This window comes from Tachyglossus aculeatus, chromosome 6 (genome assembly GCF_015852505.1).
Source record: "Tachyglossus aculeatus isolate mTacAcu1 chromosome 6, mTacAcu1.pri, whole genome shotgun sequence".
Classification (NCBI taxonomy): Eukaryota; Metazoa; Chordata; class Mammalia; order Monotremata; family Tachyglossidae; genus Tachyglossus; species Tachyglossus aculeatus.
This window is the reverse complement of record NC_052071.1, coordinates 58,767,123-58,889,018: the sequence shown is the minus strand read 5'-3', so window position 1 is coordinate 58,889,018 and position 121,896 is coordinate 58,767,123. Positions and strand designations below refer to the sequence as shown.

The 121,896-nt window shown below is 48.1% G+C and overlaps 2 protein-coding genes across 5 annotated transcripts; one reads left to right on the top strand and one right to left on the bottom strand.

The window, feature by feature from the left end:
• The first annotated feature begins 4,391 nt into the window (after positions 1-4,391).
• On the top strand, positions 4,392-45,045 carry ZNF711 (zinc finger protein 711). 4 transcript variants are annotated; one of them, XM_038748513.1, is made up of 9 exons: positions 4,392-4,449; positions 20,426-20,530; positions 28,908-29,441; positions 39,006-39,164; positions 39,715-39,861; positions 40,563-40,700; positions 42,299-42,346; positions 43,204-43,347; positions 43,776-45,045. In XM_038748513.1, exons 2-9 carry the CDS (start codon positions 20,452-20,454, stop codon positions 44,951-44,953), a joined length of 2,427 nt encoding a protein of 808 aa, XP_038604441.1. In that variant the 5' UTR covers positions 4,392-4,449; positions 20,426-20,451; the 3' UTR covers positions 44,954-45,045. The 4 variants fall into 4 exon arrangements, with proteins under 4 accessions (XP_038604441.1, XP_038604442.1, XP_038604440.1 ...); XM_038748514.1 differs by lacking the exon at positions 4,392-4,449 and adding an exon at positions 12,600-12,679 and having other exon boundaries at positions 39,724-39,861; XM_038748512.1 differs by lacking the exon at positions 4,392-4,449 and adding an exon at positions 12,600-12,679.
• Positions 45,046-51,951: 6,906 nt separating this feature from the next.
• Positions 51,952-102,471, bottom strand: POF1B (POF1B actin binding protein). Its single transcript, XM_038748039.1, has 15 exons — positions 102,410-102,471; positions 98,146-98,226; positions 83,665-83,754; positions 75,279-75,440; positions 70,541-70,680; positions 69,778-69,799; positions 69,412-69,486; positions 67,668-67,760; positions 64,966-65,079; positions 62,436-62,588; positions 59,914-60,033; positions 58,565-58,693; positions 55,998-56,080; positions 53,423-53,537; positions 51,952-52,641 (listed from the first exon to the last, which is right to left on the bottom strand). The coding sequence occupies exons 1-15, from the start codon at positions 102,464-102,466 to the stop codon at positions 52,636-52,638; spliced, it is 1,440 nt and encodes a 479-aa protein (XP_038603967.1). The 5' UTR covers positions 102,467-102,471; the 3' UTR covers positions 51,952-52,635.
• Between the last annotated feature and the right edge of the window lie 19,425 nt (positions 102,472-121,896).

Here is a 121,896-nt window from a genome sequence, read left to right as displayed (position 1 = left end):
CTGTTCTCTGTCTCCCCCTTTTAGACTGTGAGCCCACTGTTGGGTAGGGACTGTCTCTATGTGTTGCCAATTTGTACTTCCCAAGCGCTTAGTACAGTGCTCTGCACATAGTAAGCGCTCAATAAATACGATTGATTGATTGATTGATTGATTGATTTGTGAGCAGGGAGTCTTTGTTGTTATTGTTATTACTGATAATAATAATCGTATTTATGGAAGTTTTACTGTGCGCAAAGCAGTCGTGGCTCAGACGAAAGAGCCTGGGCTTTGGAGTCAGAGGTCACGGGTTCAAATCCAGACTCCGCCAAGTGTCAGCTGTGTGACTTTGGGCAAGTCACTTCTCTGGGCCTCAGTTCCCTCATCTGTAAAATGGGGATTGACTGTGACCCCCCTGTGGGATAACCTGATCACCTTGTAACCTCCCCAGTGCTTAGAACAGTGCTTTGCACATAGTAAGCGCTTAATAAATGCCATTATTATTATTATTAGTAGTAGTACTAAGCACTTGGGAGAGGACAATATAACTCTAGACTTTTGAGCAGGGAATGAGTCCGTTATTCTTCTTCTTATTATTATAGATCACATTTATTGGAGGCTTACTGTGTGCAAAGCACTGTAACCGCGTGCTTGGGAGAAGGCAATATAACTCTAGACTTGGGAGCAGGGAATGCGTCTGTTTATTATTGCTATTATAATTGTGATTAAATATTATTAATTATATTTACTGAGGGCCTACTGCGTGCAAAGCCCTGTAGTGGAAAATTGGGGTGAAGACTGTGAGCCCCACGTGGGACAACCTGATGACCCTGTATCTCCCCCAGCGCTTGGCACATAATAAGCGCTTAACAAATACCAAAATTGTTAAATTATTATTATTAGTAGTAGTAAGCGCTTGGGAGAGGACATGATATCATCAGACACATTCCTTGTCTACCACGAGCTCACAGTCTAGAGGGGGACAACAGCCGATGGCGACGAGCTCACGGTCCTGTCGTTCTATTAATAATAATAATTTCGGTATTTGTTAAGCGCTTACTAGGTGCTAAGTACTGTGCTAAGCGCTGGGGGTGGGGAATACCAGGTCATCAGCTTGTCCCACATGGGGCTCACAGTCTTCATCCCCATTTTCCAGATGAGGTCACTGAGGCCCAGAGAAATTAAAAGTGACTTGCCCAAGGTCATCATCATCAATCGTATTTATTGAGCGCTTACTATGTGCAGAGCACTGTACTAAGCGCTTGGGAAGTACAAATTGGCAACATATAGAGACAGTCCCTACCCAACAGTGGGCTCACAGTCTAAAAGATAATAATGGCATTTATTAAGTGCTTACTGTGTGCTTTGCACTGGGGAGGTTACAAGGTGATCAGGTGTCCCACGGGGGGCTCACAGTCTTCATCCCCATTTTACAGATGAGGGAACTGAGGCCCAGAGAAGTTAAGTGACTTGCTCAAAGTCACACAGCTGACAAGTGGCGGAGCCGGGATTTGAACCCATGACCTCTGACTCCAAAGCCCGGGCTCTTTCCACTGAGCCACGCTGCTTCTCAAGTTAAGGTCACACAGCTGATAAGTGGTGGAGTCGAGTATTTTCCTTGTGCATATTTTTATTATTCTATTTATTTGGTTAATGATGTGCATATAGCTATAATTCCATTTATTCTGATGGTTTTGACACCTGTCTCCATGTTTTGTTGTCTGCCTCCCCCTTCTAGACTGCGAGCCCATTGTTGGGTAGGGACCATCTCTATCTGTTGTCAAATTGTACTTCCCAAGCGCTCAGTTCAGTGCTCTGCACACAGTAAGCGCTCAATAAATACAATTGAATGAATGAATGAATGATGAATGAATGAATGAATGAGAAGCCACGACCTCTGACTCCCCAGGCCCGGGGTCTTTCCCCTGGGCCACACGGCTTCTCTAGTGTCCTCTCCCAAGCGCTTAGTCCAGTGCTTCGCATGCAGCAGGTGCTCAGTAAGTGGGATTGAATGAATGAATGAATGAATGAATGAATGAAGGAGGCGTGGGAAGGGCACAGTAGGCGGGAAAACACCTGTCTAGATTTTGACACCTGTCTCCATGTTTTGTTTTGTTTTCTGTCTCCCCCTTCTAGACCGTGAGCCCATTGTTGTGTAGGGACTGTCTCTGCTGCCGACTTGTACTTCCCAAGCGCTCAGTACAGTGCTCCGCACACAGTAAGCGCTCAATAAATATGATTGAGTGAATGAATGAATGAGAACCCATGACCTCTGACTCCCCAGGCCTGGGCTCTTTCCCCCGAGACATGCTGCTTCTTTAGTGTCCTCTCCCAAGCGCTTAGTCCAGTGCTTCGCACACAGCAGGTGCTCAGTGAGTGGGACTGAATGAATGAATGAATAAATGAATCAAGGAGGGGTGGGAAAACACCCGTCTAAATTTTGACACCTGTCCACATGTTTTGTTTTGCTTTGTTGTCTGTTTCCCCCTTCTAGACTGTGAGCCCGTTGTTGGGTAGGGACCGTCTCTATATGCTGCCCAATTGGACTTCCAAAGCGGTTAGTACAGTGCTCTGCACACAGTAAGCGCTCAATAAATACGATTGATTGAATGAATGAATGAATGAACAAAGAAACGAATGAATGGATGAATGAATGAACGAACAAAAGAACGAATGAATGAATGAACGAACAAATGAACGAACAAACGAACGAACGAATGAATGAACGAACAAACGAACGAATGAACGAATGAATGATTGAATGAACGAATGAATCAATGAATGAACGAATGCATGAGTACAGTGCTAAGCGCTTAGTACAGTGTTAAGCGCTTAGTACAGTGCTCTGCACAAAGTAAGCTCTCAATAAATACGATTGAATGAATGAATGAATGAATGCATCATCATCATCATCATCATCAATCGTATTTATTGAGCGCTTACTATGTGCAGAGCACTGTACTAAGCGCTTGGGAAGTACAAATTGGCAACGTATAGAGACAGTCCCTACCCAACAGTGGGCTCATTCATTCATGCATGAACGAATGCATGAACGAATGAATGCATGAATGAATGAATGAACGAACAGATGAACGAATGGACGCATGAATGCATGAATGAATGAATGCATGAATGAATGAATGAACGGATGAACGAATGGACGCATGAATGCATGAATGAATGAATGTATGAACGAATGAATGAACGGACGAACGAAGGCACGGATGCATGAATGAATGAATGGAATGCAGGAGTGAATGACTGCATGAACAAATGCATACACGAATGAATGAACGGACGAACGAAGGCATGGATGCATAAATGAACAAGTGCATGAATGAATGAACAAATGCATGCACGAATGAATGAATGGACGAACGGAGGCATGGATGCATAAATGAACAAGTGCATGAATGAATGAACGAACGAATGCATGAATGAATGAAAGAGCGAATGAATGAATGGGCGAACGAAGGAATGCATGAATGAATGAATGAATGAATGAACGGATGAACGAATGGACGCATGAATGCATGAATGAATGAATGCATGAACGAATGAATGAACGGACGAACGAAGGCACGGATGCATGAATGAATGAATGGAATGCAGGAGTGAATGACTGAATGAACCAATGCATGCACGAATGAATGAACGGACGAACGGAGGCACGGATGCATAAATGAACAAGGGCATGAATGAATGAACGAACGAATGCATGAATGAATGAAAGAGCGAATGAATGAACGGACGAAGGAATGCATGAATGAACGAACGAATGAATGCATGAATGAATGAATGCATGAACGAATGAATGAACGGACGAACGAAGGCACGGATGCATGAATGAATGGATGGAATGCAGGAGTGAATGACTGAATGAACCAATGCATGCACGAATGAATGAACGGACGAACGGAGGCACGGATGCATAAATGAACAAGGGCATGAATGAATGAACGAACGAATGCATGAATGAATGAAAGAGCGAATGAATGAATGGACGAACGAAGGAGTGCATGAATGAACGAACGAACGAATGAACGAACGAGTGCACGAGTGAACGAACGAATGAATGAATGAATGCATGAACGAATGCACGAACGAACGAGCGAACGAATGAATGAATGAAGGAGAACCGCAAGGCCGGGCCGGGCGGCGGGTCGCGGCGCATGCGCGGCGTCTCTCTCTCTGTCTCTGTCTGTGTCTCCCTGGCGCGCGCGCGCCGCGGGCTCTGCAGCGGGCCGGGGAGTGACGTAATGCGGGCCGGCCGGGTCGGCGCGCGCGCGCGCGCTCCCGGCCGCGGGGAAGGCCGTGATTGGTCGGCGGGCCGCGGGGGCTCCGCGCGTGCGCGCGCTTCCCCCCCCCCCCCCCTTGCGCGGCCCCTCAGACGGACGGACCGACGGGCGGACGGGCGGACGGGCGGACGGGCGGGAGGCCGGCCTCCTCCCCCTCCTCAGGCGGGCGGCGCAGGTAACGGGGCCCCGCGGGGATGGCGGCGGCGGCGCCGCCGGCGGGTCGGACCGGCTGAGGGCGGAAAACATGGCGGCGCCGGGGGAGCGGGGCGGCCTGACCCCCTCGGACCGGACCGGACCGGACCGGACCGGACCGGGCCCCCGGGAGGGACGGGCGGAGGGGCGGGGCCGGGCCGAGGTCGTCGGGGGCCGCGCCGGGAGGCGGGAAACAAAGGAGCACGTGACAACCGCAAAGCCGCCGCCGCCGCCGCCGCCGGCAGCCCCGGCCCCCTCCTCGACGGCCGGGCACGACCCAACGACAGCCTGACCGAACGACCGAACGACCGCCTGCCTTCTCGCGCCCTTCTTCACCGTTGCCCTCCTGCCATCCCACCGAAGCTTCATCTCGCCGCCCTACCTTTCCACCATCCCACCATCCGTCCATCCCACCTTCCGTCCATCCCACCTTCTCCCATTCCATCTTCCATCCATCCCATCTTCCTTCCATCCCACCTTCCAACCATTCCACCTTCCCCATTCCATCTTCCATCCATCCCACCCTCCCACCTTCCATCCATCCCACCTTCCATCCATCCCACCTCCCCCCCCACCTCCCATCCATTTCACTTTCCATCTGTTCCACCTTCCATCCATCCCACCTTCCATCCGTCCCACCTTCCCACCATCCATCCATCCCACCTTCCATCCATCCCACCTTCTCCCATTCCATCTTCCGTCCATCCCGTCTTCCTTCCATCCCACCTTCCAACCATTCCACCTTCCCCCATTCCATCTTCCGTCCATCCCACCCTCCCACCTTCCGTCCATCCCACCTTCCCCCATTCCATCTTCCATCCATCCCACCTTCCATCCATCTCACCTTCCATCCATCCCACCTCCCCTCCATTTCACCTTCCATCCATTTCACCTTCCATCCATCCCACCTTCCGTCCATCCCACCTTCCGTCCATCCCACCTTCCGTCCATCCCACCTTCCGTCCATCTCACCTTCCGTCCATCTCACCTTCCGTCCATCCCACCTTCCGTCCATCCCACCTTCCGTCCATCCCACCTTCCGTCCATCCCACCTTCCGTCCATCCCACCTTCCATCCATCCCACCTTCCATCCATCCCACCTCCCCACCTTCAATCCATCCTTCCTTCCATGCATCCCACTTTCTGTACATCCCACCTTCCCACCATTCCTCCTTCCCTCCATCCCACCTTTCCTCCATCCCACCTTCCCCTACCCCACCTTCCCTCCATCCCTCTTCCCTTCCCTCTCCTCCTTTTTTCCCCTCTCTCCGTCCCACCTTTCCTTCCTCCCTCCCTCCTCCTCTCTCCTTTCCTCAATCAATCAATCAATCGTATTTATTGAGCGCTTACTATGTGCAGAGCACTGTACTAAGCGCTTGGGAAGTACAAATTGGCATCACATAGAGACAGTCCCTACCCAACAGTGGGCTCACAGTCTAAAAGATAATAATAACGGCATTTATTAAGCGCTTACTATGTGCAAAGCACTGTTCTAAGCGCTGGGGAGATTACAAGGTGATCAGGATGTCCCCCGGGGGGCTCACAGTCTTCATCCCCATTTTACAGATGTGGTAACTGAGGCCCAGAGAAGTTAATTGACTTGCCCAAGGTCACACAGCTGACAATTGGCGGAGCGGAATTTGAACCCATGACCTCTGACTCCAAAGCCCGGGCTCTTTCCACTGAGCCACGATGAAGTCCTCCCTGTTTCCCTGCCTCCGCACCTCATTGCAAACCGCCGCAAACCCTCAACCGCCCGCCTTTCCCCCAGACCCTTCCCCTTCCTCTCCCTGCCCCCCAACCACAGTCTCCCCCCACCCCCCAACCGGCCCTGCAGCCCCACCCCAAAAATAGCATTTAGTGGGCACTCGCTGTGCACAGAGCACTGGGCTAGGCACCCCTAAGAGGGTGGGCACGACGAGCTTGGGGCCCCAGGCTTCTCCAGGTGGCCCCGGAGCCGGACGTCCACCCCTCGTTCCGTCCCGACAGCCGAGCGAGGGTGTTTACGGAGCACTTACCGCGTACAGAGCACTGTACTAGGCACTCGGGAGAGGACAGTGTAATAGAATTGGCGGGCACGTGCCCTGCCCACAGTGGGCTTGGTGGCTAAACGTGTCTGCCAAATGTGCAGGGAACGTGTCTGCCAATTCTGTTGTATTGTCCCCTCCCAAGCGCTTAGCACAGCGCCGTGCCCATAGTAAGCGCTCGATAACGGCGGCCCTTCCTCCTGATGCGATGCGGTGATTCTTAAGGATGGACCGTCCTGGCCATCACCTGTTTAACTTGACGGACTCCCGTCCCGGTACTTTCGCAGGGCGCGTCTCGACGTGGATCTATCCCGGCCTTCTCCCTGGATCGCTCTCATTTATTAAATGAAGTCGATTGGCAATGATCCTCCAAGAGTCTGGCTTTGCCGTTATGGGTTTGGGTTTTGAGCCCAGTCGTGTGCGTTTGCGTAGCAAATTTCTCTTGAGTTTCTTTTCAGTGGAATGGAGATTTGAGGATTTGGTCCGTCATCCGATTTGGAACCCTCTTAGAAATTTAAAGGGGTTCCGACAGAGACATCCGCATCCAGACATGTTCTTTGGAATCGCTAATCCCAGCAATTACAGTGTGGATTTCTGTGCTATTTGGCCCACTCAAATTATGAACAAAAGCGGCCCAAAGAAATAACCGTGGACAGCTTCTTTGACCGCACCTGAAACACAGAATCTGTAGTTCATTAGGGAAAAAAAAAGGCAAAATTGTTTTTAATGGTCAGTTTGAGTATATTCTATCCACAAAACAGAAAGTGGTTTAGATTTTTGAGAAGTTGAACTTGCTTTTATTGGCGTACGGAGGCAATTATCACATCCAGATGTAGTTACCAAAGGAGAGTGTCTGCCGACAGGTGTTTTGATGGCCGTCGATTCGTTTACCTGGGAGTCGTAACAGAAAGAACGGCAAATCCGGGAAGGTTTCACGGATTAGAAAGCCAACCATATATAGAATTGGAGGATTCAGGAGGCGTGTACGCTGCTTCCTACCCGCAGGGAGATTCAGTCAATCAAACCATCTTTTTTTCCTTTTTTTAATTGGTATTTGTTAAGCGCTTACTAAGTACCAGGCACTGTACTAAGCTCTGGGGTTGATACGGGCTAATCAGGTTGGACGCAGTCCACGTGCCACACAGAGCTCACAGTCTTCATCCCCATTTTACAGTTGAGGGAGTCGAGGCAGAGTGGAGTTAAGTGACTTCCCCGAGGCCACACGGCGGACAGGTGGCAGAGCCAGGATGAGGGCCTAGGTCCTTCTGACTCCCTTATTCATCATCATCAATTGTATTTATTGAGCGCTTACTATGTGCAGAGCACTGTACTAAACACTTGGAGGAGTGAGTAAAACAGAGGTGGTAGGGCCGTTCCCTCTGAGCTTACGGCTTAGAGGGAGAGACGGACAATATAAATAAATCGCGATTACGGACACGGTGCTTTGGGGCTGAGCGGGGGATGAATAAAGGTGTAAAGGACGACGCAGAAGGGAGTGGGAGGAGAGGAAATAAGGGCTTGGAGGAGAATCGCTTTTAATAATCCTTCAAAGGAGGGGGGAGAGTTATTGTCTGTCGGACGTGAAGAGGGAGGGCGTTCCGGACCAGAGCAGGACGTGGGCGAGGAGCGGGCGGCGAGATGGCCGAGGTCACGTAACAGTGAGTAGGTTGGCATTAGAGGACTGAAGTGGCGAAGCAGCGTGGCTCCGCGGAAAGAGCCCGGGTTTTGGAGTCAGAGGTCGTGGGTTCAAATCCCGACTCCGCCACTAGTCAGCTGGGTGACTTCGGGCAAGTCACTTCACTTCTCTGGGCCTCAGTTCCCTCATCTGGAAAATGGGGATTGACTGTGAGCCCCACAGGGGACAACCTTGTAACCTCCCCAGTGCTTCGAACAGTGCTTTGCACATAGTAAGCGCTTAATAAATGTTATCATTATTATTATTATTATAAGTGGCGAGGCCGGGCCGTAGTACGAAATCAGGGAGGTCATTTATTCATTCAGTCGTATTTATTGAGCGCTTACTGTGTGCAGAGCGCCGTACTGAGGGCTTGGAAAGTACAATTCATCACTAAAGAGAGACGATCCCTGCCCACCCCGGGCTTAGAGTCTAGAAGGAGGGAGACAGGCATCTGAACAAGTAAACAGGCATCAGTGTAAATAAATAGAATTATAGAGGCTGCGGGGCAGGGAGAGACTGTGACTGTGAGCCCACTGTTGGGTAGGGACTGTCTCTATATGTTGCCAACTTGTACTTCCCAAGCGCTTAGTACAGTGCTCTGCACACAGTAAGTGCTCAATAAATACGATTGATTGATTGATTAAATTTGCAGGGAGAGAGGGAGGGAGGGAGGCAGGGAGTGAGTGTGACTGTGAGCCCACTGTTGGGTAGGGACTGTCTCTATATGTTGCCAACTTGTACTTCCCAAGCGCTTAGTACAGTGCTCCTCACACAGTAAGCGCTCAATAAATACGATTGATGATGATGATGAGGGTGAGGAGGATAGAGCAAAGAGAGCGAGTCGGGGCGATGCGGAGGGGAGAGAGAGCTGAGGATAAGGTTAAGTAGGAGGGGGCTGTTTACGGCCTACGTATATGACCAATGTCGGGCCATAATAAATAAATTGAATTTATTGAGCGCTTCTTGTGTGCATGGCACTGTACCAAGCGCTTGGGAGAGTACGATATAACAGTTGGTAGAGAGGTTCCCTGCCCACAAGGAGCTTACAGGTTAGAGGGGGAGATAGATGTTAATAGAAATGTTTACATTATGAATATGTACGTGAGTGCTGTGGGGCTGGGAGAGAGGATGACTAAAGGGAGCAAGTCAGGGCGATGGAGAAAGGAGTCGGGGAAGAGGAGAGGAGGGCCTCTGGGAGGAGGTGGGCCTTCAATGTGTGCTCTGCACACAGTAAGCGCTCAATAAATACGATTGATTCAATAAGACTCGGAAGGTGGGGAGATTGAGCCCAGTCATGTGCATTTGTGTAGCAAATTTCTCTTGAGTTTCTTTTCAGTGGAATGGAGATTTGAGGATTTGTTCCGTCATCCGATTTGGAACCTTCTTAGAAATTTAAAGGGGTTCCGGCAGAGACATCCGCATCCAGACTGTTCTTCGGAATCACTACTCCCGGCAGTTACAGTGTGGATTTCTGTGCTATTTGGCCCACTCAAATTACGAACAAAAACGGCCCAAAGAAATAACCGTGGACAGCTTCTTTTACCGCACCTGAAACACAGAGTCTGTTGTTCATTAGGGAAAAAAAAGCAAAATTGTTTTTAATGGTCAGTTCGATTATATTCTATCCACAAAACAGAAAGTGGTTTAGATTTTTGAGAAATTGAACTTGGTTTTATTGGCGTACGAAGGCGATAATCACATCCAGATGTAGTTACCAAAGGAGAGCGTCTGCCGACAGGTGTTTTGATGGCCGTCGATTCGTTTACCTGGGAGTCATAACAGAAAGGGGAGGGCGTGCCGCGCCAGAGGCAGGACGACTGTCTAGCAAGTCTCTTGCTGTTCCTTCCAGAGTTGGAGGTGGTGGTGGGGTGATACTGTCTGAAAAATGTCCAAAAATGAAGTGCCATGCTTCCCCAACCTTTGCAACGGCAGCTTTGAACTTGCATTTCGTAACCCAGTTTGATGAGTATAACCGAGAGGCCGTTTGCGGCGAGATCGGTTTAATGCGTTATTAATGAGTCGCTCTTCCTCTGTTTGAGCCCCGGAGTCTATCCGTGGGCCCCGTGGCCGCTCTCAAGCGGGAACTTTCTACTCAGGAAGAGTGGAAGATCAAAGTCGATGAGCGGGTAAATCCCTGTAATTAGTCAACAGGAGTGGGAAGCAAGGAAGGTACCGCAAAATGAAACCAACGGTTAAGCCAAAGGTGGCCTGAGAGAATAAGGTGTTTCTGGTAGACGGGCCAGCTTACTGAGCCCTGCTTGTGACGGATAAAAAATTGGGAAATCGTGGTAAAAGAGGTCATAAAACAATAATTGCCGGGCTCAACGGTTGGAAGGTCTGTTTTTACTGCCATTTGTATGGTAGGCGGTGGTCCTTGGGTTTCTCAGATCTGTGCGTTGACAAAGAAGATGGGATTGTGAGGTGAACAGTCGGGCGGGGGTCTTAATCCTCAGGGGTCCCAGGAAATCAGGGCGGTCCCGTACACCACAGTACCTGCAGATGATTGTTCCCTCCAGGTTGGCGGGGAACGCATTCGCCAGCTCTGTTATAGTCTCCCAAGCGCTTAATACAATGCTCTGCACACAATCAGTGCTCAGTAAATACCAGTGATTCATTACTATGATAATAATGTTCAAGGGCTTACATAAGGTGCCGAGCGAGATGTCCAGCCCCGAGTACAGTGCCCGGCGCTTAGTACGGTCCCTGGCACATTGTAAGAGCTTAACGGATACCATTATTATTATTAACGGGTACCATAATTATTATATATTATACAAGATAATCAGGTCGCACCAGGCATTGGGCTCACAAATCAAGATGAAGGAAGGGCACGTACTGACTCCTCATTTTACAGATGAGGAAACTGAGGCATGGAGATCCAGATTCCGGATCCGACCCTCCCCCTCCCCAAGATTTGACTGGGCGGGTCAGCTCAGCTCCCCTTAGAGTAATCAGGCATCAAGTGGTGTTACTGAACACGTATTGTGGGGCAGAGCACCGTGCCAAGTGTTTGGAGGAGTACGTTAAGTGAGGAAGCCATCCTTGCCCTCAGAAGCTTACAGTCTAGTGGCGGAGACAGATGCAAAATGAATTGCCGATCAGATGAAGAGAATGGGGAAATCGATGTGTGGTTGAGTAAGTGGTTCAGCGTGTAAGTCAGTGTTTCTGGGTGTGCATAAGTGGTGATAATTAAGACGACAGATTTAATCAGGGAAGGCCTCCGAGAGGAGGTGGAATTCCACAGGGGCTTTGAAACTAGGGAGAGCTGAGGTCTGACGGGTTTGAAAGGGGAAGCATAAATGAGAGGGTAAGAGCTGATGCAGTTCCGTAAAGTCACCGATTAGGAGTTTTCCGCTTGATGCCGAGAGGACGCATTTGAGGCGTGGGGAGATTTGTGGTGAACGATGTTTTGGAAGAACGATCTGGGCGGCAGGGCGAAATCACAGACTGGAATAAGGAGAGATAGAGGGGTGAGAGGGGTGAGCGGTCAGGCCCGGACCCCACAAGTGCCTGGACCAGCCAGGCGGCCGTTGGGGTGGGGGAGGAAGGGGCGGATCAAGGGCGTGTGGAGGAGAAATGGGCTGAATGTGGCGTCGAAAGAGAGGACGGAGCCAAGGGTAAGGCCACGGTTGTGAGCTTCAAAGACAGGAAGGTTGGTAGCGTTGACCACCGTGATGGGAAAGTGAGGCCACGGTGACGATTTGGGAGAGCAAGTTAATTCAGTTTTTTCCCATAATCCACATTTTCTCCCATATTCTATCCCTCAGTTTTGGAGATAGTAATCCTGTGGTATTGGTTCTTAATAATAATAATACTTATGTTATTTGTTAAGCATTTAACAAATGTGCCAGGCACTGTTCTAAGTGCTGGGATAGATACAGGCTATTCGGGTTGGACACAGTCCCTGTCAATCAATCAATCAATTGTATTTATTGAGCGCTTACTGTGTGCAGAGCACTGTACTAAGCGCCTGGGAAGTACAAGGTGGCAACATATAGAGATGGTCCCTACCCAACAGTGGGCTCACAGTCTAAAAGGGGGAGATGGGAGCTCAGTGTCCTACATAACGCTCACAGCCTTAATCTCCATATTCCAGATGAGGGAACTGAGGCACAGAGCAGTTAAGTGGCTTGCTCAAGGTCACACAAAAGACAAGTGGTGGAGCCGGGATTAGACCCCATGGTTAAGCGCTTACTATGTGCCAGGCACTGTAATGAGCACTGGGGTGGATACAAGCCAGTCGGGTTGGACGCAGTCCCTGTCCCGCACAGGGCTCACAGTCTGAATCCCCCTTTTTCCAGGTGAGGTCCCTGAGGCCCAGTGAAGAGAAGCGACTTGCCCAAGGCCACACGGCGGGCAAGTGGCGGTGTCAGGATTAGAACCCATGACCTGACTCCCAAGCCCAGGCTCTATCCAGCAGGCCATGCTGCTTCCCCAGATATTGAGCTGGAGGTGCCCGGGGTCCCGGAGACATCTGTGTGGCGAGGAAAGGCGCGGTTGCAGAGGAGGTGAGCGGTCGGGGGTCGCCAAAGCCACGGGGGTGGGGGAGATCCCTACGAGAGAGGGAGAAGGGAAAGGGACCTAGCACAGAGCCTTGGGGGGACACCTCACGTTTGGGGGCTGAGGGCCGGGGGAGGAGAGGAGCTGGCAAGTAAGACTGAGAAGGAATGGCCGGGGAAGGGAGAGGACCCCTTCCTTCCTTCCTTCCTTCCTTCCTTCCTTCCTTCCTTCCTTCCTTCCTTCCTTCCTTCCTTCCTTCCTTCCTTCCTTCCTTCCTTCCTTCCTTCCTTCCTTCCTTCCTTCCTTCCTTCCTTCCTTCCTTCCTTCCTTCCTTCCTTCCTTCCTTCCTTCCTTCCTTCCTTCCTTCCTTCCTTCCTTCCTTCCTTCCTTCCTTCCTTCCTTCCTTCCTTCCTTCCTTCCTTCCTTCCTTCCTTCCTTCCTTCCTTCCTTCCTTCCTTCCTTCCTTCCTTCCTTCCTTCCTTCCTTCCTTCCTTCCTTCCTTCCTTCCTTCCTTCCTTCCTTCCTTCCTTCCTTCCTTCCTTCCTTCCTTCCTTCCTTCCTTCCTTCCTTCCTTCCTTCCTTCCTTCCTTCCTTCCTTCCTTCCTTCCTTCCTTCCTTCCTTCCTTCCTTCCTTCCTTCCTTCCTTCCTTCCTTCCTTCCTTCCTTCCTTCCTTCCTTCCTTCCTTCCTTCCTTCCTTCCTTCCTTCCTTCCTTCCTTCCTTCCTTCCTTCCTTCCTTCCTTCCTTCCTTCCTTCCTTCCTTCCTTCCTTCCTTCCTTCCTTCCTTCCTTCCTTCCTTCCTTCCTTCCTTCCTTCCTTCCTTCCTTCCTTCCTTCCTTCCTTCCTTCCTTCCTTCCTTCCTCCCTCCCTCCCTCCCTCCCTCCCTCCCTCCCTCCCTCCCCCCCCCCCCCCCTCCCTCCCTCCCCCCCCCTCCCTCCCTCCCTCCCTCCCCCCCCCCCCCCCCCCTCCCCTCCCCTCCCCTCCCCCCCCCCCACAGGGAGCCTGAGTTAATAATAATAATAATAATGGCATTTGTTAAGCGCTTACTATATGCCAAGCACTGGGGGGGATACAAGGTGATCAAGTTGTCCCACGTGGGGCTCACGGTCTTAATCCCCATTTTACAGATGAGGTAACAGGCTCAGAAAAGTTAAGCTGCTTGCCCAAGGTCACACAGCAGACATGCGGCAGAGCCGGGATTCGAACCCATGACCTCTGACTCCCAAGCCCGTGCTCTTTCCACTGAGCCACACTGAGTTCTAGTTCCAGTTATGGTGCCGGATGGCTATGTGTCCTTGGGTACTTGATGAGAAGCAGCGTGGCTCAGTGGAAAGAGCACGGGCTTTGGAGTCAGAGGTCATGGGTTCAAATCCCGGCTCCACCAATTGTCAGCTGTGTGACTTTGGGCAAGTCACTTCACTTCTCTGGGCCTCAGTTACCTCATCTGTAAAATGGGGATTAACACTGTGAGGCCCCCCCGTGGGACAACCTGATCACCTTGTAACCTCCCCAGCGCTTAGAACAGTGTTTTGCACACAGTAAGTGCTTAATAAATAAGAGAAGCAGCGTGGCTCAGTGGAAAGAGCCCGGGCTTTGGAGTCAGAAGTCACGGGTTCAAATCCCTGCTCTGCCAACTGTCAGCTGTGTGACTTTGAGCAAGTCACTTAACTTCTCTGTGCCTCTGTTCCCTCATCTGTAAAATGGGGATTAAGACTGTGAGCCCCCCGTGGGTCAACCTGATCACCTTGTAACCTCCCCAGCGCTTAGAAAAGTGCTTTGTACATAGTGAGCGCTTAATAAATGCCATTATTATTATTATTGTTATTATTATTATTATTACTTCATTTAATCTCTCTTTGCCTCCTTTTCTTCATCAGTAAAACGGGACTTGAATCCCTCCCTCTTGGGTGAATGGGACAGGACCTTTGATTCGTTCATTCCCCGGTACTTATTGAGCACTTACCGTGTCCAGAGCACTGTACTAAGCGGGTGGGAGAGCACAGTACAACAGTAAGCAGAAACATCCCCTGCCCACCACGAGCGTACAGTCTAGGGGATTCTAATCTAATCAGACCTGGATCCCGTCCGATGAACTTGTATCTACTGTGTGTCAGCCCTTAGCACAATGTTTGGCTCCTGGTGTGTGATAATTTCCATTAAAGAATCGAGAGCAGACTGTCAGAAGAACCAAGTCTGATTGCATTTCAAGGAGAAAGGAGCAACAGGTCTGCTCTCAAATCTCATTGTCGTTATCAGACAGATAATTGCTCTCCCCCACTTCGAAACCTTAGTGAAGGCACACCTTCTCCGAGAAGCCCTCCCTGACTAAGCCCTCCTCTCCTCTTCTCCCACCCCCTTCTGCGCCACCGCTCTTACTCCTTCATTCATCCTCCCTCCCATCCTTACAGCGCATATGGATATATCCGAATATAGCTATAATTTAGAAAGGCCTCTCGGAGGAGACGTGCCTTCAAGGAGGCTTTGAAGAAGGGAAGAGAAACTGTCAGATTTGAGGAAGAGGGGCATTCCAGGCCAGATTCAGGATGTGGGCAGAGGATCGGCGGCGGGATAGACGAGTTTGAGGTGGAAGCAATATGGGATTCGGATCGGGGGAGGTCATTTCGTCAACCGCACGCTACTGTGCCTTGTGTACCTGGAAGTATTTGTAAATTCAGTAATGTTTTCAGGGGTGCCATTGAAGTGAAATTCATCATCATCAATCGTATTTATTGAGCGCTTACTATGTGCAGAGCACTGTACTAAGCGCTTGGGAAGTACAAATTGGCAACATACAGAGACAGTCCCTACCCAACAGTGGGCTCACCTGTTTACTTGTCTGATGCCTCCCGTCTCCCCCCACCAGACTGTAAGCCCGTTGTGGACAGGGACTGTCTCTATTGCCGTATTGTACTTTCCAAGGTGCTTAGCACAGTGCTCTGAGTACAGGATGCGCTCAATAAATACTGTTGAGTGAACGAACGAATGAATGAAATTGCCATGCCAGGACCGGTGGTTGGTTCGGCTCAGGGCTGAGTGAGCCGGGGCAGTAGTGTTTTGCGCATGCTCGCGAGGTGCCATGCCCTGTGCTGAGCACTCGGGCAATACTCCAGAACAAAGGAGAGAAGCAGCGTGGCTCAGTGGAAAGAGCCCGGGCTTGGGCGTCAGAGGTCATGGGTTCAAATCCCGGCTCCGCCGCTTGTCAGCTGCATGACTTTGGGCAAGTCACCTAACTTCTCTGTGCCTCAGTGACCTCATCTGTAAAATGGGGATTAAGACTGTGAGCTCCCCCCCGTGGGACAACCTGATCACCTTGTATCCTCCCCAGCGCTTAGAACAGTGCTTTGCACACAGTAAGTGCTTAACCGATGCCATCATTATTATTACACATTGGGACCGTTAGTTCATTCAGTCATATTTATTGAGCGCTTACTGTGTGCAGAGCACTGTACTAAGCGCTTGGGAAGTACAAGTTGGCAACGTCTGGAGACGGTCCCTACCCAACAGTGGGCTCACAGTCTAGAAGATCCTCACTTTTCTCCCGGAGACTTCTGTTGCATTTATCTCATTTTTATAGCTCCGGTGATATGGTTTTAAAGTTTTCATTAAACATTTTAAAGTAAAATTCCGTGGTCAAAAGTGCATTTTTGAATGTCTATTGCGAACCAAGCAATTTTGCTGTGAAATGATTCATAAGGCTGTTTGAAAACAACCTCAACATTTGTTGGGTTTTAAGCTTTTTCAGGGAAGAGAGAGGGATGTTGACCTTTTTTTGGTATACTTGCATGGAGTGTTCTGTATAGTGTACTGCCCTCAGGAGATGCTCATTCAGTCGATCAGTCAATGGTATTTATCAAGCGCTTACTGTGTGCAGAGCACTATACTAAGCACTTGGGAGAGCGCGGCACAACAGAGTTGACAGACACGTTCCCTGCCCACAACGAGTTTACAGTCTAGCACAGCGGAGTGCGTTGCACCAAGTACTGCCCTTAGTTTTCCTGTTCCACACCCCTCTTCCATTACTGTATTTCAATCAATCAATGGTATTTATTGAGCGCTTACTGTGTGCAGAGCACTGTACTAAGCGCCTGGCTTAGCTGCCGTTCATTCGAGAACGAAACTTCAGATGAGTTCCCCTATCCAGATGAGTTCCTGCTCGCAGTGAATTGGGTGTGGGGCTTTTCGGCGGTTGTAAATTGGGCTTTTAATTTTAGCTATCAAAGCTAGATTGAACGCCTGAGTGGTTTCCGTATGCAAAGCGCTGCACTGAGCACTTGGGAAAATACAGTCTCTCCCTTTTAGACTGTGAGCCCACTGTTGGGTACGGACTGTCTCTATATGTTGCCAATTTGTACTTCCCAAGCGCTTAGTCCAGTGCTCTGCACATAGTAAGCGCTCAATAAATACGATTGATGATGATGATGATGATGATGATGATACAATACAGTTAGTAGACACAATCTCTAGCTGGAGGGACAGACACTTTCAAAGCCCTTACAACGAAGAATCACTCAATCATATTTATTGAGCACTTATTAGGTGCAGAGCACTGTACTAAGCCCGTGGGAGAATATAATACAACAATTAGACCCGTTCCCTTCCCGTAATGAGCTTAATGTCATATCTCTGGGTTTTGCCGTTATACTCCCACAAATTTAGTCTACTGGCAGGTACTCTTCTCTAGTTTACTCATCTTTCCTTTCATTCGGAATGAAATCATCAGTTGTAGGCTTGAACAAAAAAATCCTCTTAGATCCTTTGCGCAAATGAGAGTTTGACCTCTGCGCTGCTCCGGTATCCATCAGTGAGATCGAAATTGCCTTTCGGGACAGGTTTTTTCAGGAGAAGAAGGCTCTGTGGGGCAAATGTGCCAGTGAGCAGGGTATCTTGGAAAACATCCCTTGGCAAAAAAGGGAAAAACATCCCTCGGCAGCGCCGGGGATTGGATTGCTCAGGGGCCTGAAGTCTGGAGTAGAAAGAAGGGCAGTGTTGCCTAGTAGATAGAGCCCGGGCTTGGGAGTCGGGGACCCGGCTTCTCATCCTGGCTTCGCCTCGTGTCTGCTGAGTGACCTTGGACAGGTCACTTCTCCGTGCCTCGATTACCTCGCCTGTAAAATGGGGATTAAGACTGAGAACCCCAGGTGGGATGTGGACTGTAACTTAGTGCTTAATACAGTGTCGGGAACATAGGAAGTGCTTAACAAATATCATTTAAAAAGGTGGGTGGGAAGAGGCTGTAGGAGGGAGTCATCATTGTGTTAAGTATTTACTATGTGCCAAGCACCGGGGTAATTAATAAATAATGATGGCATTTATTAAGCGCGTACAATGTGCAAAGCACTAAGTGCTGGGGAGGATACAAGGTGATCAGGTTGTCCCACGTGGGGCTCACAGTCTTAATCTCCATGTTGCAGATGAGGTAACGGAGGCACAGAGAAGTTAGGTGACTTGCCCAAAGTCACGCAGCTGACAAGCGGCGTAGCTGGGATTCGAACCCATGACCTCTGACTCCAAAGCCCGTGCTCTTTCCACTGAGCCACGCTGCTCAGATAGAAGATGTAGATAGAAGATAATTAGGCCAGACACCAGTCCCTGTCCCAGAGCATAGTTGAAGAGGGAAGGAGACTAGGGATTGAATCCTCATTTTACAGATGAGGAAACTGAGGCCCAGGGAGGTTGTGACTTGCCCAAGGTCACACAGCAGGCAAGCATTAGATCAAAGATGAGAACCCAAGTCCTCTGACTCCGGGCCTGGGCTCTGCCCAGGTGTGAGCCCCACGTGGGACGGGGATCGTGTCTGGTGTGATCGCACAGCATCTACGCCATCGTTTTAATACAACATTTGGCTCAAAGGAAAAAAAAATGCCGCAATTTTTATTAGCAGAAATAGGTTGGGGCAGTTAGGGAGTCGTTTCTCTGGCCGTCATTCCGTCCCGGTTCCTCGATCTCCCTTTCTCCCTCCATCCCCCCGGCCCCGTCCCTATCCCTGTGAAAGCCCTATCCCCGCTAACCCGTAGCAGGGAGAAAGTGGTGTGTGTCCCTTTCCTATCAGTTTAATTTCCGTTTGGTCAGATGGAGATGATACTCTTCATTTTACAAGTCGTGTTTTTAAGTCATTTGCCGCTTTTAAAAAGGCTGGGCCACGTCCAAGTGTACAGCGGCTCGCCCAGCCCAGTGAGGTCGGACGCATGAGCCTGCCCGGGAGGGAACCCCCGGTCCGGGCTGAAGGAAGAGGTTCCCGGCTCCTTTGGGGCGAGGAGGAGGAGTGATTCGGGAATTGCACAGAAGAGTCGGGGCGGGGGGCGGGATGGGGATCTTGGAGGGATTGGAGGGGGAGGGAGAGCCTGGAAGTGGCTTGGGATGGGTGCTGGTCTCCAAGGGGAACTGGAGGAAGGAACCGTTCCTTCTAGACTGTGAGCCCACTGTTGGGTAGGGACTGTCTCTATATGTTGCCAACCTGTACTTCCCAAGCGCTTAGTACAGTGCTCCGCACACAGTAAGTGCTCAATAAATACGATTGATTGATTGAAGGAAGAGAGACTCGTGAAGAGAAAGGAAAAAAGCTCTGTTAACCTCTCCTTAGCCCTCTCCCTACCTCCCTGTATCTTTCTATAATAATAATTGGTAATAACAATTCCCTCTGCCCATCCGCCAAGCTAGCTGTCTTCCTCCCTTCAAGGCCCTGCTGAGAGCTCACCTCCTCCAGGAGGCCTTCCCAGACTGAGCCCCTTCCTTCCTCTCCCCCTCGTCCCCCTCTCCATCCCCCCATCTTACCTCCTTCCCTTCCCCACAGCACCTGTATATATGTATATATGTTTGTACAGATTTATTACTCTATTTATTTATTTATTTATTTTACTTGTACATATCTATTCTATTTATTTTATTTTGTTAGTATGTTTGGTTCTGTTCTCTGCCCCTTTTAGACTGTGAGCCCACTGTTGGGTAGGGACTGTCTCTATATGTTACCAATTTGTAGTTCCCAAGCGCTTAGTACAGTGCTCTGCACACAGTAAGCGCTCAATAAATACGATTGATGATGATGATGAACAATAATTCTGGTATTGTGCTTTGCACATAGTAAGCACTTAACAAGTTCCATTATTATTGTTATTATTTGTTAAGCACGTACTATGTGCCAGACACTGTGCTAAGTGCTTCTCTTTCTCTCCCACCGTATCAGCATGGGAATCCCCAGCTGACTGGCAAAAAATATTAAAGCATCTTTCTCTTTCCTTCGGCCCTGCAGCAGTACTACTCTCAATCCAACTTGTACTTCCCAAGCGCTTAGTACAGTGCTCTGCACACAGTAAGCGCTCAATAAGTACGATTGATTGATTGATTGAATGTACGGGCTTTTTTTAATGGTAGTTGGCAATGTATAATAATAATTATGGTATTAAGCGCTTACTTAGTGTGCCAAGCCCTGTTCTAAGCACTGGGGTAGATACAAGGTAATCAGGTTGTCCCATGTGGGGCTCCTAGTCTTAATCCCCATTTGACAGATGAGGTAACTGAGGCACAGAGAGGTTAAGTGGGCCCAGGCACCAACTGGAACTGAGAACCACCTTTCTGTGGCCTCCTAGTTGTACCCCTTTAGGATAAAAGTTGATTTCAGCTGGCGGTAGCCCTCCGGAGCCAAGCGTCTGTGTCCCCCCACAGCCTTTGGTTCTGAGATTTTTCCTTCCAGGATCATTTTCATATTGTGCCTTTGAATCGATTTTCAATACTAACAAAATATTTGCTCTGCTTTTCCAGCTCTTCATGACTGAGCTGTGCTGAGCATGGACCCAGGTGGTGGAAGTCTTGGACTGCAGATACAAGAGTCCAAAATGCCCCATACTATGATCATGCAGGACTTTGGTAAAAAAAAGATTTTCGTTTTTAAACTTGGTTAAAGCTAATCAAATGGGTGATGCTGTCTGGTGTTTTCTTTCCGATTTTTTTTTTTCCTTCAGCGAGATCATGTATTTTCAAAGATTCAGCCGAGGAAGAGAGGGGTCAAGACATAAAACACGGTTTGGTTTTGTGCTTCCCGTGCAGTTAGTACAGTACTTGGTGGGCGCTCAGTAAGTGCCCTTACTCCTGCTAGTACTCCAGTTCCCTTTTTCAGTCAGGCAGTCGATCGTATTTATTTGGGTGCTTACTGTGTGCAGAGAATCAATCAATCAATCAGTTGTATTTATTGAGCGCTTACTGTGTGCAGAGAACTGTACTGAGCGCTTGGGAGAGTACAGTATAACAATAGAACAGACACTATCCCTGCCCACAGTGAGCTGACGGTCCAGCGCTTAGAGCAGTGCTTTGCACATAGTAAGCGCTTAACAAATACCAACATTATTATAGAGAGGGAGGCAGACATTAAAATAAATAAATAAATTATGGGTAGCTACAGAAGTGCTGTGGGGCTGAGGGAGGGGGTGAATAAAGGGAGTAGGTCAGGGTGATGCAAAAGGCAAGCAATAGAGCACTGTACTAAGCGCTTGGAGAGTAGAATACAATAGAGTAGGTAGATGTGTTCCCTATCTATGAGTTTACCACGTGCACTAAGCACTTGGGAAAGTACAGCCCAACAGTTGTAGGCGTGATAATCCCTGCCCGCGAGGAGCTGCCGTCTTTTCATTCGTTCCAAGTTTCTTGGTTTGGTGGATAAGCCTGTCGATCAAACCGAAGAGCGCATAACCTGCCCGTTGATCGGCAAGCCCGGGGTTCTGGCGGTCATCCCGAGGGAAAACGCAACGTTTGCGGAAAATCCCAGCAACGGACCTCCGGGTGTTGCAATGAGATTCTCAGGACGCCTCTGAGAATCTGTTCAACGAGCAGCCAATCAATCAATCATATTTATTGAGCGCTTACTGCGTGCAGAGCGCTGTACTAAGCGCTTGGGAAGCACAAGTTGGCAACATATAGAGACAGTCCCTACCCAACGGTGGGCTCACAGTCTAAAAGGGGGAGACAGAGAATAAAACCAAACATACTAACAAAATAAAATAAATAGAATAGATATGTACAAGTAAAATAAATAAATAGAAGGTTTGTGGGGCGGCTTCGCGTGGTCCCAGCTTGGTCGTCCGCGTTCACCTGTATATATGTATATATGTTTGTTCGTATTTATTACTCTATTTTACTTGTACGTATCTATTCTATTTATTTTATTTTGTTAATATGTTTTGTTTTGCTCTCTTCCCCCATCTAGACTGTGAGCCTACTGTTGGGTAGGGACCATCTCTATATGTTGCCAACTTGCACTTCCCAAGCACTTAGTCCAGTGCTCTGCACACAGTAAGCGCTAAAGTGGTGGAGCCGCAATTAGAACCCATGACCTCTGACTCCCAAACCCGAGCTCTTTCCATTATGCCACGCTGCTTCCCCAAGCTATCCCGCCAACTCCCTGCTGCCTTATCTTCGTATGTTTCTTACGGCTCTCGGAATCAATCAATCAATCGTATTTATTGGGCGCTTACTGTGTGCAGAGCACTGTACTAAGCGCTTGGGAAGTCCAAGTTGGCAACATATAGAGACAGTCCCTACCCAACAGTGGGCTTACAGTCTAAAAGGGGGAGATGGAGAACAGAACCAAACATACTAACAAAATAAAATAAATAGAATAGATATGTACAAGTAAAATAAATAGAGTAATAAATATGTACAAACATATATACATATATCCAGGTGCTGTGGGGAAGGGAAGGAGGTAAGATGGGGGGGGATGGAGAGGGGGACGAGGGGGAGAGGAAGGAAGGGGCTCAGTCTGGGAAGGCCTCCTGGAGGAGGTGAGCTCTCAGTAGGGCCTTGAAGGGAATCAGGACACCGGGGTTTAGACCCAGTTCTGCTAAGGGCCTAGGGGGCAAATCCTACCGGGCGCTGGAAATCAGGGCTGCCTGGGTTCTAGTTCCACTTCTGCCGTGGGCCCATAGGGCACAACCTGCCTGGCAGTGGAAATTAGGGATTCCTGGGTTCAAGTCCTGGTTTCTAGCCTGTGAGCCCACTGTTGGGTAGGGACCGTCTCTATATGTTGCCAACTTGTACTTCCCAAGTGCTTAGTACGGTGCTCCGCACACAGTAAGCGCTCAGTAAATACGATTGAATGAACGAATGAATGAGTAGTGATTTTTAGGAAGTAGCCATAGTAATAGTATTAAGTGCTTACTCTGTTCAGAGCTCTGAGAAGAAACTAAACTGGTGAAAATTAGATCCGGCTCTTGGCCCCTTAGGGGTTCACTATCTGAGAACTGGGGAGGAGGGAGGGAAGGGGCGGCCGGAACAATTAATTCAGACAAGGCCAGTCGTTTAGACACAAGGGATAGGGCATTGTGGCGAGAGGACTAGACTTTGAACTCGTTAGGGGCAGGGAACTTGTCTGCTAAGTCTGTTGTACTGAACTCCCCCAAGTGCTCTGCGCATAGTAAGCTCTCAATAAATACCATTGATATTGTACTCTCCCAAGCACTTAGTACAGTGTGGAAGCAGCACGGCTCAGTGGAAAGAGCACGGGCTGGGGTTTCAGAGTTCATGGGTTGGAATCCCGGCTCCGCCAGTTGTCGGCTGTGTGACTTTGGGCAAGTCACTTAACTTCTCTGTGCCTCCGTTACCTCAGCTGTAAAATGGGGATTAATCAATCAATCAATTAATCAATCGTATTTATTGAGCGCTTACTATGTGCAGAGCACTGTACTAAGCGCTTGGGAAGTACAAATTGGCAACATATAGAGACAGTCCCTACCCAACAGTGGGCTCACAGTCTAAAAGGGGGAGACAGAGAACAAAACCAAACATACTAACAAAGTAAAATGAATAGAATAGATATGTACAAGTAAAATAAATAAATAAATAAAGAGAGTAATAAATATGTACAAACATATATACATATATACAGGTGCTGTGGGGAAGGGAAGGAGGTAAGATGGGGGGGTTGGAGAGGGGGACGAGGGGGAGGGGGATTAAGATTGTGAGCCCCCCGTGGGACAATCTGATCACCGTGTAACCTCCCCAGTGCTTAGAACAGTGCTTTGCACATAGTAAGCGCTTAATAAATGCCATTATTATTATTATTATTATTACAGTGCTGTGCACAGCATAATAATAATGATGATGGTATTTGTTAACCGCTTACTATGTGCCAAGCACTGTTCTAAGGACTGAGCCCTGTTCTAAGCGCTGACATTGTAAACGCTCAGTAAATACCATTGATATTGGACTCTCCCGAGCATTTAATACAGTGCTGTGTACATAAGCATTCAATAAATACCACTGATAATTGCGCTCTCCCAGCACGGTTAGTACGGTGCTGTGCACATCAGTGCTCAATAAATACCATTGATATTGTGCTCTCCCAGCACGTTAGTACAGTGCTGTGCACATAAGCGCTCAATAAATACCATTGATATTGTGCTCTCCCAGCATGTTAGTACAGTGCTGTGCACATAAGCGCTCAATAAATACCATTGATATTGTGCTCTCCCAGCACGTTAGTACAGTGCTGTGCACATAAGCGCTCAATAAATACCATTGATATTGTGCTCTCCCAAGCACTTAATACAGTGTTCTGCGCAGAGTTAAGCACTAAACCAACACCATTGATTAATTGATCGAGGAGCAGTTCAGAGTACAAGGGGTAGTAAACTGATCCCAAGACTATCACTCTGGGGTTTTGGAGCTTATGACTCTGAGGTGGTCTTTTATTTTTTCCCCCCCAGTTCACTTTTCATTCATTCAATCGTATTTATTGAGCGCTTACTGTGCGCAGAGCGCTGTACTAAGCGCTTGGGAAGTGCAACACATAGAAACGGACCCTTCCCAGTAACGGGCTCACAGTCTAGATGTTCTCGGTAGCTGTTGTGTGGCCACGTCATGGATTGCCAGGAACTGAATTGTAATGGCGGGAAAAGAAACGGGAAGGGAATATTCAGCCGACTGGCCAGTTATACTGGAGGTAGCAGATGAGGGGAGAGAGAGGCAGAAAGAGGGAAAGTGTGGGGTGTGTTTTTGTGTGCGCGCTCATATGCGTGTGTTAGGCTGAAACAGTCTTCCAGTGGGAGACTGGCATAAGCAGGGCAGGAGCACTTGGCTTTTACAATTGGACAGAAAAATGAGTGTGTACGAGACCGCTCTTTCACAGATTTCCCCAAATCGAAATGTCCATGCCTCCCGAGAACACCTCTCATTTGTCCGCTGGCACTGTTTTCCCTCCTTCACAGATAAATAAGGTGTGCTGGCTTTTATGTGCCGTGACACCTTTCAGATCCTTAAATGCTTCCAAAGAATAATTTGGCTCACTCCAGTTTCCTCCCTCAGTCTTAGCTGTTGCCCAGCGGATCAGCGGATGGCACTTTTGTGTGTCTTCTGCATTGTATAATGATGCTCCTGTGACGTGGCCTGATAATTTACAGCCCTCTGACGGTTCGGACAAGCTGTGTCCGTTGTGGGAAAAGAAACAAATCCCCTCTGGGGGCAGGGACTTTCCGTAGATCATAGAAACTAGACCGGTGGGACGTATCGGAGGCTCTAATCCAGTTCTTGGCTGGATTGTCACCTGCCTCACAACCTTTACAAATTGCTTGGCGTTGTGAGTGCCGCATCGGGTTTTCTAGATCACGGGACGATTGGCGTTTTTTGAGGTTTTTTCAGGACGAGGCGTAGCGGGAATGTCTCCCTTGGGAGGCGTCCCCTTGGAGTACAAAGGACCAGCTGCGGATCTGCGGGGGAGGTTTGTTAATGAGTTTTCCCGGTGGCTGTGTCGGACGTCTTCCCAGTGGCTCCAAAACATAGGTTTATCCTCTCAGTAGCTCTCCCCCACTGGCTAAGCAGTCAGTGACTTTTGGCTGAGAGCCTGGCTGGGCTGAAATCCCCAGTGTGAAGGGCAATCTGTGCCCCATTCAGGGCTCTGACGTTGGGTGTGGTGGGAATGGGAAGTGGGCTACTAGCCCGGGCCAGGGGAGCTCAAGCCCCAGATATGGTAGCTCCAGATAATAATAATAATGGCATTTATTAAGCGCTTACTATGTGCAAAGCACTGTTCTAAGCGCTGGGGGGGATACAAGGTGATCAGGTTGCCCCACTTGGGGCTCGCAGTCTTCATCCCCATTTTACAGATGAGGTAACTGAGGCCCAGAGAAGCTAAGTAACTTGCACAAAGTCACACAGCTGACAATTGGTGGAGCCGGTGACCTCTGACTCCAAAGCCCGGGCTCTTTCCACTGAGCCACGCTGCTTCCAGATCAAGTGGGCTCCCCCTTGCCCCCCGCCACCAGTGATTATTATTATTATTTTGATATTGTACTCTCCCAAGCGCTTAGTACAGTGTTCTGTGCATAGTTCAGAGAAGCGGCGTGGCTCAGTGGAAAGAGCCCGGACTTTGGAGTCAGAGGTCATGGGTTCAAACCCCGGCTCTGCCAGTTGCCAGCTGTGTGACTTTGGGCAAGTCACTTGACTTCTCTGTGCCTCAGTTCCCTCATCTGTAAAATGGGGATTAAGACTCTGAGCCCCCCCGTGGGACAACCTGATCACCTTGTAACTTCCCCAGCGCTTAGAACAGTGCTTTGCACACAGTAAGCGCTTAATAAATGCTGTCATCATTATTATAGTTAAGCACTCAATAACCACCATTGATTAATTGATTGAGGAGCAGTTCAGAGTACAAGGGGTAGTAAACTGATCCCAAGACTATCACTCTGGGGTTTTGAAAATAATAATAATAATAATAATAATAATAATGGTATTTAAGTGCGCACTATGTACCAGACACTGTGCTAAGCACTGAGGTCAATACAGGCTAATCAAGTTGCACACAGTCCACGCCCCACATGGGGTTCCCAGTCTGAGTCCCCATTTTGCAGATGAGGTAAACGAGGCCCAGAGAAGGGAAGCAGCTTGCGTAAAGTCTCCCAGCAGACAAGTGGCAGCGCCAGGATTAGAACCCAGGTCCCCTGACTTCAAGGCCCGGGCTCTTTCCCCTCGGCCACGCTGCTTCTCAAAGGTCGGCTTGCTTGGTCTGCATCTCTAGAAACCGAACTGGTGCCAGCCCGGAGGGTAGATGAGTTTAAGAGTCGCCTCCCTCGCCTCTCCTCTCGAGTCACCACCTATGCCAGTGCCCCTTTTCAAATGCCCATCGCCACGCTGTCTGACACAGAGCTTTCCAAGAGGAATGAATGGCCCGTGGGCAGTTCAGCGGGACCATCCAGCCCCTTTCTGGGCGCCCAATATGAGCCGGGTGGGCTTCACATCCCGCAGTTGGGATTGGTCACCGCCACCAGGGATGGAGCCCGGCATGGATCGCCCTTCTCCATCCCTTGAAAATTGTCCACCCCCGCGAGACCTCCTGGCAGCAGCGTGACTGACGGTGTGAAAGAGGTACTTAATAATAATAATAATGGCATCTATTAAGCGCTTACTATGTGCAAAGCACTGTTCTAAGCTCTGGGGAGGTTACAAGGTGATCAGGTTGTCCCATGGGGGGCTCACAGCCTTCACCCCCCATTTTCCAGATGAGGGAACTGAGGGCCGGAGAAGTGACTTGCCCGGAGTCACCCAGCTGACAAGTGGCAGAGCCGGGATTTGAACCTATGACCTCTGACTCCAAAGCCCGGGCTCCTTCCTCTGAGCCACGCTGCTTCTCTTGATTTGAGCTGCTCAACTGGCACGGTCCTGATCCTGCACACGCCGAGAGCCCTGTGGGGTATTCATTCATTCAGTCGTATTTATTGAGCGCTTACTGTGTGCAGAGCACTGGACTAAGCGCTTGGGAAGTCCAAGTTGGCAACATATAGAGACGGTCCCTACCCAACAGCGGGCTCACAGTCGAGAAGGGGGAGACAGACAACAAAACAAAACATATTAACAGAATAAAATAGGGGCGAGGAGAGCGGTGAGGGGAACTAGCCCATACTGGCTAATTGCCGGGCCCTTTCCTCTCTACTTATTAGAAGCAACCGTTCCAATTCGTTCCTTCTCACGTCTTCCACCCCAACCCCTCAAAAAAGGGCATTTTATTCTTTAAAGGGATGGCACACAAACGCCGACCTAGAAATTGATGCGTTGGACTGGCCCCGTGCAACTAAAATATTAGCTCTTGGAAATACATGAAAACACTGCTAGAATTGTACTGAGCACGTGGGAAAGACCAATACAACAATGAACAGTGGCAATCCCTGCCCACAGCGGGCTTACAGTCTAGAGGGACAACACCAAAGCCCCCACCGAAGCAGCTCCTTGAAGGGGTCAGGGATTCCTAGCTAGATTATGCAGACCGAAGTCTTTAAAAAACCTAGCTCACCGAGAACCCCTCTGTGCTGAGCCCACTGTTAATAATAATAATGATGACATTTGTTAAGCGCTTACTATGTGCAGAGCACTGTTCTAGGCGCTGGGGGTGGATACAAGGTGATCAAGTTGTCCCACATGGGGCTCACAGTCTTAATCCCCATTTTGCAGACGAGGGAACTGAGGCTCAGAGAAGTTAAGTGACTTGCCCAAGGTCACACAGCAGACGTGGCGGAGCCGGGATTCGAACCCATGACCTCTGACTCCAAAGCCCATGCTCTTCTCCACTGAGCCACGCTGCTCCTCTGTTGGGTTGGGACCGTCTCTATATGTTGCCAACTTGTGCTTCCCAAGCGCTTAGTACAGTGATATAATACTTATATACTGTATATATGTTTGTATGTATTTATTACTCTATTGTACTTGTACATATTTATTCTATTTATTTTATTTTGTTAATATGTTTTTTTCTCTGTCTACCCCTTCTAGACTGTGAGCCCACTGTTGGGTTGGGACCGTCTCTATATGTTGCCAACTTGTGCTTCCCAAGCGCTTAGTACAGTGATATAATACTTATATACTGTATATATGTTTGTACGTATTTATTACTCTATTGTACTTGTACATATTTATTCTATTTATTTTATTTTGTTAATACGTTTTTTTCTCTGTCTCCCCCTTCTAGACTGTGAGCCCACTGTTGGGTAGGGACCGTCTCTATATGTTGCCACCTTGTACTTCCCAAGCGCTTAGTCCAGTGCTCTGCACACAGTAAGCGCTCAATAAATGCGATGGATTGATTAGTGTTTAGTAGCACGCTGTTTGTTTAGAAAGAAAAGTCACCGTCGGAAATTGCCGGCCCCCTTGGCTAATCCGGGTCACTTTTAAAACGTTTTCCGGTCGCTCGTCACCTCTGAAGCACGCTTGAAGCGGAGGGCCCAGCGGGTCTCCCAGTAACCCCCTTTTCTAAATTTCTCCCCAGTGGCTGGCATGGCCGGGACCGCTCACATCGACGGAGACCACATAGTCGTGTCCGTCCCCGAAGCGGTGCTGGTGTCCGACGTGGTCACGGACGCCGGGATCCCGCTGGACCCCGGGCTGGCCTCCGGCGTCGTCCAGGGCCCCGACATCATCACGGAGACGGACGTCGTCACGGAAGGCGTGATGGTGCCCGAGTCCGTCCTCGAGGCCGACGTGGCCCTCGAAGGAGCCCTCGACGCCGGCCACCGCGTCCTGGCCTCGGAGCGGATCGCGGAGACGGTCGGGGTCGCCGACCGGGTGTTCGTGGCCGACCTCGTCACGGGGCCCGGCGGACACTTGGAACACATAGTGCGGGATTCCCTCTCCGGAGCGGAGTCTCCCACGATCGTCTCCGAGGAGGTTCTCGTGACGCACTCGGAGACGGACGCGGTCATTCAAGCGGCCGCCGGGCCCGGCCCCGGCCCCACGGTGACTATAAAGACCGAAGATGAGGATGACGGGAAGAGCGCTTCGGAAGACTACGTGATGATATCCCGTAAGTGGACCGCGGAGGCGGGCCCGGGAGGCTCTGGAGAGCCGTCACGGGGGGTTCAGGGAGGGAGAAGCTCCTCGGGGAACCGATTCGTCTGCCAGGGTGCGTTACGGACCCGCGTCGTCAATTTTTTGGGCGGAAAATACGGCTAGCGCAGTGTTTCCATTTCAGCTATTTCCCTCTATCTCTTCTCCACCTTCCCTACCGCTTTCAATCGGGAGTTTTTTTCCCTAATTACTGGTAATTTAGGGAACAAAAGAACTTGTGAGTATGGGCGTTTCATACAGGCAATTAGCTCATGAAACAGATAGTTTTTTTTTTTTTGGAAAGGCAGTCTTCATGATGTGGGGAAATGTTTCCCAGCTAGACTTCGGTAAGATTTTTTTTTTATTCTTATTAGATCTGCTGACTCTCTTCCCATTTAAATTTAGGGAGTGCCACCCTTTGGTAGTGTACGCCCTCCACCTGCTGTTTTCCCTGGCTTTCGGTTGATGATGCAGGGCAATCTAGCATCCATACGCGTGTGGTATGTACGTAGCTCCCTGTTTGGGTGGAAAAGAAGGCTCCCCTGTTTCTCCGAGCACGTCAGAGAGCATTCTTCCCCCCCGAAACCATCAGCGAACCCTCATGGGTCAACGAGGAAGGGGGTGCGAGGGTTTTCTCTGGTTTGCTGGGAGGGAGTGGCTGCCAAGATTCCCGTGAGGCGTTGGAGGAGTTGGAGCTGAAGGTCTTCGCTGCTTTCTAAAGAGTTCTGGGTCTCTTTCTTTGGTCGAGCAAGAGACTCAAACTGCGCCTTTGCTTTCTACGAGGGCCAACTGCATTTAAGGACAAGAGAAAGAATGGTCAATGGATGCTGCTTCTTGATGCTGCCTGGGATTGCATTTTAGTAATAATAATAATAATACTGTTTTTTGTTAAACTCTGCCTATGTGCCATGCACCGTACTGAGCGCTGGGATGGATACAGGCAAATCAGGTTGGATACAGTCCCTTGTCCCCTGTGGGGCTCACCGTCTCGCTCCCCATTTTCCAGATGAGGGAACTGAGGCCCAGAGAAGTGAAGTGACTTGCCAAAGGTCACGCGGCAGTCAAGTGGTGGAGCCGGGATTAGAACCCATAACCTTCTGGCTCCCGGGCCCGTTCTCTGTCCATTACACCATTGCAAACTTGAGAAGAAGCAGCATGGCGTAGTGGCTTGAGCACGGTCCTGGGAGTCTAATTCTGGCTCCGCCACTTGTCTACTGTGTGACCTAGGGCAAGTCACTTCATTTCTCCGCACTCCAGTTTTCTGTACAGTGGGGTTGCAGATGGTGAGCCCCACGTGAGACTGGGTTCTTGTATCTACCTCAACGTTTAGTACAGCGCCTGGCTCATAGTAAGTCCTTTAACAAACACCATTTAGAGGGGAAAGAAAAGTCACTTCTTTGGGCCTCAGTTTCCTCGACTGTAAAATGGAGTTCAATACCTATTCTCCTTCGTACTTAGATTGTGAGCCGCAGGTGGAACAGGGACCATGTCTAATCTGACTAACTAACCAACTAACTACTAACTAATCTACTCCGACTAACTAATCTACCCCATTCATTCATTCAATCAATCATATTTATTGAGCGCTTACTGTGTGCAGAGCACTGTACTAAGCGCTTGGGAAGTACAAGTTGGCAACATATAGAGACGGTCCCTACCCAGCAGCGGGCTCACAGTCTACCCCAGCGCTTTAAAAACTACAGGGAAAATAGCAAGTAGGCTTAACCCATGGAGTGATCCATAAATTCAGAAGTATATTTAAGCTTTCAAGATTTTTCAATGAAGGGTTTTTTTTTCCTCTTTGAAAGGGAATGTGAAGTTCTGCTTGTTTTTACAAGTCTTTCAGAGGGCGACCACCCTCTAAAATGGAAATGCTTCACGTTTCTTGGGTAGGTAATGGGTTGGATTTCTTTTTTCCAACCATTTCCTTTTTTTCAGCTTCCATCTCAAACTATTGCAACTAGACAAGCCGCAGATTAAACATTTATAATTGGAGCAGTCCATCGAAATAAGCTCTAGGATCTTAAGAGCGTTATTGTATTAGGCTGTTTTGATTCAAAGCACACACACACACACACACACACACACAATATAAAAATTGTACATCCTCGAGACATTTCCTCTTTGTGACAAAGCAAGAGAATGCTTTTCAAATATGTTCCTGGAACTTATGTAGAACTTTTTAGACTGTGAGCCCACTGTTGGGTAGGGACTGTCTCTATGTGATGCCAATTTGTACTTCCCAAGCGCTTAGTACAGTGCTCTGCACATAGTAAGCGCTCAATAAATACGATTGATTGATTGATTGATTATGTAATTGTGCTAATATTTCCCTAATAGCATACTTCGCTCAACTTCCCTTAAATAATACCAGAGAGTTCAAATGGGAAGGTATTTCTTTATACATATTTGAGGGGAGGGCGGAGGGGGGACACTAACAGAAATCTGGCCAGGAATTAAGTGACGCTCACGTCCTCCCCCTGGCCTGGAATGCCCTTCCTCCACACATCCGCCAAGTTAGCTCTCTTCCTCCCTTCAAAGCCCTACTGAGAGCTCACCTCCTCCAGGAGGCCTTCCCAGACTGAACCCCCTCCTTCCTTTCCCCCTCCTCCCCCTCACCATCCTCCCCGCCTTACCTCCTTCCCCTCCCCACAGCACCTATATATATGTTTATATGTTTGTACATATTTATTACTCTATTTTACTTGTACATATTTATCCTATTTTGTTAATACGTTTTGTTCTGTTGTCCGTCTCCCCTTCTAGACTGTGAACCCGCTGTTGGGTAGGGACCGTCTCTCTATGCTGCCAACTGGGACTTCCCAAGCGCTTAGTACAGTGCTCTGCACACAGTTAGCGCTCAATAAATACGATTGAATGAATGGATGAATGAAAAGTGACAGAGTACAGTCTTGCATAGCAGTGCAGTCCCCTGGCAACAGCCGGAGTAGACGGAGTGTCAGTGTCAATGGGGAAGCAGCATGGCGCAGTGGCTAGAGCGTTGGCATGAACATCAGAAGGTCCTAGTTTCTAATCCAGGCCATGCCACTGGTCTGCTATGTGGCCTTGGACAAGTCATGTCATTCTTCTGTGCCTCAACTCCCTCATCTGTAAAATGGGGATCAATAATAATAATAATGGTATTTGTTAAGTGCTTACTATGTGCCAAGCACCGTTCTAATTACTGGGGTAGATACAAGGTATTCAGGTTGTCCCACGTGGGGCTCACAGTCTTCATCCCCATTTTACAGATGAGGGAACTGAGGCACAGAGAAGTGGAATGGGTTGCCTGAAGTCACACAGCTGATAAGTGGCGGAGCTGGGATTAGAACCCATGACCTCTGGCTCCCACGCCCATGCGCTTTCCACTAGGCCTTACCGCTTCTCGTGATTAAGACTGTAAGCCCCATGTGGGACAGGGACTGTGTCCAACCCGATTTGCTTGTATCTGCCCCAGCGCTTAGTTCAGTGTCTGGCACGTTGTAAGTGTTTAACAAATACCTCAGTTATTATTATTATTATTATTATTATTATTATTATTATTTATTATTATTATTATTATTATTATCCATTAAGGAGCAATGTGGCGTAGTATATAGAGCTCGGGTCTAGGAGCCAGAAGGACCTGGGTTATAATCCTGACTCTGCCACATGTCTACCGTGTGACCTTGGGGAACTCACCTGATTTCTCTGTACCTCAGTTACCTCATCTGAACAATGGAGATTAAGACTGTGAGCCCCACATGGGACAGGGACTGCATTCCACCTGATAACCTCGTATCTACCCCAATGCTTAGAACAGTGCCTGGTGCATAATAAATGCTTAACAAATAGCATCATTATTAATGTTATCAATAATGGAACGATGAGGAGCAGGAGGATTTTTTTGCCCATTCCTATGTTTGTACTGAAGAGCATCTGTTGGACTTTCATTTTGTTTTCCTTTTTCCTCCCTTCCTTGCTTCCTGGTCAGGAGTTGACACTTCCTGGCCCTGGAGTCTTTCAAGGACTGCAGAAAAGCCACAGAGCTAAGACAGGCCCCCCAACCCCCAACATCCCTCCCACCCAGGAATTACAGAGATTTCTAAAACCTTCAAACCATGGTGTCGAACAGCTAACGCGCCCAGGCTCGGTTGTCCGCGTGGCCTCGCCAGGAAAGCCTCGTCGCCAGGCTGTGGAGGCGGCCAGAGTTGTGACGCTGCCTTTCTTGAGGCTGTTCTGCAGTGGCACTTTGGGAGGAAGTTTTTGGGTCTCTACTGTCACCCTCCTTGTCCGTCACACGGGGTTTGCGCTCCGGTTTCACTTCTTAATCCCATCCCGGGGTAGAGTACCGCACAACAGAGTCGCTAGACATGTTCTCTGTCCACAAGGAGCTTACAGTCCAGTGAATTACCTTCCTGGGGTAGAGCAAGGGACCCCCCCTTTCCGCGTCACCCCCAAGGGACCCCCCAGCACCCGTCTCCTAGGCTCTGAACCAGAAGCTCGGTAGAAGGGAGGTGGGAGGGACCTAAATGGAAGAGACATTTGAAGACCTGGGTCTCTGAACGTTTCCCTGGCTTGCTGGGCTGGCCCTGAAATCCTGCTTTTAGCTGCTGCTAGGGGAATAATCCATCAATCAGTGCTCTTTGTTGAACACTTGGAGTGTGCAGAGGCGCTGTACTAAGCGCCCGGGAACCCACTCCCACTGAGGTAGAACGCGGTTCAGTTTGTGCGGGCTTTTCTCCGATTGCTCACCAGTAAGCAGTGTGGCTGCTGGATAGAGCGAGGGCCCGGGAACCGGAAAGACGTGGGTTTTAATCCTGATCGCACCGCCTTGGGCAAGTCACTTATTAACTTCCGTGAGCCTCAGTTCCCTCATCTGTAAAATGGGGATTTAGACTGTGAGCCCTCTGTGGGACAGGGACTTTGTCCAACTTGATTAGCTTGTATACCCCAGCACCTAGAAGAGTTCCTGGCACATAGGGCTTAGCAAATACCACAATTACTATTGTTATTCGAGACTGCTGAGTGCTTCTCACGCTAGCACCCAGCCCCAGGACTGAACCCCTGAAGGCCCCTGCTCAGACCAGAAACACCATCCCATTCAGAATGAAACCTTTGGGAAAAAAAGTTTTCACCCCTGTTGATAGGGATTCTCTTAAGGGAGACCAGGGGCAGATCGCTGTGCTTAAACTCGTCGTTTGGATCAATTCTTTCGGTGGCGTGCTGCTTCGTATTTGGTGTTTTCCTCCGGGTGACAAGAATGAAATCCCTTTGAAACCCTAATGTCACCAGTTTATAACATGCGTAACAACGATAGCTCCCAAAGCTGTGGATTTGAGCCCAACAAGGCCTCGGTGACCCTGAGCTGCCAACTTGTTGCCAACTTGTACTTCCCAAGCGCTTAGTACAGTGCTCTGCACACAGTAAGCGCTCAATAAGTACGATTGAATGAATGAATGAATGAGCTGTGATGCGGTTTTCGTGCCCTCGCCCCAGCTCCGCACCGCCATTTCCTCATCTGTGAAACGGGGCCAGCCTAGTCTGAGAACTGAATCTATAGAGGGCTTTTTTTTTCTCTCCTCCACTGTGTCATTTTCAGGTTTTGATTGTTTTGAAAATATCAAGCATACCAAATGTTTCTCATTTTACTGGCTCACTGTGCAGTTTGGACAAGGGACAGTGTTGGGTGAGACAGGATTTGGGGGTAGTCGTGGCCCCTACGCGCCTTTGCTTGAATTTCCTTAGCAAACAAAGCCAACCAGATTTCACTTCCCACTTTTGAGAGAAAAGTGTCGCGGGTCACCGTGTGGGAACAAAAGCAGATCGGAGAGGTTTTGGGGTCTTGGTTACGTGGGTTTCGGGGCTCAATTTCAAACTGAGTCCTTAGTGGAAAACTAGGAAGTGATCGCTGGCCCGTAGGTTTTTCCTCCTGTTTTTGAGGAGGATAGGTTGATTTTCGTTGGTTTGCTTGCAAGGTTTCCACAGCGACGCACCTTCGGGCAGGGAAGCCCCAAAGCCTCGCCTGAAAGTTAGCGGCCCGTGCGGTCTACCCGGGCTAATGTCCGGGGTGAAGGAGACCAGAGTTGACACACCTGTAACTTTAAATATACCTTTTTTGTTTGTTTTTCAGGACTGTGATGTCCAGATCCATTGCAAATTGCCAGCTCCCGATCCATGTGGCACCCCAGTATGCACTGTGCTGGTGACCTCACCCCCACCCTGGGACTGCACTGGAGCTGGCCTCATTAGGGGTAAGGTAAACCCCCTACCCCCCCATCTTTTGCAAGAATAACCTATTGCACATTTTGCTAAAGTTTGTTGTTTTTAAATATTCTTATATTATACCCACTGGGATATAAAAGAATATTGAACTTTAGAAAACTCTGCAATACCGTAGCCCGGGCCTTACCTTACTCCTATATGTTGTTTGACTGTCCAGTAGAGTTCTGTGGTGGGTATGAGGCGGTCACCACCAGAATTGAGGCTGGGGTATCACATTAGGTTGGGAAACAGCCCTCCGCAGTGGGTCTGGACATTGCGCACCTCACAACAAGCAAAAGAGGTAAGTTTTCCGTGCGGTAAGTTCTGAGTGTCGCCCCGGGTCATTTGGGGACATTCAGGACCCGTGTCCGAAGCAGGCTCGCTCGATTCGCCTTCCCCTCCCCGGCCCCCGCTCCGTCCCTTTCCCCACTCGCCCACCTCCGTCTGCCCCTTCCCCCTCTGCTCACTTTCCAGCTGGCTTCGTGTCGGTTTCGGTCTTCAGAGGTCGAAGAAACAGATCGTGGAGGGGGGACGGGGGCGGCAGGGGGTCTCAGAGGGACCGGGCCCGAGACCCTTCCTTGCCCGATCGGGCGGCGTGGTCGTCATTAGTGCCGTCTCTGCGACTGTTCCGAGTTGGGTTCCTCTTTTATAAAGCACAGAGCTGGAAATGTATCCAGCCAAGGGCACCTCTCTCATTGGCGAGCACTCAGAATGACCGTGGGCCTTCAGAGCTCACGCCGCTCTCGCTCGTCTACCATTTCTGCCTCGCCCGACTTTTAAATATATTTTTTTTAAACCCCCTTTGGGGCCAGGCCAAAAAAGACTCGATTGGCTACGTTGATTCCACATGCTCCATCTTTCAAATTCGTCTCGAGCGGGGACAGTTCTAAGGTCCCAGAAACGCCTCATTATTGTTCAGTCTCTGGGAGATGCCAAAATGCTCATTTTGGGGGTGTGGGGTCTCTCGATAAAGAAGAAACGTCTTAATAAGTAGTCGCTCGGTCAATATTACGACCCCGAGTCTCTCGATAACTTTGTGTTTTGCTAAGGGACGTTCTCTCACTAGTGTTAGCGGAAGCTAAACCGAGAACACTTGTTTGCAGCTCTTCCCGGAGGAGATCAGATGTGAATTATCAGGAGCGAGGCCGCTCAACATTCCTTTTTAGATCAAGCATGTTTAGTGTGTATTTGCATTGATGGCATTTATGATTTTGTAATTATTAGTGCCCTTTCAGAATTCTCGTAGTTTTATGTTCTACGCTTTGGGGGTTGGAAAACCTTTTGGTGTATTGGGCCTGATTTTCCACTCCGCTCCTCAGGGCCTTCTTGGTAGACTGCCCGAGGTCTCTTCCCCGGCTTTTACCCAAGTTCTGGATATGATGAGGAAGTTGAAGATTAATCTCAGTGTGACTGATCATATATTCATACAGCCTGATCCATAGAGCTCCCTCTGAATTGACCAATTGACCGTACAGCCATTCTCAGAATTTCCAAGCGAAAGGAGGTCGAGAGCTTGGAAAGATTGGATCTCCCCTTACCTGCCGATTTCCTATAGTCCGCTCCCACTCCCACATGCCTTTTTCATTTAAAACTCAGGCAGATCTTTTTTTTTTCCTTCTCACCTCAGCAGTTATATTTAAAGCCTCTATAGCAGGGAGGAAAAAATGAAACAAAAAGATACCAAATGATTTTAAGTGTGCTTTTAAGTATATTTAGCTTCTCGTACTTCTGTTTTTCTTATCTCCCCCCATATTTCCTAAGTTTTCAGTTTGCAATGACTTTCATTAATCTCATGATTTTAATTACAAGTGCTTCGCTGTCTTGTACATATTTAGTTCTGTTTTCAGTAGTTCCAGCATTGTTCTGACACCTCAAGGGCTTCTGAGTTTCACGTTTCATCAGTGGCACCCCCCAAAAACTGCTGCTGCTTAGCAGGTGTCATCAGATGGCACCCGGAGTAGATAATCTACAGAAGTATTTATACAGTGACCGGCTGTTTTGTCATCTCCCATCCTCCCCAATCTGGAAAATTTTATTCCCGAATGAGGGTGTGTGGGTGCGTGTGTGGAAGCGGGAACATGTGTGGGAAACATATCTTGATTTGGACTCTTCCACGTTTTGAAGGGTGTGAAAATTCAGGGGGCCTTATGGGGCAAAGACTCATCACAACGTGGAGCGCATTTAGTGCTTTTCACACTACTGTTCCTAGTGATCCACCCCCTAGTTCATTCATTCATTCAATTGTATTTATTGAGCGCTTACTGTGTGCAGAGCACTGTACTAAGTGCTTGGGAAGTACAAGTTGGCAACATATAGAGACGGTCCCTACCCAACAACGGGCTCACAGTCTGGAAGGAAGAGACAGACGACGAAACAAAACATGTAGACAGGTGTCAAGTCGTAGTTCAGAACTCCCAGGCCTTTCAAAATAGGGGCAAATTGCAACCCTCCTCAAATTCTGTTTTTTAGACTTGAAAAATGTCCAATAGCAACTAGATATCTTGATATTTCATGCTATAGATTTTGTGACTTTCCATTCTCGAACGTGGTCCTCCACCAGAGCCCAGTTGCTGAATCTCTTACAGACGCACGCACCTACCCAGCATTTCCTCTCTTTCAGCTTGAACCTATCACTCTTCGCAGTAAATGGTCATAAAATTGGGGTTTTAGATTTTCCTGCGGCCCTCTTGGATACAGTTCATCCAAATAACGTCATTGTAGTGCAATTACCAGATGAAGCTTCTCAAACCCATATGAGTAGTACATTTCTGATATTGTCACTTATGACAATGTGGACTCTCTCACTTTATTCTGTAGAGATCAGGAATGCATTAGTGTGTCACTATGCCAGAATGTAAGATTGTAAGTCAGGTATTTGACAATCTGTGTTTTTCTGAGTTTGATGGTGACTCTAATTTGACTTGACTATCACAATTTTGAAACCACATAGATTTCTGCCTTTAAATGCCTCAGCTATTTCACACGAATTAGCATACCTCTATTTTCTAGTTTTTGGAGTGCTCTTAGGCGGATAGTATGTAAATGGTCAACTTTTTTTCATTTTGAATGGTGACATTTTACGTAAAATCCTGCAGTGAATGAAAGGTCAAGGTGACGTCTGCCTCCTAGTCTGTTTTTAGAATAACTCTGCGGTTACCGGACGTTTCGTGCAAAAACAGAAACCCTTAGATAAGAAGCTCATTTTTTTGGTTTCCCCATTCTAATTCTGCCCTAATGAGCCCAGTAGTATTCAGCTGGGCTCCTTGAACTCACGCCCATTCCTTTCTTATCTTCGCAGTGGATGACGTTGGGGAGAAACTAGACCATATTGGAAGCACACCGTTAAAAATCAGCACTGAGGTTTCACCCGACAACGTGTCTAAAGAAGACGGTTTTGGTTCGGAAGTAATTAAAGTGTATATATTTAAAGCTGAAGCGGAAGATGATGTGGAAATAGGTACAAGCCCTGAGCTTTCATTTCCCTTTGGGCCTTAGTGGTTTAAATAAAATGGTTGAACTGCGGTCGCCGGTCTGTTTGATAGCCAAAATCCCTGTGGGGTTTTGCATTCGGCTACTGGGAAGCAGGCAGGCTAGCTCAGGGACACCTTTGGGGTGGGTACGATGGGCAGGAATTCTTCAAGCGCTTAGTACAGTGCTCTGCACAGAGTAAGCGCTCAATAAGTACGAATGAATGAATCCTGTTGAGCAGAAAAATAAGCAGTTGGGCTTGTGCCCCGGTCCCCAGCCTTTAATTTCCGACCATGTTTGTCAGGCATCAGGTTAGTGGGGTGGTTTTATTTTGGTGGGGGCGTGCAGAGGGGGAGTCAGGGTACAACTTTCAGAGCCCATGGGCATTTACAGCTGGCCCGATGACATGGAGAAGGGGATGGGGCCAGCGGGGTTTCATGGTATTCGTCTTATTTCTGAAAGAAAGCACGTGATCGTAGCCCAGTCGCCGTGTGGTGAGCCGCCCCTCCTTTGGATTTTAATCCCCGTCTCTCTTCGAGGTGGCACAGAGATCGTCACGGAGAGCGACTTCCACAACGGACACTCTGTGGCCGGAGTGATCGAACAGGGAGGCGTAGGCCGAGTGCAGCGAGAGAAGATGGTTTACATGGCCGTGAAAGACACCTCTCAGGAAGATGAAGATATCAGTAAGAATCAAAGTTTACAAAAGTTAGCGCCGCAAAATTGTCCGGGGCTGCCGGTACGTTCTGAGAGGTTGCAGAAGCTGCCCCCGCCTTCCCCCAAAAGATGTCAAGCTGAGGCTTTCGTGTGGTGGAGGGTTCCCCCCCGTTGGCCTCGGGCTGGATCCGGGAGGAGAGCCAAGAGTCGGAGTCCATTTGCTCACTCCTTGGGTGTAATTTTGCCGACGGCTTGTGAAAAAGTCAGTCGGCTTCCAAAAGTGCGGTGCTGAAATCGACGGTCGCTTACGCACAGGACGAGGCCCCTTAAAAATCAGTGAAGCTTTGTGGGCAGTGCGTGGGTCAGAGTAAATACGAGAAGTAAAGGAGGAAGGACACTGAGGGAAATGTCCGGGGGGGCAGCGGATGGGAAGGAAGGAGAGTCAGAGTGGGCAGGGAGGGAGGTGGGCACAGAGAGAAAGGCCCTCGAGAAGCCGGGAACTCCGACCCCTTCCCTCGTTGCCATTTCCTCGTCCCCAGGCCTCCCGCCGCCCCTTGGGCCCCAAGATCTTCCTGGCATCCACCCTGCCTCTGCTGGCGAGCGATTGGTCAGATATGTCCACTCCGTGTCCAGAAAGATGGACACGTCACGTTGTCTTATGAAAGTCTCTGCCCTTTCGACCCTCTGCTTCTCAGTAAGCTTTTTAAAGCCCATGTTTCCCCAAATCCAGGTTGCGCGGAAATAGCCGACGAAGTTTACATGGAAGTTATTGTCGGCGAAGAGGAAGCCCCTTCTCTCCCCGACCCCCAGCTCGAAGACACTGGTGTGAATAAAACGTTTGTCCCCGTCGCCTGGGCTGCGGCGTATGGTAGGACACTTATGGAAGACGTACGTGGAGCGGGCACGGCTGGGTTGGTAGCCGCCCAGGGCAGAGCTAAGGGTCGCCTTGGTGATGGTACTGCTCCCCCCGCGCCCCCCGAGAGCCGGTTGGAAGTCCACCTTCCGTATTTGGCCTGTGTGGGAGATGGGTTTTTGTTCCAGCGTGATGTCCTGGGTCATTCAGGGGGTGACTTTTTAAAGTTCCCCCTCCTTTTTCACTTGGAACACAGAGTAGCCCTGATGGTGATGCTCAAACTGCCTGCCTGCCTAATGCTGGGGACCTTCAAACGGGAGATGGTTTTCTGTCCCACCCTGCGTTAGTGTCCGGTTACCCATCCACCCGTTGCACGTGTCGTCCGTTCAGCCCGCCCCGGGACGCAGGTTGGCACGTCGAGGAGCCCCAGGTTGCGGTACTTAATTGTGGGATCACCTCATCACGCCGCGTCCAGACCGGCCAGGGGAGTCAGAAGAAGGTGCCCTGACTCTGCCTCTGGGTTCCAGCCAAAACGCAAAGCAACCCCAGGCGTTCTGGCAGGGCCTTGCGTGGGCGGGATTCCGATCACCCCCGGCCGTTTCTGGAGGAGAGCCGACCCCCTTGAATTCGGAGAGTGGTTAAGTACAGATGCGAACAGGATCCAGTGTTCTAGGGTAGCAATTCTCTTCCAAGGGGATGCTTCCTTTTTCCATTGACCAATAGTGCTACTACACCCCGTTCTGCCCCTAGGTGTGTTTTCACCACGGGTTTTGGTCAGAGCCCTGTTGGGAAACTGGGAAACGTTTTCTGACAATACGAGCTTGATTGAATACAACACGTCGTGGTGTCGGACGGAGCCGCTTCTGTACGCATGGGCAACTTTTCCTTAATGGGGGATCCTGGGGGAACCCACTGGCAGATCAGGAAAGGGAGGAAGTCTCGGCCTCCGTCTCTCTCTTTCTCTCTTTGAACCTCTGTCTCTTTCAGGGTCCATCTCTCGCTCTCTTTTTACCAGCCCTAACAATGACAAGATGGACTCTTGGGGAAAATAAGAACTATTGGTCTATTTTCTCTCCATTTCAGTCATTTTTCACATCCGTAAGAAGGTTGCTGGGGAAATTTTGGTGAGGGTTAGGGTGGGAGTGGGCGTGGGGTCCATTCGAGGAGTCTCCCTAACCCCTACAATGCCCTGCCTTGCCCCAACCTTCAGATCTAGGCGGCAGGCTCGTCTTTAAGAAGCAAGGGAGGCTGAGTCTCCTCTGAGGCTAACAGGTGGCTTCCTTGGTGTCGGGAAGTCCGTCTCATTATAGTTCGGATTTTTCTCATCCGCGGGGAAGGGGACCTGGGTTTCGGGTCTCTCGGGGTTAGGCACCCTAACCCTGTGGAATCATTACGGGTGTCAGCTTTGAGGAACGATGAGAAGAGCCTCATTTTTTGCTGGGCGAGATGGGGTTCCGGAAACGGAGGCAGTGAATGAACGCTGGAAATCCAGGCTGGGGGCGGAGTGCAGGCTCCTCAGTGGGGATGGTTGAGCCAACAGCCGAGGAGTCTTTCCCCGCCCTCAGCGTGGCCCAGCGGGCTTGCTGTTTGTGAATTAAGTCTCCTTTTTTTAGGAGACGAAAGAAGACTTCCCAGAAGATATGAAGATTGTCAAGCATCAGGTGAGGGCATTACTTGTTCGTGGCATCTGTAGCGAGGCAGAGCCCGGTCCGGAGCTTAGAAAGGTGCTCGAAAACATGCCCGCTTCTGTGCCCTGGTGAGTCGGAAGCCCAGAGAGGCGCGGGCGTCCGCCGCCGTCATCGGAGGCAGGAAGCTACCAATCCCCGGGCGTGGGGGGCTTCGTCCCTTGTAACGTTAGACTCGTTCCTCCTCTTCGATCTTCGGGGACGGGGCCGCCCTGGGTTTATCCAAAGGGCGAGACGAATCCGTGGGACTTTGTACAAACTTGGAGGGAAATAAAAGATGGCAGCGTCACGGGATAGGCAGCGGGTCCGATTGTCCCTGGAAAGGAACCTCCTCCGATGAGGAGACGAGGCAGACTCGGTCGGAACCACAGTTGCTCCTTTTCAGTCTTCTGCGCACCGTTGGGTCCCGATGGCACTTTCCCCTTGAACTCTATTTGTTTTCCGAGGCCCGGCGTCCTCCAGGGAAGCCGTTCAGACGGTGGTGCCCCTCCCTGGGAGACAGGGCCAGATTCTCTGTTTTCAATTTCAGCAGAGATCTGTGACACCCGTTAGACGTAGTTAGGGTTAGCTCATGTCCGTCCCAGGGAAGTGATCGATCACATTTATTAGAAGCAGGTGGAGTATGTACACGTGTGCTGCTTGGGTGTGTCTGTTTGGTGTCTGTTTGAATGTCCTTATTTTGTGGAAGTTTTCAAAAGGGCAACTTGGTGCTATGCCATCTCCAGGAAAACGTCTAGCCAAAACGAGGGGGAAAAAGAAAAAGGAAAAAAAAAAAAAGCAAAGAGGAAAGGAAATTCCATATATGCAGTTTAATGGTGTCTCAATTCTTTCAGGAAATAATTTGGACACGAGATTAGAAAACAAAAATGGTACGGCAGCGCAGTACCTTCAAATTTGTGATAGCATTAACACGAATAGAGCTCTTAAACAAAAAGCCAAGAAGAGGAGAAGGGGAGAAGCGAGGCAGTGGCAAACAGGTAAAAACCCTTTGCGTTCCGAAGTTGGTACCCGACGTGAGACGATGCCGCTTTTCTGGGACCGCACGGAAGACCGAGGTTATGGAGTCAAGTCATACTACCAACGTGCCCATTTGTGTATGATTTCGGCGGTTGCTTTCTTTCAAGTGTGTGACTGATATTTTGCGTGGCATCGCGCTTGTCTGCACTCGGGCGGGGGCGGGGATTTCAGGCGGGCGACGGCCCCCCGCGTCGGCGGCGGGTGCCCCCGGGGTCTGTGTCGTCCAGGGTGGCACCCCTCCCCTCGTTGCAACCCGTCGGCTTCCAGGCCGAGAACCTCGCGCCCCTCCGCCCCTCCCCACGGGTCCCTCGCAGGCCGGCCGCCCCACGGCTCCCTTCGTGTGGTGACTCCCCCCCGGCCTCTCTCCTTTTGTGTCTCCGTGATCCAGCCGTGATCATCGGGCCCGACGGGCAGCCCCTGACGGTGTACCCGTGCCACATCTGCGGGAAGAAGTTCAAGTCGCGCGGGTTCCTGAAGAGGCACATGAAGAACCACCCGGACCACCTGGTGAAGAAGAAGTACCAGTGCACGGACTGCGACTTCACCACCAACAAGAAGGTGAGCTTCCACGACCACCTGGAGGGCCACAAGCTGATGAGCAAGGCAGACAAGGCGCCCGAGCTGTCGGAGTACACGCGGCGCTACCGGGAGGCCAGCCCCCTGAGCTCCAACAAGCTGATCCTGCGGGACAAGGAGCCCCGGCCGCACAAGTGCCGGTACTGCGAGTACGAGACGGCCGAGCAGGGCCTGCTGAACCGGCACCTGCTTGCCGTCCACAGCAAGAACTTCCCCCACGTGTGCGTGGAGTGCGGCAAGGGCTTCCGCCACCCGTCGGAGCTGAAGAAGCACATGCGGACCCACACGGGCGAGAAGCCCTACCCGTGCCCGCACTGCGTCTTCCGCTGCGCCGACCAGTCCAACCTGAAGACGCACATCAGGAGCCGGCACGGTGCCGCCCTGCCCTTCAAGTGCGAGCACTGCCCGCAGGCGTTCGGCGACGAGCGGGAGCTGCGGCAGCACGCGGAGCTCTTCCAGGGCCACAAGGCTCACCGCTGCCCGCACTGCGACCACAAGAGCACCAACTCCAGCGACCTGAAGCGGCACGTCATCTCCGTGCACACCAAGGACTTCCCCCACAAGTGCGAGGTGTGTGACAAGGGCTTCCACCGGCCCTCGGAGCTGAAGAAGCACGGCGAGAGCCACAGGGGGAAGCGGGTCCACCAGTGTCGGCACTGCGACCTGAAGACGGCCGACCCGTTCCTCCTCAGCGGCCACATCCTGTCCGTCCACACCAAGGACCCGCCGTTGAAGTGCAGGCGCTGCCGGAGGGGGTTCCGGCAGTCGCCGGACCTGAAGAAGCACACGAAGGGCCACGGCGGGCGGAAGGTCTACCAGTGCCAGTACTGTGACTACAGCACCACGGACGCCTCCGGCTTCAAGCGCCACGTCATCTCCATACACACCAAAGACTACCCGCACCGCTGCGACTACTGCAAAAAGGGATTCCGGCGGCCGTCGGAGAAAAACCAGCACGTAATGAGGCACCACAAGGAGGCCGTCGCCTGAGGAGGGAAGCCCGGGAACTGTTGCTCCCGGTGTCGGAGCTCGATAGCCGATCGTCCTTCGTATCGCGAGTCTTCTAAGTATTAGCGGGGCCGGGGAGGGGGCGGCGGGCAGGGGATCTCAGGGCCCCGGGACGGCCGCTTCCGAACCCGAGGGGAGGGGGATCCGGGGCCGGGGCCGGGAGGGAGAGGGGGCCCGCCTCCCGGCCGTCGGGAAAAAGTAGCCGACCGTCCGATCCGGAGCGTCGTGCGCGTAGGTCTCGGCGACCGGCGGGGGACGGGAAGGGGCGGGGGGCCGGTCGGTCGGAGGCAGAGCTCGCTTCCGCGGGGCGGGGGACGCGGGGACGCTTCTGCCGGGGCGGCCGGGGGTTACTTTTTTTATGCAATTTTAGGGGCCGGGGGGGGGTGAGCGAGGGGGGCGGGGAGGGGAGCCCGGGGGGCGCGGGGCGGGGAGGGGGTGCACCCAGGGTCAGCTGGTCATCCCTCACGTAGTCGTCGTGGGGCTCTTCCGTCGTGCCCGGGCGGCCAACTCCGGGGACGATCAGCGGTTTTAAGCGTCCGCCCGTTTTCGGAAGCATTTCACGGGGCAACTTTTTTAGGTTCCGGCGATCCTTTTTAAAGCTGTGTTTCAGAGCTGCTAACCCATTTTAATTCAGGATTGAATGTCCGACGCGGAGCATTGCGTTACGAGGTCAGAGGTGATGTCCCCGTGCTGGGGTGATCTGTGGGCGTGTGTGTGTGAGAGAGAGAGAGTGTGCGTGCGGATGTGTGTATTCCCCCTTGGGACCGATGTTACACTTGGATATTGTTCATTTATGGCACATACGACGAAAGTACTTCGGGGTCTTATCGAATGTGACTGGTCCTTCTTGGGTTGTGGGTTTTTTTTTGTTGTTGTTTTTGTTTCGCTGTTGGGTTTTTTTGTTCGTTTGTTTTTTTTTTTTTAAGAAAACGGATTCGGTAGTAATGGTGCTGCACGTTAGCCCTGTCTTTTCTACTTCGAGATCTTCTCTGAGAGCAAAAAGACGATTAATACAGTAGTTTTCTTAAGTTACAGCGGCTCAGCGGGGCGGTCGAAGCAGGGGCGTTCAACCCAGCCCCTCCCTCCCCCCGCCGCGGCGCCAAACGGCACCCCGTCTCTACGGTAACCCCAGACGTGTGCGCCTCGGGGTCTAAGGCAGTGTGTGTCTGCCGTGTTTAACCCCGAATGGCGTGTTGCCCACGGAGCTCCGAGCTGGGTCTTCAGTTTACAGTATATACATTGGAAATATGCATCCCTTCCCCCCCAGTGCTTTGTGTTAGCATGCTGCGAGAGTCCAAATGGCGCTTAGTATAACCAGCTGGTCTAGGGCTATTTAATGGAAAAAAAAAAAAACCCCGTCCGTCAGTGTGATGCATATGACGCGTCCTTTTTTTCTACTTTTTTATTTTGAGTTGCTTCGTGTCCGCACCCAGCTGTTCCCACGGGTGTCAAAACACCAAGCAGAAGTGTAGCCTTCCCTCATGCTCTCTGGTGGCTTTGTGTTTCCGCCAAAGTTCACCTTTTGGTTTTTCGCACCGGGTGAGAATCAGTTCCTTGAGAAGAAAACTCTTTACTATCTCTAAACTTCAGAGTGTCCAACTTGGGAGATCTCTTAGGAAAAGCGACTTGTGTGTTATGTGGCTGTAAATGATGTACACGCTGTAAAATAAGATTGTCACTGTTCCGTGGGGGTCGTCATTTCGAAGTGTGTCACTCACCGTAATGAGCATACAATAAAAAGCATCTCTTGCACTCCAATGCCCGGTGGGATCTTTCCCTCGAAGCGGACTCCGGCGGGACCGCGGTCCCGGGTGGTTTTCGTAAAAAAAAATTGCAGCAGGGGCGAGGGCCGGGGATGGGGACGCGCAAACCGGGACCTCTGAAGCGGCTGCTCGGAAACGGGTTGGATGTTCTCGGTTCCCGGGAGGAGGTTCTGGTCCGAAAACAGAAACCCCGACGCTCAGCTGGAAATATAATAATAAGAATTATAGTCTTTGTTAAGCGCTTACTCCGTGTCAGGTGCCGTTCAACTGGAAGTATTCGTCAGAGCGAGAGACGCCTCCGCCCTACGACCCGCAGACCCTCGGTTCTCCCGAGTCGCGGGGCCGTGGTCCCGGCCGTTGAGGAGGACTCAGGAGACGGTGCCCACGCCTTGGCCCGTTCCACGCGCATGCTTCCGCCTCTGACCGTGCGTCACGTTCCAGCTGAGCACGTGTGGGTGGTCACAAAGGGCGTCCTGCTCCCGCGGCAGCGCTTCAGGCCAACCGCGGCCTGAAAACGTGTGTTCTGGAGGACCTCGGCCCCTCCCTACCGACAGAGGAACCCGTCTCACCCCGGCTCTTGAGAATAACCATTTATGGGTTTGTGGTAGTAATTAGATTTTGCAGCCCTCAAACAGAATGCCGGCCCTGCCTCCGCCACTTCGTTATAATTCCTTTTAGTTGCGTGTGTCTGTGGTCCCCAAACATTTGTAGCAGGAAAACATCTTGAACACCATTACTTAGATCTGTGGCCCTGATGTCCTCTCCCAGGCGTGCTTATATTTCTTCCCCTGTTTTCAGCAGCTCTTTAAGACGCCCAGTTGGTTTCAGGAGTTGCTCTGACTCGGTCGGCATTCTCCGAATTTGGATGAGGTGCCCGCAGTCTCCCCGGGAGCCCTTCCGGGTGCCCCGGACTGGCCTCTCCATACGGCTCGAGGCCTTCTTAGCCGACACGCAGGCTGAGCAGCAACAGGTCAGTATCCCCCGCACGGCTCCCGTGATCCTCAGATCCCCAGAGGCTCCTAGCGGGGCAGCGGAAGGTCCGGACCACCCTCAGAAGGCGTGACCCCCCCCAAAGCACCACCCCCGGGCTCCAGCTCACCCCCATCGACGTCCCCTTTGGTCCAGACCCGGCCTGAGCCCACCGGCCTTGGGAAGTCCCCTACCCCCACCTCCAAACTCCATTAATCAAGCAAGCAGACAGCCAAGCAAAGAAGAGGGGAGCCTGGACCCTCCTTTCTTCCCCTCCCTACTTCACAAGTGCATTCAGATTAGAGGAGGAGAGCTCCCAGGCACCTGCCAACAGGATCCAAAAGCACTGTGGCTCCGTGGAAAGAGCATGCGCTTCGGAGTCAGAGGTCATGGGTTCAAATCCCAGCTGTGTGACTCTGGGCAAGTCACTTCAGTTCTCTGTGCCTCAGTTCCCTCATCTGTAAAATGGGGATTGACTGTGAGCCCCACATGGAACAACCCGATCACCTTGTAACCTCCCCAGCACTTAGAACAGTGCTTTGCACATAGTAAGCGCTTAACAAATGCCATCATTATTATTATTATTATTATCCTTTCCCCAGGGGTTCGGTCCAGTTGTGGGGACGGGGGGTAGGTGTCAGCCCACCTACATCCCAGCTCCTCATTCAGTCATATTTATTGAGCACTTACTGTGTGCAGAGCACTGTACTAAGCGCTTGGGAAGTATAAGCTGGCAACATATAGAGACATTCCCTACCCAACAACGGGCTCACACTCTAGAAGACGGGCTCACAGAAGATAACTTAGAGGTCATCCGGCGCCGTCACATTCAGCCTCGCTCCCAAGCCGGGGTGATGGGCAGCCCAGTTGGGCCCGGCCCTTGGGCTCGGAAGCTAATGCCACCAGGTTGGCCCGCGTCGGAGACGGGGATGCCGTTTTCACCTCGCCTGAGAGCCCCGTCGTTCCATCGCGTCGATCCACTCGAATGTCCTGTCCTTTCCATCCCACAGGCTCGTCTCGAAGCGGCCTCTCTCTGCGTTCCCACAGCGGCCACCTCCGCGCTCGCCATTCCCGTCGGAGGCGGGCCCACCCCTCGTGACCTGCTTCCCACAGCCTCGACTCACATCAACGTGCGTGTCAACGTATGTAACCCGTTCCCGGGTGCGGTTGAGTCTTTCCTTGCCCGCCTGCCCCAGAGAGGATGATTTTGACCCGTGATGCTTTAAAGAATAGTGATGGTATTAAGCGTTGAGCTGAGCACTCTGCTCAGCGCCGGGACGAATACGGGATAATCAGAACGGCACAGTCCCCTCCCTCAAGGGGCTCGGAACCTGAGGGAGAGAGACCAGGTCTTTCGTCCTCATATAACAGATGTGGGAACTGAGGTACGGAGGGGGTTAAGTGACTTCTTGGGTCACACAACAAGAAGGGACAAGAACCTGGCTGCCCGGAGCACAGGTTCAAGCTCTTCCCGCATCTTTGGGCAGGGAACGTGTCTGTTTATTGTCTGGTTGGACTCTCCTAAGCGCTTAGTACAGTGCTCTGCGCACAGGAAGCGCTCCATAAATACCATTGAATGAATGAATGAAGTTAGGCACAGAACAGAAGTGCCTAAAAATATAGAAGTGGTGAGGGTTGCAGGGACAGAGGGGCACAAGAGGAGAGGAATGGTCCTAGGAAGGGGAGAAAAACTGTTGCTGTTATTGTATTATTGTGATCGTTAGGCTCAACTCTTAGCCAGTGCTAGTGCTTTCCTTAAGAAAACGCCAACCTTGGGGGTTGGAAGATTAGTGAGGCTTAGCCATTCCTCAGATGTAACGATATTTACTTTCTCGTGGAAATCAGTTCCCTGGGGGATCGCTGAGTGGACTCTGCATCGCCACCCCTACACACCCCTGCCAGAGACCACGTGTGCACTGCTTTAAGATAATTTTATTGTGGAATTCTGAAATCGGTACATTACTTCCCCCAAACACTTAAAAAATAATAATAATGATGATGATGATGATGGCATTTGTTAAGCGCTTACTATGTGCAAAGCACTGTTCTAAGCACTGGAAAGATGTTATCTTCCAGCAAATGTTACAGGGCTTGCTTCAGCATACAGTTCCCCCCGCAGACAGTCTGTGGGCAACGTGAGAAACATCCCCTTAGACAAGAAGGACTCTGAAAGAAAGGAAAAAGCATCCAGCTGCCGTGGAGTATCTTAGTTTTGGAAAGGGGCAAGAGTCGGCCCCAGTTGGGCTTTCATTAGCCAAGTGGGCCAGTGTGCGATGGAGACTCTGATTTCACATGACCCGTTCAAGGTTGTGGAGACAAGAATTTTTCAGCCCCCTTCATTTCTGTCAGAACTCAAGTTGGGCAACAGATGGATTTGAATACGTTTTAAGGGACCGATTTGGGATTCTTTGTGGAAATCGGTTATCGGCATTTACAGAACACCGTACCGTGGGCCTGGGAGAATCTGGTCAAAGTAGAAAACCTGACCCCAGCCATGACTCGGATCTAAAACTGAGGCACACTGCTTCCCTTCCCCCCATAAATGCACTTTTTCCACAAAGTGGTCATGGTCCTTGGGGAACATTCGGCTTAACATTCTGATTCCATATGTCCAAGACTGAACTCCTTATCTTCCCTCCCAAACCCTGCCCTCTCCCTGACTTTCCCATCGCTGTAGACAGCACTACCATCCTTCCTGTCTCACAAGCCCGCAACCTTGGTGTCATCCTTGACTCTGCTCTCTCGTTCACCCCTCACATCCAATCCGTCACCAAAATCTGCAGGTCTCACCTACGCAACATCACCAAGATCCGCCCTTTCCTCTCCATTCATTCATTCATTAATTCAGTCGTATTTATTGAGCGCTTACTGTGTGCAGAGCACTGTACTAAGTGCTTGGGAAGTACAAGTTGGCAACATATAGAGACGGTCCCTACCCAACAACGGGCTCATAGCCTGGAAGGGGAAATTGCTGCATCCAAACCGCTACCCTGCTGGTTCAATCTCATCCTATCCTGACTGGATGACTGCATCAGCCTCCCCTCTGATCTCCCATCCTCCTGTCTCTCCCCACTTCAGTCCATACTAAATGCTGCTGCCCGGATCATCTTTGTGCAGAAACTCTCTGGGCTTGTTACTCCCCTCCTCAAAAATCTCCAGTACGCATCAGGCAAAAACTCCTCACTTTCGGCTTCAAGACTGTCCATCACCTCGCCCCCTCCTACCTCACCTCCCTTCTTTCCTTCTCCATCCCAGCCCGCACCCTTCGCTCCTCTGCTGCTGCTCACCTCCTCACTGGGCCTCGTTCTCTCCTGTCCCACCGTCGACCCCCGGCCCACATCCTCCCCCTGGCCTGGAATGCCCTCCCTCCGCACATCCGCCAAGCTCGCTCTCTTCCTCCCTTCAAAGCCCTACTGAGAGCTCACCTTCTTCAGGGGGCCTTCCCAGACTGATCCCCCTCCTTCCTCTCCCCCTCCCCATCCCCCCACCCTACCTCTTTCCCTTCCCCACAGCACCTGTATATATGTTTGTACAGATTTATTACTCTATTTTACGTGTACATATTTACTATTCTATTTTATTTTGTTAATGATGTGCATCTAGCTTTACTTCTATTTATTCTGATGACTTGACACCTGTTCATGTTTTGTTTTCTGTCTCCCCCTTCTAGACTGTGAGCCCGTTGTCGGGTAGGGACCGTCTCTATATGTTGCCAACTTGTACTTCCCAAGCGCTTCGTACAGTGCGCTGCACACAGTAAGCGCTCAATAAATACGATTGAATGAATGAATTCAGAGCAATGCGAATCTGACTCGGTAGCCATTCGTTCTAATCAGAAGCCTATTTTGACAAACAAGGAAAATGAAACTGCAAGGGCCGCTCTCCTCGGTCACTGGAAGGTTTCAGCTTCAACAAAAGATGAATTACCTTCCAGTTTGAGCAGGAGAGGGCAACTCTGGCCTCAGCTTAGCTCAGGTCTGAGCCAAGTGCAGAGCTTACCACTTTAAAGATGAAAGCGGGATACTTTTGAGCCTATTAAATGGTTTCAAGGTGTTCTTCCCCAAATGCTTGGTACAATGTCAGAAATAGGCCTTTTCCCGTGCAGTCCATTTTCCTACAGTGGGGGAAGTCTGAAGAGAGTTGCGTTATGAGAAATGGGTTCTAGTTCTCTCGTGCCGTGTGGGAGGAACGTTTTCCACTTCCCATAACAGCGCTCGATCCAAAAACACCCATGTTAGGAGCACTGACTAGATCAACAGTTTTTTAATTGATTGGAGGGTTTGTTTGTTTTTTCCCCTTGAAGAGGGCATCACCCTGTTACGTAGTGTGGGGAACAGTAAGGGGAAGGACTTGCTACAGTCTGTCACCAGAAACTCCTACAGTTTACAGCTAGGGCCAGCTTTCTACAGCCTAATATTGTGTATTTATTTTTACAAGGTTCCTTTATGAGGCATTAAACCACTATCCTATTCGTCTGCTAAATAATATAGTCCACCATTGCCCGCTAAGCCCAAGCAGAAGCGTGATTAAACACGTGAGTAGGTGATACATTAATCCCTTCCTTCCATCCCAAGGCTTGATGCGTGGGAAAGAAACCTACATAAATCGGTTTCTTTTTTTTTCTCCGAAGGCTTCCCCTCTCCCAAGCGGTCTAAAGAAATGGTGATTAGAATGGGTGCAGGAGTTCTTAAAGGGCCAGAGTCCCCGCCGCCCAGGAAATCCTGTGAAGGAATCAGCGGCCGCAGCTATCCCAATTTCGGGAAGCTTCCTGGACCACCGCTGACCGGCCCCGCTCACGGAGGAAGCTGGGAGTGAACGGTTGGGCGGCTGGAGGCCGTGGAAGCGGCCGGAATATTAGCAGATGGGGAAAGAGGAAGAGGCGGGCCGACGGTGCAGTTGTTTGGACGGGAACTTCTCTGGGCAGTGGGGTCTTCACGGCTGTAAGAGACAAGCAGGGGAAGGCTTTGAGGAACGTGAGAAAACTCACCACGTTTGAACACCTCTCAATCAACGGAACCGTGGAAAACCTCAGGGTCTCCTTGTTTCCTGGACCTTTTTTTTTTTCCCAATGGTATCCGTTCAGCATTTACTATGTTTCAGGCGCTGTACTGAGCGCTGGGGCGGATGCAAGCTAATCAGTTCGGATACGGTCCGTGTCCCACGCGGGGCTCACAGTCTTCATCCCCCTTTTACAGATGCGGTGACTGAGGCCCAGGGAAGCGGCGGAGCTGGCATTAGGAGCTCGCTTTGGCCCTGCTCATCTTCCGCCAAAGGAGAACTGTGGTGGTCAAATCAATCAGTGCTACTGGACCGGGTGCTGAGTGCTGGACTCGACCTTTCATTCATTCATTCAGTCATATTTAATGAGTGCTTACTGTGTGCAGAGCACTGTACTAAGCGCTTGGGAAGTACAAGTTGGCAACATATACTTCCCAACAGTGAGAGTACTCCAGAATTAGGACACCTGATATCTACCGGTGAGGAGCTGACGATCTAGCCACGGAGGCCGTACTGGTTTGGGTCATCGCTGATCTGTCTGACCCCAGGGTCGGAGAAAACTAGGCGCAAAACCACTGTTAATGATTTTCCGGGCAACAAGTAAGGTTGGCTTATCGTGGGGCAGCAGCGGGAGTATTTCCTGTGCCCAAAATGAGTTTTCCCCGCCTGCTTCTGGCCGAGGCAGACTGGTTTGACGGGAGGGGGGTCTCCGGGTACTTACGCAGATCCACTTATCCTCCGTGTTTTCGATGACGATGGTCTCTCTGTCCTTGCCTGGCGGGATGTATTCGTAATCATCATACAGGAGACCCAGGATAGGGTACTGGGTTCTATACCTGAACAAAACCAGGAAAGAAGGGCATTTTAATCACTTGGAGGCCATCCCAGATTTCAAAAGAGGGGCCTTTCTGTCTGTCCTGCTAAGAGTGTAAGGATAATAATAATGATGACGGCATTTATTAAGTGCTTACTATGTGCAAAGTGCTGTTCTAAGCGCTGGGGAGGTTACAAGGTAAGCTGGTTTTCTCTCGTGGGGCTCACAGTCTTAATCCCCGTTTTACAGATGAGGTAACGGAGGCACAGAGAAGTTAAGTGACTCGCCCAAAGTTACGTAGCTGACAGTTGGCAGAGCTGGGATGTAATTTAATAATGGCATTTATTAAGTGCTTAGTATGTACAAAGCACTCTTTTAAGCACTGGGGAGGTTACAAGGTGATCAGGTTGTCCCACGGGGGGCTCACAGTTTTAATCCCCATTTTCCAGATGAGGTAACTGAGGCACAGAGAAGTTAAGTGACTTGCCCACAGTCACACAGCTGATTATTGGCGGGGCTGGGATTTGAACCCATGACCTCTGACTCCAAAGCCCGGGCTCTTTCCACTGAGCCACGCTGCTTCCAAGGATCCCCGTGGACAGGGAACGTGTCACTTCCTTGCTTGCGTCTCTCCCAAGAGCATAGTACAGTGTGTCGCACCCAGTTGGTGCTCAGTAAATACCATGACTACTCCAGCTCAGCACTTGGATTTGCCCCCTTTATTCACCCCTCCCTCAGCCCCACAGCCCTTTATGTACATAAACATAATTTATTTATTAATATTAATGTCTGTCTCCTCTTCCTAGGCTGGGAGCTCGTGGTGGGCAGGGAAGGTGTCTACCGACTCTTCTACTGTACTCCTCTCTCAAGCGCTTAGTACAGTGCTCTGCACACAGTAAGCACTCAGTAAATGCCATTGGTATTTGGTATACCATTGGTATATACCATTTGGTATATACCATTATACCATGGTATATAACATATACCATTGGTATATGTTGCCAACATGTACTTCCCAAGCGCGTAATACAGTGCTCTGCACACAGTAAGCGCTCAATAAATACAATTGATTGATTAGAGTAGACAGGGCCTCTTCACTCCTGCCCACTGTCTTACAAAGCCTAGGCATAGAGTAGCTGGAAAGGAATGTTTCTAGCCAACACCCATTGACTGGGGGCAAAATAAAGTAGAATTGGAGCTCTACCAGTTACACTGTGTCTTCTGGGGAGAAATTATGGGAACACAAACAGAGAAGCAGCGTGGCTCAGTGGAAAGAGCCCGGGCTTTGGAGTCAGAGGTCGTGGGTTCGAATCCCAGCTCCACCACAAGTCTGCTGTGTGACCTTGGGTAAGTCACTTACCTTCTCTGAGCCTCAGTTACCTCATCTGTAAAAATGGGGATTGAGACTGTAAGCCCCACGTGGGACACCTTGATCACGTTGTATCCCCCCAGCGCTTAGAACAGTGCTTTGCACATAGTAAGCGCTTAACAAATGCCATCATTATTATTATTATTATTAACATACTGCGTTTTGTCACATGCCCTTGTTGACACGTGGCAGGTTGCAGACTAGTATGTATGGATGGGCTATATTTCCAGAATGAACTGGAGTAATGTGGGACTTAGCAATAATAATAATAATAATGATGGCATTTGTTAAGCGCTTACTATGTGCAAAGCACTGTTCTAAGCCCTGGGCGGGGGAGATACAATGTGATCAAGTTGTCCTACGTGGGGTGCACAGTCTTAATCCCCATTTTTTACAGATGAGGCAACTGAGGCTTAGAGAAGTTAAGGGACTTGCCCATGGTCACACAGCAGACTTGTGCTGGGGCCGGGATTCGAACCCATGACCTCTGACCCCAAAGCCCATGCTCTTTCCACTGAGCCATGCTGCTTCTCTAGTAGAGGAAGGAGCAGTAATCAGAGCATTTCCTAAGCCCCTGAGGTGACAACCCCATTCTAAATGCTTGCGAAGGACAAAAACCAAGTGACACATTCTCTGCCTGCCCACCAGGAATTTCTCCTCGGAATGCACCTTAGCCATTTTCTCTTTGTGTGTCTTTTGGTAAGACACACAATGGTAAAAAATACCATTTTTAATGGTATTTAAGCACTTTCTATGTGCCATGCGCTGTACTAAGCGCTGGGGTGGATACAAGGTGATCAGGTTGGACACTGTTCATGTCCCACTTGGGGCTCACAGGTCTTATCCTTATTTTACAGATGGTAACTGAGGCACAGAGAAGTGAAGGGACTTGCCCAGGGTCACACAACGGACATGTGGCGGAGCTGGGATTCGAACCCAGGTCCACACCCGTGCGCTATCCCACTGGACCATGCTGCTGCTCAGCGAGTTTATGGAATACATTTCTGAACCCTGGAGTTTTCATCCCTCCCGGGTATCTGGAAATATTTCATACGGCTTCGCATCCGGCTCCCCCAAATAGAAATAATAAAGGTAACGATGAAAACGCATTACTTCCTGGTGGTGGTGAAGGTTTTCTTCGAGCATCCCAGGGAGGAGGAGGAGGAAGAAATCTCTTGCCTCAGCCTGGAGAGTTCCTGGAGGAAGGCAAGAAAAGGAAGCCAGTCAGTCCGGGGCTGGTGGTGAAGAGTGATCTGTGCCCTGTTTCACAGGCTGCTGTGACTTGGAGGGGTTTCTCGAGCTTTTTGATTGATGGAGGAATCAAAGGGGAGGTGGGTAGCTAAGCGACTCATCAGGGGGAATTTAGGGAGCACCGTTCCAAGCAAGCAGGAGAATACACCAGGAGCAAAACACCTGCTCCTGCCCCTCGGAGCTGCACGTTAACGGAGGAGCTGAGCTGCCTTGGTTTCCGTGCCCGGGACCATAAAGCTATTCCCCCATTCATTCATTCGTACCGAGCGCTTACCGCGTGCACATCACTAACCGTACTAAGAACTTAAGACAGTACAGTGTAACAATAAACAAACCCATTACCTGCCCACAAGGAGCGTACAGTCTAGAGGGGGAGGATAGTGATGGCATTTGTTGAGTGCTATGTGCTAAGCAGTGGCGGGGGGATACAAGGTAATCAGGTTGGCCCATGTGGGGCTCACAGTCTTAATCCCCATTTCACAGATGAGGTAAAAAGCACAGAGAAGTAAAGTGACTTGCCCGAAGTCACACAGCTGACAAGCGGCAGAGCCGGGATTAGAAGCCGTGACCTTTGACTCCCAAGCCCGGGCTTTTCCCGCTGAGCCACGCTGCTTCTCTGAACAGTCTAGATATGCCGTGGCTACAGACCCTGGAGGGGGGATTCACCTCTCGGCACCCGACGAGACTCCTGAGCCCTTCCATTTCCAGCTCTCAGGTCTCCCTCACTCCCCAGAGCCTTCCCTGGTCTTGGAATTTCCAAAATTCCAGCATCCCCAGGCACTGCCCTTATTCCACTTGGTGGCCCAGTGAAACAGTGTCCGGCTTCAGGCAACCCCGCATCTTCCCGATTCCAGAGGGACCACCCAACTGGGCAAGATTTTCTGGGAAAGTGTTTCAAAATTCTGAATCTGAACCTGTATATATGTTTGTACATATTTATTACTCTATTTATTTTACTTGTACATATCTATTCTATTTATTTTATTTTGTTAGTATGTTTGGTTTTGTTCTCTGTCTCCCCCTTCTAGACTGTGAGCCCACTGTTGGGTAGGGACCGTCTCTGTATGCTGCCAACTTGTACTTCCCAAGCGCTTAGTACGGTGCTCTGCACACAGTAAGCGCTCAATAAATATGATTGATGGATTGATTGAATCGGGCCCAGTCCATTCATTCAGTCGTATTTATTGAGCGCTTACTGTGTACAGAGCGGTGTACTAAGCGCTTGGGAAGTACAAGTTGGCAACGTATAGAGACGGTCCTTACCCAACAGCGGGCTCACAGTCTGGAAGGGGGAGACAGACAACAGAACACATTAACAATATAAAATAAGTAGAATAAACATGTACAAGTAAAATAAATAGAGTAATAAATACATACAAACATATATACAGGTGCTGTGGGGAGGGGAAGGAGGTAAGGCGGGGGGATGGGGAGAGGGAGTGGAAGGAGGGGGCTCAGTCTGGGAAGGCCTCCTGGAGGAGGTGAGCTCTCAGTAGGGCTTTGAATAATAATTACTATTACTGTGTGCCAACTTGTACTTCCCAAGCGCTTAGTACAGTGCTCTGCTCACAGTAAGCAATCAATAAATACGATTGAATGAATGAATGCAGAGCTGTGTACTAAGCGCTCATGAATGAATGACTTAATTCATTGTTCTAGACTGTGAGCCCACTGTTGGGTAGGGACCGTCTCTATATGTTGCCAATTTGTACTTCCCAAGCGCTTAGTACAGTGCTCTGCACACAGTAAGCGCTCGATAACTACGATTGAAAGAATGAACGAATGAATGAATGCAGAGCCATGTACTAAGCGCTCATGAATGAATGACTTCATTCTTCTAGACTGTGAGCCCACTGTTGGGTAGGGACCATCTCTATATGTTGCCAACTTGTACTTCCCAGGCTCTTAGTCCAGTGCTCAGCACACAGTAAGCGCTCAATAAATACGATTGAAAGAATGAATGAATGAATGCAGAGCCGTGTACTAAGCGGTCATAAATGAATGACTTCATTCTTCTAGATTGTGAGCCCACTGTTGGGTAGGGACCGTCTCTATATGTTGCCAACTTGGACTTCCCGGGCGCTCAGTCCAGTGCTCTGCACACAGTAAGCGCTCACTAAAGACGACAATGAATGAATGAATGCAGAGCCGTGTAGTAAGCGCTCATGAATGAATGACTTCATTCATTCTTCTAGCCTGTGAGCCCGCTGTTGGCCGTCTACCAGGCGGCCCTCTTGGGGCAAGCCGCTGCCCTCGACTGGCCGGCCTCCTCCCCGCCGTGGGCTGTTTCCAGTGGTGAGTCAATCAATCAATCGTATTTATTGAGCGCTTACTGTGTGCCGAGCACTGTACTAAGCGCTTGAGTCCCACCTGACTCGTTCCGGGAAGGGGCGAGATTGGCCGCCGACCCCTCCGGCCGGACCGCTCACCTCCATCTGCTGTCTGATGACAGCGTTTTTCTCCTCCAGCATGCTCGTCAGCTCCTGAAGCTTCATCTGGAAGTCACCGCCACTCCCCTCTCTCCGGGAGACGTCCTTCTGGAGCTGGTTGATTTGGGTCTGGGGAAAGAGAAGGACGGACGTGAAGTGGCATGCCGCCTTCCCACCGAGATCCCTCCTGCCGCTCTTCACTCTGGGCTGGGATTTTGTGGGCGGTTATTGCCCGTGGGACTAGTGTCAGAAGCGAAGCGAACAAGTAATAAGAATAATTCTGGTGACGGTCCTTGGTAAGTGCTTACGACGTGCCGAGCAATGTTCTGAGCGCTGGGGTAGATACAAGTTAAGCAGGTTGGACACAGTCCCTGTCCCACGTGGGGCTCACACTCTAAATCCCCATTTTACAGATGAGAGAAAGGCCCGGGGAATAATAATAATAATAATGGCATTTATTAAGCGCTTACTATGTGCAAAGCACTGTTCTAAGCGCTGGGGAGGTCACAAGGTGATGAGGTTGTCCCACGGGGGGCTCACAGTCCTAATCCCCATTTTACAGATGATAACTGAGGCCCAGAGAAGTTAAGTGACTTGCCCAAGGTCACACAGCAGACACGGGGCAGAGCCGGGATTAAAACCCAGGTCCTTCCGACGCCCGGGCCCGTGATGGGCCAGGAAGTGCGGACGAGCCCAGAATCTACGAGAGCTTAAATGGCTTTCCCAAGGTCTCACAGCAAGCACCCGACAGAGCCGGGATTCGAACCCAGGTCTTGGCTCTCAGGCCTTTGCTCTCTCCAGTAGGCCCTGCTTGTTCTCCCCATTTTCCGGAGGAGGAGACCAAGGTCCAGAGAGGGTGTGTCCGACCTGTTCGCCGTGCATCTGTCCCAGCACTTATCACACAGTAAGCACCGAATAAATGATAATGATGGCATTTATTAAGCGCTTGCTACGTGCCAAGCACTGCTCTAAGCGCTGGGGAGGTTACAAGGTGATGAGGTTGTCCCACGGGGGGCTCACAGTCTTCATCCCCATTTTCCAGATGAGGTCACTGAGGCCCAGAGAAGCGAAGTGACTTGCCCGAAGTCACCCAGCTGACAAGCGGCAGAGCCGGGATTTGAACTCATGATCTCGGACTCCAAAGCCCGGGCTCTTTCCACTGAGCCACGCTGCTTCTCTGTGGTACCGTTCTGACCCCCGGTTCAGGGGACGATTTTTGTGTGGAAACGGATGCCCGGAGGAGCCCTCTGAGTGAGGATGTGTGTGTTTTGGGGGGCAGCGGAGGGATCCTCGCTGCAGAAAAGCCCCCCATCCAGCCCCACGGGGACCCCCAGAAAGAGCCAACAGACCCTCAGCTTGCAGATCTCTCTGTCCTTCTCCGCTCTCAGGTTCTTGACCATCTCCACGTAGTGGCTGGAGATCTCATCGATTTTGGCCTGGAGCGTCGGGCCCGTGCACGTGTCCGTGACCTACCCGCCGCGGAGAAAACAGTTTCCGAACCCCGGGTGCCGGCTTTTGGGGAAAAAGTAGGACGCCCGATGACGGGGACAGGGAGGGGAAACCGAGGCCGGCAGGGCTCACCCGGCACCCGTCGGTATCATCATCATCATCAATCGCATTTATTGAGCGCTTACTGTGTGCAGAGCACTGTATGAAGCGCTTGGGAAGTACGAGTTGGCAACATATAATCGAATACATTGTATTGAGCACCTGGAAAAGTACAATAGAAATCACATTCCCTGCCCACAAGCTTACTCTTTAATGGAGGAAACAGTCATAAAAATCCTTACAAATAGAGAAATCAGAATTCTCCCTCTAGACTGTAAGTTCTTTGTGGACAGGGAATACGTCTACCAGCCATATTGTGTTGTACTCTCCCAAGTGCTTAGTACAGTGCTCTCCATTGAATACATGTTTTGTTATCTGTCTCCCCCTTCTAATAATAATGTTGGCATTTGTTAAGCGCTTACTGTGTGCTAAGCGCTGTTCTAAGCACTGGGGTAGATACAGTGTCCCACGTGGGGCTGACAGTCTTCATCCCCATTTTACAGATGAGGGAACTGAGGCCCAGAGAAGTGAAGTGACTGGCCCAAAGTCACACAGCTGACAAGTGGCAGAGTCGGGATTTGAACCCACGACCTTTGACTCCAAAGCCCAGGCTCTTTTCACTGAGCCACGCTGCTTCTACGCTGTTGGGTAGGGACCGTCTCTATATGTTGCCGACTTGTACTTCCCAAGCGCTTAGTACAGTGCTGTGCACACAGTAAGCGCTCAATAAATACGATTGAATGAATGAACAAATGAGTGGGGGTGGGAAAAAAAATTTAAGATCGAACCTGGGTTATCAGAAAACAGGGAAGCGTTGAGAAGATGTAAAACAAGTTACAAAAAACAAAATTTAAGATTGAAGCTGGGTTATCAGAAAACAGGGAAGTGTTGAGAAGATGTAAAACAAGTTACAAATAAAAAAATTTAAGATTGAAGCTGGGTTATCAGAAAACAGGGAAGTGTTGAGAAGATGTAAAACAAGTTACAAATAAAAAAATTTAAGATCGAAGCTGGGTTATCAGAAAACAGGGAAGCGTTGAGAAGATGTAAAACAAGTTACAGAAGAAAAATTTAAGATCGAAGCTGGGTTATCAGAAAACAGGGAAGTGTTGAGAAGATGTAAAACAAGTTACAAATAAAAAAATTTAAGATCGAAGCTGGGTTATCAGAAAGCAGGGAAGTGTTGAGAATATGTAAAACAAGTTACAAAAAAAAAATTTAAGATTGAAGCTGGGTTATCAGAAAACAGGGAAGCGTTGAGAAGATGTAAAACAAGTTACAAAAAAAATTTTAAGATTGAAGCTGGGTTATCAGAAAACAGGGAAGCGTTGAGAAGATGTAAAACAAGTTACAAAAAAAATTTTAAGATTGAAGCTGGGTTATCAGAAAACAGGGAAGTGTTGAGAAGATGTAAAACAAGTTACAAATAAAAAAAATTTAAGATTGAAGCTGGGTTATCAGAAAAGAGGGAAGTGTTGAGAAGATGTAAAACAAGTTACAAAAAAATATTTAAGATTGAAGCTGGGTTATCAGAAAACAGGGAAGTGTGGAGAAGATGTAAAACAAGTTACAAAAAAAAATTTGATTGAACCTGGGTTATCGGAAAACAGGGAAGCTTTGAGATGTAAAACAAGTTACAAAAGAAAAATTTAAGATCGAAGCTGGGTTATCAGAAAACAGGGAAGCGTTGAGAAGATGTAAAACAAGTTACAAAAGAAAAATTTAAGATCGAAGCTGGGTTATCAGAAAACAGAGAAGTGTTGAGAAGATGTAAAACAAGTTACAAAAGAAAAATTTAAGATCGAAGCTGGGTTATCAGAAAACAGGGAAGCGTTGAAGATGTGAAACAAGTTACAAATAAAAAAATTTAAGATTGAAGCTGGGTTATCAGAAAAGAGGGAAGTGTTGAGAAAATGTAAAACAAGTTACAAAAAAAAATTTAGGATTGAAGCTGGGTTATCAGAAAACAGGGAAGTGTTGAGAAGATGTAAAACAAGTACACAAAGCCAAAGGCAGCAAACCCCAGCAAAATCGGAGGGCACTTGGAAATATTTTTTCTCTTTTTCTCTTTTTTCTCATGTGAGGCACATGAGGATGCCAGTGGCCGGAAATACCGTTTGCAATCCGAGGCGGCACGAGCCCCGTCTCAAAGCCGACTCTATCGGCTTTGAGTTTGGATGAAAGAATGGTGGATCTTAAATCGTATGCGTTGCCAACTTGTACTTCCCGAGCGCTTAGCACAGTGCTCCGCACACAGTAAGCGCTCAATCAATACGATTGAGTGAATAAAAAATCATCTGCGTGGCCAGGCTTGGGGAGTCACCTGAATTCTGAGGTTCTTGTTCTCCTGCTCCAGGTTGCGTTTGCCGTACTCCAGTTCCTTCAGGCGATATTCCGCGTCCGACTGGGCGTGCCGGAGGCAGAGGATGGTTTCCTCCAGCTTGCGGCACTTTGTGCTGGAATCTTGGAGTCCTTGCTGGAAGAATGGGCAAGCAGACGGGCTGTCAATCAATCAGTGGTACTTACTGAGCGCTTACCGTGGGCCAAGGCCCTGTACTGTTTCATTCATTCAGTGGTGTTGAGCGCTTACTGTGTGCGAAGCGCTTGGGAAGTACAAATTGGCAACATAGACGGTCCCTACCCAACTGCGGGCTCACAGTCTAGAAGGGGGAGACAGACAACAAAACAAAACATATTCACAGAATTAAATAAATAAATAAATAGGGGAAATCAATCAATCAATCGTATTTATTGAGCGCTTACTGTGTGCAGAGCACTGTACTAAGCGCTTGGGAATCAATCAATCATATTTATTGAGCGCTTACTGTGTGCAGAGCACTGTACTAAGCGCTTAAGCACTTAGCACCTTGGGAAGTACAAGTTGGCAACATATAGGGACAGTCCCTACCCAACAGCGGGCTCACAGTCTAGAAGGGGGAGACAGCAAAACAAAACATATTAACAAAACAAAATAAATAAATAAATAGGGGAAATCAATCAATCAATCAATCGTATTTATTGAGCGCTTACTGTGTGCAGAGCACTGTACTAAGCGTTTGGGAAGTACAAGTTGGCAACATAGAGAGACAGTCCCTACCCAACGGTGGACTCACAGTCTAAAAGGGGGAGACGGAGAACAAAACCAAACATGCTAACAAAATAAAAGAGCCCGGGCTTTGGAGTCAGAGTTCGTGGGTTCAACCCTGACTCTGCCGCCTGTCAGCTGTGTGACTTTGGGCAAGTCACTTAAATTCTCTGTGCCTTAGTTCCCTCATCTGTAAAATGGGGATTAAGACTGTGAGTCCCCACGGGACAACCTGATCACCTTGTAACTTCCCCAGCGCTTAGAATAGTGCTTTGCACATAGTAAGCGCTTAATAAATGCCATCATTATTATAAATAGAAGAAATATGTACAAATAAAATAGAGTAATAAATACGTACAAACATATATACATATGTTAATCCGTGAGCCCCAAGTGGGACAACCTGATTAGCTTGTCAGGAGAGGCTAGGACAGTCCTTGGCACACAGAGCTGAGCAAACACCACAATTATCACTATTAACTTCTCTGTGCCTCAGTTTGGGAGAGTACCATATACATGTCCAAGACTGAACTCCTTGTCTTCCGTCCCAAACCCTGCCCTCTCCCTGACTTTCCCATCCCTGTTGACGGCACTACCATCCTTCCCATCTCACCAGCCCGCAACCTTGGTGTCATCCTCGACTCTGCTCTCTCATTCACCCCTCACATCCAAGCCGTTACCAAAACCTGCCAGTCTCAGCTCCACAACATTGCCAAGATCCGCCCTTTCCTCTCCATCCAAACCGCTACCCTGCTCGTTCAAGCTCTCATCCTATCCCGTCTGGACTACTGCATCAGCCTTCTCTCTGATCTCCCATCCTCGTGTCTCTCCCCACTTCAAGCCATACTTCATGCTGCTGCCCGGATTGTCTTTGTCCAGAAACGCTCTGGGCATGTTACTCCCCTCCTCAAAAATCTCCAGTGGCTACCAATCAATCTGCGCATCAGGCAGAAACTCCTCACCCTGGGATTCAAGGCTCTTCATCACCTCTCCCCCTCCTACCTCACCTCCCTTCTCCCCTTCTCCAGCCCAGCCCGCACCCTCCGCTCCTCCGCCGCTAATCTCCTCACCGTACCTCGTTCTCGCCTGTCCCGCCATCAACCCCGGCCCACGTCATCCCCCGGGACCGGAATGCCCCCGATCCCTCCGCCCATCCGCCAAGCTAGCTCTCTTCCTCCCTTCAAGGCCCTACTGAGAGCTCACCTCCTCCAGGAGGCCTTCCCAGACTGAGCCCCTTCCTTCCTCTCCCCCTCGTCCCCCTCTCCATCCCCCCATCTTACCTCCTTCCCTTCCCCACAGCACCTGTATATATGTATATATGTTTGTACATATTTATTACTCTATTTATTTTCCTTGTACATATCTATTCTATTTATTTTATTTTGTTAGTATGTTTGATTTTGTTCTCTGTCTTTTAGACTGTGAGCCCACTGTTGGGGAGGGACCGCCTCTATATGTTGCCAACTTGTACTTCCCAAGCGCTTAGTCCAGTGCTCTGCATACAGTAAGCGCTCAATAAATACAATTGATTGATTGATTATCATTATTATTATTTCCCTGAGCAAACTCTTCGTACCAGGACAGGTCCAAATTCATTCATTCAGTCGTATTTATTGAGCGCTGCCTGTGTGCGGAGCACTGGACTAAGAGTTTAGGAGAGTACAGTATAACAATAAGCCCACTGCGGGCAGGGAATGTGTCTGTTTATTGTTGTATTCCCCAAATCTGTGGGGAAGGACCCGTGCACGGAAGCACCCCTCCCTCTCACCTGCTGCTGGCGGTTGTTGGCTCTCACCGACGCCAGGAGAGCTTCATACTCCTTTATTTGCGTGTCTTTGAAAGCCAGGCTTTTCTCCAGGGTGATCTTGTCGTTTTCCAGGGCCTGGCGAAGAAAGGCGTCGTTAGGACTCGAGACGGACCGAAACTTTGGGACGACAGCCGTGGCAGCCGCAGGAATCAAGCCTTCCTAACCGGGCTCGATCGTCCCCAGGAATAGAGGGACAGCACCCATCTTTAAAGGCCCAGGGAAAGCGGCCGAGCCGTAAAAATCGGCAAATAACGCCAATTATGGGGGAAAGGAGAGGTTAGACTGTAAATTCCTGTTAGATTAGAAACCTCTTGAGAGCAGAGATTGTGTCCCTTTCTTCCAGGCCCCCTTCCCATCACGGCACGGTGTTCTGCTCACAGAAGGTGCTCTGAATTCTGTGGATAAAAAGCAGTCCGACGTCGTTCAATTATAGCAAATTATAGTTTCTTGATTTTCATGTTGGTTTCCAGTGGGCAATCTAAAACTACTTCATCAGAGTGATGCTTCGCCGATTTACCCCAGCGCCTCGCCTAGCGCTTAGTAGTAGTGATATTTAAGTGTATTTCATTCGCTGGTTTTTATTGAGCGCTCCCTGTGTGCAGGGCACTGTATTAAGCGCTTGGGAGAGTTCATTTGTTCAATCGTATTTATGCAGAGCACTGTATTAAGCGCTTGGGAAGTCCAAGTTGGCGACATATAGAGACGGTCCCTACCCAACAGCGGGCTCACAATCTTGAAGGGGGAGACTGACAACGGAACAAAACACGCGGGCGGGTGTCAAGTCGTCAGAATAAATAGAATTAAAGTTAATGCACATCATTAACGACATAAATAGAATAGTAAATATGTAGAAGGAAAATAGAGTAATAAATCTGTACATACATATATACGGGTGCTGCAGGGAGGGGAAGGAGGTAGAGCGGGGGGGATGGGGAGGAGGAGAGGAAAAAGGGGGCTCAGTCTGGGAATGAGACTGAGTGGGAATGGGAATGAGTCTGGGACAGTGCAATGTAACAATGAACAGACACATCCCCTTGCCAGTGTGAGGGTTTAGGAAGCACTGACTCCATGCGTGTAGAAATCTCACTCATCCTAATGCTTGCCTGGTTTTCCAACGGCTGAGGGCCGAAAGTGTTGGCAAGCAGCGGCCCTCCGGCGTGGGCGAGCCCCCAATTCCGACTTGGATTCTCACGGCAACAGTGAGAGGTTAATCCCTCATAGGAGGGAGTTTCCACGGGGTTAACCATCCCATGGACAAATCCATTCCTATAGATTTGCCTGTTGCTGTGCTTTATTATTTACAAGCTGTTCTCTGGTGTTCTATGAAGAAACGTTTTAAAAATGCTCAAATTGAGGAGCGTTATTATTTCTTTGGGAACAAGTGTGTTTATTTGGCACCAAATAGAGTCATCTCTGTTGCTAAAACATATTGGCAAAGTGAAATAAATGGAATAAATATCAATCAATCATATTTATTGAGCGCTTACTGTGTGCAGAGCGCTGTACTAAGCGCTTGGGAAGTACTAGTTGGCAACATAGAGAGGCAGTCCCTACCCAACAGTGGGCTCACAGTCTAGAAAATAAATATGTATCAGTAAAATAAATAAATGGAGTAATAGATCTGTACAAACATATATACATATATATATATATAGGCCTTCCCAGACTGAGCCCCCTCCTTCCTCTTCCCCTCCTCCCCCTCCCCATTACCCCCGCTTTGCCTCCTTCCCTTCCCCACAGCACCTGTATATATGTTTGTACGTTTTTATTACTCTGTTATATTTGTACATGTTTATTCTATTTATTTTATTTTGTTACTATGTTTCTTTTTGTTCTCCGCCTCCCCCTTCTAGACCGTGAGCCCGCTTTTGGGTAGGGACCGTCTCTCTCTGTTGTCAACTTGGACTTCCCAAGCTCTTAGTCCAGTGCTCTGCACACAGTAAGCGCTCAATAAATACGATTGAATGAATGAGTGCCAGGCACTGTACCTAAGCGCTGGGGCAGATACAAGACTGTGAGCCCCCTGTGAGACAACCTGATCACCTTGTAACCTCCCCAGCACTTAGAACAGTGCTTTGCATATAGTAAGTGCTTAATAAATGCCATTATAAAAAAAAATGTAGTAGCAGCAGCTGTGAGCCCACTGTTGGGTAGGGACTGTCTCTATGTGTTGCCAATTTGTACTTCCCAAGCGCTTAGTACAGTGCTCTGCACATAGTAAGCGCTCAATAAATACGATTGATTGATTGATTGATAGTAGTAGTAGTAGTACTGTCTCCCTCTTCTAGACTGTAAGCCCACTGTTGGGTAGGGACCGTCTCTATATGTTGCCAACTTGGACTTCCCAAGTGCTTAGTCCAGTGCTCTGCACACAGTAAGCGCTCAACAAATACGACTGAATGACCGAATGGATGGTACACTAATTCCCAGTTTCAGAAACAGTAGGAGGATGTCACGAGAAGCCACATTTAGTGTCAATAAGGCATCTGCTGGGAAAATTTCACTCTCTGGTGAGTCGGGCGTACTCCTCGGCAAGGATGAAGATGTTGGGTGTGTCGAGGGTCAATGCCACCTTGTCTGACCCCTTTTCCTGGCCCTGGGCGGCCCATTTTGTCCTTGGAAAGGGATGGGAGGGAGCGAGCGAGAGAAAGGGCCCCTCTTACCGTGAGGTCGTGCTGCAGGTGGCCCAGCTCTTCCCGCAGGCTGCTGAAGGTGGACAGGACCAGCCGGTGGGACTTGTCCGACGTCCCTATCATCTGGAGGCCGAAGGGCAGGGGAGGGTGAGGCTCGCCGCCCGTGGTTCCCACCCCCGAGGCCACTGAGGCCGGAGCCGGCCCAGCTCTGGGTCCCGTGGAGGATTAGTGCCCAAGTTGGGACTCCTGGGAGATCCGGGGAATAACTTTCCATGGGACCGAGAGGAATGGCCAACTGGGACAGTCTGCTCAAGGAAAAGACATCAGGACTCCCCTCCCCACAGGGCATAGCTCCTCTTAGGGCCCAAGAAGCCCTCCTTCTTTCCCACTGACTAAGGGGACGGAGAGAAGGCAGTTCATCCTTCCTCTCCCCCTCATCCCCCCATCTTACCTCCTTCCCCTCCCCACAGCACCTGTATATATGTACATATGTTTGTACAGATTTATTACTCTTTTTATTTGTTTATTTTACTTGTCCATATCTATTCTATTTATTTTATTTTGTTAGTATGTTTGGTTTTGTTCTCTGTCTCCTCCTTTTATAATAATGATAATAATAATAATAATAATAATAATAATAATGGCATTTGTTAAGCGCTTACTATGTGCAAAGCACTGTTCTAAGCGCTGGAGAGGATACAAGATGATCAGGTTGTCCCATGTGGGGCTCACAGTCAATCCCCATTTTACAGATGAGGTAACTGAGGCTCAGAGAAGTTAAGTGACTTGCCCAAGGTCACACAGCAGACATGTGGCGGAGCCGGGATTCGAACCCATGACCTCTGACTCCAAAGCCTGTGCTCTTTCCACTGAGCCACGCTGCTTCTTTTAGACTGGGAGCCCACTGTTGGGTAGGGACCGTCTCTGTATGTTGCCAACTTGTACTTCCCAAGCGCTTAGTCCAGTGCTCTGCAAACAGTAAGCACTCAATAAATACGATTGATGATGATGATGATGATTCATTCAATCGTATTTATTGAGCGCTTACTGTGTGCAGAGCACTGGACTAGGCAGTGTCGCCTAGTGGAAAGAGCATGAGTCCAGTTGCTAGGAGCCCCCACATCCTTATGTTGCCAACTTGTACTTCCCAAGCGCTTAGTACAGTGCTCTGCACACAGTAAGCGCTCAATACGATTGATTGATTGATTGATTGCTAGGGTAGATACTATATAATTAAGTCATACGTGGGGCTCACAGTCTAAGTAAGAGGGAGAACAGGTATTGTATTCCCATTTTGCAGGTGAGGGAACTGAGACACAGAAAAGTTAAATGGAAAGAGCAAGGGCTTTGGAGTCGGAGGTCGTGGGTTCGGATCCCGGCTCCGCTACATGTCGGCTGTGTGACTGTGGGCAAGTCAACTTCTCAGAGCCTCGGTTACCTCATCTGTAAAATGGGGATGATGACTGTGAGCCCCGCGTGGGACAACTTGATCACCTTGTATCCCCCCAGCGCTTAGAACCGTGCTTTGCACATAGTAAGCGCTTAACAAATGCCATTATTGATTAATTAATTAATTAGATGACTTGCTAAGGTCACCAAGCAGAGAAGTGGCAGAGCCGAAATGAAACTCCCAAGGCCTGTGATGGTTCCACTAGGCCGCAGTCCTTCCCTTTTCGTGTCTCCCCACTGCCAGGGCTATTAGCCCACCGGGCCGGGCTCCCCGCTGAAGGGAATTAGCGAGACAACCCTCTCGGAGCACCCCCGCTTCTCCTACCTGCAGGATGTAGCGGAGCTGCTGCTTGGTGAACTCGGAGAGACCTTTGGGGATCAGCGACTCGACGTCCTGCGTCTGTGGAGAGAGAAGAGAGGCAGCTGCGCAGGCTCTCAGCCCCCTTTTGGTCCTTGGGCAGTGGGCGAGGGTCCTGAGCGAGCCCGAGGGCCTGGGGGACGGACCCGCGGATGTCTCGGCCCAGGGAAGTTTCCTTTCTCCCTCCCCTGCCTTTACACTGTTGAAAATAGACGGACAGGCTTGCCCAAAACACCCCCCTACCCCAGCTAGGAGTGTTGAGGTACAAGAGCCCCCCTCTGGCTCCCACCCACCGCCCATTCTCAACTTCCCGGACGCTCTGAGAGCCCTTACCTCCGAGCCGAATTCCTGCTTCCTGAAAAATGAACCAAAGGGACGTTAGAAAAAGTTCCTCGCTCCATCACTGTAGAGTAATAATAATAATAAAGGCATTTCTTAAACGCTTACTATGTGCAAAGCACTGTTCTAAGCGCTGGGAAGGTTACAAGGTAATCAGGTTGCCCCTCGGGGGCTCACAGTCTTAACCCCCATTTTACAGATGAGGTAACTGAGGTCCAGAGAAGCGAAGCGACTTGCCCAAAGTCACACAGCTGACAATTGGCGGAGCCGGGATATGAACCCATGACCTCTGACTCCAAAGCCTGGGCTCTTTTCTGCTGAGCCACGCTGCTTCTCTTGTTAAGCACTTACTATGTGCTGAGCCCTGTTCTAAGCGCTGGGGCGGAGGCAAGGTAATCAGGTGGTCCCACGTGGGGCTCACAGTCTCAGACGAGGTCACTGAGGCGCAGAGAAGTCAAGTGACTTGCCCCGAGTCGCACAGCGGATCAGTGGCGGAGCTGGGATTAGAGCCCACACCCTCCGACTCCCGAGCCGGAATGGATGAATGACTCTGCCTCCAGCCTGCTGGGTGACTGTAGGCAAGTGACTGAACCTCTCTGGGTCCCATCTCCCTCTGTAAAATGGGTGCTAATCCCCTCCTCTTCCTCCCGCTTGGCAGTGTTGGGGGGACAGAAGTGCGGAGCCCCCCTCCCACCCCTATCCCTTTCCCCATCAGTGAGAGAGCAGGGCGTCAGGGCCCGGGCCGCGGGGACCCTACCTTCCTCCGATTTTCTCCACGTGTTCTAACAGGCAGCGGTACAGGTCGGTATTCTTGCGGCTCAGCTCGGCAAGCAGCTCCCCAAAATACTTGGGGTCCAGCTTCTCGGGGCCGCAATCAACGTCCTGCAAGCTGGTACCCTGGGCGAGGGGGCGAGGGACCCCCGTCACGGGGAAGGCCGGACGCCCCTGGCCCAAACCACTCTCCCCATCCCACCGCTTGACCCGGGGTTTCCTTTTTCAGGGCCCTTGTTGTGGGCAGGGAACGTGTCTATCAACTCTGTTCTATTGTAATAATAATAATAATAATAATGACATTTATTAATAATAATAATAATAATGGCATTTATTAAGCGCTTACTATGTGCAAAGCACTGTTCTAAGTGCTGGGGAGGTTACAAGGTGATCAGGTTGTCCCACTGGGAGCTCACAGTCTTAATCCCCATTTTACAGATGAGGGAACTGAGGCCCAGAGAAGTGACTGTGAGCCCACTGTTGGGTAGGGACTGTCTCTATATGTTGCCAATTTGTACTTCCCAAGCGCTTAGTACAGTGCTCTGCACACAGTAAGCGCTCAATAAATACGATTGATGATGATGATGATGATGATGAAGTGACTTGCCCAAAATCACACAGCTGACAACTGGCGGAGCCGGGATTCGAACCCATGACCTCTGACTCCAAAGCCCGGGCTCTTGCCACTGAGCCACGCTGCTTCGTGAAGCAGCGCTTATTAAGCGCATATTAAGTGCTCACTATGTGCAAAGCACTGTTCTAAGCACTGGTACTCCCAAGCGCTTAATACAGTGGTCTGCACACAGTAAGCACTCAATCAATGCAATTGATTGATTGACTCAAAAGCTCTAGCCCCGGTGACCCGGGGGTTGTTGTACACCTCATCGTTCCTCTGGCAAACCCCAAGCAAATAACAATTAATAATAATAATTATGGTATTCAGTAAGTGCGATGTGCCAGGCACTGTACTAAGCACTGGAATAATGATGATGGTATTTGTTAGGTGCTTACTATGTGCCAAGCACTGTTCTAAGCACTGGGGTAGATAATAATAATAATAATGGTATTTATTAAGCGCTTACTATGTGCAAAGCACTGTTCTAAGCGCTGGTACTCCCAAGCGCTTAATACAGTGGTCTGCACCCAGTAGGCACTCAGTCAATGCAATTGATTGATTGACTCCAAAGCTCTAGCCCCGGTGACCCCGGGGTGGGTTGGTTGTACCTCATCGTTCCTCCGGCGAACCCCAAGCAAATAACAATTAATAATAATAATAATTACGGTATTCGGTAAGTGCTATGTGCCAGGCACTGTACTAAGCACTGGAATAATGATGATGGTATTTGTTAAGTGCTTACTATGTGTAATATCAATGGTATTTATTGAGCGCTTACTGTGTGCAGAGCACTGTATGGGACAAAGGATGGTCCATACTTGCCTCAATCACTCCCCAGGGATTTCCTGCACTCAGCCTCGGCTGTCAATCAATTGGCGCCGAGATCCAGGGGGCCCAGTGGGAGCCAGTATCCCCAGGTTCGAGTTCCAGCACGATTCTAGGCCTTGGGTGAGTCTCTGAACCTTTATGGGCCTCAGTTTCCCCCTCCCTCCCTCTTAGACCATGAGCCCCGGGTGGGACAGGGACTGGGTCTGATCTGATTATCTTGTATCTGCCCCTGGTGCTTACCATAATAATAATGATGGCATTTATTAAGCGCTTACTACGTGCAAAGCACTGTTCTAAGCGCTGGGGAGGTTACGAGGCGATTAGATTGTCCCACGGGGGGCTCACAGTCTTCATCCCCATTTTCCAGATGAGGGAACTGAGGCCCAGAGAAGTGTAGTGACTTGCCCACAGTCACACAGCTGACAATTGGTGGAGCCGGGATTTGAGCCCTTGACCTCTGACTCCAAAGCCTGTGCTCTTTCTACTGAGCCACTCTGCATAATGCTTGGCACATAGTGGGTGCTAAATAAATCCTAGCTTTATTATTAACACTTACCCCAGTTGCAGCGGTAAGAACTGTGTGCCAGCTACCTCATGGGGCAATAAGTATATGAGGGCTGGACGTAGTTTGTTCCCAGAAATCACTGAATACGATAACAACAAAATAAAAATCAACTCCCCAGCACTAATTCTCTGACATTCTGGGCAGAAGGGAGAGGAATGATGATGATAATAATAATAATAATAATAATAATAATAATGGTATTATTAAGCGCTATGTGCAAAGCACTGTTCTAAGCGCTGGGGAGGTTACGAGGCGATCAGGTTGTCCCACGGGGGGCTCACAGTCTTCATCCCCATTTTCCAGATGAGGGAACTGAGGCCCAGAGAAGTGTAGTGACTTGCCCACAGTCACACAGCTGACAATTGGTGGAGCTGGGATTTGAACCCTTGACCTCTGACTCCAAAGCCTGGGCTCTTTCTACTGAGCCACGCTGCTTCTCTGCTTAATGCTTGGCACATAGTGGGTGCTAAATAAATCCTAGCTTTATTATTAACACTTACCCCAGTTGCAGTGGTAAGAACTGTGTGCCAGCTACCTCATGGGGCAATAAGTATATGAGGGCTGGACGTAGTTTGTTCCCAGAAATCACTGAATACAATAACAACAAAATAAAAATCAACCAGCACTAATTTTCTGACATTCTGGGCAGAAGGGAGAGGAATGATAATAATAATAATTATTATGGTATTATTAAGTGCTTACTATGTGCAAAGCACTGTTCTAAGCGCTGGGGAGGTTACGAGGCGATCAGGTTGTCCCACGGGGGGCTCACAGTCTTCATCCCCATTTTCCAGATGAGGGAACTGAGGCCCAGAGAAGTGAAGTGACTTGCCCACAGTCACACAGCTGACAATTGGTGGAGCCGGGATTTGAACCCTTGACCTCTGACTCCAAAGCCTGAGCTCTTTCTACTGAGCCACTCTGCATAATGCTTGGCACATAGTGGGTGCTAAATAAATCCTAGCTTTATTATGAGCACTTACCCCAGTTGCAGCGGTAAGAACTGTGTGCCAGCTACCTCATGGGGCAATAAGTATATGAGGGCTGGACGTAGTTTGTTCCCAGAAATCACTGAATACGATAACAACAAAATAAAAATCAACCTCCCAGCACTAATTTTCTGACATTCTGGGCAGAAGGGAGAGGAATGATAATAATAATAATAATAATAATAATAATAATGGTATTATTAAGCGCTTACTATGTGCAACGCACTGTTCTAAGTACCGGGGAGGATACAAGGTGATCAGCTTGTCCCACGGTGGGCTCAGTCTTCAGCCCCATTTTACAGATGAGGGAACTGAGGCTCAGAGAAGTGAAGTGACTTGCCCAAAGTCACACAGCTGACAAGTGGCGGAGCCAGGATTTGAACCCATGACCTCTGACTCCAAAGCCCGTGTCCTTTCCACTGAGCCACGCTGCTTCTCTAATGATGAGGTGACTTGCCATGTACTTTACAGCCCCTGCTCTCTGCTTTCCCTCTCACTGATAATAATAATAATAATAATAATAAAATAATGGTATTTGTTAAGCACTTACTCCATGCCAAACATTGTTCTAAGCACTGGGGAAAATACAAGGTGTTCAGGTTGTCCCACGTGGGGCTCACAGTCTTAATCCCCACTTCAAGTAGGGACCGTCTCTATATGTTGCCGACTTGCACTTCCCAAGCGCTTAGTACAGTGCTCTGCCCACAGGAAGCGCTCAATAAATACGATTGAATGGATGAGGTAATTGAGGCCCAGAGAAGTAAAGTGACTGTGAGCCCCACGTGGGACAACCTGATAACCTTGTATCTTCCCAAGCGCTTAGTACAGTGGTCCACACACCGTAAGCGCTCAATAAATACGATTGAATGAATGAGGTAATTGAGGCCCAGAGAAGTGAAGTGACTGGGAGCCCCATGTGGGACAACCTGATAACCTTGTATCTTCCCAAGCACTTAGTACAGTGCTCTGCCCACAGTAAGCGCTCAATAAATACGATTAAATGAATGAGGTAATTGAGGCCCAGAGAAGTGAAGTGACTGGGAGCCCCACGTGGGACAACCTGATAACCTTGTATCTTCCCAAGCGCTTAGTACAGTGGTCCGCACACCATAAGCGCTCAATAAATACGATTGAATAAATGGGGTAATTGAGGCCCAAAGAAGTGAAGTGACTGGGAGCCCCAGGTGGGACAACCTGATAACCTTGTATCTTCCCAAGCGCTTAGTACAGTGCTCCGCCCACAGTAAGCGCTCAATAAATACGATTGAATGAATGAGGTAATTGAGGCCCAGAGAAGTGAAGTGACTGGGAGCCCCATGTGGGACAACCTGATAACCTTGTATCTTCCCAAGCGCTTAGTACAGTGTTCCGCACACAGTAAGCACTCAATAAATACGATTGAATGAATGAGGTAATTGAGGCCCAGAGAAGTGAAGTGACTGGGAGCCCCACGTGGGACAACCTGATAACCTTGTATCTTCCCAAGCGCTTAGTACAGTGTTCCGCACCCAGTAAGCGCTCAATAAATATGATTGATTGATTGATTGATGACTTGCCCCAGGTCACCCAGCAGGCAAGTGGGATTAGAACCCACGACTTCGGCCTCTCAAGTCCGTGCTCTTTCCACCGGGCTGTAGCCGCTTCTCTGAGAGTTCTCCCCTGTACCCCATTTGAGGGTGGGCATTGCGGGCACGGAGTTGGGGGGTGGGAGGGCGTGACGTCTCACCTGGTGGTGGCGGTGGCTGTGATGGTCGCTCCACAGCTCCATCACGGCCTGGCCGGAGCCCGAGCTGCTCCCGGGGTGGACTTGACTGTGCTGGGCGCCGTGCTGAGCCTGGGCACAATGCTGGACCACCTGACGCTGGCACTGGAGCTGGGGGTGGCATTCCTACCCCGACCCCCAAGACCCCCCGAGACCCGTTAGTGTCTGAGGCCGGGCGCCTCTCCCAGTCCCCCCGACCCTGGACGCCCACCAAGCCCCAGCTCGGGCCCCCCGCCCCCTGCCCAATCAATTCTCTTTAATAATAATAATAATGACAGTGTCCCCCGTGGGGCTCACAGTCTTCATCCCCATTTTACAGATGAGGGAACTGAGGCTCAGAGAAGTGAAGTGACTCGCCCCAGGTCACCCAGCAGACATGTGGCGGAGCTGGGATTCGAACCCATGACCTCTGACTCCACTGAGCCACGCTGCTTCTCTCTATATATGTATATCATCAATTGTATTTATTCATCATCGTCATCATCAATCGTATTTATTGAGCGCTTACTATGTGCAGAGCACTGTACTAAGCGCTTGGGAAGTACAAATTGGCAACACATAGAGACAGTCCCTACCCAACAGTGGGCTCACAGTCTAGAAGGGGGAGACAGAGAACAAAACCAAACATACTAACAAAATAAAATAAATAGAATAGATATGTACAAATAAAATAGAGTAATAAATATGTACAAACATATATACATATATACAGGTGCTGTGGGGAAGGGAAGGAGGTAAGATGGGGGGGATAGAGAGGGGGACAAGGGGGAGAGGAAAGAAGGGGCTCAGTCAGGGAAGGCCTCCTAATCAATCAATTCTCTTTAATAATAATAATGACGGTGTCCCCCGTGCGGCTCACAGTCTTCATCCCCGTTTTACAGATGAGGGAACTGAGGCTCAGAGAAGTGAAGTGACTCGCCCCAGATCACCCAGCAGACATGTGGCGGAGCTGGGATTCGAACCCATGACCTCTGACTCCACTGAGCCACGCTGCTTCTCTCTCTATATGTATATCATCAATTGTATTTATTGAGCGCTTACTATGTGCAGAGCACTGTACTAAGCGCTTGGGAAGTACAAATTGGCAACATATAGAGACAGTCCCTACCCAACAGTGGGCTCACGGTCTATAAGACTATATATGCATGTATGTATGTATATATAATAATAATAATAATGATGATGATGGCATTTACTAAGCGCTTACTATGTGCAAAGCACTGTTCTAAGCGCTGGGGAGGTTACAAGGTACTCAGGTTGCCCCACGGGGGGCTCACAGTCTTAATTCCCATTTTACAGATGAGGTAACTGAGGCACAGAGAAGTGAAGTGACTTGCCCAAAGTCACACAGCTGACAATCGGCGGAGCCGGGATTTGAACCCATGACCTCTGACTCCAAAGCCCGGGCTCTTTCCACTGAGCCACGCTGCTTCTCATCATCATCAATCATATTTATTGAGTGCTTACTGTGTGCAGAGCACTGGACGAAGCGCTTGGGAAGTCCAAGTTGGCAACATATAGAGACGGTCCCTACCCAACAGTGGGCTCACAGTCTAGAAGGGGGAGACGGAGAACAAAACCAAACATATTAACAAAATAAAATAAATAGAATAGATATGTACAAGTAAAATAGAGTAATCAATCAATCATATTTATTGAGAACTTACTGTGTGCAGGGCACTGTACTAAGCGCTTGGGAAGTCCAAGTTGGCAACATATAGAGACAGTCCCTACCCAACAGTGGGCTCACAGTCTAAATGGGGGAGACAGAGAACAAAACCAAACATACTAACAAAATAAAATATGTATATATGTTGGTACGGATTTATTACTCTATTTATTGATTTATTTTATTGTACATATTTGTTCTATTTATTTTATTCTGTTAATATGCTTTGTTTTGTTGTCTGTCTCCCCCTTCTAGACTGTGAGCCCGCTGTTGGGTAGGGACCGTCTCTATATGTTGCCAACTTGGACTTCCCAAGTGCTTAGTACAGTGCTCTGCACACAGTAAGTGCTCAATAAATACGATTGAATGAATGAATGAACTTGTACTTCCCAAGCGCTGAGTACAGTGCTCTGCACACAGTAAGCGCTCAATAAATACGATTGAATGAATGAATGAACATGTACTTCCCAAGCGCTGAGTACAGTGCTCTGCACACAGTAAGCACTCAATAAATACGATTGAATGAATGAATGAACTTGTACTTCCCAAGCGCTTAGTACAGTGCTCTGCACACAGTAAGCGCTCAATAAATACGATTGAATGAATGAACTTGTACTTCCCAAGCGCTGAGTACAGTGCTCTGCACACAGTAAGCGCTCAATAAATACAATTGAGTGAGTGAGTGAGTGATGGTATTTGTTAAGCACTTACTATGTTCTAAGCACTGAATAATTTTGGTATTTGTTAAGCGCTTACTATGTGCAAAGCAATCATTTTGATATTTGTTATGTGCCAAGCACGGTTCTAAGCGCTGGGGGGGGATACAAGGTAAACCAGGCCGTCCCCCGTGGGGCTCACAGTCTTAATTCTCATTCTACAGATGAGGGAACTGAGGCACAGAGAAGTGAAGTGCTCTGCACACAGTACGCGCTCAATAACTATGATTGAATGAATGAATTTACTTGTTTTATTTGTACATATTTATTCTATTTTATTTTGTTAATATGTTTTGTTTTGTGTCCGTCTCCCCCTTCTAGACTGTCTCTATATGTTGCCAACTTATACTTCCCAAGCACTTAGTACAGTGCTCTGCACACAGTAAGCGCTCAATAAATACAATTGAATGAATGAATGAATGTGAGCCCACTGTTGGGTAGGGACTGTCTCTACATGTTGCCAACTTGTACTTCCCAAGCGCTTAGTACTGTGCTCTGCACACAGTATGTGCTCAATAAATACAATTGAATGAATGAATGAATGTGAGCCCACTGTTGGGTAGGGACTGTCTCCACATGTTGCCAACTTGTACTTCCCAAGCGCTTAGTCCAGTAGTCTGCACACAGTAAGCGCTCAATAAATACAATTGAATGAATGAATTTATGTATATTTTATTTGTACATATTTGTTTATTTTATTTTGTTAATATGTTTTGCTTTGTTGTCTGCTTCCCCCTTCTAGACTGCCTCTATATGTTGTCAGCTTGTACTTCCCAAGCGCTTCATCCAGTGCTCTGCCCACAGTAAGCACTCAATAAATACGACTGAATGAATGAATTCATTTATAGTTTATTTGTACATATTTATTTTATTTTGTTAATATGTTTTGCTTTGTTGTCTGCCTCCCCCTTCTAGACAGTCTCTATATGTTGCCAACTTGTACTTCCCAAGCGCACACAGTAAGCGCTCAATAAATACGATTGATTGATTGATTCCCACGCACTTAGTCCAGGGCTCTGTGCACAGTAAGCGCTCAATAAATGCGACTGAATGAATGAATTCATTTATATTTTATTTGTACATATTTATTGTATTTTGTTAATATGTTTTGCTTTGTTGTCTGCCTCCCCCTTCTAGACTGCCTCTATATGTTGCCAACTTGTACTTCCCAAGCGCTTTGCCCAGTGCTCTGCCCACAGTAAGCGCTCCATAAATATGATTGATTGATTCCCAAGCACTTAGTCCAGTGCTCTGCACACAGTAAGTGCTCAGTAAATACGATTGAATGAATGAATTCATTTATATTTTATTTGTGCATATTTATTTTATTTTGTTAATATGTTTTGCTTTGTTGTCTGCCTCCCCCTTCTAGACTGCCTCTATATGTTGCCAACTTGTACTTCCCAAGCGCTTTGTCCAGTGCTCTGCACACAGTAAGTGCTCAATAAATACGATTGAATGAATGAATTCATTTATATTTAATTTGTACATATTTATTTTATTTTGTTAATATGTTTTGCTTTGTCTGCCTCCCCCTTCTAGACTGTCTATGTTGCCAACTTGTACTTCCCAAGCGCTTCGTCCAGTGCTCTGCCCACAGTAAGCGCTCAGTAAATACGATTGATTGATTGATTCCCAAGCACTTAGTCCAGTGCTCTGCACACAGTAAGCGCTCAATAAATACGATTGAATGAATGAATTCATTTATATTTAATTTGTACATATTTATTTTATTTTGTTAATATGTTTTGCTTTGTCTGCCTCCCCCTTCTAGACTGTCTATGTTGCCAACTTGTACTTCCCAAGCACTTCGTCCAGTGCTCTGCGCACAGTAAACGCTCAAGAAATACGATTGAATGAATGAATTCATTTATTTTATTTGTACATATTTATTTTATTTTGTTAATATGTTTTGCCTTGTTGTCTGTCTCCCCCTTCTAGACTGTCTCTATATGTTGCCAACTTGTACTTCCCAAGCGCTTAATAATAATAATAATAATAATAATAACGATAGCATGTTAAGCACTTACTATGTGCAGAGCACTGTTCTAGTGCTCTGCACACAGTAAGAGCTCAATAAATACGATTGATTGATTGATTCCCAAGCACTTAGTCCAGTGCTCTGCACACAGTAAGCGCTCAATAAATACGAATGAATGAATGAATAAATGAATACACCCCACTCACTGCACCTCCTTCCAGCTCAGCCAAATCCCTTTACGGGTCCCGGCTTCGCCCCTGGGGCCCCGGGCCTGCAGGGACTCGGCCCATCTGATTATGGGCCCAGTTTCCCCAGGACGCCGGGCCCTGCCTTTGACAGGGAGGGGCCGCACCAAAAACTGACTGTGAGCCCACTGTTGGGTAGGGACCGTCTCTATATGTTGCCAACTTGGACTTCCCAAGCGCTTAGTACAGTGCTCTGCACACAGTAAGCGCTCAATAAATACGATTGATTGATTGATTGGTCTTGGCTGGCCCTGGCCAGGTCTTCCCACCCTCGGCGGGCCCATGGCTCCCACGGTTAGCTCACGCGGGGCAGAAGCTCGCCCGTCGAAGCATCATCCGACAAGAGGAAACCAAGGGGCAGCCTGCCCACCCAGGGTAAGCTCTCAATACATACCACTGAATAAACACTCTCTAAAGTACAGTGCTCTGCACACAGTAAGCGCTCAATAAATACTTTTTTTATAATGGCATTTAATAATAATAATAATAATGGTATTTATTAAGCACCTACTATGTGCAATAATAATAATAATGGCATTTATTAAGCGCCTACTATGTACAAAGCACTGTTCTAAGCGCTGGGGAGGTTACAAGGTGATCAGGTTGTCCCACCGGGGGCTCACAGTCTTCACCCCCATTTTGCAGATGAGGGAACTGAGGCGCAGAGAAGTGAAGCGACTTGACCAAAGTCACGCAGCTGACAAGGGGCGGAGCTGGGATTTGAACCCGTGACCTCTGACTCCAAAGCCCATGCTCTTTCCACGGAGCCACGCTGCCTCTCTAAGCGCTTACTATGTGCAAAGCAGTGTTCTAAGTGTTTGGATAAAGCATCTAGCTGCTCAAAAAAATCCAGCCAAATGAATCAATTCCTGCTGCCACACTCAGAAATTTGCAAAGAGGAAACATCTGTTAATTAATTAATAAATACAGATTTATTCCTCTATTACAGATTTATTACTCTATTTTACTTGTACATATTTACTATTCTATTGATTTTGTTAATGATGTGCATCTAGCTTTACTTCTATTTATTCTGACGACTTGACACCTGTCCACACGTTTGGTTTTGTTGTCCGTTTCCCCCTTCTAGACTGTGAGCCCATTGTTGGGTAGGGACCGTTTCCATTCTTTCAATCGTATTTATTGAGTGCTTACTGTGTGCAGAGCACTGGACTAAGCGCTTGGGAAGTCCAAGTTGGCAACATATAGAGACAGTCCCTACCCAACAGTGGGTTCACAGTCTAGAATATGTTGCCAACTTGGACTTCCCCAGCACTTAGTCCAGTGCTCTGCACACAGTAAGCGCTCAATAAATACGATTGAATGAATGAATCTGTGGTGAATATACATCATTTTGAAATATGCTTCCTAGTTTAATCTTCCCAGACTCTTTGGGTAACCTAAACGTACACTTTGTCAAGGCCCTACTGAGAGCTCACCTCCTCCAGGAGGCCTTCCCAGACTGAGCCCCCTCCTTCCTCTCCCCCTTGTCCCCCCTCTATCCCCCTCATCTTACCTCCTTCCCTTCCCCACAGCACCTGTATATATGTATATATGTTTGTACATATTTATTACTCTATTTATCTTACTTGTACCTATCTATTCTATTTATTTTATTTTGTTAGTATGTTTGGTTTTGTTCTCTGTCTCCCCCTTCTAGACTGTGAGCCCACTGTTGGGTAGGGACTGTCTCTATGTGTTGCCGACTTGTACTTCCCAAGCGCTTAGTACAGTGCTGTGCACACAGTAAGCGTCCAATAAGTACGATTGAATAAATGAACTTGTACTTCCCAAGCGCTTAGTACAGTGCTCTGCACATAGTAAGCGCTCAATAAATACAATTGAGTGAGTCAGTGATGGTATTTGTTAAGCGCTTACTATGATGATGATGATGATGATTGATTGATTTATTGATAAGCGAGAAATAACAGTTTAGAGAAGCAGGAACCCCAGAGAGATGAGAAACGAAAGCTTCTCCAAATTTTGGTTCCACTTGAGAAGGCAGTATAGGGAGGAGTCTATCACAGGTCTCGATCTGAGGCTTTCTTTGGTGTGGGGGCCTCTGGGGAATGAGGCAGGGAGGCGCCCAGTGGGTGATGCCAACGAGGAGGAGCCCCGACAAGCCCTGGGTGTCCCTCCCTGTTCCGACCCAACCCACTGTTGGGTAGGGACTGTCTCTATATGTTGCCAACTTGTACTTCCCAAGCGCTTAGTACAGTGCTCTGCACACAGTAAGCGCTCAATAAATACAATTGATTGATTGATTGATTGACCCAACGCTGTCACGGCAAAAAGGAACCGAGCTGTGGGTGTGTTGCTGGCCAGAGACCGGCCCCGGCCCCGCAAAGCCAGGCCTGTCTTCTGTCGGACCCTGTGGTCGGAGACCTCCTCTCCCAGTGCTTTGCTCAATTTATTCATTCAATCGTGTTTATTCATGCAATCGTAGTTTTTAGTGAGCGTTTACTGTGTGCAGAGCGCTGTACTAAGCGCTTGGGAAGTCCAAGTTGGCAACATAGACAGACGGGCCCTGCCCAACAGCGGGCTCACAGTCTAGAAGGGGGAGGCAGAGAACAAAATGTATTAACAAAATAAAATAAATAGAATAAATATGTACAAATAAAATAGAGTAATAAATCCATACAAACATATATACATATATACAGGTGCTGTGGGGAGGGGAAGGAGGTAAGGTTGGGGGGGATGGAGAGGGGAAAGAGGGGGAGAGGAAGGAGAGGGCTCAGTCCTATCCAGCTCTTACTGTGTGCAGAGCACTGTACTAAGCACTTGGGAAAGTACGATACAACAATAAACAGTAACATCCCCTGCCCACAAGCGTGGCTTAGTGGAAAAAGCCTGGGATTGGGAGTCAAAGGTCATGGGTTCTAATTCCACTTCTGCCACTTGTCAACTGTGTGACTTTAAGTTGTCACTTAAATTCACTGGGTCTCAGTTCCCTCATCTGTAAAATGGGGATGAATTTGAGCCCTACTTGGGACACCCTGATCTACCCCAGCACTTAGAACAGTGATTTGCACATAGTGGCAAGACCACTGGCTTGGGGAGTCAGAGGTCGTGGGTTCTAATCCCGCCTCCGCCACTTGTCTACTCTGTGACTTTAAGCAAGTCACTTAACTTCTCTGTGCCTCAGTTCCCTCATCTGGAAAATGGAGATTGAGATTGTGAGCTCCACGTGGGACAACGTGATTACCTTGTATCTCCCCCCAGCCCTTAGAACAGTGCTTGGCCCATAGTAAACACTTAACAAATGCCATCATTATTATTATTAGAGGGGAGTACAGTGCACAGAATAAACATTTAATAAATATCATGACTATTATGGTGCTCTTCTCCCAAACAGTCCAGTGCTCTGCACTGTGAGTTCCTTAAGAGAAAGGGATCCTTTAATAATAATAATAATAATAATAATAATAGTATTTGTTAAGCGCTTCCTATGTGCCAAACACTGTTCTAGGCGCTGGGGTAGAAACGAGGTAATCAGGTTGTCCCACGTGGGCTCCTTTCTACCCACCCTAGTGAAGTGTCCACTAGTGCTTACTTCGGTGCTGGATATATAGTAAGCACTCAATAAATACTAATAATTGCTTGGTTCCAGAGCTGCAGGCTGGGGATTTTCCATCTTGTCACCCCATCAGTCAAGTAGAGAACAGGCTGCCAGGCTGGGGGATGTTTCTGTTTCCCCACAATCATTTCCAACTCCCTCGTCACTCAAGTGACTTACCTCAGGATTCAGCTTCTCGACTTTCCTGATGGTCTTTTCGTAGATGACATTGTTTCCGGGGATGAAATTGGCCCCTCTGAGGAACATGTCCTGCAGAGACATCAAAGGTTGGGATCAGGGCGGGAGAGGGCTTCCCAGCAGCCAAAGTTCAGTGCCAACACGCTCGCTAGTTGATTGTAAGCCCCTCAAGGGCAGGGGCTCTGCCTTTGTCTTCCTCTACGTCTTCCTAACGTTTCATATTGGCATTCATTCAATCGTATTTGTCGAGCACTTACTGTGTGCAGAGCACTGTACTAACCACTTGGAAAGTACATTTCGGCAACATTCATTCATTCATATTTATTGAGCGCTTACTGTGTGCAGAGCACTGTACTAAGCGCTTGGAAAGTACATTTCGGCAACATTCGTTCATTGATTCAATCGTATTTATTGAGCGCTTACTGTGTGCAGAGCACTGTACTAAGCGCTTGGGAAGTCCAAGTTGGCAACATAGAGAGACGGTCCCTACCCAACAGTGGGCTCACAGTCTAGAAGGGGGAGACAGAGAACAGAACGAAACATATTAACAAAATAAAATAAATAGAATAAATGTGTACAAATAAAATAGAGTAAGAAATACGTACAAACATATATACATATATACAGGCAACAGATAGAGACAATCCCTACCCAACAATGGGCTCACAGTCTAGAAGGGGGCTGTATCCCTTCCACTCCATTGCTGAAGTGTGGTTTTCCTCCCGCTCCCCTCACCTGGAATTATTCCGCTTGTCTCCCCTGACTGATAATTGTGATATTTGTTAGGTGCTTACTACGTGCCAGGCACTGTACTAAGTGGTGTCATCCTCGACTCTGCTCTCTCGTTCACCCCTCACATCCAATCCGTCACCAAAACCTGCCAGTCTCACCTCCATAACATCGCCAAGATCCGCCCTTTCCTCTCCTTGCTGGTTCAGTCTCTCATCCTATCCTGACTGGATGACTGCATCAGCCTCCTCTCCGATCTCCCATCCTCCTGCCTCTCACCACTTCAATCCATAATTCACACCGCTGCCCAGGTCGTCTTTGTGCAGAAACGCTCTGGGCATGTTACTCCCCTCCTCAAAAATCTCCAGTGGCTACCAGTCAACCTACGCATCAGGCAAAAACTCCTCACCCTTGGCTTCAAGGCTGTCCATCCGCTCGCCCCCTCCTACCTCACCTCCCTTCTGTCCTTCTCCAGCCCAGCCCGCACCCTCCGCTCCTCTGCCGCCGCTCACCTCCTCCCTGGGCCTCGTTCTCGCCTGTCCCGCCATCGACCCCCAGCCCACGTCCTCCCCCTGGCCTAGAATGACTGTGAGTCCACTGTTGGGTAGGGACCATCTCTATATGTTGCCAACTTGTACTTCCCAAGCGCTTAGTACAGTGCTCTGCACACAGTAAGCGCTCAATACGATTGAATGAACGAATGAATGCCCTTCCCTCCGCACATCCGCCACGTTAGCTCTCGTCCTCCCTTCAAAGCCCTCCTGAGAGCTCACCTCCTCCAGAAGGCCTTCCCACACTGAGCCCCCACTTCCCTCTCCCCCTTCCCATCCCCCCACCGTACCTCCTTCCCCTCCCCACAGCACCTGTATATATGTTTGTACAGATTTCTATTTTAGTTGTACATATTTACTATTCTATTAATTTTGTTAATGCTGTGCATCTAGCTTTACTTCTATTTATTCTGACGACTTGACACCTGTCCACATGTTTTGTTTTGTCGCCTGCCTCCCCCTTCTAGACTGTGAGCCCGTTTTAGGTAGGGACTGTCTCTATACGTTGCCAACTTGTACTTCCCAAGCGCTTAGTACACTGCTCTGCACACAGTAAGTGCTCAATAAATACGACTGAATGAATGAATGAATTCAAGCCAATCATTTGGACCCAATCCATGTCCCACATGGGGCTCGCAGGCTTCATCCTCATTTTACAGAAGGAGGGACTGAGGCCCCGAGAAGTGACTTGCCTAATCTTAGAACAATGCTTGGCACGTAGTAAGCGCTTAAAAAATACCATAATTATTAAATCAATCATCAATTGTATTTATTGAATGCTTACTGTGTGCAGGGCACTGTACTAAGCGCTTGGGAAGTACAAGTTGGCAACATACGGAGATAGTCCCTACCCAACAGTGGGCTCACAGTCTAAAAATCACACCCAAATCACTGGGTGCCCCAAGAAGGACCAAGTTTGGCCGTGATGGAAGGGGGAACCACCCCGGCCGAGACCACCTGATGTCCTCTGGTCACCCACGCCTAGGACACGCTTCTGGTGTGGGCTTTCTCCCCGACCTGGGAAACTTGTGGGGGACCCGCCCTCCAAACCAACAGGTGTTTTCTCCCCTGCAGATTAATTTAATGAATTTAATTACTGGCTTCAGAAAGCTAGGGAGGAGCTGGCCCGGTTCCCAGTGGTGGCCCAGAAGGCCGAGCGGATTAGCCGCAGGCCCGGGCCCAATCCAGGGACACAGCCGGGGCGTCCCGTCGGTGGTGGAGAAGCAGTGTGGCTCAGTGGAAAGAGCCCAGGCTTTGGAGTCATTCATTCATTCATTCATTCAATCGTATTTATTTATTCATTCAATCATACTTATTGAGCGCTTACTGTGTGCAGAGCACTGGACTAAGCACTTGGAAAGTACAAGCTGGCAACATAAAGAGACGGTCCCTACCCAACAGCGGGCTCACAGTCTAGAAGGGGGAGACAGACAACAAAACAAAACAAGTAGACAGGTGTCAATACCATCAGAATAAATAGAACAGTTTCAAAAGGCTGAAGAATAATAACTATAATAATAATATTATTTTATCAATATTAGTATTATGGTATTTGTGAAGGGCTTACTACAAGCCAAGCACTGCACTAAGCAGTGGGATAGGTTCAAAATAATCAGGTTTGAGCGCTTACTGTGTGCAGAGCGCTGTACTAAGCGCTTGGGAAGTACAAGTTCATGTGTTCATAGCACAGCTCTGCCACCTGTCAGCTGTGTGACTTTGGGCAAGTCACTTCTCTAGACCTCAGTTCCCTCATCTCTAAAATGGGGATTAAAACTGTGAGCCCCCTGTGGGACAACCTGATCACCTTGTAGCCTCCCCAGTGCTTTGCACATAGTAAGCGCTTAACAAATATCGTCATTATTATTATTACTACTCACGAGGGGGACCGTGGGGGGTGGGGAGGGGGAGCACGGAGATGGTCCAGGTGTGAAAACAGAAAGAAATAGAGGGGACCAGGGAGGTGGGAAGAGCAGCAGCACATGAAGAAAGGAATACTAATAATAATGATGGCATTTATTAAGCACTTACTATGGGCAAAGCACTGTTCTAAGCGCTGGGGAGGTTACAGGGTGATCAGGTTGTCCCACTAGGGGCTCACATAATAATAATAATGGCATTTATTAAGCACTTACTATGTGCAAAGCACTGTTCTAAGCGCTGGGGAGGTTACAAGGTGATCAGGTTGCTCCACTAGGGGCTCACATAATAATAATGGCATTTATTAAGCGCTTACTATGTGCAAAGCACTGTTCTAAGCGCTGGGGAGGTTACAAGGTCATCAGGTTGTCCCAGTTTGGGTTCACATAATAATAATGGCATTTATTAAGTGCTTACTATGTGCGAAGCACTGTTCTAAGCGTTGGGGAGGTTACAAGGTGATGGGGTTGTCCCACTCGGGGCTCACATAATAATAATAATGGCATTTATTAAGCACTTACTATGTGCAAAGCACTGTTCTAAGCGCTGGGGAGGTTACAAGGTGATCAGGTTGCTCCACTAGGGGCTCACATAATAATAATGGCATTTATTAAGCACTTACTATGTGCAAAGCACTGTTCTAAGCGCTGGGGAGGTTACATGGTGATCAGGTTGTCCCAGTTGGGGCTCACATAATAATAATGGCGTTTATTAAGCGTTTACTATGTGCAAAGCACTGTTCTAAGCGCTGGGGAGGTTACAAGATGATCCGGTTGTCCCACTTGGGGCTCACAGTCTTCATCCCCATTTTACAGATGAGGGAACTGAGGCACAGAGAAATTAAGTGACTTGCCCAAAGTCAGACAGCTGACAATTGGCAGAGTCGGGGTGTGAACCCATGACCTCTGACTCCAAAGCCCGGGCTCTATCCACTGAGCCATGCTGCTTCAGAAGCGGTATCATTGGAAAGAGCATAGTGTTGGGAGGCAGAGGCCCTTGGTTCTAATCCTGCCTCAGCCGATTGCTTGCTGTGTGATCTTGGTGAAGGGACTTAACTTCTCTGTGCCTCAGTTTCCTCAACTGTAAAATGGAGATCAATACCTGTTATCCCTCTTTGACTGTAAGCGCTTTGTGGGACAGGGACTGTGTCCCATCTAATTCACTCGTGCCTGCTCCAGCGCTTAGAACAGTGTTTGACACAGAGTAAGCGCTTATCAAATACCACGTCTATTAAAAAAGGGAAAACTGCATTTTTAATGGACCAAGCCAAAAGTATGTATTGAATGTGTACTGTATGTAGGGGACTGCACTGGATGTCTTTGGTGAGTAGAGCACTGTACTGAGCACTTGCTCTGGACAGACTACTTGATAGCAACTTTGTCTGTGAAATGCTATACTAGGTGCCCCTGTGAATGGAAGCGCTTCACTGGACACGTGCAGAGTGCTGTATTGAGTGCCTACTGTGTGCAGTGCACTGAGAAGCAGCGGGGCTCAGTGGAAAGAGCCCGGGCTTTGGAGCCAGAGGTCCTGGGTTCAAATCCCAGCTCTGCCAATTATCAGCTGTGTGACTTTGGGGAAGTCACTTCACTTCTCTGGGCCTCAGTTCCCTCATCTGTAAAACGGGGATGAAGACTGTGAGCCCCTCGAGGGACAACCTGGTTACCTTGTATCTACCCCAGCGCTTAGGACAGTGCTTTGCACATAGTAAGCGCTTAAGAAATACCAACATTATTATTATTAATAAATGCCATCCTTATTATTATTATTATTACTGGGAGTCTACTGTGTGCAGAGCACTGAACAACAGAGATGGAAGGAAAGTCATGAATCAAAGACAGACATCAATACAAATAAATAAGTTACAGATCTGTACATAAGTGGTGTGGGGCTGGGAGGGGGGAAGAACATTCATTCATTCAATCGTATTTATTGAGCGCTTACTGCGTGCAGAGCACTGTACTAAGCGCTTGGGAAGTCCAAGTTGGCAACATCTAGAGATGGTCCCTACCCAACGGTGGGCTCACAGTCTAGAAGAACAAAGGGGGAAAGTCAGGGAGACGCAGAAGGGAGTGGGAGAAGAGGAAAATCGGGGAAGGCTTCTTGGAGGAAGTGTGCCCTCAGTAAGACTTTGAAGTGGGGGAGATATAGATGTAGATATGTATATATGTTTGTACATATTTATTACTCTATTTATTTATTTTACTTGTACATATCTATTCTATTTATTTTACTTTGTTAGTATGTTTGGTTTTGTTCTGTCTCCCCCTTTTAGACTATGAGCCCACTGTTGGGTAGGGACCGTCTCTAGATGTTGCCAACTTGTACTTCCCAAGCGCTTAGTACAGTGCTCTGCACACAGTAAGTGCTCAATAAATACGATTGATTGATTGAGAGTAATTGTCTGTTGGAGAGGAGGAAGGAGGGGATGCCAGACCAGGGGTAGGATGTGGGCCATGAAGTGTACCGGCTGGGCTGTAAGAGGAATCAATCAATCGTATTTATTGAGCGCTTACTGTGTGCAGAGCACTGTACTAAGCGCTTGGGAAGTACAAGTTGGCAACATACAGAGACAGTCCCTACCCAACAGTGGGCTCACAGTCTAAAAGGGGGAGACAGAGAACAAAACCAAACATACTAACAAAATAAAATAAATAGAATAGATATGTACAAGTAAAATAAATAAATAAAGTAATAAATCTGTACAGACATATATACATATATACAGGGATGGGGATGAGGAATGTACTGCGTTTTCCAACTGAGTTTTCCAGGCTGCTCCTTGGAGTCAACCGGAGGGATCGCCTGAACGATTCCAAAGCCGAGATCATCCCCCTTTCCCGAAGAGTGGGAGTTGGGAGATTTTCAGACCCTGCTGTTCCCCGGGGATTTAGACTGTGAGCCCACTGTTGGGTAGGGACCGTCTCTAGATGTTGCCAACTTGTACTTCCCAAGCGCTTAGTACAGTGCTCTGCACACAGTAAGCGCTCAATAAATGATTGATTGATTGATTGATTCCCCGAGAAGGGGACTCTGGGGGGCTGCCCTGTGGGGGGGTGTCTCTCCCTCTAGACTGTAACCTCACTGTGGACAGGGAACCTGTCTATTGTTATCTTGTAATAATAATAATAATAATGGCATTTATTAAGCGCTTACTATGTGCAACTCACTGTTTCTGGGGGGCCGCCCTGTGGGGGGGTGTCTCTCTCTCCCTCTAGACTGTAAGCTCACTGTGGGCAGGGAACCTGTCTATTGTTATCTTGTAATAATAATAATAATAATAATAATAATAATAATAATAATAATGGCATTTATTAAGTGCTTACTATGTGCAACTCACTGTTTCTGGGGGGCCACCCTGTGGGGGGGTGTCTCTCTCTTCCTCTAGACTGTAAGCTCACTGTGGGCAGGGAACCTCTCTATTATCTTGTAATAATAATAATAATAATAAGGCATGTATTAAGCGCTTACTATGTGCAACTCACTGTTTCTGGGGGGCCGCCCTGTGGGGGGATGTCTCTCCCTTGAGACTGTCAGATCACCGTGGGTAGGGAACCTGTCTATTTATTGTTATCTTATAATTATAATAATAATAATAATGGCATTTATAAGCGCTTGCTATGTGCAACTCACTGTTCTAAGCGCTGGGAAGGTTACAAGGTGATCAGGTTGTACCACGGGAGGCTCACAGTCTTAATCCCCATTTTACAGATGAGGTAACTGAGGCCCAGAGAATAATAATAATGATATTTATTAAGCCCTTACCATGTGTAAAGCACTGTTCTAAGCGCTGGAGTTAAGTGACTTGCCCAAAGTCACACAGCTGACAATTGGTGGAGCCGGGATTTGAACCCATGACCTCTGTCTCCAAAGCCCAGGCTCTTTCCACTGAGCCCTGCTGCTTCTCTACTCTCCCAAGCACTCAGTACAGAGCTCTGCACCCAGTAAGGACTCAGTGAATAATGCTTTGCACATAGTAAGCGCTTAATAGACTGTGAGCCCACTGTTGGGTAGGGACCGTCTCTATATGTTGCCAACAGTGAGCGCTCAATAAATATGATTGAATGAATGAAGCACTCAATAAATACGACTGACTGAATGAATGAATAGCTGTGATTCTCTTTATCCTGATGGTTTTGTTGTCGGTCTCCCCCTTCTAGACAGGGAGCCATTCTATTTATTTTATTTGTACTTATTCTATTCTATTTTATTTTGTTAATATGTTTTGTTTCGTTGTCTGTCTCCCCCTTCTAGACTGCGAGCCCACTGTTGGGTAGGGACCGTCTCTAGATGTTGCCAACTTGGACTTCCCAAGCGCTTCGTACAGTGCTCTGCACACAGTAAGCGCCCAGTAAATACGATTGAATGAATGAATGAATGAACTTGTACTTCCCAAGCGCTTAGTACAGTGCTCTGCACACAGTAAGCGCTCAATAAATATGATTGAAAGTATGAGTGAATGAATAAATGCCATTATTATTACTGTAAGATTGAATAAATGAAAGAAGGATGGGGATCCCGGCTCCCTCCCGGGCACTGAATTTAATTTAATTTAATTACATTTAATTTAAAGTTACATTTAATTTACATTTAATTACATGTACAGCACCTGTATATATGTCTATATGTTTGTACGTATTTATTACTCTATTTATTTTACTTGTACATATTTATTCTATTTATTTTATTCTGTTAATATGTTTTGTTTTGTTGTTTGTCTCCCCCTTCTAGACTGTGAGCCCACTGCTGGGTAGGGACCGTCTCTATATGTTGCCAACTTGTACTTCCCAAGCGCTTAGTCCAGTGCTCTGCACACAGTGAGTGCTCAATAAATACAATTGCATGAAGGAATGAATTTAATTTAATTTAAAGTTCCATTTAATTTACACTTAATTACATGTACAGCACCGGTATATATGTCTATATGTTTGTACGTATTTATTACCCTATTTATTTTACTTGTACATATTTATTCTATTTATTTTATTCTGTTAATATGTTTTGTCTTGTTGTCTGTCTCCCCCTTCTAGACAGTGAGCCCGCTTTTGGGTAGGGACCGTCTCTCTATGTTGCCAACTTGTACTTCCCAAGCGCTTAGTACAGTGCTCTGCACACAGTAAGCGCTCAATAACTACAATTGAATGAATTGAATGACTAGGGAAAGCAGCCCCAGTCCGAATCAACTGACTACCTTCCCTGGGCCTCCACTTCCCTATCTGTAAAATGGGGATAATGAGCCCGGCCTCGCCCTACCCTTAGGGGAGTTGGGAGCACAATTGGCTGGCTTGATGTGAAAGTGTTTTGGCCCAGCAGGAGCCCTGTAAATTAGAGGAACTATCATTAGCACCTCAATGATTAGGGTAGTAAAAATTCGGGAATGAACCTCTGAAAAGAATCCTTCCTTTCACTAGGGTGGCAGTCAACAATGGACAGAGAAACCGAATTAAACACTGAGGTGTGTGTTTGTGCTCCAAAGGGCTACTGTGGGAATTGAGGCTTTGGCCTCGCTTCCTGCCCACTTCTGGAATCAATCAATCGTATTTATTGAGCGCTTACGGTGTGCAGAGCACTGTACTAAGCGCTTGGGAAGTCCAAGGTGGCCACATCTAGAGACGGTCCCTACCCAACAGTGGGCTCACAGTCTAAAAACAGGGAGGGGAATCAATCAATCAATCGTATTTATTGAGTGCTTACTGTGTGCAGAGCACTGTACTAAGCGCTTGGGAAGTCCAAGTTGGCCACATATAGAGACGGTCCCTACCCAACAGTGGGCTCACAGTCTAAAAACAGGGAGGGGAATCAATCAATCGTATTTATTGAGCGCTTACTGTGTGCAGAGCACTGTACTAAGCGCTTGGGAAGTCCAAGTTGGCCACATATAGAGACGGTCCCTACCCAACAGTGGGCTCACAGTCTAAAAACAGGGAGGGGAATCAATCAATCAATCAATCGTATTTATTGAGCGCTTACTGTGTGCAGAGCACTGTACTAAGCGCTTGGGAACTGTCTCTATCTGTTGCCAACTTGGACTTCCCAAGCGCTTAGTACAGTGCTCTGCACACAGTAAGTGCTCAATAAATACGATTGATTGATTCATATTTATTACTCTACTTGTACATATCTATTCTATTTATTTTGTTAATATGTTTGGTTTTGTTGTCTGTTTCCCCCTTCTAGACTGTGAGTCCGTTGTTGGGTAGGGACCGTCTCTGTATGTTGCCAACTTGGACTTCCCAAGCGCTTAGTACAGTGCTCTGCACACAGTACGCGCTCAATAAATACGATTGATTGATTGATTGATTACAAGTTGGCAACATATAGAGACAGTCCCTACCCAACAGTGGGCTCACAGTCTAAAAGAGGGGAAGACAGGGGAACGTGCACAGGACTCCACCCACAGTAGTAATGATAATCATAATAATAATGATGGCATTTGTAAAGCGCTTACTATGTGCAAAGCACTGTTCTAAGCGCTGGGGAGGATACAAGGTGATCAGGTTGTCCCACGTGGGGCTCACAGTCTTAATCCCCATTGTACAGGTGAGGGAACTGAGGCACAGAAAAGTGAAATGACTTGCCCAAGGTCACACAACTAACAAGTGGTGGAGGTGGGATTTGAACCCACGACCACTGACTCCCAAGCTTGGGCTCTCTCCCCTGAGCCACGGTCTTAGTGCTAAGAACTTCTAGACTGTGAGCCCATTGTTGGGTAGGGACTGTCTCTGTATGTTGCCAGCTTGGACTTCCCAAGCGCTTAGTGCAGTGCTCTGCACACAGTAAGTGCTCAATAAATACGATTGATTGAATGAATGAATGAACAGTGCCTGGCACACAGTAAGCGCTTAATAAATGCTATGGAATAATAATAATCATTCATTCATTCATTCAATCGTATTTGTTGGGTAGGGACTGTCTCTATGTGTTGCCGACTTGTACTTCCCAAGCGCTTAGTACAGTGCTCTGCACACAGTAAGCGCTCAGTAAATACGATTGATTGATTGATTGAGCGCTTACTGTGTACAGAGCACTGTACTAAGCGCTTGGGAAGTACAAGTTGGCAACATATATTTATAATAATAATAATAATAATAATCAGTTCCATCATCTGTAAATGGGGATGAGGACTGTGAGCCCCCCGGGGGACAACCTGATCTCCTTGTAATCTCCCCAGCGCTTAGAACAGTGCTTTGCACACAGTAAGCGCTTAACAAATCCCATCATTATTATTATTATTATAATCGTGGTATTCATTAAGCGCCTACTCCGTGTCGAACCCTGTTCTAAGCCCAGGGGAAGATACAAGATAATCAGGTCTGACACAGTCCCTGGTTCCGCCCAGGGCTCACAATCCGAGTATGAAGGAGAACAGGTATTGAATTCCAGTTTTACGGATGAGGTAACTGAGGGACAGAGAAGCTAGGTGACTTGCCTATGTATATATATATATATATATATATATATATATATATATATACACACACACACACACACACACATACATATACATACATATATACACACATACACATATATATACATATATACACACATATACACATATGCATATATACACACATACATATATACACACATATACATATATATACATATATACACACATATACATATATATACATATATACACATATACATATATATACATATATATACATACATATGCACATAGACATATATACATATATACACATATATATACATATATACACGTATATATACATATATATGCACATATATACACATATATATACACATATATGTATATATGTATGTTTGTACATATTTATTACTGTATTTATTTTACTTACTTGTACATATCTATTCTATTTATTTTATTTTGTTAATATGTTTGGTTTTGTTCTCCGTCTCCCCCTTCTAGACTGTGAGCCCACTGTTGGGCAGGGACTGTCTCTATACGTTGCGCTCAATAAATACGATTGATGATGATGTTGCCAACTTGGACTTCCCAAGCGCTTAGTACAGTGCTCTGCACACAGTAAGCGCTCAATAAATACAATTGATGATGATGAAGCAAGTGATGGAGCCGGTTTAGAACCTAGGTCTTCTGACTCGTAGGCCCGTGCTCTTTCCGCTAGGCCACACTGCTCCTTGGAAACGGCCAGCCCTGGCCACTTTAATAATAATAATAATAATAATAATGGTATTTGTTAAGTGCTTACTATGTGCCAAGCACTGTTCTAAGCGCTGGGGGAGACAAGGTGATCAGGTTGTCCCACGTGGAGCTCCCAGTCTTCATCCCCATTTTCTAGATGAGGTAACTCAGGCACAGAGAAGTTAAGTGGCTTGCCCAAGGTCACACAGCTGACAAGTGGCGGAGTCAGGATTTGAACCCATGACCCCTGACTCCCAAGCTCTTTCCACTGAGCCATGCAGCTTCTCTACACAGCGAGCAGGCCATAATAGTGCAGATTGAAGAAAACTCAGCAAATTTTGGGTTTTCCCAGCTTGGCCCCAGTCAAAGGCACCAAAGTGGCCATGGAGTTGGCTGTCAGGGTGATAGTCAATTCGCTGGTTGTGCCATAATAATAACAGCAATAATAATAATTGTGGTATTTGTTAAGAGCTTGCTACATGCCAGGCACTGTACTAAGCGCTGGGGTAGATACAGGCAAATCGGGTTAGACACAGTCCCTGTCGCACGTGGAGCTCAGAGTCTCAATCCCCATTTTACGGATGAGATAACTGAGGCCCAGAGAAGCAGCGTGGCTCAGTGGAAAGAGCCCGGGCTTTGGAGTCAGAGGTCATGGCTTCAAATCCCAGCTTCGCCAATTGTCAGCTTTGTGACTTTGGGCAAGTCAATTTATCTGGGCCTCAGTCATCTAATCTGTAAAATGGGGATTAAGACTGTGAGCCCCCCGTGGGACAACTTGATCACCTTGTAACCTCCCCAGCGCTTAGAACAGTGCTTTGCACATAGTAAGCGCTTAATAAATACCAACATTATTATTATTATTATTAAAGTGACTTGTCCAAAGTCACACAGCATGGCTCAGTGGAAAGAGACCGGGCTTTGGAGTCAGAGGTCATGGGTTCAAATCCCAGATCCACCAATTGTTAGCTGTGTGACTTTGGGCAAGTCACTTCACTTCTCTGGGCCTCAGTTACCTCATCTGGAAAATGGGGATTGAGACTGTGAGCCCCCCGTGGGACAGCCCGACCACACTGTAACCTCTGCAGTGCTTAGAACAGTGCTTTGCACATAGTAAGCGCTTAATAAATGCCATTATTATTAATATTATTATTATTAAAAGAGGACTTAATCTGGGGAAGGCCTCTTGGAGGAGATGTGACCTTAATGAGGCTTTGAAGGTGGGGAGAGTGGTGGTCTGTTTTACGTATACGTGTGTGTGTGTGTGTGTGTATATATATATATATATGTTTATGGCATTTGCTAAGTGCTATGTGCTAGACACTGCATTAAGTGTTGGGGTAGATACAAACTAATCAAACACAGTCCATGTCCCACAGTCTTAATCCCCATTTTCCAGATGAGGTGACTGAGACCCAGAGAAGTTCATTCATTCATTCAATCATATTTACTGAGCGATTGCTGTGTGCCGAGCACTGTACTAAGCACTTGGAAAGTACACTACAGCAACAAATAGAGACAATCGAGGCACACAACGGGCTCACAGTCTAGAAGTGACTCACCCAAGGTCACACCGCAGACAAGTGGCAGAGCCAGGATTAAAATCCAGGTCCTTCTAACTCCCAGTCCGGGCTCTATCCGCTAAGCTATGCCGCTTCCCATAGAGAAGCAGCGTGGCTTAGTGGGAAGAGCCCGGGCTTGGGAGTCGGAGGTTCTGGGTTCGAATCCCAGCTCCACCACTTAGCTCTGTGAGCTTGGGCAAGTCATTTTGCTTCTCTGTGCCTCAGTTACCTCATCTGTCAAATGGGGATGAAGATTGTGAGCCCCACCTGGAACAACCTGATAACCTTGTATCTCCCCAAGCGCTTAGAAAAGTGCTTGGCACATAGTAAGCGCTTAAATACCATCAAGATTATTATTATTATTATGATTATATGGAGGGGGAGGGAGCTGCAGGATGGGGGCAGAAACAGGCGGAACAGGGGTCAGTGGTGAGATAGAGGAGATGGAGGCACTGAGCTAAGTGACCTCAATAAACACCGCTGATCAACGGTGTATTCCCCACAACACTCTCCCGGCAGTTACCTCATTTTGCCTCAAAGCAGGAGAGACAGACAGCGCTCTCCCATTTTATGGATGGAGAAACTGTGGCTCAGAAAAGTGATAATAAAATAATAATTGTGGTATTTGTTAAGCACTTACTGCGTGCCGGGCACTGTATGAAGCACTGAGGTGCTCACTGTCTCAATCCTCATTTCCCAGATGAGGTAACTGAGGCCCAGAGAAGCACCTGTATATATGTTTGTACAGATTTATTACTCTATTGGGAAGAGCACGGGCTTTGGAGTCAGGGGTCATGAGTTCAAATCCCAGCTCCGCCAACTGTCAGCTGTGTGACTTTGGGCAAGTCACTTAACTTCTCTGGGCCTCAGTTACCTCATCTGCAAAAAATGGGGATTAAAACTGTGAGCCCCACGTGGGACAACCTGATCATCTTGTAACATCCCCAGCGCTTAGAACAATGCGTTGCACATAGTAAGCGCTTAACAAATACCATCATCATTATTATTATTATTCATTTTATTTGCACGTATTTACTATTCTATTTATTTTGTTACAGGTGTGCATTTAGCTTTAATTCTATTTGTTCTGACGACTTGATACCTGTCCGCATGTTTTCTTTCGTTGTCTGTCTCCCCCTTCTAGACTGTGAGCCCGCTGTTAGGTAGGGACTGTCTCTATATGTTACCAACTTGTACTTCCCAAGCACTTAGTACAGTGCTCTGCACACAGTAAGCGCTCGATAAATACGATTGAATGAAGTGACTTCCCCAAGGTCGCACCGCAGATGGGCCCACATGTTTTCTTTTGTTGTCTGTCTCCCCCTTCTAGACTGTGAGCCTGCTGTTAGGTAGGGAACATCTCGATATGTTACCAACTTGTACTTCCCAAGTGCTTAGTACAGTGCTCTGCACACAGTAAGCGCTCAATAAATATGATTGAATGAAGTGAATTCCCCAAGGTCGCACCGCAGACGGGCGGCAGAGCCGGGATTAGGCCCCATGACCTTCTGCTTCCCAGGCCCGGGCTCTATCCACTTCTCCGGTCCACCCACCCATCCACCGTCCGAGCCCGTCTCACCTGGTCCGGGTTCTGCACGACGTATCTCCTGATGGTGGTCTGGGGGTAGTTGGTCACCCTCACCGAGGGGGAGTGGAGCTCCTGAGGAGAGAGGGAAACTGAGGCTCAAGGGCGACTGCGATAGGCAAGGTATGAAGGCCCTGGGGGATCGGGGGCCGTGGAAGAGGGCTTTGGAGAGACTTGGGCCTGGTTTCTCCTGGTCCAACTGTACTCTCTTGAATCACAATAATTGTGGTAATCGTTAAACACAGACTGTGTTCATTCATTTCATTCATTCAAACGTATTTATTGATGATAATGACATTTGTTTTTGCATTTGGAGGCCTTCCCAGACTGAGCCCCTTCCTTCCTCTCCCCCTCGTCCCCCTCTCCATCCCCCCCATCTTACCTCCTTCCCTTCCCCACAGCACCTGTATATACGTATATATGTTTGTACATATTTATTACTCTATTTATTTTACTTGTACATACCTATTCTATTTATTTTATTTTGTTAGTATGTTTGGTTTTGTTCTGTCGCCCCCTTTTAGACTGTGAGCCCACTGTTGGGTAGGGACTGTCTCTATATGTTGCCAATTTGTACTTCCCAAGCGCTTAGTACAGTGCTCTGCACACAGTAAGCGCTCAATAAATACGATTTATGATGATGATGGTTTCTCCTAGTCCAACCTTACTCTCTTGAATAACAATAATTGTGGTAATCGTTAAACACAGACTGTGTTCATTCATTCAAATGTATTTATTAATGATAATGGTATTTGTTTAGTGCTTACTATGTGGAAGGCACTTTTCTAAGTGCTGGGGGGGTTACAAAGTGCCCAGGTTGTCCCACGGTGGGGGCTCACAGTCTTAATCCTCACTTTACAGATGAGGTCACTGAGGCACAGAGAAGTGAAGTGACTTGCCCAAAGTCACACAGGTGACAAGTGGCGGAGCCGGGATTAGAATAATAATAATAATGATGGTATTTGTTAAGCACTTACTATGTGCAAAGCGCTGTTCTAAGCGCTGGGGAGGTTACAAGGTGATCAGGTTGTCCCATGGGGGGCTCTCAGTTTTAATCCCCATTTTACAGATGAGGTCACTGAGGTTCGGAGAAGTGAAGTGACTTGCCCAAGGTCACACAGCAGACATGTGGCGGAGCTGGGATTCGAACCCATGACCTCTGACTCCCAAGTCCGGGCTCTTTCCACTGAGCCACGCTGCCTCTCGATAAAACACCGTTCTAAGTGCTGGGGGGATACAAGGTGATAAGATGCCCCCATTCTAGATTGTGAGCCCACTATTGGGTAGGGCCAGTCTCTATATGTTGCCAACTTGTACTTCCCAAGCGCTTAGTACAGTGCTCTGCACACAGTAAGCGCTCAATACGATTGAATAAATGAATGAAAAAGGTTGTCCCACGTGGGGCTCACAGTCTTATCTATCCCAGTGCTTATGTATCTCTCCCAACACTTAATATAGTGTCTGCCACAAAGTAAGAACTTTACAAACACCATTATTCTCTCCCAACACTTAATATAGTGTCTGCCACAAAGTAAGAACTTTACAAATGCCATTATATATATATCATCATCAATCGTATTTATTGAGCACTTACTATGTGCAGAGCACTGTACTAAGCGCTTGGGAAGTACAAATTGGCAACATCTAGAGACAGCCCCTACCCAATATTGGGCTCACAGTCTAAAAGGGGGAGACAGAGAACAAAACCAAACATACTAACAAAATAAAATAAATAGAATAGATATGTACAAGTAAAATAAATAAATAAATAGAGTAATAAATATGTACAAACATACATACATATATACAGGTATAGATTATATTATATATATATATATATATATATATATAAAACTCGTGGGGCAGGGACTGTATCCAACCTGATTATCTCATCTCTACCCCAGTGCTTAGTGCAGTGCCAGGCACATAGTAAGCGCTTAGCAAATACAATTTAAAAAAGGGCTCCTGGGGGTTCAGCGGATAGGACGTGTTCGTCTGCCCACCGAGGCTCTGCCACTGTCCAGGGTCTCACTCCGGGCCTCCAAGTGTCATGAAGCTTCCCTTCAAGGCCCTGCTGAGAGCTCACCTCCTCCAGGAGGCCTTCCCAGACTGAGCCCCTTCCTTCCTCTCCCCCTCGTCCCCTTCTCCATCCCCCCATCTTACCTCCTTCCCTTCCCCACAGCACCTGTATATATGTATATGTTTGTACATATTTATTACTCTAATTATTTATTCTACTTGTACATATCTATTCTATTTATTTTATTTTGTTAGTATGTTTGGTTTTGTTCTCTGTCTCCCCCTTTTAGACTGTGAGCCCACTGTTGGGTAGGGACTGTCTCTATATGTTGCCAATTTGTACTTCCCAAGTGCTTAGTACAGTGCTCTGCACATAGTAAGCGCTCAGTAAATACGATTGATGATGATGAAAGTCCAGGGAGTCCCCGTGGCCCTCCTCCTGCCGGACTTGTTGGACTCTGAACTTTGTGTCTTCGGCTGGTTTGGATTTATGCAATAATGCCTTCCCTCTCATGGCAGTGGCCAAACCCCTCCCCGCCGGGCTCCAACCGCCACCTTCAACCCACAAGGCCACCAGATCTCCCCCTTCTCGACTGTGAGCCCACTGTTGGGTAGGTACCATCTCTATATGTTGCCAACTTGTACTTCCCAAGCGCTTAGTACAGTGCTCTGCACACAGTAAGTGCTCAATAAATACAACTGATTGATTGATTGATCTCCAGCTGCTCTCCATAGCCCACCTACCCATCCTCCCTCACCCCCCAAGCAGCTCTTGCTTGGGAGGGGAAGGGGGGTTTCGGGAACATGTGGCAAGCACTTGGAATCCATTACCTGTCATTAGGAACTTCAGCTGTTCTGCTGCGAAACAAACCTTTTGGTAGCCTTGCCAATTAGCCACAGCCCAGAAAAATACTGGGCTGGGCCGGCCGTTAATGGGTCAGTTGGTAGTGATAACAGTAATAGTAGTAATCAATCAATCAATCGTATTTATTGAGCACTTACTGTGTGCAGAGCACTGTACTAAGCACTTGGGAAGTACAAGTTGGCAACATCTAGAGACAGTCCCTACCCAACAGTGGGTTCACAATCTAAAAGGGGGAGACAGAACAAAACCAAACATACTAACAAAATAAAATAAATAGATATATACAAGTGAAATAAATAAATAAATAAATTTGTAATGATAACAATAACAATAATGATGCTTGTTAAGCTCTTACTAGGTTCCTAGGCACTGTTCTCCAGTGCTTAGAACAGTGCTTTGCACATAGTAAGCGCTTAACAAATGACATTATTATTATTATTATTCTAAGAGCTGAGGTAGATACAAGCTAATCAGGTTGGACACAGCCCCTGTCCCACATAAGGCTCACAGTCTTCATCCCCATTTTACAGATGAGGGAACTGAGACCCAGAGAAGTGAAGTGACTTGGCCCAAGTCACACAGCAGAGAAATCAATCAATCAATCAATCGTATTTATTGAGCGCTTACTGTGTGCAGAGCACTGTACTAAGCGCTTGGGAAGTACAAGTTGGCAACATATAGAGACAGTCCCTACCCAACAGTGGGCTCACAGTCTAAAAGACTTACTATGTGCAAAGCACTGTTATAATAATGATAATAATAATAATGGTGACATTTGTTCCACACTTACTACGTTCCAAACCCTGTGGGAGATACAAGAGAGTGAAGTCGGACCCAGGCTCTCCCCAGACTAGCAGGGAGGCTTTTGGGAAGGTATTGTGGCTTAACAATTGTGGGAAGCAGCGTGGCTCAGTGGAAAGAGCACGGGCTTTGGAGTCAGAAGTCATGGGTTCGAATCCCGACTCCGCCACATGTCTGCTGTATGATCTTGGGCAAGTCACTTAACTTCTCTGGCCTCAGTTACCTCATCTGTAAAATGGGGATTAAGACTGTGAGCCCCACGTGGGACAACCTGATTACCCTGTATCCTCCCCAGTGCTTAGAACAGTGCTTTGCACATAGTAAGTGCTTAACAAATGCCAATTATTATTATTATTATTAACAAAAAAACCCTGGGAATGGAGAGGCTTTTGTGTTCCCTTTGTCCAATCATCATCATCAATTGTATCTATTAAGCGCTAACTGTGTGCAGAGCACTGTACTAAGCGCTTGAGAAGTACAAGTTGGCAACATATGGAGACGGCCCCTACCCAACAGTGGACTTTCCAGTCAAGGGCCAGAAGAGCGGAAAACACGGGTCAGAGCTTCTCTTACCTGCTCAGTGTTGTGTGTAATGTGAAGATTGGCTGGGGTGCAGGTGGCCACTTGCATCGTTGGAGACTGTACTTCCTGTGGGAGACACAAAAAACCACGTCAACAACTATTTCTAGAAAGCAGCTGGGAGCTCCCTCAGAGCAGACTTGCCCATTAACTCTGGCCGCGGGCCCAGCTGCTGTGGGATGGGACCACTTATAACACCGGGATGCTATTATGTTTGTGGCATTCATTAAGCTCTCACCAAGCGAAGCAGCGTGGAATTAATTATAATAACAATGCCAATTAATAATAATAATAATAATGGCATTTATTAAGTGCTTACTATGTGCAAAGCACTGTTCTAAGCCCTGGGGAGGTTACAAGGTGATCAGGTTGTCCCACGGGGGGCTCACTGTTTTAATCCCCATTTTACAGATGAGGCCCAGAGAAGTTAAGTGATGGGACCACTTATAACACCGGGATGCTATTATGTTTGTGGCATTCATTAAGCTCTCACCAAGCGAAGCAGCGTGGAATTAATAATAATGCCAATTAATAATAATACTAATGGCATTTATTAAGTGCTTACTATGTGCAAAGCACTGTTCTAAGCGCTGGGGAGGTTACAAGGTGATCAGGTTGTCCCACGGGGGGCTCACTGTTTTAATCCCCATTTTACAGATGAGGCCCAGAGAAGTTAAGTGATGGGACCACTTATAACACCAGGATGCTATTATGATTGTGGCATTCATTAAGCTCTCACCAAGCGAAGCAGCGTGGAATTAATAATAATAATAATAATGCCAATTAATAATAATAATAATAATGGCATTTATTAAGTGCTTACTATGTGGAAAACACTGTTCTAAGCCGTGGGGAGGTTGCAAGGTGATCAGGTTGTCCCACGGGGGGCTCACTGTTTTAATCCCCATTTTACCGATGAGGCCCAGAGAAGTTAAGTGATGGGACCACTTATAACACCGGGATGCTATTATGTTTGTGGCATTCATTAAGCTCTCACCAAGCGAAGCAGCGTGGAATTAATAATAATAATACTGCCAATTAATAATAATAATAATGGCATTTATTAAGTGCTTACTATGTGCAAAGCACTGTTCTAAGCGCTGGGGATGTTACAAGGTGATCAGGTTGTCCCACGGGGGGCTCACTGTTTTAATCCCCATTTTACAGATGAGGCCCAGAGAAGTTAAGTGACTTGCCCAAAGTCACACAGTTGGCAGAGCCGGGATTTGAACCCCTGACCTCTGACTCCAAAGCCCGGGCTCTTTCCACTGAGCCACGCTGCTTCTTGTCAGCTCTGTGACTTTGGGCAAGTCACTTCACTTCTCTGGGCCTCAGTTGCCTCATCTGTAAAATGGGGATTAAGACTATGAGCTCCCCATGGGACAACCTGATCACCTTGTAACCTCGCCAGTGCTTAGAGCAGTGCTTTGCATTCTTTCAATTGTATTTATTGAGCGCTTACTGTGTGCAGAGCACTGTACTAAGCGCTTGGGAAGTCCAAGATGGCAACATATAGAGATGGTCTCTACCCAACAGCGGGCTCACAGTCCCGAAGGGGGAGACAGACAACAAAACAAAACATATTGCACATAGTAAGCGCTTAATAAATGCCATTACAATTATTATTAGAATAGTGCTTTGCACATAGTAAGTGCTTAATAAATGCCATCATTATTATTATTATTAGAACAGTGCTTTGCACATAGTAAGCGCTTAATAAATGCCATTATTATTATTATTATAAGAGCCGAGCACCATGCTAAATGCTGGGATAGATTCGATACAATCCGGTGGGACACAGGTCCTGTCCCACAGGTGGCTCACAATTTTAGGTGGAGGAGAGAAAGGGTGTTCAATCTGTGTTTTATAGTCGGCGCAGAGAAGTGAAGTGACTTGCCCAAGTTCTCACTGAAGGCATATGGTCGAGCGGGGATTAGAACCCGCCTCTCCTGACTGCCGGACACGTGCACTTTCCTCTAGACCCCACAGCTGCCCCGAAAGTGGGGAATTTTCCTAGAATAAAGGGGGTCGTGTTCCTGGAGAAATCCATGCAATGGGAAAAATCCCGTTTGTGAAACCAGCGATTCGAATGGCGTGAATGGGTTAGGATGTGGGTGGATTGAAGATGCCATAGAGAAGCAGCGTGGCTCAGTGGAAAGAGCCCGGGCTTTGGAGTCAGAGGTCGTGGGTTCGAATCCTGGCTCCACCACGTGTCTGCTGTGTGACCTTGGGCAAGTCACTTAACTTCTCGGAGCCTCAGTTACCTCATCTGTAAAATGGGGGTGATAACTGTGAGCCCCATGCGGGACAACCTGATTACCTTGTATCTCCCCCCCAGCGCTTAGAACAGTGCTTTGCACATAGTAAGCGCTTAATAAATGCCATTATTATTATGCCATCATGACTGACATCTTTCACCACAACTTCATTCATTCGTTCAATCCTATTTACTGAGTGCTTACTGTTGGTAGAGCACTGTACTAAGCACTTGGGAGAGTACAATGTAACAATAAACAGGCACATTCCCTGCCCACCTACGCTGTCCTGGAAGTCTACTATAATAATAATAATAATAATAATAATAATAATAATAATAATAAGTTGGCAACATATAGAGACGGTCCCTACCCAACAACGGGCTCACGGTCTAGAAGGGGGAGACAGACGACAAAATAAAACATGTGGACAGGTGTCAAGTCGTCAGAATAAACAGATATAAAGCTAGATGCACATCATTAACAAAATGAATAGAACAGTAAATATTCTAATAATATTTACCATAACTTTTATAGCAAATAATAATAATATAGTGTAGTAAACATACAATCAATAGAATAGTAAACATGCACAGGTAAAATAAATAGAGGAATAAATCTGTACAAACATATGCAGGGGCTTTGGGGAGGGGAAGGAGGTAGGGAGGGGGGGATCAATCAATCAATCAATCAATCGTATTTATTGAGCGCTTATTGTGTGCAGAGCACTGTACTAAGCGCTTGGGAAGTACAAGTTGGCAACATATAGAGACAGTCCCTACCCAACAGTGGGCTCACAGTCTAAAAGGGATGGGGAGGAGGCAAGGAAAAAGGGGGCTTAGTCTGGGAAGGCCTCCTCATGGGTAGGCAGCACGAGAAGCAGCAGGGGATTGTGGTTAGAGCAAGGCCCCGGGAGTCAGAAGGTCATGGGTTCTAATTCTGGCTCCGCCACTTGCCCGCTGTGTGACCTTGGGCAAGTTACTTTACTTCTCTGAGCCTCAGTAATCCCATCTGTAAAATGGGGATTGAGATTGTGAGTGGGACAGGGGCTGTGTCCAACCCGATTTGCTTGTATCTACCCCAGAGCTTAGTACAGTGCCTGGCACTCTGTAAGTGCTTAACAAATACCATCATTATTATTATTATTAGGCACGGTGTCTTTGGCTTCTGGTGTAGCTTCTCAGGCCTCCTGGATAATACCTCCCCCCGTAAGCACCCAGTTTAGTGTTTCTACACATAGCAAACATTCATTTCGGTGCTCTACCCCCAGTAGACACCTTCTATAGTGCTCTGCACACAGTAAGTGCTCAGTACAGTGGCTTGTCCACTGAATAATAATAATAATAGAATAATAATAATAATAATGGTATTTGTTAAGCGCTTACTATGTGCAAAACACTGCTCTAAGCGCTGGGGAGATACAAGGTGATCAAGTTGTCCCACGTGGGGCTCACAGTCTTAATCCCCATTTTACAGATGAGGGAACTGAGGCCCAGAGAAGTTAAGTGACTTGCCCAAAGTCACACAGCTTAATGATGTGCATATAGCTTTAATGATTTGTTGTGACGACTTGACACCTGGCTACATGTTTTGTTTTGTTGTCTGCCTCCCCCTTCTAGAGTGTGAGCCCAATGTTGGGTAAGGACCATCTCTATGTGTTGCCAACTTGTACTTCCCAAGCGCTTAGTACAGTGTTCTGCACACAGTAAGTGCTCAATAAATATGATTGAATGAATGAATGACCTGGCAGAGCCAGGATTTGAACCCGTGACCTCTGACTCCAAAGCCCGTGCTCTTTATTATTATTACTCTGAGGCCCAGAGAAGTTAAGTGAGTTGCCCAAAGTCACTGAGCTGACATTTGGCGGAGCCGGGACTTGAACCCATGACCTCTGACTCCAAAGCCTGGGCTCTTTCCACTGAGCCACGCTTGAGCGCTTACTGTGTTCAGAGCACTGTACTAAGCGCTGGGGAGAGGACAAAATAACAATATAATAGAACAACTATCTTGAACCTGCCTGAGTGCCAGGACGACGTGAGCACTGAATCAATCCCATCGCTAGCTAACTTGAAGAAAGCCGCATCTGGCCTTCTAGACTGTGAGCCCGCTGTTGGGGAGGGACCGTCTTTGTTGCCAACTTGGACTTCCCAAGCGCTTAGTACAGTGCTCTGCACACAGTAAGCGCTCTACGATTGAATAAATGAATGAATCTGGTCCTCAGAGGACCATGCTGACGGTTCTGGCCGGTCCCCATTTTGACCACCTCCTACATGAGACCCTCCTGGGGCAGTAAGGTCACACTTTGGCCGCCCTGGCACCTCCATGCCTCCCCCCTCCTCAAAAACCTCCCGTGATTGTCCATCCAGCTCCTCATCCACCAGAAACTCCTCACCGACGGCTTCGAAGCAGTCGGTCACCTTGCCCCCTCCTACCTCACCCCACTACTCCCCTACTCAAACCGAGTCGGCACACTTCGCTTCTTTAATCATCATCATCATCAATCGTATTTATTGAGCGCTTACTGTGTGCAGAGCACTGTACTAAGCGCTTAATGCTAACCTGCCCACTGTACTTCGATCTCGTCTATCTCATTCATTCATCCAATCGTATTTATGGAGCGCTTACTGTGGGCAGAGCACTGTACTAAGCGCTAGGGAAGTCCAAATTGGCAACACATAGAGACGGTCCCTACCCAACAGTGGGCTCACAGTCTAGAAGGGGGAGACGGACAACAAAACAAAACATATTTGTCTCGCCGCTGACCTCTCACCCACGTCCTGCCTCTGTCCTGGAATGCTCTCCCTCCTCAATCAATCAATCAATCGTATTTATTGAGCGCTTACTGTGTGCAGAGCGCTGTACAAAGCGCTTGGGAAGTACAAGTTGGCAACATATAGAGACAGTCCCTACCCAACAGTGGGCTCACAGTCTAGAAGGGGGAGAGAGAGAACAAAACCAAACGTATCAACAAAATAAAATAAATAGAATAGACGTGTACAAGTAAAATATATAGAGTAATAAATATGTACAAACATATATACAGGTGCTGTGGGGAAAGGAAGGAGGCAAGACGGGAGGGGATGGAGAGGGGGACAAGGGGGAGAGGAAGGAGGGGGCTCAATCTGGGAAGGCCTCCTGGAGGAGGTGAGCAATCCGACAGACAATGACTCTCCCCTCCTTAAAAGCCTTCTTGAAGGCCCATCTCCTCCAGGAGGCCTTCCCTGACTAAGCCCTCTTTTCCTTTTCTTCCACTCCCTTCTGGTCGCCTTGACTTGCTCCCTTAAATCCATCCTCCCCTCCCAGCCCGCAGCCTTATGTCCATTTCTGTCATTTATTTATTTCTATTAATGTCTGTCTCTCCCTCTAGACTGCAACTCAGTGTGGGTAGGGAATGCGTCTGTTTATTGTTCTATTGTAATAATAATAATAATAATGGCATTTGTTAAGCGCTTACTGTATGCAAAGCACTCTCCCAAGTGCTCTGCAACACAGTGAGTGCTCAATAAATCCTATGAACTGACTGACTGTGTTACCCTGGGCGAGCCCGGGCAGGAGGGGGCCTGTCTACGGCTCTGGGTGGGGCTGACTGGGAAGGATCCCGCTCTCCGTCTGTTGGGTTGCCAAGACCCGGGAGATTCTCCTTCGCCAGAGGCGTCGGTGGGAAAAAGTCCAGGAGCCGCTCCGATCGGGCCTTAGTTGGCACTGGAAACTTCCTCGTGTATCCGGAGCTCAGATCTTGCAAGAACACTTCGCTGAGCACTGTGGGCAGAGTGCTGTACTGGGTGCCTTCCGTGAACAGAGCACCGTGCTGGGACCCTCCTGAGGGCAGAATGCTTTACTGAGAGCCTATGGTGCAAATAATAATAATAATAATAATAATAATAATAATAATAATAATGGCATTTGTTAAGCGCTTACTATGTGCAAAGCACTGTGGGGGATACGAGGTGATCAGGTTGTCCCACGTGGGGCTCGCAGTCTTCATCCCCATTTTACAGACGAGGTAATTAAGGTTCCGAGAAGTGAAGTGACTTGCCCAGGGTCACACAGCAGACATGTGGCGGAGCCGGGATTCGAACCCATGACCTCCGACTCCAAAGCCCATGCTCTTTCCACTGAGCCACGTTGCTTCTACTAAGAGTTCTGTCTGTGCTTGGAGACTACGGAACACATAAGACCCATCCCTGCCTGATCTCAATCTAGTAGCAAAGGCGATGGCTATAAATTGATGATTTATGCCATAGCTGGTGGTAAATTCTTCTGTATATAATAATAATAATAATAATAATAATAATGGCATTTATTAAGCGCTTACTATGTGCAAAGCACTGTTCTAAGCGCTGGGGAGGTTACAAGGTGATCGGGTTGTCCCACGGGGGGCTCACAGTCTTAATCCCCATTTTACAGATGAGGTAACTGAGGCTCAGAGAAGTTACAGTGACTTGCCCAAACTGACAGTTGCCCGGCTGACAGTTGGCGGAGCGGGGATTTGAACCCATGACCTCTGACTCCGAAGCCCGTGCTCTTTCCACTGAGCTACGCTGCTTCTCAAACCCGGGGAAGTAGGGTGGCCTAGTGGAAAGAGCCCTGGCCCGGGAGTTAGAGGACCGGGGTTCGAATCCTACCATCTCCGAAGAAGTTCGAAAGGAGTCGGCAGCTTTGGTGAGAGGAGGAGAGCTCGCTTGGCCGGTCGATGAGTTCTTGAACACTCTATGGAGTTGTGCTTTGGAAGCAAGGCTGCACACACTGCTACACACACTGCTACACACAGCATGGCTTAGTGGGTAGAGCAGGGGCCTGGAGTCAGGAGGACTTGGGTTCTAATCCCGGTTCTGCCACATATCTGCTCTGTGACCTTGGGCAAGTTCACTTCACTTCTCTGGGCCTCAGTTACCTCATCTGGAAAATGGGGATTAAGACTGTGAGCCCCAGGTGGGACAGGGACTGTGTCCAACCTGATTAACTTTGCATGTACTCCAGTGCTTAGAATGGTGCTTGGCACATAGTAAGCACTTTAAAGTACCATCATTATTATTACTATCCCCCCGCCGCTGCCACTTTTTTGTGGGGGGAAGCAGCGTGGCTCAGTGGAAAGAGCCCGGGCTTTGGAGTCAGAGGTCATGGGTTCAAATCCCGGCTGCACCACTTGTCAGCTGTGTGACTTTGGGCAAGTCACTTCACTTCTCTGGGCCTCAGTTCCCTCATCTGTAAAATGGAGATGAAGACTGTGAGCCCCACGTGGGACAACCTGATTACCTTGTATCTACCCCAGCACTTAGAACAGTGCTTTGCACACGGTAAGCACCTAACAAATACCAACATTATTATTATCTCCACATGCCTGCTGTGTCTGACCTTGGGCAAGTCATTTAATGTACTTCCCAAGCGCTTAGTACAGTGCTCTGCACACAGTAAGCGCTCAATAAATACGATTGATGATGATGATGATTTAACTTCTCTGTTCCTCGGTTCATTCATTCATTCAATCGTATTTATTGAGCACTTACTGTTTGCAGAGCACTGTACTAAGCGCTTGGGAAGTGCAAGTTGGCAACAGTTCCCTCACCTATAAAAATTGGGGATTACACACCTGTTGTCCCACTGATTTGCACTGTGAGTCCTATGTGGGACAGGGGCTGTCTCCAGTCAGATGATCTTTTCTACCCCAGCATGTAGTGTAGTGCCTGGCACTTGGGCAGTTCATTCATTCACTCATTCGATCGTATTTATTGAGCGCTTACTGTGTGCAGAGCACTGTACTAAGCGCTTGGGAAGTCCAAGTTGGCGACATAGAGAGACGGTCCCTACCCAACAGTGTGCTCACAGTCTAGAAGGGGGAGACTGAGAACAAAACCAAACATATTAACAAAAAATAAATAAATAGAATTAATATGTACAAATAAAATAGAGTAATAAATCCGTACAAAGATATATACATATATGCAGGTGCTGTGGGGAGGGGAAGGAGGTAAGGCGGGGGGGATGGGGAGGGGGAGGAAGTGCTCAGCAAGTACCAAAAAAAGAACAAACCAAACCAAAAAGTCTTGTACACAATGGTTTCTTACAGCCCCGCCGCATACTCCCAGACTGAGCCCCCTCCTTCCTCTCCCCCTCCGCCCCCTCTCCATTCCCCCGCCTTACCTCCTTCCCCTCCCCACAGCACCCATACATATGTATATATGTCTGGATGTATTTATTACTCTATTTATTTTATTTGTGCATACTTATTCTATTTTATTTTGTTAATATGTTTTGTTTTGTCCTCTGTCTCCCCCTTCTAGACTGTGAGTCCGTTGTTGGGTAGGGACCGTCTCTCTATGTTGCCAACTTGAACTTCCCAAGCACTTGGTACAGTGCTCTGCCCACAGTAAGTGCTCAATCAATCAATCAATCATATTTATTGAGTGCTTACGGTGAGATTTTGAGATTTTAAATATGATTGAATGAATGAATACGACATATAGGCAGGTGCCCCCTTGCTGGAGAGACGCTCCCTGACCCCGGCAGCGCGTTCTTGTCCAATTATGGAGTAAAACCACGTGCCATGGAATCACTGAGGGCAATTAATATAAGCGAAAACCTCAGTCAACCCATGGATCCTCAGATGGCTGACAGAGGGGGAGGGACTGGGGGCCAGGGGAGGTGAATCAGGGACTGCTTCCTGGAGGAGGTGGCTCTTTGTTGGACTCTGGAAGACAGCACGATTTGGGAAAGTGGAGACGGGAGGGGGAGAATCGAGACTGAAGAGAGCCGTGGTCAGGCGGCCTGAGGAGGTGGTTCTTCAGATTCACGGAGAAACCAATTTATGATTTCATTGAGCTCATCTTGGGCAGGAATATGTCTGTTTGTTTTATATCATACTCTCCCAAGTGCTTCGTAGAGTCCTTTGCCCACAGTAGGCACTCAATAAATATGATTGAGTGAATTCTTCCAAGGAGGTCAGTCTTGCGTCCGGTGGCGGAAATATGGGCTCTTCGTCAGTCAGTCATCTTTATTGAGTGCTAACTGTGTGCTTGGAAAAGCAGCGGGGCGTAGTGGATAGAGTAGGAATCAGCAGGACCCGGGTTCTAATCCTGGCTCCGCCACTTGTCTGCTGTGTGGCCTTGGGCAAGTCACTTCATTTCTCTGTGCCTCAGTTCCCTCATCTGTAAAGTGGGGATTGAGACTATGAGCTTCATGTGGGACACAGGCTATGTCCAACCCAATTTGCTTGTATCCACCCCAGTGCTTACTACAGTGCCTGGCACGTAGCAAGTACTTAACAAATACCACAATTGTTATTATAATAACAGTGCTTTGAACATAGTAAGCGCTTAATAAATGCCATTATTATTATTATTATATTATTACTACAATATAACAATATTACAGATACATTCCCTGCCCACAGTGAGCTTATTGGTCAACAGAGCAGTGTGGCTCAGTGGAAAGAGCCCGGGCTTGGGAGTCAGAGGTCATGGGATTGAATCCCGACTCCGCCAATTGTCAGCTGTGTGACTTTGGGCAAGTCACTTCACTTCTCTGTGCCTCAGTTACCTCATCCGCAAGATGGGGATTAAGACTGTGAGCCCCCCGTGGGACAACCTGATCACCTTGTAACCTCCCCAGCGCTTAGAACAGTGCTTTGCACATAGTAAGCGCTTAGTAAATGCTATTATTATTATTATTATTATTATTATTATTATTATTATTATTATTATTAAGAGAGGAGCAAGAACAGGTTCTTTTCAGGAATCCTGAATGCCAAGGGGTAAGCCTAGCCCCAGATTCATGTGGAGCGCTGAGAAGACCCCAGAACCACCGAGAGCTCTATGCTGGTACCAGAATCCCGCGGAGCTCCGAGCTGCTTCCATTATGCTGCAAAGATCAGGGCTGGCCTTTTGGACAGGAGTGGTCTGACCATGTGACCAATCAATCAATCAATCAATCGTATTTATTGAGCGCTTACTGTGTGCAGAGCACTGTACTAAGCGCTTGGGAAGTACAAGTTGGCAACATACAGAGACAGTCCCTACCCAACAGTGGGCTCACAGTCTAGAAGGGGGAGACAGAGAACAAAACCAAACATATTAACAAAATAAAATAAATAGAATAGATATGTACAAGTAAAATAAATAAATAAATAGAGTAATAAATATGTACAAACATATATACATATATACAGGTGCTGTGGGGAAGGGAAGGAGGTAAGACGGGGGGGATGGAGAGGGGGACGAGGGGGACGGCTCCAGGCCTGGGCCGTATCCACCCCAGAACACCCAAGCCACCGGGAAGATGGCCCAGGGAGAGGCAGGACCCTGGGGAAGCCCTAATAATAATAATAATAATTGTGGTATTTGTTAAATGTTTACTATGTGCCTGGCACTGTACTAAGCGCTGGGTTGGATACTGGCAAATCGTGTTGGACACGATCTCTGTCCCATGTGGGACTCACAGTCTCAATCCCAATTTTACAGATAAGGTAATTTGAGGCATAGGGAATAATAATTATAATATTTGTTAATAATAATAATAATTTTAGTATTTGTTAAGCGCTTACTACGTGCCAAGCACTGTTCTAAGTGCTGGGGGGGAGATACAAGGTGATCAGGTTGTCCCACATGGGGCTCACAGTCTTAATCCCCATTTTCCAGATGAGGGAACTGAGGCCCAGAGAAGTGAAGTGACTTGCCCAAAGTCACACAGCTGACAATTGGCAGAGCCGGGATTTGAACCCATGACCTCTGACTCCAAAGCCCGGGCTCTTTCCACCGAGCCACGCTGCTTCTCCATTTGTTAAGTACTTACTATGTGCCTGGATACAAGCAAATCAGGATGGACACAGTCCCTGTCCCATGAGGGGCTCACAACCTCAATCCTCATTTTACAGATGAGGTAATTTGAGGCCTAGAGAATAATTATGATGGTATTTATTAAGAACTTACTATGTGCCAGGCACGGAACTAAGCGCTGGGGTGGATACAAGCAAATCGGGGTGGACACAGTCCCTGTCCCTTGAGGGGTTCACAGTCTCAATCCCCATTTTACAGATGAGGGAACTGAGGCCCAGAGAAGGAAAGTGACTTGCCCAAAATCACACAGCAGGCAAGTGGCAAAGCCAGGATTAGAACCCATGACTACGCTCCATCCACTACGCTGTGCCATGATGCCTTCACTGGGTCCTCAGGCCTTGCCCTGCTATTGTGCCCAGTCTGTGGGCATTGGCACAGAGGACTCATGTATCGAGGCCTGTCACTGGGTGCCACAGCCAAAACATCTGGCCAGGATTGCCTTGCTGCTCTGAATTCTCCAGTGGATTCATTAATTCATTCATTCAGTCGTATTTATTGAGCGCTTACTGTGTGCAGAGCACTGTACTAAGCGCTTGGGAAGTACAAGTTGGCAACATATAGAGACGGTCCCTACCCAACAACGGGCTCACAGTCTAGAAGGGGGAAACAGACAACAAAACAAAACATGTGGACAGGTCTCAAGTCATCAGAATAAATAGAAATCAAGCTAGATGCACATCATTAGTAAAATAAATAAAATAGTAAATATGTACAAGTAAAATAAATAGAGTAATAAATCTGTACAAACATATATACAGGTGCTGTGGGGAGGGGAAGGAGGTAGGGCAGGGGGTGATGGGGAGGAGGAGAGGAAAAAGGGGGCTGAGTGTGGGAAGGCCTCCTGGAGGAGGTGAGCTCTCAGTAGGGATTTGAAGGGAGGAAGAGAGCTAGCTTGGCGGATGTGCGGAGGGAAGGCATTCTGGGCCAGGGGGTGGACGTGGGCCGGGGGTCGACGGTGGGACAGGTGAGAATGAGGTACGGTGAGGAGGTGAGCGGTGGCAGAGGAGCGGAGGGTGCGGGCTGGGCTGGAGAAGGACAGAAGGGAGGTGAGGTAGGAGGGGGCGAGGTGATGGACAGCCTTGAAGCCGAGAGTGAGGAGTTTTTGTTTGATGTATAGGTTGACTGGTATCCACTGGAGATTTTTGAGAAGGGGAGTAGCATGCCCAGAGCGTTTCTGCACAAAGATGATCCGGGCAGCAGCATGAAGTATGGATTGAAGTGGGGAGAGACAGGAGGATGGAAGATCAGAGGCTACACCCCTGAGGGGGTGTAAATTATGAATGATCTCTTCACTGTGGCAGGGCCAACACCCCCACTTAGGGGGATTTCTAATTTCCAAATGGAGGTGAACGGCTGCCATGAAAGCGGCGGTAAGAGAGACCCGGTGGCGGAGGGGAGATAGAGATAGAGAGGAGAGAGGTAGAAGGATAGAAAAGAGTGAGATCAAGAGAGAAGATAGAGAAGCATGATCAGAGAGATTCTTTCCTACAAGACAGAGAGCAGACAGCAAGAGTGAGGTGAGAGGAGAGAGAGCTAAAGAGGAGAAAGAAATAGTGAGACTCAGACATAGTGAAATGGGGAGAGGCACAGAGGAGACATTCATTCATTCAGACATAGAAAGACAGAAGAGATAGGCAGGGAGGGGAGAGTTCTGTGTGAGTATCTGCTTGCTTGTTTGTTTATGGTATTTGTTGAGCACTTACTATGTGCCTGGCACTGTTCTAAGTGTTGGGGTAGATATTCATTCATTCATTCAATCGTATTTATTGAGTGCTTACTCTGTGCAGAGCACTGTACTAAGTGCTTGAATAATAATTTTGGTATTTGTTAAGTGCTTATTATATGCAAAGCACTATTCTAAGCGCTGGGGAGATTACAAGGTGATCAGGTTGTCCCACGGGGGGCTCACAGTCTTCATCCCCATTTTACAGATGAGGTAACTGAGGCCCAGAGAAGTTAAGTGACTTGCCCAAAGTCACACAGCTGACAGGCAGTGGAGCCGGGATTTGAACCCATGACCTCTGACTCCAGCCACGCTACTTCCCCAAGCTAGTCAGGTTGGACGCAGTCCATGTCCTATATGGGGCTCACAGTTTTAACCCCCATTTTACAGATGAGTTAACTAAGGCCCAGAAAAGTTGAGTGACTTGCCCAAGGTCACGCAGCAGACTTGTGGTGGAGCCAGGATTAGAACCCAAGCCCTTCTGAATCCCAGTCCCAGGCTCTTTCCACTAGGCCACGCTGCTTCTGCCTGCTGGGTGTCCCCAAGAAGACTGATTGGAGGGATAATAATAATAATAATAATAATAATAATAATAAGGCATTTGTTAAGCGCTTACTATGTGCAAAGCACTATTCTAAGTGCTGGGGAGGTTACAAGGTGATCAGGTTGTCTCATGGGAGGTTCACAGTCTTAATCCCCATTTTACAGATGAGGTAACTGAGGCCCAGAGAAGTTAAGTGACTTGACCAAAGTCACACAGCTGACATATTTATTCTATTTATTTTATTTTGTTAATATGTTTTGTTTTGTTCTCTGTCTCCCCCTTCTCGACTGTGAGCCCACTGTTGGGTAGGGACCGTCTCTATATGTTGCCAACTTGTACTTCCCAAGCGCTTAGTATAGTGCTCTGCACACAGTAAGTGCTCAATAAATACGATTGATTGATTGATTGATTGATAAATACGATTGAATGAATGAATGAAGAAAAGTGGCAGAGTCAGGATTTGAACCCATGACCTCTAACTCCAAAGCCCCGGGCTCTTTCCACTGAGCCGTGCAGCTTCTGTAATGAAAAGGGATGAAAGGTCTGGATGGCCCGGGACACCTGGGGCCAGCTCAGAAAGCCACCAAATGCTCAATCAATCAATCAATCAATCGCATTTATTGAGTGCTTCCTGTGTGCAGAGCAGTGTACTAAGCACTTGGGAAGTACAAGTTGGCAACATATAGAGACAGTCCCTACCCAACAGTGGGCTCAATACAGTGCCCTGCCCTCAGTGGACCATAAGGGCACGCAATACATACTCCCATTCGTTGTCCAATAACAAAAGATAAAACAGCAGATAAAAGATAAAACTGGTTCTACAGTAACTCCCTATAAAGACCGGAGGAGAAATCCTATCTTCCTCAGCTGACTCACTGGGAGCTGGAGGATTGAGTCAAAACAAATGGCGGGAACCCAACCCAAACTCCGAAGACCTTTGAAAAGACCTTTGGAAAGACCTTTCCTCTCCCCCTCGTCCCCCTCTCCATCCCCCCCATCTTACCTCCTTCCCTTCCCCACAGCACCTGTATATATGTTTGTACATATTTATTACTCTATTTTATTTGTACATATCTATTCTATTTATTTTATTTTGTTAGTACGTTTGGTTTTGTTCTCTGTCTTCCCCTTTTAGACTGTGAGCCCACTGTTGGGTAGGGACTGTCTCTATATGTTGCCAATTTGTACTTCCCAAGCGCTTAGTACAGTGCTCTGCACATAGTAAGCACTCAATAAATGCGATTGATGATGATGATGATGATGAAAATCCCAGCTGGGGCAGTCCGGACGTTTTCCTGTTTGCCACCTTGGTCAACATGGGTGACGTGACCCAAGTTAGGCACCCCTGAAGAAAATAATGCCCCTCCATCCCCCTCCTGCCCTCTCCTTCTTTAGAGAAAATTTCACAGCATTCACTCCGTTCGTTGCCAAAATCTTTAGACGTTCTCTAAAATCCATCAAATTCCAAACATCCCTCAAGAAAGATAAAAAGGCCAAATGTCCAGGCAACTCAGCAAGACAGGATGCCTTGGGAGAGTCATTTTTCCTCTCTGGGCCTCAGTTTCCTCTTCTGTAAAAGGGGGATGTTAATAATAATAATAATAATAATAATAATAATAATAATAATAATAATAATAATAATGATGGGATTTATTAAGTGCTTACTATCCCTCCTCTCCTTCCCTCTTAGACCATGAGCCAGGGGTGGAGCAGAGACAGTGTATCACAGTGCTCAGCATGTAGTAATAACAATGATAATGTTGGTGTTTGTTAAGCGCTTACTATGTGCCAAACACTGTTCTAAGCTCTGGGGTAGGTACAAGGTAATCAGGTTGTCCCACGTGGGGCTCACAGTCTTCATCCCCATTTTACAGATGAGAGAACTGAGGCCCAGAGAAGTTAAGTGACTTGCCCCAGGTCACACAGCTGACAAGCTGTGAGCCGGCTGGGGTAGGGACTGTCTCTATATGTTGCCAACTTGTACTTCCCAAGCGGTTAGTACAGTGCTCTGCACACAGTAAGCGCTCAATAAATACGATTGAATGAATGGATGAACACGTGGCGGAGCCGGGATTAGAACCCACGACCTCTGGCTCCCCAGCCCGGGCTTTGGAGTCAGAGGTCATGGGTTCCAATCCCAGCTCCGCCAATTGTCAGCTGTGTGACCTTGGGCAAGCCACTTAACTTCTCCGGGCCTCAGTTACCTCATCTGGAAAATGGGGATTAAGATTGTGAGCCCCACGTGGGACAACCTGATCACCTTGTAACCTTCCCAGCGCTTAGATCAGTGCACATAGTAAGCGCTTAATAAATGCCATCATTATTATTATTATTATTCTCTCTTAGTAAGCATTTAATGTCGTCCAATAAAAGTACCTCGTGGCAGCACCCAAGAATCAGTGTCCGAATGACCGTCTCTATATGTTGCCAACTTGTACTTCCCAAGCGCTTAGTACAGTGCTCTGCACACAGTAAGCGCTCAATAAATACGATTGAATGAATGAATGAATGGCAGCTGCTTCTGCTCTCGAAGCCCGCCCCCCTGGTAGCTCACCCTCTGGGTGCCTAATAATAATGATGATAATACTAATAATGATGGTATTTCTTAAGTGCTCACTATGTGCCAGGCACCCGTAATGAGAATGGTGATGATAATGGGGTTAACACTTTCATAAATGGGTAGTCCATGCCATCTCTACAGCTGGAAAACGTGCCAAGAAGGCAGACCCTCAGAGGGCGTTGGCAACCTGTGCGTAAAGGTCTCTACAGCAGTGAACCCCAAGATTTTCCTGCCCTGACCCTCTTCTGGGGATTTTGGGGGGGGACCCCATTTCCAACCTCGTGGCCTAATTAATGGGTCGTCATCTTCTTCCCTCACTCCTCTTCTGGATGGACCCTAAGCCTCGGCCCCCTTTTCCTCTCCGATTTTGACTGCCACCTGTTCCCTATTCTTCTCCCCGCCAAGTCCATCAACAGGGCACCCCAATCTAAAGGGATCCCCACGTGGGACAGGGACTGTGGGTCTGACCTGATCATCCTGTATCTGACCCAACCCTTAGATCATCGTGTGGCACATAGTAAGCTTTTAAAAAGTACCAAAAGATTAAAAAAAAAGGAAACTCCTGCTCACTTAACGAATAGTGATAATAATAATAATAATAATAATAATAATAATAATGGCATTTATTAAGCCCTTACTATGTGCAAAGCACTGTTCTAAGCACTGGGGAGGTTTTACAAGGTGATCAGGGTGTCCCACGGGGGGCTCACAGTCTTCATCCCCATTTTACAGATGAGAGAACTGAGGCCCAGAGAAGTTGTGACTTGCCCAGAGTCACACAGCTGACAAGTGGCAGAGCCAGGACCTCTGACTCCAAAGCCCGGGCTCTTTCCACTGAGCCACACTGCTTCTCTAGTAATATAATAATAATAATAATAATTATGGCATTTGTTAAGTGCTTACTATGTGCAGAGCACTGTTCTAAGTGCTGGGGTGGATACAATAATAATAATAATAATAATAATAATGGTATTTATTAAGCGCTTACTATGTGCAAAGCACTGTTCTAAGCGCTGGGGAGGTTACAAGGTGATCAGGGTGTCCCACGGGGGGCTCACAGTCTTCATCCCCATTTTACAGATGAGGGAACTGAGGCCCAGAGAAGTTAAGTGACTTGCCCAAAGTCACACAGCTGACAAGTGGCAGAGCCAGGACCTCTGACTCCAAAGCCCGGGCTCTTTCCACTGAGCCACACTGCTTCTCTAGTAATATAATAATAATATTAATAATAATAATGACATTTGTTAAGCGCTTACTATGTGCAGAGCACAGTTCTAAGCGCTGGGGGTGGATACAAGGTGATCAAGTTGTCCCACATGGGGCTCACAGTCTTAATCCCCATTTTACAGATGAGGGAACTGAGGCTCAGAGAAGTTAAGTGACTTGCCCATGGTCACACAGCAGATATGTGGCGGAGCCGGGATTTGAACCCATGACCACTGACTCCAAAGCCCGTGCTCTTTCCACTGAGCCACGCCGCTTCGCTAATAATTACAGTTAGTAATACTAACTCACAGTTAGTAATACTAACTGTGGTATTTGTTAAGCGATTTCTGTGCATCAAACATTGTACTAAGCACCGGGGGAAATATTCATTTATTCAACCGTATTTATCGAGCACTTAGTGTGTGCTGAGCATTGTACTAAGTGCTTGGGAGAGCACAATACAGCAATAAACAGACCCACAGCGAGTTTAGTCTAGAGGATACAAGATAAAATCACGTTCCCAGTCTCTGTCCCACAAAGGGCTCGCAGCCTTGGAGGGAGGGAGAATGGCTATCGAATCCCCCTTTTAGAGAGGAGGGAACGGAGGCCCAGGAAAGGGAAATGATTTGCCCAAGGTCACCCAGCAGGAAAGTGGCTGAGCCAGGACTAGAACTCAGATCCTCGGCTGTAAATCAGAAGTCGGCACAAAGCGGCTTCACTGGCCAAAACATCTCCAGGAGACTGAAGGAGGATTAAAAAAAAAAAATCATAAAACCGTTTAGGCACGTTCACGGCCTTAATTACATCAACCACACTTCCTGCTCTTAAAACCCGGGTTCCCTTCCCTTCCTCTGCCTTTTATAAACAGATTTTCCCCAGAGCCCCAAAGAAAAGAAAGTATTTTTATAAGTATGAGCAAGATGAAAGGGATCCGCCTTTGTAACATTCCTAGGGGAAGAGTCATTATTTCTGGTTTGGATGTTTGGCCTCTGTCTGCTTATGCAACAAAGGTGGTTCCTTCTTCAACCCGCGCTTTGCACACCATCCAGTGTGCGCTTAGCACATAGTTTCAGCGCTTACTAAATGCCATAATTATTCTTGGGAAACGAGCGCTCTGCTATTCTCGTATTGTAATTATCCTCGATTAGCTTCATTGCTCATAAACACCGCCCTTCGGAGAATGGAGACTCTGTCTCGCCTCTGACCTCGTTACAAAGTTGAACGTGATTTCCTTGGTGGGGATTCCTCCCCGAGATCTATATCGATCAATCCTTCCATCAATCGGGGCATTTCTTGAGCGCTTACTGTGTGCAGAGCGCTGGACTAAGCGATTGGGAGTCTACAATACAGTAGAGTTGGTGGCTACGATCCCTGCCCACGAGGAGCCTACAGTTTACCGGGGGAGACAGACATTAAAAGAAATTACAGTTAAGGGAAATGGTAAGATAGGCATTATCCTCGAATCCTCTCTCTCATTCCACCCACACGCTCAGTGTCACTAAATCCTTTCGTTTCTATCTTCGCGACCTCGCTAAAATCCACCCTCTCCTCTCCATCCAAACCACTACCGCGTTAATCAAGCACTTATCCTATCTTGCCTCGGTTACTGCATCACACTCCTTGTTGACCTTCCTGTCTCCTGTCCGCTCCCTTCCACTTCATACTTCACTCTGTTGCCTGAATCATTTTTCTGGAAAACCGTTCGATCCGCATCTCCCCACCCCTCAAGACCCATCCACCTCCGCATCAAACACTCCTCACTCTCATCTATAAGGCACTCAATCGGCTCTGTCTGTCCAAGGACTCATTCTGAGATGGGAATCGGTCGGAGATTCCAGTGTTTTCTGGAGACAGTTTCATTAGGGAATTTAGGCAGGTCCCAGGGAAGCCCGAGGGAATTTGTCGGGGCAGTTTCGCCCCAGAATGACCCGGGCTATTTAGGGATTGTTCAGTAACTGTTTCCGGCAGGTAGTGATAATAATAGTAATGATAATGGTATTTGTTAATTGCTTACTACGTGTCAAGCACTGTACAAAGCTCTGGGATAGAGACAAGATCATCAGGTCCCACAGGACACTCACAGTCTAAGTGGGAGGAGGACAGGTATTGAATCCTCATTTTGCAGATGAGGTAACTGAGGCCCAGAGAAATTACCTGACTTGCCCAAGGTCACACAGCAGATAAATGGCAGGGTGGGGATTAGAACCTATGTCCTTTGATTCCGGGGCCTAGACTTTTTTCACTAGGCCATGTTGCTCTCCTCTTCTTTGAGAACTTGCTGAAATCTTATCTCCTCCAGGAGGCCTTCCCTCATTCATCTCTCCTTTCCCCCCACCCTTCTTCTCCCGCTCCTGCCCTTTCA

What these genes read in the sequence shown, in the direction of transcription:
- ZNF711 (XM_038748513.1), top strand. Translation starts at nt 20,452, where the DNA reads ATGGACCCAGGTGGTGGAAGTCTTGGACTGCAGATACAAGAGTCCAAA. An exon ending in AGACTACGTGATGATATCCC is followed by an intron (nt 29,442 to 39,005) that starts GTAAGTGGACCG and finishes TTATCTTCGCAG; the next exon opens with TGGATGACGTTGGGGAGAAA. An exon ending in AGCGAGGCAGTGGCAAACAG is followed by an intron (nt 43,348 to 43,775) that starts GTAAAAACCCTT and finishes TCCGTGATCCAG; the next exon opens with CCGTGATCATCGGGCCCGAC.
- POF1B (XM_038748039.1), bottom strand. Translation starts at nt 102,466, where the DNA reads ATGCAAGTGGCCACCTGCACCCCAGCCAATCTTCACATTACACACAAC. An exon ending in TTACACACAACACTGAGCAG is followed by an intron (nt 98,227 to 102,409) that starts GTAAGAGAAGCT and finishes CTCTCTCCTCAG; the next exon opens with GAGCTCCACTCCCCCTCGGT. An exon ending in TCATCAGACAGCAGATGGAG is followed by an intron (nt 56,081 to 58,564) that starts GTGAGCGGTCCG and finishes GCCTTCCTCCAG; the next exon opens with GAACTCTCCAGGCTGAGGCA.